Raw genomic sequence first — 139,828 nt, forward strand, 5'->3', positions numbered from 1 at the left:
TATTACAAGTTGAGATTTCTAAAGATTACTCAGAAAACTGCATGAGTTTACAGGCCTTCAGAATTATGTCAACACAAATCCTAAAATGAAGGGGTGGGTATGGGCCAACACACTTCTTGCAGCTTATCAGAGAATTGCCTCTAGAGGGAGATGGATTTGGTTTTGGCCACTGCAGTCACTCCCCCCAAAACCATCCGAACTCACTCTGGCTTTCGTGTGCCTCAGAGAGCACTCTGGAGCAGCCTTAGGCCAATTCCAGTTCTCCATCCCTCGTATGGTGCAAGAGCCCTGCTTCCTTCATCTGAATTCACTGCAGCTTTATACACACGCTGAGGGGCTTGGCTGTCAGCCTCACTCCCCACTTCCAACCCCGTGTGCAATTGCCCACGCCTCAACACACTTTGTAGCACGCCATCCCTGCAGAAGGGTAGCTGGAAAAGACTGATCAGGAATTTTGGGTGAACTTCAGCTACAGCTGTTTTGTTTTACTGCAAAAAAACTTATAGCAAATTATATCTAAAAATGAACACATTCATGCAGTAACACCTCCCTCCTACAATCAAGTTTCATGCTCTGGAGAGCAGAGATTAGGGATTCTCACGCATTCAACGAAATAAAATAAAAACCAAAAACAAACAAGGAAAGACTTTAAGAGGAAGATTCTAGTCTCAGATTCTAAATCATACAGCTGATGCCAAGACAGGCTGATATTCTGATGGACTTTGCTGTTTCCCGTGTTTTCCTTTTATAGTTCCCATAATCACATGTTCAAACTCTTTCTGCTGTCGTGTGCCAGGTCAGTCAGACACACGATGGTAGCAGAACAGCCAAAACTATGCAAAATATAATCATTCTCTATGGGAACCAGGAGTTACAGCTTGGTTCAACTCAGCCTTAACACTATGAAAGCAAGAACTCTTACCCAAATCAAGCATCATTTCTCCATTTTCTCATTCAGGTATCTGAAGAAATTCCTTTGCAGCAGTTCTACAGGTGAGGCAAACAAAAAGCTGAATGCACAAAAATCCAGTTTCCCAAGCAGCACATCTTGGCACATCTCACATCAAGTGGCCACGTGTGGCAACAAGAATCCCAAGACATCACTGTTGCTGGAGACACAAGCTGGGGCATGTAGGATTTCAGCATGAAGCATACAGGCATGATTTCTCTCCCAGCCCTAAGTCCATGCCAGATGCCATGATAAATAGAGGCTGTGAAGTCAGCAACAGACCACTGTCCCCACTCCCTCTCCAAGACATCACAAGACACTGGTGATCAGGACGCACAATGTGGGCAGCCAGATGATATCATGCATCCTGCAAAGAGAAGCAGAAACTTTAGAACCTACTTCATGCTAAAGCAATCCAGCATGCTGACCTCTCTCCTTCACACCCAAACAGATAGTTTCTGAAAACTCCAGCCTCAACTTGGCCCCCTTCCCATGAGTAACACTGGTTATGGCATGTGAGGACATGTCCATATGGTTTGCTGTATCATTTTGCTCATGCCATGTTTGCGAAGTCACCCACCTTTTAGTACCCTGACCCCAACTCAGGCAGCTTTACTCACAACCTCTTCTATTTCCAGGGGGCAACAAAACCTGTTTCTGGATTTCTCTTAACGCTCAACACTGCCTTATCAAACCTGTATCTTCTCCAAACCCAGCATAAGGCAGCTCTTTGCTCCATAGGAGCTCCTAAATAATACCATCATCCAGCACAACACTACAGAGGCCATCCCTGAGACTTGCATGCACGGCTTTATTTAGTTAGTGCTCGTGGATTAAAAGCCAAAAATCAAGGCTAGATGCTAGTTTCATAATGTGCAAGAACATCTGCCTAGTTGTATGGTGGAATACATGCAGCCAGGTAATGCTATGCTGGCTGAAGATGGGCTAAATCTTTTCTCTACAGGCAGCAATGCTAATGGGCTGACTCATGTTGCAGAATTTTCTCAGCTTTTAAAGTTGATTTTAATCCTTAAGCTAAAATGAATCAATCCATCCAAGGAAATTCCGTGATAAACTGAATGCTTTTTGTCAGAGCTGGAAATAGTGGAAGCTCAGAGAATCACAGAAATTGGACATTGCCTCTGAAGGCAACAAGCTGACAACTTGTTAATGACTGTTTTTGTTAGTGGACAGTTACAGGTACACGGTTTCACCAAACATACTGAAAGCATTTTGTATAACTTAAAAAGGTGCAAAGGATTCAAATGCCCCCCTCTTCTCCTGGCTTCATCTAACCTTCTTGACAGCAAGATGAAGCACAAGCAGTATAAAGCAGCCCAGAGTCAGGTAATACATAGTAAGATGACAAACATAAAAGAGTCCTTAAAATACTTTCCAGCATTACCAGCTGCTCCAGCCTACTGCAGAGTCCTGCATGTCCCCAGAAGCTTCTGAACCCAGAAATCCTGGATTCAGTCAGTCATCCTGAGAGGCTGCAGGTGGAGAACCATCCTCTCCCTCATGCTTCAGACCTCAGCAAGACACCCGAAGAGTCCCCTCACCCATGGGCAGCACTCACCAGTTTTATTCCCTCTGTACAGCCCCAGAAGAATGCCAAGCTGAGAAGGCAGCATTTTTAAAATATTTTATTTATTATACAAACTATTTACAAAATCAGCTACTGCAACCACAGGCTTCCAAATTTTGGCTGAACTCTGCCAGAAACTCATCAGAGGGAACTAGGATTTGACCTGTATCATCCACAGCTCCTGGTTTCTAAAAACATGCAACATGACCTGCAGGTGCAGGGTGAAAGCCAGGCCCTCTGCACCTCAAAGCAGCTTCAGGAAACATGGAACTTCTCTGAGATGATACCAGGATCCTAAAGATTTCTGCAGAAGGGCCTCCAAGTGGGAATAAGTAAAGAATAAAAATAAAAGTAACGAGCCTCTGCCAGAAGTAACATACAGTATAAGTGACCAAAGCACATCCCCATTAACTAGTGTTAAGGGCAGCATAAAAAGTGACCTTACTGGGAAAGGGTATAAAGTTAGAGACAAGTTTAGAAACACCTTGATGGATCTCAGGAAGACAGGACTGGCTAGAGCCCTGTGGAAACAATGGGGATGGGTTTAGTTGACTAACAGCACCCATCACACTTCTGGGTGCACTTCTGTTGAGAAAGATCTTGACATCTGCACAGCTGCTGGGAAGCATGGGGTGCTGGCTGCAATGCAATGAGAAGTATTTAGAAGCTCCTTCCAGTAGACAAAGACTGCCCAGTGTCCAGCTACTTCATCCTCAGAATAAAAATGTCCAGCTCAAGAGAAGAAGGGAGAAGATTCCTGAGGAAGGTGTCACTGGCAGAGTTGGCCCATAGCTACAAGGCTGGAAACATCCTCACCAAGTGAGACTGCAACATGGGAACAGCACCAAGCTGTGCCTCCCAATAGACAGGAATTAAGCTGAACACCAGCGCTTCCTCTCAAGTCCCTGCAGAAAGGGGTAAAGTGGCGGCATAAAGAACATAAGAGCTGTGGAAGCAACCTGCAGTATAAATATAATGGTACCAAACTCTCCACCCAAAGGTCAGGACCTTGCAGAATGGAGCCTGCACTAAAAATGGGAGAACAGCCACTACTAAAGTGATCTGTCAGAGCACAACAGTGGCAACTCTGAAGCTGGCAGGCTCCCAGCACCTTGGTGCCAGTGAGGGAATGAATTCACAAGGCAAAGAAATCCCCCTGAGTAGTCTCAATATTCAGCCGGCTGCTTTTTGGCACCAAAATGGCTTATTTTTTTCTGTATGGAAATAACATAGCCCAAGAATGGCCAAGATGCTGCCTTAAAAACATTTTCTAGATGTACAACATTTACCCCAATTTCCCAGTCAATTCAACTAAGCTATACTGGAAAAGCACACACAATTGTCTTAAAATATCCATACTGGGCAGAAGTCTATCTGGATCAGCTTGAAGACAGCAGAAAGGGACTGAAGAGGATGATGTGATTTTTTAATCTAATATGGTGTTCTAAAATTAGCTCAGGGATGCCAGTCTGAGACTCCATTCTGGAAGAAATCCACCAATTCCATAATCAAGCGAAAACTTATGAATTGCAGGTACTAGCAATGCAGGTTTCTCACACTTTGACTCTTGGATGCCTTTGACTCCTGACCTGAGCTGTCTAAAGGACTGATGAGAACTGGAATTTTACTTCAGTGAAGAACTTGAGGATCTTGAATTTTACTTCAGTGAAGAACTCATCAAGATTCCCAGATTCCCCTTTCCTTTACTTCCCTGTGAAGGGCTGAAGGGACTGCCAGCAACAACACACCCCAATGAAAAGCTTGCTTCTCATGCTGATCTGCCCCCTCCTCTCCTCACAAGCCAGTGGTGAGTGCAGTCTGTTGAGTGACCACTTGAGTGACGTTCTAGTTAATAATGTGCTGGAAAGCCAGCAGCACTGAACAGAACAGGAAGAAAAGAGAGCTAAAGAAAGAAAGTAGGAAAACCAGGAGGACAGAAAACCAGCTGCTCTCCAGGCACCAGCACCCCTCTGGAAACTCTGCCTGAAATGCAGTAGTGAAGTCTCAGGCTGCTGCATGATAGAGGTAGAAGCCAAGACCTGTGGGATGATGGCGTGGAGGTACCATGTTTTTCCCAGTACCACCATCCCAAGAACAAACACAAGCCCAGTGCACACTGTAGCTGCTTACCAACCTATCACTGTTAGCACATAACATACATACCCTGAAGGTGAATGTGGGATAGGCATTGGTGCTCAGCATTAAGGAATCACACTCATGCCCATACTCTCTCTCCTGAGGAAGGGAAAAGAAGGCAAGGGCATAGGACAGCTTTCTGTGCAACATCAACTGTCAGAAACATTCAATGGAGGAGAAACTCCTCTTCCAGTTCATTTGCAGAGGCTCATTACCAGCCACTGCTGGAGGATGCTTCTGCTGCTAGACCCTGGTGGAGGTAGTACAGGATCACTGTCAGGGCCAGCACTTGTGCTCCAATGAGATTGTTCTCCCCTTTGGGTTACTCCCTTCAGTGGATACTGCCCACTTTTCTCTGTGGCACAGGCGACAGCAGCATCCAGAGCAAGAAGAACTAGAAACCCTTCTGTGTCAGGTACTGAAAGGATGGACAACCTTATACTCTTCATGAGTCAGAGTTAGATGAGCTATTGGGGAGCATCACTGGGGGAGTTGAGCCAAGACATGGGAAGTTACTAAGGCTTCCCATGAGCCACGTTTCCAGCAGAGCTCCATGCTGGTCTTTCCTCTTCCTCTCAGAGAGCTACAATAAAGGCAACTCAGCAGATATCCTGCACCTCATTGTAACTTCTGCTTAGGAACTTCATCTTTTCAGAGAGGGATGGGCTTACACGGTGCATGGAAATGAAGTGCAATATCTCCTTGATGAATGCACCATAGTCAATTGTTGTTTCACATTGAACCAAAGGGAGAATGAGGGAAAAGGAAAAGATGAGCTCTTGATGACATATTTGGGATATGGAAAGGCCACGTGACATCTTCTGGATGATTAATTCCTTTACACGGAGTCTTTGCTCTGCCTCCGTTGCCCATGTGGAGGGAAGGAGAACAAGCATAGGACTGAACCTGGGTCTTGCCATGAAGAGCCAGGAGGTTAACTGGCCACCTGAAAAGGGGAAATCACAGCATGCCGAAGCCCTCACAACCCTCGCTGATAGCTAGCTGCAGCATCTTGTGCACTTCTTCATAGGAGTCATAAGTAGGGAGGCACAGCTGGTTAAAACTGGAAAACAAGAGAAAAATTCCATTCAGACTGAGAGGACCATCCCCATCAGCTGCTTTTAGATGGGTTGACATAAGCATCTTACACATTACATGTTATATACTGCTGGCCAACCAAAACTAAAGCTGGTGTCATTCCCAAAACCACAATGCGGAAAGTCCTACCACCCCAGGACACTTGCCAAGTGTGGGCTGTTGGCAAAGTACTGTGAGTTGGAGCCGCAATGATCTGGAAAGATGGACAGAGTGCAGCAAATCCTCCTGGAGGCAGCTGGGAGGAACCAGTTGTGAACTGCAAGAGCCTAGCCAGCTCTTCCTGTGTGAAACTGGAGACCACGGTCCAAAACCACCTCATGACCTGTTAGGAAACAGGAAAAGCAAAGCCAGGTCTGCCAAGTGAATCAAATAAGCATCTAAGGAAGATGCAAGATGATCAGTCACTTGCCCTTGTAAACAAGTTACTCATAGTAAAAATTCTTTTGTTTTACCTGGGTGACACATAAAGGCAAGTATTAGAATTTCTTATCAGTTAAGAGATGTCTACTACCTCCCACCACTTCCTTCCCTTAAAGCAGAAAGACTTCTCCCCACAGAGGTTTTATTTTTAGAAGTTCCTGCATAGGTTATGAGGTAAGTTTACAATGCAGAAGCTCATTTGCTTCTTACACTATGCTAATCTTTTGCTTTTCCACAACATCTGGTACTTTTGCAGGAAGGTGGAACCATCCGTGTTTACAGCTAGAAGCTTATACTCCAAACCTATCTTCATCTTGGGTGTTTTGGCAGCTTTTGTTATTTTTTTTAAATGAAGCTGCTAACATTCCCATATCCTTCCCTGTGGGAAAGGCAGGGAGGGATAGGGAAAATTCAAGGTATAAATTTAGGCTACAACATTTACCACAGCACTGAATCCCAAACACTTCACATAGGCTGCAATCATGATCTTCAAGAATCCTTTTGAGATAAGTATCTCACCATGAACATCTTCAGCAGCAATAATTCCCACTGATTCCTCCTGATTCCCTGGCTGAACTGTTCTTAATCAGAGCTTTGTTGGATTTTCTTAGAAAGACCACTGCTGCTGATTTTTACCTGCTGGTAACTGATTAAGCATCATCTCTAGTCAGCCAGGCTGAAGGATGTCTCTAGGGTTAAACATTACAAAATAATGTATGCAGTCCTACTCCTCAATTTTCCAGTTCATCCTCTAGAAGCCTGATTTCCAACCAAGAAATCTGTTCCCAATTTAAGCTGTCCTCTGTTGTAGTTTGAAGAACTGGCTTTCGCAAGCAGGAGGGAGAAATCCTTTCATTTACCTTCTCACGGAAGTGCCAAGATCCTCCTACCACCACAGCATGTGCCTTGAAATCACAGACACTGATATCTCCAGTACCACACATAAGCAACTGAAAGGCAAGAGACTGCGGTCAAAGTCAGGAGCCGGGAAACAAGGCAACAGCTACTGTGCAAATTACAAGTGTTTAAAAGGCTTTATTCCTGGTCCATTTGTCAGAGAGGAGGGGAAGGGTATTGATGCTTAGGGAGCCAATAATTACCTCAAGCTCATTCTCATCAAAAATAGCCAGGAGATTCTCAGGAACTAACTCATTAAGACCTGGAAAAGAAGAGGAGAGCAGCAAGTGCTACGCCCTGGGACATAAAGGCAGAATGAGGTGGGGAGCAGACATGATGTTACCTTTCAGGAAGTGATCCACCTCCTCTCTAACCTGGTTGGCCAGCCTGTACTGCGCAAGCAGATTTAAATACAAGATTTTGTTTTCATTGGTCACTGGTATTTGAGCCCCTCCTGTCACCAGTTCCACCACCTGAAAACAGGAGAACACTCGGTGTGAATGTGACCAACAGCATTCCCCAAACCTGAACTCTCAACCAAGCAAGGAGCTAGTGGCAAGAGTCTGCCTTCTCTGCTACAGGCAGAAGGTGTTAAATTGTCCCACCTCCAGGTACTGCCTCCCTCACCTTCTCCAGCTGTCCTGTTTTGCTATACTTCTCTTCAGCAAAGACCAGATCCATCTCACTCACATCATTGTTCAGTATGAAACAAACTTTGGATTTATAGAATTCTGGGTCATCTGTTTCAAAATACTGTGTGAAAGAAAAAGACATGGAGGAGACAAAAATAAAAGCCCAACAACAAAACATACACTGTTAACCAGGACTCTGGATCTGCTTCTACTACACCAATGTTGAACCTCTCCCCAGACCAAGGCTGAGAGGTTTCACCTTGTAATGCATACGAAGTCCTATGATCTGAGCCAGGAAGGATCGGGTGAAGCGAGCTCGAACCAGTTGTTTGTAGGCACCTCCCAGAGATGATTCATAAAGACACTTTCCTACTAGGCGGCCTGCAAATTCATACACTTTGAGCCGTAAATATGTGGGACGGCCTGGGTTTGGATGTACCTGGGAAGAAACAGCAAAATGAAATACCCAACTACCAGACAAGACTATCACAAATAGCAAGTATGGGACCAGCTTGAGTCACTGCAGCTCTCGCAGGCTGTGCCAGAAGCTTTAGTGTAGTATCCTTAAAGACAAGCTTTGGGGATACTACACTAGAAATAAAATGCCTGAGCCTACTTAGGAAGAATTAAATAAATAAATGTTTCACACACACAGGCCAGAAGCTGCATGAAAGCATAAATGGATTCTGAAATATTCAGAGCCAACAAAACCTCTAGACACTCTGATGCCACCTCCTTTCACCCAGAAACCCAGCCTTCCCTCTGTATCTTTGATACTTCAGTGGTGTCCTGGGTTCAGCAATAGCAGTCATTTTTCTCCTTCTTAGTAGCTGGTGCAGTGCTGTGGTTTTGACTTTCAGCCTGGGAACAGTGCTGATAACACCAATGTTTTTAGCTGTTGCTCAGTAATTTTTAGTCTGACCAAGGACTTTCTGAGTCTCATGCTCTGCCAGGGAGGAGGGGAAGCCGGGAGGAAGCAGAGACAGGACACCTGACCCAAACTAGCCAAAGAGGTACTCCATACCACAGCATGTCATGCCCAGTATATAAACTGGGGGAGTTGCCCAGAAGGGCGAGATCACTGCTCAGTCGGGCTGGGTATCAGTCAGTGGATGGTGAGTGGTTGTATTCTCTTCCCTTGTTATTTCCCTTATCATTATTATTATTGGTGGTAGCAGCAGTGATTTGTGTTATACCTTAGTTACTGGACTGCTCTTACCTCAACCCATAGGAGTTACATTCTTTTGATTCTTCTCCCCATCCCTCTGGGAGTGGGGGGGAGGAAGTGGGGGGGGGGGGTGGGGGGGTGTCAGGGAGTGAGCAAGTGGCTGATTGGACTTAAACCACAACAAGTGGGTTAACATCATGAAGCAAAGCTTCAAGAAAGGCACTGGAAGTGACTGTGCAGGCAAGCTAATGAATGGGTAAGGTTGCACACCACTTAATAGCTGCATCATTATGTAACCATCAGCATGTCAATGCACACATTTCTGTGTGTTTCACATAGGAACTGTAGACTCACCAAAGCCTGGTTGTTATCACTGAAGCGGGTAAAGAGTTGATTGGTGGTATCAAATAATGCCTTGCAGATGAGTTCAAACCACTCTCTGCGTGGACCTCCCCAGTCCAGAGCTATGAGATAAAACAAGCTTGGTCATCCATGGGTCATCAATTCAAGAGTTTCATGCATGCTGCCGAGTATTACCCAAGATGACCGCTTATCACAGCGAACAGCTCCACAGAAAAAAGGAGTAGATGCGGACTCCAGACCTCTAGGTTTTGCTCCCAAATCTAGTCCTAATATTTTTTATTTGGGCATTAGGTCCTTATGTAAAGTAGGGAGAGAATAGCACCAAAAGGGCAATTCACTCACATCTGTGAGAAAGTGAAAGGGCTGGAAAGTCTCAAAGGATAGACATACTATAAGAAACCAGAATTTCAGGCTAAAACTACTCCACCATCACTTCTTCCTCAAATATATTTGCAGGATAACTCACCTTCTTCATCCTGAAAAATCACCTCGAAGTTTTTGCTCCAGTCAGAAACAGAAAAATTTCGTGTTGCTTTAAAAGACTGAAAAAGATAAAATAGCATCAGCCATTACTGCTTAGAACCCCACAACCAATATGCAATCCTGCGCATGTGGATGGGCAATTTAAGCAACACAAACCCAAGAAACAGTCTAGTACTCTAAAGTATAAAAATGAGAATTAGGAACTCCTAAGGTCTAATTCTTTGTCCAAAGCTACAGAAGCAAATTCCTCATTTTCTATCATGAGAGACACATTATCCACATAAATACAGCTCATCTTAAAACCAGTGTGAGGTCTGAGCACAGCACAGATGTATCCCTCTCAATGCTGCAGTACAGTATTAAAATGCCTGTGGGAAGGAGCAATTTCTGTAAAGCACTCACAGCCCACGAGTTAGAGTTAAAAAAGAAACGTTTCAGAAAGCATTGGAAAATAGCTTGAAGGGTTCAGTGCGTTCATACTTAAAGTCACAATGCAAAAAAGTAACAAAATATTTCAAGTGTCTCCAACTTCCTGTGTCCCGATTCTGGATTCCAGTTAAACAAAGTTACAAAAGCTACACAGCAGTCCTCAGTCACACAGGTAGCTTTGGCTTAGCTTATCTTCAAATAGGTTAGAACATCACAGAAGCTACACCTCTGGGCTAAACACACTGGTCACATACATTTGTAGCAGTCAACCTCGAACACTAAATCTTACATTTATTATTATGGCACCTTAATTTACTTTGTCTTATGAGGGTGTAACATCAGTGCTCATGACAGTGCAGAAATTTCCAAAATAGAAATACTATTTATGAGTGAAGTAATTTCGTAGCAAGCTATTAACTGAAACATAATCTCATAAACACTGCAAGCTCATGTATGCAGAAAATACTCCAAAAACACAGATTTACTGAGTGTAAATCAAGGGAAATCACTCCTGCTTTGCCCAGAAATGTTCTTTTCCATCTTTATAACATTCCTGTTGTTAGACACATGCGGAAACAATAAGTCAGGATAACTGCCTGCCCTGTGCAGACAGTATTTAGAATGGCACTTAAGAACTGTATTATATGAATGTCTCTTTCTTAAGTTTGATTTTGAAGACACATCAGCTCAGGTCAGCATTGGTGAAGACTTAGCTCAAAGACTTCACAGAATATTTTTTCATCACACTGAAACCACTGTTAGAAGCCTGTCAATGCAAGAGTTTCATGCATCCAGCTCAGTAACACCTGGTTTGACAGCTTATCTCACTGAATGGCTCTGTACCAGAAAAACAGCAGTTAAAGACTCACAAGCTTTAGGTTCTGCTCCCAAATCTGGTCCAGGTAGAGAGTGTCACACTGGGCGTCAGGTTCCAATACAAAGTGGAGACAGAACAGCACTAGCAGATTTCCTGCTTTTTCAGACTGTGCATGCATTTACCCTAGACATCTCTCAGGTCTCGATTTACTCTCTGATGAGGTCCTTAAAAAATTATCAGAGCTGAAGCTTCCAGTTACTTAAGAGATTGATCCAATCTTACTGGCTGCAGAGCAGGAACACAGCATCCCACGCAAGAACAAACCTGAACACAGACGAGCTACCGGTAGATTTTTCTTTTTGCTTTTTCCCCATCTCAAGCTGTCTATTGGCATCCGCCTTGAAACTGAAGGACTTATCATTTCTACGTGGTTGTCCTAGCACATACCAGCTTGAATTTCTTTAGGCACTGAGCAGAAGAAAAAGGATGGAGGAAGCACTGGGCTTCAGCAAAGTGACTGTTACACTCACCGACTCCAGCAGACAGTGACGGCTGACCTTCAGTGTGACCTTTGAGTGAGGTCTTTTCATATGCACCTGACGTAGCTCCCGCTGAAAGAAGTTCACTTTGTCCTGGAAGGTCTCTGAGCCTCCTGAGAATATTGACAATCTGGGTCAGGCCTAAACTGTCAACACCATCTAAAAAGGCATTCCTAAGACTAACTGCACAGGTTGGGTTTACAGCCCAAGGTTGAGTTTATTGCAGGAAGATTTAGAGACAGAACTCTAAAGGCAGTCTGCAGTTAGTCTTGGTAGACATTCAGACACTCACAGGTGTGCTTTCAAAGAGCCTGACAGAAAAGCCAAACTGAAAAGGAACAGCTGGCACGATGAAATAAATTCACTGGAAACACCAATCAGAACAGAACATGAGACTCCAGGAATCAGAATCTCAGAGGTCATTCAGGGCTGGCATTTCTCTCCAGGAAAACTAGCAGGCTCAAGTGTTAACTTCCTGGCTACCGTACCCACTTCACCAGCCCTTTACCTATGTTTTTATGCAGAGAGCGAATGAAAGTGGCTGCCAAGATGTTCCTCTCCTTGCAGCTGAGCTCCACAGGAGGTTGGATCCCATCATCCACCACCAGTGTCAGTAATTTGTGCACAGGGTCAGGGCCAAGGTATGAAAACTGGCAGCAAAAAGATGCAAGAAAGGGTAAACCCATCGTGCAGAAGGCATAGTATATTCAATAGACAGGGCAACACCACCTGCATTCCCAGACTTTCTCTGCTCACCCATGCAGATGCAGTTAACAGGAACACTATTTCAAGCATTCAGACTCTACTTAGGAGGCTCCTTCAAATTTCACACCCTAACCCAGGGGCTTCAGTGGACACAATCACAGCATTTTAGCAAGGTTATGAGGAAAATAAGATAAATGCAAAAGGAATCAAGATTTTTGCCTAGCAGAGGCAGGAGGGAGTGATAAAACTGGCTCCTATTCAGAAATATCAGAATTCATGCACTGAGAGGGAATTCCAGAGTTGAATTTTACCCAACAAAGTATTGCTCTGTGGGTGGAAACCCTTCTCTCCAAAAGGAAAAATCAGTCTATCATTCACAAGGACCACAAGCTAACAACATGGAGACGCAATGACAGCTACATGGGAAGAGGCTCACCTTTGTGCCAGGACATACTCTAAAGGTGAAAAGGCGCCATGGAATGATCTTCAGGTAAAATTCTTTCACTGATAATTGCTGAGTAACCACAAAGAGAAGAAGATGTTAAAAGTGACGCATCTGCTAAGGGCTGACCGTGGAACACGAGGCGCAAGACAGATCCATAAAGCCAGAACTCCCTGAGCCCAAGGGGCAGTTTTCTGCAACATCTGGTGATACCTTCTTCTGGTTCAATACATAAACACCTTTACAGAACTGTAAGGAACTTATCTGTAAGGCTTGATATTTATTACACATGTGGGATCCCTGCATGACACAGATTTTACAACAGTGTTCAGCAGAACATCACCAGTCTAACTGGAAGGTAATGTTTAAGCACACTTGAGAGGCTGAATTCAGGACAAGATTGTAACGCACTGACAAAAAGGTTTTGGAAAAAAGCACACTAACAGGACTATTGCTACTACTCCCTAATTATCACAACCATTTCAAACAGCTTTTAAAAAGCAATTGCTAAACCCATGAGATCTGCAGAAATTTCTTCTCAGTGTACTTCTGCCAGAACAAATAACTAGGAACTGTGGCTCTGTCGCCTTCTGGAGAGCAAGCCAAGATGAAATTTTAGCATCTTTAGACAGAACACAAAACCATTTCCTGCACAAGCCTGTTCTAGCTGCAATGACTGGAAAAAAAAAGAAAACAGCATTTCTCCAGAAACAAAGCAAATATGAACATCAACCCCTTGAAAAAATAACAACATAGTAACAGTCATCTACTGTGCAGAGAGATGCCCTAGGCATATATTAGAGATATCCAGGGATTCAACTACAAAAGCACCAGAATCACATTAACAACTTTGGCACCTAAAGGGAACTTGCAACAGTTCTGGTGATCTCCTTTACTACGTAGTACAAGACAAAAGAGTATAGAAGTCCAGAGCGATTACCTGTATATTCAAAGGATGCTGAGCTCATGAGGACCCAGCACTCATTCCCAAAGTTAGTTCTTAGAGCTGCATGCAGCAGAGATTTAGAAATCTTTAGCAACACCCTCTATCCTGTAACTGTTTCACAGCCCTCTTTTTCTCTTTAGAGAGCAGTTCCTGGATTAGTTTTTTTCTTTGATATTGCTGCATTTTCAGAATGTTTTCAGATCAACAGATTAAAAAAGTGAATTTAAATTTATTCATAGATTTAGTGGAATTTACTTTCTAGTTTCTCTGAATGCTCATAGGCAATAAGATGGGGCAATAGCTTCTGTCAACATATTCTCACTATAAGAGAAACCTCAGTTTCTCTTGACTTGCTTGAATCCTGCTTCTCTGCTTATACATTTACCCTTTGTCCCCTGACCATACGTTTTTTTTTCCTTTTATTTCCCTGAAACAGTCAAGAAACAGGACAAAGACATAAAATCTGAGACTCTCCAAGTTCCAATCTATAGATATCAAAAACTGAGAAAGGGAATGCCAGGTCTGACCTGACCAGAGCAAAGGAAATATCCATTGAACAATCAGCAACACAATTCCCAGTAGGCTTTGGATCAGACCTAGAAAGACACATGGAGCCCTAAAACATCAAGGAGCATTTTAATATCATTCTCAGTCACGAGCTCAATGTTTGTTGTCCAGCCTTAGGCAAACCTTTTTTAACCGAATCTGAGGCACCTAAATCTGGAGCTAAGATACAGGGCACAAAGAAGCTCTTCAGTTACAGTATACTTTAAATATGCACTCAAGAGTGGCAACTTTGTGATCTCTACCTTAGGTGACACATAGCAGTACACTTTTTTAGGTTTCTTCACTTTCTCAGGCGTTTGGCTGTCAGCAGAAGAATCTTCATCTTCATCCTCAGTTGCAGTAGAAGGACGGCGCTGGGAGGAACTCACGTGCATTGGTGGAAGTTGCCACTGAGTGTTGGTATAACTAGGAGCATCATAAAGGTAGGCTTCAAAGTAAATACTGACACCTGAGGTGGACACATTGCGTTCTACAATGTTCTTTTCATTCTCTGAGAGAAATAGATGTAAAAGAGTTGTGTAAATCTTAATAGAGACCAAAATCAAAAAGTAAAGAATCCACAGACCACCATTAACTTAATTTCAAAGAAAAGACAACACACCCATAGGAAAACATGGTCAAGAGAAACTCTTAACCCAGGAGTGGGATGAATACATTTAAGACAGCAGTTTTAACTATCCTGGCTTCTTACAGTGACTGGTTGAAGAAAAACAGAAAAAGGCATACAGAGCCCCTCTCTCAGAGCAGCAGCCTGAAGGCATGCATAGCCACATGACAGCCACACTGCAGACTGGCTCACTCCTGAAGAAACCAGGAATTATAAAATTGCAGAAAAAGAAAGCATGTAAGTTACGTGTTCTTCATCCACATGGCTTAACATACAATACATGACTGACTCACTTTTGTTATGGCTCAGATGTCAACTACTAGCAAGCGATAAATATTGCCTGATTTCTGAGGTAAACCTCCTGAGATAAGGGAAAATACACACACATGCTTTTATCTGCTAATGGAACAGAGTATCAGCCTTAGAGAGCTCCCTTGTCAGCAGAAATTAATTTACCTTAACACTTTTATACAAAGAGGCATTCCTTGATCAATTAAGCAAGGGTAGCCTGCAGAGAAGCCACACTGAAGTCTGCTACATGAGTGCAGCAAAAGCATCTTGTAAGAGGAGATGTAGAGAATGAATCTTGACTCACCACTTAGAACAATGATGTCAAAATCGCCATTACTTATGGGCTGGTTCTGGTAGGAGATGCAGGCATGGAAACACCCTCTACAGTGCAAGGTGAGTCGGAAGAACACTTCACAAGTCTGCCGATTGGACACCACAGACTTCTCAAACACAACATCAGAGCTCTCGTCTTCTTGAGGACCCAGCTAAACAGGAAACAAATTAACAAAGGGGTCTCTCTAGCTCATCTGAAGCCAAGTAGCAAGGGATGAGGCTGCACCCACCTCATGGATGGAAAGGCTGTAATTGTGCTCATCTACCAAGGACACAGAATTGCTGGTGGGATTGTCATACTCATCTCTGGGAGCTATATGCAGAGTATGCTGCTGCCCACAGGTCAGGACCAGAGTGGAAAAATGGCAGACAATTTTGGTTTTGGAGGGAACCACCATCCCTGAAGCAGACAACAACAGTTTAGAGGCAAATTCCAAGGTGAAACTACAAAGAGCAAAGGAAAAGCAACTAGGGGTACAATACCCTTGAAAACTGATCAAATCTAGACACATTCTATGCCACTTATTTGAAATACAGAGTATCTGACCACTGAAATACACGGGTTTGCCTTGAGTCAAAAACGTAATACTGATAAAGCAAACACAGTTACTAGCTCTCTAACACGTTTTTTTTCCACCGTTCTAACCTTCAGCTCAAGAATTTGCTTCCCACTGCACATACAAAAGACACAAGCAGGCTGACATCCCAGGAAACCTGCATATTCAGCCTATCAGACAAACTAGTGTGTAGAGTACCTGAGTGAAACCCAAGCTTCCTCTTTCTGAGGGGGCATCTTAGCAAGCTTTGCATCTATTCACAATGCAATGGAATAGAGGTGCTTTCGGTGAACATGTACATGAAATATAAAATATGTCAACTGTGTAAGAAAATGTTTTCAAAGAAGCATATAATCAAAGGTACCAACTGCTCCAGGAGCTTAAAGAAATAGAGTAAGGTATTCAAAACAGGAAGAGTCATATCATGATAGCATTTCCAATTCAGATACAAGTAACTCAATACTTTCACAAAAGGCATTCTCTGAATAGCAGATGGACCATGAAAGAGTTACTACAAAACAGAGAACATGACAAGTGGTTAGGGAGTTTAAGCAGCACTAATGACTTATTCAGTAAGGCATTTACTATTTTGCCATGTGCTAGTAGTTGCAAGTATTTAGTCATGGGTCTATTGCTGGGATCTACACATGGCAAGAGGAAAATGATGATGGGTAACCCTTTCCCTGTCACATACCTATTTTAGCCTGAAACACATTCACCTAACTGCCTCCAACACCTCCAAATCTACTTTCAATCATTAGAGGGCCACTTCAACCTTACCTGGCTGGAACACCTTGTAGTAGGGGCTGTAGGCCACATTCAAGCCACCGAGTTTTACAGTGATCTCATATCTCCCAGCCCTGCGCACAGTGAAGGCCACTTTCACCACATTGGAATTAGGCTCCTGAAGAACTTCCTGGGTTACAGGAATATCAATTGCTAGCTCCACATGGCAGATGTGAACTCGCAGCCCGACAGGCCGGTGAGCAGGGAAGGGTTGCCCATTTTTATAGAATAACTGCGTGGGAAATGGAGAAGTCCAGGTCAGTAAAAGTATGCAGTGCACAGAGCAAGAGAAAGCAATCTGCCTTTGGGAAACAAGGGCAAGAACCCCAGCCCAGAAAATGAAGGAAAAAAAAAAAACAAAACAGCCAGCTGTGTCATACAGGCTGTGTTCTCTGAAGCGAACAGGGCACAAGCGGGCACTGAACAGTCTCATTCTCTTTTGTGCTGGGGTTCAAACAAGGGCTCTGAAAAGAACATGCCTCTAGGCATTTCTTTTCTGCATATTAGCACAACATCAGAGCAGAAACCAACAGATTCTACTACTGAAAGGAAAAAAGCAAAGCCACATCCTTTCAGAGAAACAAGCAAATCTTGTCCATTTCAGCTCTGAAAAAGCTCTCACTGATTTCTTAAAAGAAAACGTCTGGAGAAGATGCTGACCTAAGGAGCTGACCCAATCTGTACTGATAAGAAACATCAGCAGGAAAACAAAGTGTTAGACAAAATCAGAGGCAGCTCAATCACCAAAATTATCTGCTAGACAACGTCAGAAGGTAATATACCTAGACCAGTTATGACCTTAGAAGGAAAGAATTACACCTCCAAACTCATGTGCATGGCTCTTCAAGAGCCATCAGTTTGTGGGCCAGATCCTCCCTGCCATCAGCAGTCAGCCTGCAGTCAGCTAAAGGGTACTAATTATTGCCTATTTTAAATAAGGGAGAGTGTGGGGCCTGAAGTAGCACGTATCTTGACTGTCAGCAGAAGACACCAGTCTATGCAACAGCTACTGTTGATGAATAAAGGGCTAAGCAAATGGGAGACAAACATGAAGTGTAAGGGCATGTTGCTGGAGCTGCCATGGGTAAGACTCAGTAAGGTGAAGAGAATAAATTTAAACAGCAGGAACAGAACATGTTCCTTTCCCCTCAGCTCTTTTGCAGTGCCTGCCCTGGAGTTAGAACTCCTCACTCACTCTCTTGAGAAGGATGGCTTTGGCAAGCTAGTTGAACTTTTCTTCTGTTTTTGAAACCCTTCTAGGTGGGGTAGAAAGGTGGACACATGAGCCCAGCAAAATGTATTCAAACTTTCTCCGCATAGCTTCAAACTCTCAGTGTTCAGGCCCCTCACCCATCTTATGTATGCTTGTCCCATTCCCCTAGACTTAGCCTTTTGGGATTGGAAGGAAATGAAAATTCTTGGCAGGCTTTTCCAGGTCAGACACAATAACACTCAATTTTGGAGGAATATGGAGCAGCCATGAAGCTTTACAGCTCTTGGGTTGGTAAAATGCCCATTCCCACGCTTCCAACTTCAGCTGCACAACCGAAAGATTGCACCAAGTCTGCTGAAGACAAGGCTCAGCCCACTCACTTCCCAGTAAAGGAAGCAGTAGATAGGACAGACCTGGTCTCCTGTGACTCTTCAGAAGATTCTAAAGAGAGGGAGATGAGATTTTCAGGAGTGCAGAACTCAGGTACACACTTATAGAGCTCATTTATGGGGGGCAGAAGACAAACAGATAGCTTTCCTACTCCTAGGTTACATCCAGCTTGGGCCAAACAAAAACATTTGAAAAGCCCATCCCTAACTCAGACCTTTGTTACTGTACCCAAAGCTGCAAGGAAACAGAAATATTCCCTTACATGCACTCGGAAGGCCATGCTATGGCCCACCTCGTAGGGGTCCTTCCAATCCCAGGAGATTTTGCAGGACCGGGGATCCAGGTAGTTGCCTCGCACGTAGTCATAAATAGTTCGCTCCCCTCGGCGTTCCCGGTCCTCATGCTGAAGGAAGCTGACTATACGTGCGGCAAGCTCAAAGAGGAACTTAATGGTGAAGAAGAAAGCTACCACAAACACTGTGATCCCACCTGCAGCAAGGAAAGAACAGAAGGCGGTTGCAGCAGCATGGCTGAGTCAGGCACCCAAATCCCTTCTGCATCAGCCCAAGATGCTTTTTATTAATGACAATCTACTCAACTGCAAATTAGGTGTTTAAGGCAGAAGCTATTATGCGAACATTTATGGTTTGTGTTATGTTACAAGTAAGGTTAGAGTAACAAATCCCTTAAAACTCTGCACATTACTGCAAACAGAGGATATAAGTAAAGGTCATACACAGTCTCAGGTATGGCTAGCAGATGTCTCAGCAGAAGCATATAATTCTCTCCTTTGGTTACCTAGTTTGGAAACTAGTTGCAATTTAGAACTAGAGGTTCCTTCAAGGAAACAGTTATATAACCACACAGCCCCTGCACATCACATTAAGGCTGGACTAAGAAGCATCATGGAAGCAACAATCCTGCACTAGTTCTCTACAGAAAAAGTAAGGGGATGGCTTAGGAATGACATCAGTGGAAGGACTTCGGGAACGAGAATGGTGGAGAGGCAAATTCTTCCAGGTGGAGGGCAGAGTGCAGGATGACAGTAACTTCATGTTTGTTATGTAGACTCTGAACATAAAAGCAGAGGCTTTCAAGAAACCTTTCTAATGCCTATGGAGAAGTCAACAAATACAGTGGCAGCCTTTCCTTCACTTACCAATAATGTAAAACATCAGGTCCCTTCGGTGAGACACACAGCCGAGGATCACAGCTGCATCTAGAACACAAAATAGGCCAAGTCCAGTCCAACGACTCTTCCTCACACATGCTGGCCTAAATTTAATTTATGATTCCTCAAACAAATACTTATTGATCATCTATCTTCCTTTCCAAGGACATCCCTAAAGCATTATTCCATAAGACTATGAAATATGCAAACAACACAGCGTGCTACAATGAACGGTTCTTCGTCCATCACAGATTCCCCCTCAGATCAGGAGCTATCAGTAGGACAACGTTATCCTCAGAAAACAGTGAGAACGGGCTCTGGGTACTGCAAGACAGAGCTACTTTTTGCAGAATTACCAACTTGGGCAGCAGTGGCCAAAAGTCACTCATTCAAAATCTAACACCTACTTGTTTCTGCAAATCACAGTTAACTTCTAGTCTGCCATGAAAGCACAGTACAGAGCCACCACTAAAATGGACAGAAGCTGACCCTCAACCAGCAACCTCAGAATAAGAAGCTATGGAATAAAATGACTGCAGACAAAATCATTCCCATTTGTTCAAAACAAACTCCTTCTAGGGCAGAATCCATTTTTTTGCCCTGTAACTCCACTACGGAAAGTATGAATGCAACTGGAAAACAGTCCATCTGTATTCTCCTACTCACTTCTGCAAAGTGGAGCCTCACCACTGAAACTGGCTGATCAACACACAAGCTAAAACCTTGGTTTTGTAGGCTATTAATGTTGCAGCAATTTTTAGAGACATCGATCTAGAATCAAGTTCTCAGTGAGAAGGCTGCTAAATAAACATGTAGTAAACAGACCGCACCCAGAACAACAACATGCTGTCTGGCTGATATGACACAGATAGCAGCAAGGAACGTGTGTGACAATTAGACAGCCTGGCATACACTAATGCACACAATATAGCTCGCCATGTCACCATTCAGTTAGTAAGAAGCTACATTGTGCATTCAAGCTGCTTTTTCTTTTTTTTTTTTTAAACAAACACAAAAGGGAAGTTATTTGTCAGTCATCTCAACAGCAGCAGCAACGGACATCAGCATGCAGAAAGCTCAAATGAGATATTTCCCCCTAGCAATAGCCATGACTTCCCAGACCAGCAAACCCCCTTTGCTGGCCTCCATAGATATTCCATCCTGCAACCAAAGAGCAACCACATACCTTTACACAAGTACCCATGTTCTAAAAGCCAAAAGTGGAGCACCCATTCTTCAGCATCCTTCCTCCTTGTGCCCAACACTGGGGCAAACATCAGCAAGAAATGGCCATAGGGAAGATTGTCACAGAAAGAGAAACTCCTGGAACTTGCATCACAGAATCACTGCTGAAAGGTGGGGACCTGAGCACAGCAATTTCTTCCTCTTTGTGGAAAAGTGTTGCCCTGCAATGCTGCTCCCTGTAGGCTGTTGTTTGCTAGCTTCCCTTAAAAAGGAAAAAAAGGGGAGAGAAAAGTTAGATTGCCCCACTGCTGTGGACAAATCTAGCAAGTAGAAACATGTGACAGGTGTAAGATGCACGAGCGTTGCTAGATGTCGAATCAATAGGAAAGGTATCACTGATGATGAGGTGTTAGGCTGCCCCACATCCTCAACCTTCACCTGTCAACAATCTCATTTCTTTATGACACCCTGAAACCAGCAGGTTCAAGACAGAACAAAACACATCCTTGCTTCATAGGTTTCATTGGGCTCATGTTTTTTTTTCCCCACCACCTGATGTGGTTTTAGGTATTCAGGAAACCACTGTCCTCACAAGGCATTTCAGTTTCAGGAGCACTGTCCACTCAATTACAGTTTACTGTCAGGACTGAGGTAAAAATAATAAAAACCTAACAGGAAGGATTGATGCAGCCCACAAAACCCAGGACATATGCAAGAAGAAAAGCCACAGAGCCTACACAGTCAGTATCATTGAGAACACAAATTACATAAAAGAATGAGAATGACATGAACAGACCCAGGCTCACCACAGCAGCTATCTGTAAAGACAGTCACCTCTTACGGGGATGTAAGCGATGTGCTCCTTCTGCTTGCCATACCATTGCCTCAGCTGCCACTTCCTCCTTACTTGCCCCTCATCTACCTTCCTCTTCACATCTCTCCTACTTTCTTCCATCCCAATAATCATACAGACCTGGCTGCCTTTGCACACTTCCACTGAGCTTTCTAATACATGTGAGAACCAACAGGTAAGTCTGTGCAGAGCTCTTTGACTGTGTTGCAGGAGCAGCCAGACTCTCACTGTCTTTTCTTCATTCACATCTCAAGGAAAATCCCACCCACTTAGACATTTTCTTCATTCCTCTGCTTGAGCGAACAGCAATGCAGTCCCCATGCCGAAGTTCTCATTCTCCTCCTAAGCGAAGCTTCAGGTTTCTAAACTCCTACCTCTGTAGCAGAATCATTGACCTAGCAATTTCCTTGATATTTTAATTCTTCCACAGTACATATCCAAGATGTTCTACAAATGCCTAGTCAAAACTCTGCTGCAGCTTGGCCTGGCTGTGGAAGGTCTATGTCTTCTCTCCACACAGCGGAGGAATTTCACGGGAACTTACCAACCTTTGGGAATCTATAAGATGTCCCTCCAGCATCTTACAGAACCAGTCTCTTTGTGTCACCAAAAAAAAGTCAACACAAAACTGGCCCTGTGCGTTCATCTACCCAAGCTATTTCTGCTTCAGTCCGTAACTCTTTACCTTCTGTAAAGCACACCACAAGTCACCTGGCATCTCTCCTAAAAGTACAAAAAGAGAAAGGCCCATCATTTCAACTACAAGGGTTTTTAAGTCAATTGAAGCCTCAGTCTCTTGATGTGGATTGCAAAATTTCAGAGCTCACTGGACACAGTGAAGGAGTTACCTCCCTCAAATGGCATAGCAACTTGTCATTTTATTATCTCTGCGTGAAGTGATAAACAAGATACAAAGTCAGGTGGTCACCAGAGATGAAGTGACTGTCTTACAATCAACTTTCTTCTAGCATACACACTGCCAGCAACTTTAAGGATGCTTTTGCAGCTGGATACATTGGGGTAAAGAACCATGCTGCGAGTAGCTGATGTCCAAGATACGTTGCCATTCACTTACTAGAATGCAGATCTAAATTAAAATAGCATCTGCGCTACAAACTGCAAGCTAACCATCTGGGAAACTAATTCTGAACATTAGCCATATAAGGTGCCATTTTTGCTAGAACAGAAAAATAATGCTGAATTATCTGACAGGTCTCAGTGATCTTGATCCAAGGACAGAGCAAGCAATGGTCTCCTGCCACCTGCAGGGAAAAGAGGGATTTGGAAAGCTTCACCTTGGTTTGACTCAAGAAGTACTGGCCTAATCAGGATAGACAGCAAGGAATCATAAACTATATTAGCATCATCGTTTCTCTCAAGTCAGCAAGGAAAGGAAGGCCAGTAATGGGAATACATTTTGTTCGTATTACTGCTGTTGTGAAGCCAGAGGAACACAGTGCAAATCTCCAGAAGAAAGAACAGGCATAGCTGCACATACAAAAGGAACTATAACACAGTAATGGCACATTCATGTGGCTACAACTACAAAGCCAGTTGGGGGCATGCTATACAGAACTGATCTTCTGAGGTCCTAGGAAATCTGTTGTGTGTCATGGTTTTTTTTGGTGCACTGATAAATTTAACTTCCTTTCTTCTTTGCCCTGACAAATTCCAAAAATTAAGAAGAAAGAGGGATTAAAAACCTCTCATCCACCTAAGATGACAGAACTCTTCATCCCTATACGGAATGTCCTCTCAATCCATGCACACAAATGTCCACCACCAATGGCATATGGATCTCATGCCATGCACAGGGCAAGTCTCTTTTGAGTGAGAAGGCACAGTATTTTCTCACACTAAGTAAAGCACGCACAAACCAACAAACAGGAATGCCCATGGGAACCTAGCTTTAAAATATACCCACAGAGGACTAAAAAGTCAGCGCAAAAAGCACTGAGCAGGCTCCAGTATCAGCTGTCAAGGACAAAAGCCACATCAATGGCCAGTGTCCATACAAAACAGTCATTCTCTCACCAGGGCTGGAATTTTGTCATACACGTTCACACACAAGCCAAGTAAAATCGTGGGAACATGAAAAAAAAAAAACAACTACAACACAGGAGACTTTTGCCAACCGCCTTGGTCTAAGGACTTATAATCAAAACGGAACCGCCATCAGGGCTGTCAGTTCTCCCTGTCCTTCTCAAACACAGCAAGCCAGACAGGCGGTAACTCTCAGGCAAGCCTCATCTTGACATCAGATCAGCTCCCTAAGCCAGAACAACATTCAGCCTCTTGCCACCCATGGGGAAAGCAGATCATCCCTTTCCTCCTCGATTATTGCCTTCACCCAAACCATTTGGGTCACTTAAGCAGCATCAGAGAAGCCACACCGTGTGTCCTCAACAAACAATTAAGCCTGGTACAATCACCAGTTCAGCTGTGGTTTCGCTAACAAACCCAGTTCTCTTTTCAGTCTAGTTTTCCTTCTCCTTATCAGAGCCTCAGTCATAGTTCTATTGAGGGCAGTGCTTCAGGAAGAACACTCCTGCATAATACCTCACTGGCTGCATAGCTGCTTTTTCTGACCAGGACACCAAATAAAAGCGGTTGCATTTGGAAGATACCCACAGCTACAAGTTCTCACTAATCTCAAAAGCTTACACAAGAAAGATAACAACAGGGTGGCTTCTCTTTCACCTTCCCAGCGCAGGGCACTAGAAACCAAGGTTCACGGACTAGTCTGAGAACTTGGAGAATGTTCCCTTACATGTGCAGAAAAGATATTTTGAGACAAACTACACCATTACAGTTGCAGAAACCACTGCTGAAAACGTGCCTACTTGTCACAACTGCTGTCAAGATCTACGGATGACAACGCATTGCTTTTAATGTAGGCATCTACCAGCCAGAGCACAGCAAAGCCAGCACTACATCACTTCTTCAAATCATGCCAGCCCAGCAAGCTTCTGAAAGCGGCTGACCGCCTCTGTAATCTCCCAGCCCCGTGAACAGAAACGGAGGGGAGAAGGGCGATCGGTGTGATCTGGGCTCCCCGCGCTTGCATCAGCTGGTGCCAACGCACCCCACGGCCTCCCCAGGCGCCAGCCCCCGCGACCTGCCACCGACACACCGACAGCAAACGGCTAGGCCGAACCAAGAGAACGCGGAGACCACCGCGCTTCACACCGCGGATGGCCAGCGCCAGCTCTCTGCTCACCGGGAGCACCGGCCCCGCCGTGGCCCTCCGAGGGTGGCCACCCGCCGCCGGCAGAGCGGGGACCCTCGCCGCAGCTGCACCAGGCCTGCCGGGGCAGCGGCAGGGCGGTCTCCAGCACGGGCGCCCCGGGCCGGCAGCGGGGCCACCCGCGGCCGGGCCAGGCCGCGTCGGCCGCCACTCCAGGGGGGACGACCGACCCTGCGGGGCGGCCGCGCTACGGCTGCAGCTTCTTCGGCCCGGGAGCCCCGCTCTCACAGCCGGAGCGCCCCCCATCCCTCCCCGGGACGCGGACGGGACAGGGAGCACCGTTACCGAGGGCTCCGGCGGCAGCCGCAAAGCTGCCCGCTCTTGTGCGCGACCGGCGCAGACTCCCGCCGCCCGGTGCTGCCGGCCGGAAGTGACGGCACTCCCGGAGCATCCCGGCGGGGCGGAGCGCGGTGACGCGACGGGATGGCACCGGAAGCAGCGGGGTAGCGGCGGCAGCATGGTGAGCCGGGCGTTGGGCGCGGGGTCTCGGGTTGAGCCTTCTTCCTGGGTAAGCGTGGCTGCCTGTCTGTCTCGTTGCAGGGGAAGCAGAAGAAGGCGCGGAAGTACGCGGTCATGAAGCGCATGATCAGCCTCCGGGACCAGCGCATGTGAGTGCGGTTGCGGCGGGGCCCGGTCCCGTGTGGGGCTAGCTGTCTCCGTGTCCCGGGAGGGAGAAAGGGGATTCCGGCCCAGGCCCCTCTGACACTGGCTGCCCTCCCCAGGAGTGTCTGTGTTTCCTTGCAGCAACGAGAAGGAGCGGGCGAAAGCCCGCGTGAAGAAGAAGGAGGACCCGAGTGCCATCAAGGAGCGGGAGGTGTAAGTGCTGGCGACGCTCTGGGGAGGGCGGGCTGGCAGGCCATGCTGCAGTCTGCAGCCAAGTTGCTAGAGTAGGAAATGGTGGCCCAAACCAAGGGGTCAAGCCTGGGAGGCAGTGTAACAATTTACGGGTCGCCATCCCATCCTGCCTTCTTTTGTTTCTGCTCGCTACCCTTCTTTCATTCAGTGCAAGTTGTAGGATTGGACATCTTGTCAACTGTAATAAACCGATTCAATTCTTTGTCTTCCTGGCAGCCCACAGCATCCTTCTTGCTTGTTCTTCCAATATAATACACAGCTGGGGCCGCCTTATCACATCCTGGTTGACACAAACTTCATCAACTTCTCCATCAAGGCCAAGCTGGACCTGGTGCAGTCAATGATGGATTGTCTTTATGCCAAGTGTGAGTGTCTGTGTCACCATGTTGTTTCACACTGTGCTCATGATGTGCTTTATCAAACTCATGCCACTAGCTGAGAATAACAGGAGTCTTGAAAAAAGTTATGTGTTGTAATTATCATGCTCCTTGTTTGTGGCTATGGTAACCCTGGAACTGTCTCTGGTTTCAGTCAGATGATGGTCTTAAATGCTAATCTCAACAAAGGTAAAGCATTAGTAAGTTAAAAATCTAAAATTACCATGGCATGGTCAAACTCAATAGCTCTACACTTCACCACTTTGGAACCTTATCAGTTTTCATAAGTTTAAAACTGTAAGTAGTATGTTACAGAGTTCCATGATAGTTCCTGGGCACGTGGGCAATAAGTAGAGGTCTGTGAAGAAACACTGCTTGGTTTTAATACAGGGTATTTTGCATGCAGGTATTCCATGTATCACAGATTGTGTAATGGGTGAAATTGAGAAGTTAGGACAAAAGTACCGTGTGGCATTAAGGTAGGTGCAAGGTGTTCTTCTCTGTTTCTAGAATTTAATGTTTTAATATCAATAAACACTTTCTATGACACTGCTCTTGCATTAGAGGATGGTTAGGTTGTTGCAGGGTTCCAGGCTTCGTTTATTTCTCTGGCTGTATGAGATCAGTACAACAGCTTGAGTTTTAATTTAAAAGAAACTCAAAAAAACTAAATGCTAGGTATGGGTACACCATATTGACCTGTACATCTCCCCCCTCCAAGACTTTCAAAGTTAACACTTCCTCCTGTTTCTCAAAACACACAGGGAGTTTTTAAAAAAGTTTTGTTTTTTTTATTTTTTTCTTAAAAAGAGATAAAGAAGTGACACATGTTATGGAACCTTGCATTCCCTTCCCATGTTACTCTGTAGGAGTAGGTAGCATGGTACTAATCTAGAGCTAGGTTATTGTGTGATGTGTACAAAACTAATCCAATATAGCTCTTGCTTTCCAGGTGTAGCAGTCGGATGTACTGTTACTTACTTTTTATTTTGGCCTGTTGTGTTGTCAAGTATCTGAATGCATCTCCTTAACAGCTCTGCTATTCCCTTCTGAGAGGAGGTTCCTATATGCGTGGTACTAACAATCAGGCACCGGAAGGAGTTCTAGTTCTTCCCACAGATAACTTGTTTCAAATGACTTTGTTAGGCAAGAGCCTAACAGTGTAGGGATCTTCGATCCAGCTGATAAGTACTAAGAAATACTTAACCTATAATAATTAGCCAGTCAAATTACTTTTTTTTTTCTCCTCATTTCAACTGTGTACCATTTGCTCCATCCCCTCAGCCCTCGTTTTGAGAATAATCTGCTGTACATCGCAGAAAGTGGCATTCCTGTTCCTTCATACTGTGTTACTGTACAGTCTGGTCTGATTACTGTGATGCTGCCTTATATGTCCCCACAGAATTGCCAAGGACCCTCGGTTTGAACGCTTGCCATGTATGCACAAAGGAACCTATGCAGATGACTGCTTGGTACAGAGGGTCACTCAGGTATTTCTGTTTCTGATAATTCCTATACTGTGCTAACATACTAAAACCCTTCTAGTTACTGATGACTTAAATTTCCAACAAAGTAACTAAAATCTCACTAAGGGGCAGTTTCTGTTCCTAGTGCAATTTTATTTTAAGCAAATTAGAGCCTTCTCTCTGTATTCTTATTGTGTAGGACAGCACCAAGAAGCCCTTGGGATAGGAAAGCTATCAGGTTGGAAGCCTGGACAGGCTTTGGATGTTTCTACAAGTCTATTTTGATAAGCAGAAGGGTATTAGTAGTCTGCTGTGGAATTCTGTACAAGTCCTAGTAATACCTCTCTTGGGCAGGACTGGTAGCCCTCCTGTGTTAAATGAGCTCACTGAAGAGAATCTTTTGCTCGACTGTCTTCCTTTCTGCAGGTTCACTGGTGTGGAATCTAACTTCCTTTTTTTTTTTTTTGTTTTCCAGCACAAGTGCTACATTGTGGCCACAGTGGATAAAGAGCTCAAGCGGAGAATACGAAAAATCCCAGGCGTGCCTATAATGTATATTTCCAGGCACAGGTGAGGGCAGTCCTTGCCTGGCAGGGACTCTACCACCACATACTTTTCTCCTGCACTGTCTTACAGTCAAGGCCCTAGTGTTTGCACAAAAGTAGAAGTACAGCTGCTGCTGGAAATAGACTGGTCACAGACCTACTTTTATTGCAGCCACATATTCAGTTGCTTTTACTTGGAAAATTATAGTTTCCTTTAGGCCAGTGTTCTTATAGGTCAGTTTTGCTTACCAGCAGCAGCAGGAGGACTACTAGGCAAATGCATTCTACAGGCTGTTTGGGAAAAATAGACTAACATTCTTCTTCCATATCCTGTTTGGTAGCTTTTTGTACCCTTAGTAAGATTTAATTTGCTTCTTAGCTAAAAAAAAAAACAACTCAGAAGGATACTAGTGCAGCAATTTCAATACCATGGATTTTTCCAGTATCTGCAAGTACAGGCTCACTTTTTTTTTTTTCATATGCAAACAAAATATGCTGTAAAAACATTTGCTTAAATTATTTCCCTGTCCCTTCCAAAGCACTTGTAAAACCTAAACTGTCTAAGAAGACTTTACTCACCTTTGTCATATAGTGTTTTAATATTTTCTTCTACATAACGTACAGCCCAGAAGATTTAGATTGCATTGAACCTGTGCCAAATTGTTTAACACTATGGTAGATATGTTTGGTAGCATGGTAAGGAGAGGTCAGGATGTGGGGATAAAAAGGCCAAAGTCTTTAGATGAGATGGGAGAGATACTGGAAAAGAGGCAGTTGTGCTAGCAGTGGAGACAATGAGTCTAGTGATATGCAGAGCCAGTGGTATGTCAGAAATTGAGGAGGTTGATTGCTAGCAATCAATATGTACAGTCCTAACTGATCCATAATTAGAACATGGCTCAGAAGGTTTTTCCGTCAAAACATCTTTGCCCCTTACTCACTGTGGCCATGAATTGTAAGTGGAATGGCCGAAGTTTTATTCTCTGTGGTAGTTGTTCTTAAATCCTGTCAGATCTTACAAAACTACTATTTTTTACCTGGAGACAACTGAGTTTTTGAGATGCCCATTTCTGAGTGTAAGGTGAAGGGTAACAGCAACCTTATGAAGGCTTTTCACTTTTTGAAGTAATACTTCTCTTCTTGCAGATCTGAGCTGCAGATGGAAATGCAATAAAGCTGCTTTCTGTTCAGTCTGACTGGAAGCCTATTGCTTCACTGGGAGGGGAGCAATATGGAGTAGATTGTCTTCATAAGTTTTCTCTCTTTCTTTCTCAGATACAATATTGAGAGGATGCCAGATGATTACGGAGCTCCTCGCTTCTAACCTGTCCAGCCAAGCCATCAAAGTCAGGGCTGTAAGCAAGGATAAAGGTTCTTCTGATTCCAAGCCTCCTGCTTTCTTTTTTACTGGGACTCTACTCATAGGACTGTGAGTGACGTTGGCCTGACTTCATATCCTTGATCTTCTAAGAAAAAGCTACTTGGAAGAGTCTGGTTTTATTCATCCTTGTTCTGACTTGGACTGATTACCTATGGCTCGGAGAAGCATATGGAAAACAGAGGACAGCAGTGCCCAGAACATGCCTCACATCCTCTTCACTGGCATCAATAGAAAAAGTGATTTCTACATTCCAAATCAAGTATTACTGTTGCAAGTCTGGCTGAGAATACTGTACCTACAGCAGGAAAATTATTCTTCTGGAGAAGAGACATCAAATCTGCACCCATTGTCATGCCTGCTTCTAGTGGTCTAGAAGATTTTAATTCAGAATTGGTGGGATTTAATTCAGCTGTACAATGAATGAAGTTTGGTTCAGTGTCCTGCTCAGTCAGATTTCCATGTCTGTATTGGGTTAGCTGGCAGCCCAGTCAGTCCTTTTGCTTACATGCAGTCTGGTGACAAGACAGTAGGGTTGGGTCAGATCTCTCTGGTTTGATTGGTCCCTATCCACCTAAAAGCCTTATCACTTTTTGGTAGGTGTCAGGGAAGAGGAGGAAGGTATCAAACTGTGACAGGAAGGTGTCAAACTGGGAAAGGTATTAATGTGGACTGGGAGAAGAGTCAGTGGGGGAAATTGGAGCAATGGCTGCAGATCAGGAGTCTCAGACGTGCAGCAAAGACTGCAGGGAAGGAAGTACTCAGAGGAGGGAGGAAAAAGAGATAGTTAAGCCACTTGGAGAAATGCAGGGGAAAATATTTTAAAGCCATAACTCTGCATTCTCATATCTTCTCCGACACTTTAATTTTTAGTGACATAATTTGCTCTTCTGATCTCTGCTGTGTGGTGAGAAAACTGAGAGACAAGACACAATATGAGAGTCACTGAAAATTTATATTCTTGGTGTAATTAAGAAAATATACAGACTTTATCTGTGGTGTCTTGCACTGGTTTGGCTTTTGTAGAGAATAGCTGAACTCAGCTGGCTGTCTGCTGGACAGCATACAAGCAAGATAATACCCTTCCTCTGCTAATCATTTCCTGTCCTTGGGAAATGCCCTGACATGCTAATAACCTTGCTAGCACCTTGCTGCTACAGATATTGCAGGAAACTTTGGGAACACATCAGACTTAGCCCTTGCACTATCTTTTTGCTTGCTGTAGGCTCACCTACTAAACATCCCTGAAATAACCCAACTCATCCCTGAAATAATAGCATACTAGCACTTTCAAAACATAGCCCTTTCCAAGCTGTCGCAACTGAAGTTTGTCTTCTCCACCTCCAGCCAGGAAGACGGTATAAACTGTGTGGTATAAACTCAAAATAAATGTGCCCATTTAGTGAAGTTTTTTACTGCTTAAATTAATGTTCCTTGTAGTCTGCCTAGTTCTAGTAACAGGAGGAAGAACCTGGAATAGCCATAAGGGAATTGCTGAAGAAGTTTTAAGAGGGTTGGAGGATGAGCAGCAGGGAGAAAGTGTTGACAGTAAGCAAACTCATCAAGAAATTTTTATTAACTGAATGTAGTCACCAAGACAAGAAAAATGTGGCTATTAACTGAAAGAGCTTAGTCAGAACAGGAAAGGACCACCTGAGTAATCAGCTGCAGCCCCTGCAGTCTCAGGGAACCTATGTACCAGACACTTGGTTCAGAGGAAAATGTTTACTCCATACACACCATGGCATCCCAACCTCAGATCCAGTTTACAGTGTGTTAAAGGAGAAAAGATCATTATGACAGGAAAGACTTTTGTAAGCGAGAATGTTTTCATGATCCTATGAATGCAAAACTCTGCCAGTCCAAACCAGAAGAAAATTCCTTCCTGACCTAACTTTGGCAGTTGTTTTAAACCTGCGTACAAGTTAGATATCAAACAGATGCCTGCAATGTTTCTCAGTAACTCTAGGGAATCCAGCCTCCTCCCTAACATCCTGTCTCTTGCTGTAGCCAGTTTCCATATTTCCAGAAGACAGAGAACAAACAGAAAAGCCACAAAAGGAGGTCTGAAGTTACGCAAAGAATGGGAGAAAATAGTTTCTGCTCCTTTCTGGGGGCCACCAGAAAGCCCGAGATAGTGCAGTGTTACCACCAAATGACGTGAAGAAACTTAAGCTGCTGATCCAAGGTGTGACACTAGTAAAGGGATAACTGAAATGTGTTAGAATAGCATTTAGAAGCAGAAATAGCACGAGCTATTAAAAATAGGAGCTAAACCCAGCATGATGATGTACATTAATGTTACACTGTAAAAGAATGAGAAGGCGTAATGTGAACTTGACAGGGTTGCTTTAGGACAAAGTAACATTGGGAAAGACAAAGTATCTTGGCTGGCAGGAGTCAAGTCTGCTGCTGCCCTAACCAGATCTAGGTATTGACAGCAGCATCTGTGAAGTTACTTGGAAGTTACACTTTGACCTCCTTGATGTAGGCTGGAAAACAATTGCTACTGAAGATGATTGAGTACATGTGTTTCTTCATATGGCGAATAACGGGTTTCTTCACAATATTGAGTAACCACAACAAACAGCAGGAATATTGGGAGAGACCCGCCTGCAGGAAGTAACCTTGAGTAAACCAATTACATAAGAACTCCAAGTGAGGTGATCAGAAGGGTAAATCAAAGGATGTTTTCAACAGGAATTCCCTATTTTGGAACAACAGACTTTTGAAAGCTTAGTGAGTGAGTAAATTGACCCAAAGAGTTCAGAGATATAAATGTTAAGTATGTGTACAATGTGGAGGAGATGGAAGCTAAAGTGCTTACGCTATCTGCAAGTCATGTTCACTGCAAGAAAAATCTTAGAGGAGCACCACCCCAGACAGAAACAGATAAATAATCACCTCTAGGAGAAAGGAAAGGATACTGAAGGAAAATTCTATGTATTATTTTTTTTCTTAAAGATTAGCATCTCATAACTTGAGTTCACACTCTACTCGAACTTCTTCTTACAGGTTTATGGTTTAATCCACCGCTGTGGATTCCCTGGAATTTAGCAACAAATTAACACAAGCTCCAGCTTTTCCAATGGAGAGGACAAAGCTTTTGCTTTACCTAACTTTTTTTCTCCTGACTGAAAAGGCTGTGGACTTTTCCTCAATACCTGTCTTTCTCCACCATCCATGGCTGCTTGATTCACCAGCCATGAACTAGAGATTGAACATGACAAAAATTGCTGAGGTTTTCTGTATGTGGTAATGAGGGCAAGCAGTGGCACACCACCAGTGCCGGTGAACTGCTGACCAGAACAGTAGCCGCTAGGCTTTGCTGCCCAGCAACTAGGATTCACACGCACAAGACATTGTGTTGTTATTCAGCAATGGGAATTAAGCACTTTGCATCAATCTTTGCTGACTGGCTACAGAACATACTTGTATGTTTAATTTACACTTCAGTGTGGGAAGAGAGAAACACAAGGGAGGAAAAAAACAACCTTTCCTGCTCCTCAGTGCAGTTACTTCTGTAATGTGTGAGGTAGTTTCATAGAACCATAGAATGGCTTGGGCTGAAAGGGACCTTAAAGCTCATCTAGTCCCAACCCCCTTGCCACCTTCCACTAAACCAGGTTGCCTCTTTGTGCGCCTTTCCCCAGGCCTAGCGCGGCTGGACTTTCGCCTGCCCTCACATCACCCTTCGATCACCACAATGAACCACCTCTGTTTCGGGTCATCGCTGCCCGCAGGCAGAGGTACAACCGCTGACGGGAGTGGCGGGCAGGCGCGGAAACATGGCCGCCAGCGCCGCCCGGGTAACCGAGGACAGCGGCGGCGCTGCCCGGCAGCACCATGGCCTGCGGGATGCCACCGCGTCCGGATCACCCGTACACCGCAGCCTTGCTTCCGGGTCCGTGGCAGGACCCGGCGGCACCCGCCAGCTAATCGTTCCCCTACACAAAAAGGCCCCCCCGCCCGGGCTCCGCTCCCTGCGTTGTCTGCCTGCTCTCGTGCGAGCCTACCGGGCCAGGCGGAGAGCGGCGCGCTAGGCTCCACCCCCCCTCCCGTCTCCCTACGCCCCGCCGCACGGCTCGTCCTCCCGACAGGGACAGAAGACTTCCCGCCGGGACAGCAGCTGGCCGCTAGGCGGCGCGCTGCAGGCGCCGAGCTCCCCGGGCAAGGGCGCTGTTCGACACTCTGTCTCCTCTCTCGTGCTCTACTGTCCAGGAGGGCGGTGCGCCTCGCCGCGCAGGCGCCGTGGGCTGCACGCGCCGCCGCCGCCGCGGCCTGTGGAAGCGCCGCGCTCCGGTCCCTCCGCCGCGGCCCCGCCATGTACCCGGCCTGGGGCTTGTACGGGGCGGCGGGGCATTACCCGCCGCCGCCTACCTCCATCCCGCCCCCGCCGCTGCCCATCCCTCCTCCCAGCGTGCCGCCTCCCACCGTCCCACCGATGCCGCTGCCCAGCTACCCGCCGCCGGGCCCCGCGCCTGCCGCCGCCGCCCCTCCGCCTCCGCCCGCCGGTACCTCGGGGTTCCTGAGCCTGCAGGAGCAGCACCTGGCGCAGCTGCAGCAGCTTCAGCAGATGCACCAGAAGCAGCTGCAGTCCGTGCTGCTGGGGCCGCCGCCGCCGCCGGGGCCACCCCCTCCGGGGCTGCCGCCGCCGCCGCTGCCCGGCTCCTTCAGCGACTGGCAGCAGCCGCCGCCGCCCGTGCCACCTCCGGTCCGCAGCTACCAGAAGCAGTTCGCCCACCGCGACCCGCCGCCGTCGACTCGCAAGCCGCCCGCTGCCGGCCGGGAGCGCGATGTCCAGGAAGCGCCGGGCGGGCACGGCGACTGGGGCGAGCCAGTGCCCTCCTCGCCGGTGCCCATGGACATGGAGCTGTCCTCGCCGCCTCAGTCCCCTCAGCCCACCGCCCAGGCCTACCTGCCCCCCGCCCAGACCTACCTGCCGCACCCTCAGGCGGAGCCGTACCTGCCCCCCGCCCAGCTACCCCCGGCCCAGTCCCCGCCGCTCCAGCCCTACCTGTCCCGGGCGCAGGCCTCCCAGCCGCCCCCCTCCTTCTCTGAGCCCCCTCCTTCCTACCTGGAGCCCCCGCCGTCCTCCGCCTCCCAGCCCTACCTGCCGCCTCCCTCCCAGGGATACATGGCGCACCCCCAGCCCTACCTGCTCCCCTCCCAGGCCTCCCCATCTCAGACGGGGCAGTCCGGCCAGGTCCCCTCCATCCCTCCGCCGGCCAAGCCACCGCCGGCCCATTTCCCCCCACCCCAGACGTCCCTGCCTCTTCCCGCTCCCGCCCAGACGGAGGCAGCGCCGGCCGCCGCCAAGGAGGCCAGTGGCACCGAGCAGCCGGATCCCTCCACCATGACTCCCCAGGTAAGGCATCACCCCCGCCGCGCTCGCCCTTGCGGCCCCGGCTTGCAGCGGGGAGTCGGCAGGGCAGCGGTCCTATTAATCGCTGGCGGGTACAGAGTGCTGCAAATGTGTCCGAGTAAGGGCAGTTAATAAAGTATTTGCGTAATACTTGAAAGGCTCGAACGCTACCCTTGGAACTCCGGGAATGGCACATCAGGTGCTCTGTAAATGCTTCTTAATCCGGTGGTGGTGGTTTGGATGTAAGAAGCCATCATTCTTCAAGAGCAAATGAGTCTAGGGAAAGGTCTTTTCCCTAGAAAAGAAGGGAAAAGTCTGACTCCTGGCTGAATTCAGGTTTCTTGGGTAGTTTATTGGTCCCTGGAGAATTGTTTTCCAAAGCACAGCCTGTAGATGACCTGCATCAAACCTCTGTTGACTTCATCTAGCCCATTGCGAGATGCAACAGTCTGCTTATGGCATGTTGCAGGATCAATGTCTCTTGTCAGTGATTTCTTCATTTAGTTTTCTCATGGGGTTGTCTTTCAGTTGTCTGTCTGATCAGTGCAGAATTGTAACTATTTAACCTTTCCACATGCAGTTAAAGCTGCAAAAGTTTTTCTGTCATAGTACATAGCTGCCCCTTACTTACACGTTTTGTCCTACACGTGCTCGATCTTCCAGTATGAAATTGTATGGGACGTTGGAGGAAGATGCTCTGAAATGCTTTTGAGGTGAAGAATATTCTTGTTGCTAATGCTGTGTGCTTCTTACATGTACACTAGAGCCAAAATGCCTGCAAAATGTTACCATGCTTCACTTCCTAAATGCAAGCAGTGCCGGTGAATGTGATGTGACCATTTATATGCATTAAGATAGGGACAATCACGTTGCTTAAGCATTCACAAAATGACCCTTAGCTACATGTACAGGTCGCTCAGATTCATTGAGTCTTGCATGATTTTAGGATCAGCTTGTAGAGATCCAGCTGCAAGAGCAAAGCTGAAGTGCATGCTTCAAGTTGACTTGATTTAAAGACCTCTATTTTTGGCAAATTGATCTGATTTGAAACTAAGTTTGCAGAAATCCCTTTTTGTTATGTTGAAGTCACTGACACTTTACATTTCTTAGTTATTGGGACACCTTTTTAATTGTTTCCATTAAAGCTTCATGCCAGTACCTGAATAGGTTTGGGATTTTTTAAGTTTGCACTATGTAACTGATCACTGCCTAGCAAAGTAATGCTTTCAGTTCATTAATTTAACCTTACAAAGGTTTTGTACAGTGCTAGTTGATCTCTTATAGTGATGGGGTGGGGACTTATTAAATTTTTTAATGCCAAAACCATAAAAAATCAAGTGTAGAAAGAGATGTTCATTCGGTACTAAGGCTGCTGGCTGACTTCTTAAATTACTGGACTCAAGATTGAGCAGTGAACTGTAACTCCTCTTGCCTTATGTAGCCTGAAGTTTCATTCATGTCATTGAATTGTTCCTCAGCCACTCTCTTTCCAAAAGTCATAAGTAATGTAGTATTGTGGTACACACATAAAGAAGCAAAACACTGCTGAAGTTTCCATGGTCTGGTTTATGAGTGTTTATACAACTGCTTGTGTCTTGAGTAGTATGTTTACTCTCATGCACAATTCAGCATTAATTCAGCAAAAGGAATCTGGTACATTGCTGGTCAGAAATTTGTTATAACTGATACCATTTTGGCTATTTTAGGCTGTAACGTGGGACAGGATTTGGCGCAACAAGTCCTTACACAATAGGAATAGGAAAAGCAAAGCATAGTGATGCTTTCTTGCTAATGATATTAAAAGCCAAGTAGAGAAATACTGTAATTTGTCATTTATAAGATCCTATTACACCTTTGTTTAAACTGCTAATTGAAAACAATTCTTTCTCTTCTCAGCCCACAGTAACAGTGGTTGCAGCCAAATAGATCAGTGTTTTTCTCTTAACAGAAAATACTATGCAATTTGCCTTGAGTTCGTGTTTTATTGTTTCCCTTTCCTGTCTAAAAATAACATACCGCTCTTTGCCTTGATAATATAACAAATATAGTGTAGTAGCATCATACATGGCTGTACAGTTGGATTAAATTGCTGGATTCTTGTGTTTTTATACTATCAGAGGCATCTTCTGTCAAGTCCTGTTAAAATACCTGTACTGTTTAAATAATGCTTCATCTGATATTTGGGTACCATATGCTGCAATTTATTGACAGTAGTAAAAAGGTATGTATGAGTGGACTTGTACCCTTAAATATGCACTTGTCTACATCTGTTAAAGCTACCTTTGCTTTATCATTTCACATTTAGCAGACTAATTCAGTCTTTAAAATCCCCCTTTGTTTTATATAGGGTCCTAAAGAATTCTTCTAACTTGACCAAAAAAGAACCAAAATAGGCATTATGTTACTGTGTAGGGTCACCTAAATTCATTTTGAAGTAGTCTTGTGTTATCGGACAGTAACATTTTTGGTGATATGTCCTGTGGTCAGGAGCTTATGGTGCTGGTTTCAGTATTCCCTGTACTACATAACAGGCTGAGTCTTTTGGTCAGCCAAAGGTGGAAAAAAGGCATATGTTGATGCTGGCGTGTTCCTTGGACTTAAGGATTGTAACTGAACTTAAAGTATGACAGTCATTGTGAGGAGATGAGCACTCAAATAACTGAACTTTTTGCCATCAGGAATTTTCTACAGTAACACATCTGTTGTGCTCTGACTGTGCTCAGAAATCTACCTTTCCACTTTCTCATGCTTTTCAGATAGAACCCACAAATACCTGTGTCACTGACTTCTGCTGAAAAAAAAAAAAAAAAAGGGGTGACAGGGTATTACCATAGCTCTGTGTGTGAACTTCTGGTCATATTATGAGTTTTAGCCCTTTGTCCAATTGGTAGAATGAGGAGGTAACAACATAGATCCATGGAGGCAGCAGTTTTGTGGCAGCAGAGCAGAGCTCACCAAGCATAGCATCCAGCACTGTCATGGTAAGTCACCTTATAATGCCTGGAATAATTGATTAAGCTTTTGCATAGCTGCGGATGTCTGCTCCTCCCTGGTGTTGGAAGTTACAATTACTACAGCATGTTGTTGAAAGTTTCTGAGACTGTCCATGCTGGAGTGTGTGTGCGCATCTTCCACCCAAAGCCATGACATCTCTTCTGAGTCAGATTCTTGTTAAAGGTTCTTGGCAAGAGTTATTGCAGGATCAACATAATGCCCAAGAAGCATGGCTTCTCCTTTCATTGACCTCATCTCCAAGTTACAGGTTTGCAGAAGTATGTTTAATTGTGTCTGATAGATTGCTACCAATACAAAACATTGCTACACACTTGAGCATGTATTGTGAAATGAGTTGTCTAGGGTCACTCAATGAATGACCATAAAAGGTACTAGACAAGAGCATTTTTAAAATGATTTGTAAAGGCACAACTTAACAGAGTTCAGTGGCAAGTTTCACTGTTTTACTTATTATATGGATGAAGCATACAAAGACGAGGTAAAATTGAGCTAAAGATGATTGATAGAGATTGAAGGCACTAAGGGTAAGGGAGACCCTTCCATGGTGTCATGAGGTTCAGAATAGACCACCTTGCTTTCAGAACTCCAGATGGAGCTTACATGCAGTTGTATCTAGTCTTAGTCTTGGGCTTGGTCAGTGGTTTGTGTCTAATGGAATATATAAAGGAAACCCAAAGTAGAGTCAAGCTGGAAAGATTTGTGTAGAGATGAAACTCCCGTTGAGTCATGAGGTTCAGAATAGACCCCCTTCCTTTATAAACTCCTGATGGAGTTTAGGTACAGCTGGATCTAGTCTTAGTCTCAGACTTAGTCAATAGTATACATCTAAAGGGTTACAAGTGTTGTTTAGCAGCAGTTTGCAGTTATAAGGTGGATATTATAAAGTGAGTCAATGGAATTTACTACAATCTGCATAACAGTCTATACACACATATATGCACGTGCATATGTAAAGACATATAAAGGTATACCTGTTAAAATCCTCCTTGAGTCAGTGAAATGTTCACATCTAATGTATTAGCATTTCTCAGTGGGTGAGGGTTGAGTCTCAAGGAGTGGGGGCCTTCAGCCCAGGTTCTGTCTTTTGGCTTCTGATAATCGCAAACTTGAGAGTCTGCAGCCTCTGAGGGACATCACACTCAGCAGGATTGCTCACAGGGCCTCACTTAGGACCACTATTTAAAGTGTCACAGGATGATTGTCTTTAATCCTTAGTAAATTTCCATCCTGGCCACAGTCAAGTTGGAAGTTACTAGAAGCAGAAATCCAGGAGCAGTGGTACCATTCCATTCAGCCTGCAATCAGGGAAGGAGCGTTGTAAAGCTGTCAGAGGATGACTCGTTATCCATGATCTTGTTTCCCACCTTAGCCAGGAAACAGGAGTCCCAGGGAATGATCAGTGCCTCCCTTCTTAGCCATGCAAGAGTTTCTGATGTAGTTAAGAGACACTTCACCACCAAACTCATTACACAAAGGCCAAGGCCTGATGGGAATTCCTGAGACTGTGGAGCAGCCCATCGAATGGGACAGGAGGGGCTGGGTGGGAGCGTGCACGACCACAGTGAGGTAGGCTTTTGGTGGAAGGTTGTGCTTCTTTTAAACCTGTTTTAAGATAGGCAGAGTGCTTCAGTTTTGAGAAATCTTGTCAGACAGCACCTACTACTGTGTTGTTGTCACACTTCTGTTTTAAAATACCTGCATATTTTGGATTCTTTTGTGTTCTGAGTGGGCTTTATATAGGTGTCTTTTCTTGGATGGAAGGGAAGAACAGAGGATATGAAAGATGTAGAGCAGTTACAGATTCTCAGAGCTAGTGGGGTTGGCATGAGAGCACAGAAATGGTTATACTAGGTCAGACTAGAAGTACAGTATTTTGTCATTCTGTCTTTGACAGTGACTAAAAGCAGATGCTAAGAGAAAAACTTACTTCCCTAAAATATAGGAGCTCACTTAGCTGCAGCTGGTATCATTATTTTTAAAATCTGTAGATTTTTCTTCTATGAGTTTATGGAGGCGTGTCTGGGATCCACAAAGTTTTAGCCCCTGCAGCGGTCTGCGGCAGGGACTCTCCTAGCACAAGGCTAGTCCAATTTGATGCCTGATATTTCTTGTATTGGAAGAGATACAGAACTGTTGGTTCCTATTCAGTTCTCTAAGATACACAACCAGTTAAGTGTTGAAATACTTACCTTTAGTCTTCTGTTATATATGTTGAGATACTTTAGTCTTTTGTTCTTTCTATTGCTGGCAGCTTACATTACTTTGAAGCTACTGTCATCTGGCCACATTCTAGCCTGAAATATTTAAAACTGAAAGCTCAATCACTTCTTAAATGGGTAATTTTTTGGGTGCAGTCATATCTATTTACCTCTTCAGCTACTGAAGGAATCAAAATTAATGGGAATCCAGATGATAAATAATTCTTACTATATGCTGGTTCTGGTTGTTCTTTCTCCTTTCCATGGTCTTTATTCAAATGTCTCCGCCATAATTTCTCAGCAGTAGTTGTCACTCTGCTTGATGTCTGTGTTTTCTCTTGGTCCTCTTCATCTTTTCTTGTACATTTCCTCCTTTTTCTCTTTATTGCTTCCTTATTCATACTTGCCCTACGTTTTCCCTTAATTTTATCTATTAGTTTTATAATAAGTACCTATTATTGTTAACGAGATAATAACTCCTATATTAGTTAATATAGAAGTTATTATATTAATGCAGTAATATAATATCATATTAATATAATGTATATCATTAATTAATATGAGTTATCCTATTATTAATTATTAATGTATTGTTGTAGGAGTTATATATTAATAATATAACGCTCCTGTTGTTGTTAGGAGTAAAAAGCACTAAAAATAGTAAGTATGGTACTTACCACATGTCAGTAATTTGACTTATTATTGGCCACCTTTCTGCTTTTCATTATTGTTCTCCTTAGCTGTAAGCACTTTGAGGTAGGAAATAAATTGTCCTGTGGATACTATGCCTTACGTAGTGGTTTCTGAATTCTGAGTCAGTCTCCTGACATCCATTGTAATACTGTTGATGATGAAGTGAATTTTCCTTCAAAGCATATTCTAAAACTTTTCTAGAGTATAATTCTATTGACTATCATGAATTAATTTTCATGGTTTTTCCCTGAAAGCCATTTTAGAAATTTTCTGTCTATTGTAGGAACAGCAGCAATACTGGTACCAGCAGCACTTGCTTAGCCTGCAGCAAAGGGCAAAGGCCCATGCTCAGGGACAGCAGCAAATGAAAGGTCCAGTAGGGAAGGATGCATCTGAGCAGAGAGCAAAGTCTGAAGAAGGGAAAATGAGTGCTTCAACTCAGCAGTCTGAACCTTCTTCGCTTAATGAATCCCTGCCTCCAGCTTCCAAAGAAGATGAGTCTTCTCTTACATCCACTGAAACTCAGGTAGACTTTGTAAAGTGATGCCGCTCCATTTGTTGTGCTAGATGGGATAAAGAAACAGGAAAATAATACCATAAAATTCTTATGTATACTATGTAACAATAATTAAATATGGTACAGCAATCTTAAGAGAACATTTGCTAAGGCTGCATCAATTTTGAAAAGTAAAAATACACTCCTTGTATGTAGACTTACATAGTCACCCACACATGCAGCGAGCAAGTCCAAGCTTGACTCACTGACACCTTACCAGTGTCCTCATCTTTGTGAGAAACACTTTGTGATACCTAAGTGCAAAATCAAGTACTCAGTAAGTGACGAATGCTATCTTTAAGACACTGTTTCTTAATTCCTTTCTGGTAGTTTGTCAATTCTGACTGTCCTCCTCTCTATGTGTTATAGTTTGTCTGAAAGCTAAGAACTATGTGCAGAATATTTTTGTCAGCATGCCTAATAACAGTTACTACAGAATGAATGTAAGTCATAATTGATGTTTTGAACAGATTATTGTAGGGTAGCAGATGACCCTGCAGCATGTGCTCTTCTTTAACTTACAGTGTGTGGGTTCCTACCAAGTGACAAAAATAATGCGCTCAGAGTTACTTTACTTCATCATGAAAAACCACTGTTGTCTCATTGTATTTGTTGTGAGCAACAAATGACAGATCTGCGTTAATCACTTTCCTGTAGGTAGTTTCTGTAAGAATTAATACCCTAACTGCCATCAACCTAACCTTTAGATTAATCACATTAAGAATAAATAAAATAAAAATCAGCCTTCTAGAAGCTGTGGGTGGCTAAAACTCTGAAATACAGAGTGATAAAATAACGAATACTGAGAAAGTTCTTGTAAACTGGGTAGTGACCAAGTGTGCTTTTCTTCTGACAGAAGGAGCTTTCCTTTACTTATAGCATTTGTCTTTTTCCATAGCTCAATATTGAACCTCCTGATGACCCTGAGGAAGATTTGAGATTGCAGCAGTTGCAAGCAGCAGCAGCTCAATGGCAGCAGCAGCCACATCAGCGGGTTGGATTTCAATATCAAAGAATAATGCAGAAGCATGCCCAACTGCAGCAGATGGTACAGCAATATCAACAAATCATGCAACAGCCTCCACACTTACAGGTGAAACACTAAGGAGATGGTGTTTAGTATACTTCCTGGGTGACCTAGTACTTGTGGTCTGCTGGGAAACAAGTATTTGAACAATTTGTCATGGTTGGCTCATTCGTCTAGCTACTTTTGCTGCTTGGATAGAAGTCTGTATCCCCTTTTCCTACTGTCGGTTAGCTTCAGAATGAAAAAGTAATTAGCAGATGGTAATGAAGTTTCAGTAGGACGAGAAATACAAGACTTTACATTTGTCATAAGGTTTTTCTGACATACTGGGTGATACAGGAGCAAAGCTGAACACGGTATTGAATTTACTTAGTTCTGAATGTTTTACTGCTGGAGAAACAGTCCAGAAGAAAGGAAAGGTAAACAGACGACTGCATGAAGTACTTCTCTTTTACAACACTGTGCAGTACAAAAATAAATATGATGAAGTAAACTTAGATGCCAAAAATACGCAGTTAAAGTAATTAAGGAAATCACTATCTCACATTATGTATATCATTATATCAGTGTTGCAACTTTAAGCTTTTAACTAGAAGTTGGTTACTGTATTAGAGAATTGAGTCAGCTTTTTCTGGGTTAGCAGAGTTTGTACATTAAGCATTTCTTTGTAGCATCTGCTAAAACATCTGCTTAAAAAAGCATCTGCTTGTTTAAAAACAGAAAAAAACTATTAAGTGTGAACCTTAAAAATCTCAGACAAGATTAAGCTGTAGATATTAGGACCTGTATCTAAACATAGTGAAAGATGGTACCTCATTGAAAGAAGCTTCATTGTGCAAATAAGAACATCTGGCAAAGGCTTAGGGAAAAATAATTGCTGACAGTGAAAGCAACTATGAGGGGATCAATAGCAGAAACTGAAATCTTGAGAAATAGCCACATACTGTGTATACTGAAAGTGTGAAGATTGATTTGTGCTTTAGCCGTTGTTAGCATCCAGTAATAATAGAGCTTGGAACGTTTTGATTATAGCTTTCTTCAGCTGTCCTGTTTAAAAAAAAAAAAGTGCCTTCTGTGTATAAATGTCCTCTAGTCATAAAATGTATAAACTGTCACAATGACATTAGACATCACAGCTGGTGTTCGCTTTTGTTTCAGTCTAGTTCTTTTTCAAGCTTCTGCCCAGGTCAGAAATTGTGATTACAAATGATACTGAAGTATGTGGCTCTGAAAATAACTAAGATGGTATTTTGAAGCTATTCTTTTCTTGCTGTTGTAGACAATGTCAGTGGATATGCAGCTGCGGCATTATGAGGCACAGCAAAAACAGTTCCAGCAGCTTCATAAAGATTGGGAGCGATCAATGAACCAACAGTGGCAGCATCAACTTCAAACCTACCCTCACAAAGACCAGCTTCAAGAATATGAGAAACAGTGGAAGGCATGGGATGAGCAGATGAAGGTCACTCAGTCCCATCTGCAAGAGAAAGTGAGCTCACTTCAAAACCTGAAGAATCAGTATCCTGCAAATGTTTCACTGCCACCTCCGTTTGTTCCATATTCACAAACCAGTCAAGGTGGCATTCCTATTATGCCTCCAACTTTACCTTCAACTACGCCTCCACTGGTCCCCCCACCTCTCTCTTCTGTTTCTCAGTTATCTAATTCCGCTGTCCCTTCTGGATCCAGTTCTCAAAGCAGTCAATCCACTGAGACACCAAGGCCAGCTCTGCTTCCCACCCCGGGTACCTATGCATCAAAAATGGCTAGTTCAACTGTCTATTCACCTTATCATTCTCAAGTAAGTTCATCCTTTGGCTCTTCAGACCACGGAAAGCCTCAACCTCATCTTAGTAAACAAACTGTTTCTATTTCATCTGAGCAAGGATGTGGGGAACCAAAAGCCACTTCAGCGTCTTCAACGCATGCACCTACCATGCAGGATAAACCTGTGAGATCAGGCGGATTGCTTCCAGATCCTCCCAGATCAGCACGTTTTGAAGGCCCCAGAGGCCCTAGGTAAGGGTGGTTTTGTTGACTTATACATGTTCCAGGCTACCAGACATTTAGTGATATGTTAAAAAATGAAGCATATATCTTAGTCTCAACTCTTCCTGAGGTTTTATGAAGTGTGGTTGGTTGGTGGAGGTTTTGTTCTTAATGCATACGCACCATGCTCTGTATTTATCTTATTAAAGCAAGGACTGATGCCTTTCAATTGAACATTATCTGGAGCAGAATACTTTTTTCTAGTAATAGAAGGTGTGATAGCTCACACTTGAAAGAATGATCCCAAATGAAAAGTGATCTAAGTTTCCAGCATTTCGTCTGTGATATTTGGAACACAGTTTAGGAAAATCTAAAGCAAAACTGTTAAAGAATTGTTTTTATATGGTAGCACTTTAATGTAGGCCTTACAAAAGGGATTCAGGAAAGTATTCATACATCTATTCAGTTGAATGTACTAACATAGCTAATTACTGGGAATTAAGATGCTACTTATATTTTAGAAACAATAAAAAAATACTGTTTGTAAACCAACATTTATTGCAGAAAGAAATGAAAATTCAAAGTTGTTCATTAGTACATTAACTTCTAGTGTGAGAATTCTGCAGCTATATGATTGTCCTATTTAGTGCACTTTTCCATAGGCTGTTTGATAAGAGAGGTCTTTAGTGCAAATCAGTGGGTTTCTACACATGTAGCATTACTTTTCATTCAAAAAACTATAAACAAGAGAGAGGGAAAGAGGTAAAGATTTGAGCCTTAAGATCCTACCATTAGGATTCTTTGCCAATTTTAATTTTGCATTACATCATGATGGTCTTGGTTTTGAAGGTTGCTGTCTTTATCTTTTGGTAAGATTCAGTTTGTTCTAAATTAAGTCTGCATTTTATCAGATGGATGGCCTGTTGCCTTAACGTAAAGCTACTCTGAAAGCCAGTGTTCTGCGGGTGTTTTATGGTTTTATGCCTGCTATATAGTTTAATCCAGGTTCTTGGTTTTGGAATGTTTTTCTTTCATACTTGATATCATATCAGGTTGCAAAAACATCTGTTCAATCTCGTCATTAGTTCAAGACAAGTTGATGTGATGCTTACTGAATCAGTGTTGTTCTTTTCAATTGTTTCTGTCCTTGCATGCTCTACTAATCTTTACAATCATACCTTCATCTTTATTTCCCTTCTCTTTGCTTCAAAGTGATCATTCATGAATTATTATTCATTAACTTCTAGTAATGTAATTTTTATATATATATATATATATAACTTCGAATAATTTTCTACCTTCTAATATTTTGGGGGGGGTTAAGTGTTGTTTCTGGTCCTGGAGAATGGATGGATGTAAAGTTCTGATCAGACTGCTTTCAAGATTAATTGGATGTCTTTTATGTGCGTTACTTAGTGGTGTGCAATGATAGGCTATGGATAATAAAAAAAAAATTACAGAGTGCATGTACAAGAGCTCTGGTACTTACGGTATTTCATTAAAACTGTAACCTTTGTGCATTCCTATATTGTGATTGCATGACCGTTCTAGGGTTTTATCAAGGATTTCCCAAAAATCTGTTTGCAGTCTCTTCTCAGTGTAGTTAGTAGAACAGAGAATCCTAATAAATTTTTAATGAATTTGGGATAAGGTAAAAATGTATGTTACATGCTGCCATCCCAGCTAAAAAGTACCAGGTAATGACTAGACCTATAAAAAGACACACACATCCTTTACCTCTTTTCAGCAATTAACTTTTCTCAAGAAATTCCAAAGAACTGGCTTAAACTAATTTTCAGAGTTTTGGGGATGAAGTGTGTTTTACACACAACCTTCTAGCTATACCTTCCCTGTAAAGGTTGATCCTTCCAGTGTAAGTATTCTTGCCACTGCACTTGGTAATTTCTTCTTTTTTTTATTTTCTTCCTGTTCATCTTGACGTGCTCTCACCCCACAAAAAGGGAGTTTGCTGTGATAACTTATCAGGATTATTAAAATTATTTGAGGTTGTATAAATGATCCTGTTTTGTAAATTGCTTATTGAAACAGTAAATTCTGCAACAAGTCAACCACTGTTGCTAAATAAATGGTAGTGAACATCCATGGAATGATAGAATAGTTTGAGATGGAAGGGTCTTTCAAAGGTCATCTAGTCCAACCCCTCCTTGCAGTGAGTGGGGACATCTTCATCTGGATGAGGTTGCTCAGAGCCCCATCCCAACCTGACTTGACTGTTTCCAGGGGTGGCACATCTACCACCTCTCTGGGCAATCTGGTCCCGCATTTTACCACACTGATAGTAAAAAATTTCTTCCTTTTATTTAGTATGAATCTCTCCTCTTTTAGGACAAGGGCTAATGGTTTTAAACTATCTCAAGAAGACATACTAAGAAGTCTGTTCCTAGCTTTCTTGTAGCTCCCCATGCTTTAAGTATTGAAAAGCTGCAACAACGTTTCTCCAGGGCTTTCTCTTCTCCAGACTGACCGATCCCAACTCTCTCAGCGTCTTCTCATAGGAGAGGTGCTTCATCCATCTTGTCATCTTCATGGCCCTCCTCTGGACCTGCTAAAACAGGTCCGTATCTTTCCTGTACTGAGGACTCCAGATCTGGATACGGTACTCCAGGTGGGGTCTTGCCAGAACAGGGTAGAGGGGGAGAATCGCCTCCCTTGGCTTGCTGATCATGCTTCTTCTGATGTAGCCCATGATAGGGATTGGCTTTTCGGGTTATGAGCGCACACTGCTAGCTCATGTCCCTCTTTTCATCCACCAGCACCCCCCAAATCCTTCTCTGCAGGGCTGCTTTCAATTCCTTCATCCCCCAGCTTGTAGTGATCCAGGAGTTGCCCCAGCCCAGGTGCAGGACTTGGCCTTGCCTTGCACTTGGACTTGTTGTACCTCATGAGGTACACATAGGCCTACTTCTCGAGCCTGTCCAGGTCTTTCTGGGTGGCATCCCATCCTTCAGGTATGTCAGCTGCACCACTCAACTTGGTGTCATTGGCAAACTTTCTGAGGGTGCACTCAATCCACTCATGTAATCAATGAATTTATTGAACAGTACTGGTCCTAATACAGACCCTGAAGGAATACCACTTGTCACCAATCTCCATCTGGACATTGAGCCATTCACTGCTACCCTGTGGATGCAACCATTCAGCCAATTTCTTATCCACCAAACAGTCCTATCTATCAAATCCATATCTTTCCAATTTAAAGAGAAGGATGTTATGGTGGACCATATCCAGGGCTTTACAGAAGTTCAGATAGATGACATCCGTAACTCTTCCCTTGTCCACTGATGTAATCATGCCATCATGGAAGGCCACTAGGTTGGCCAGGCAGGACTTCCCCTTCATGAAGCCATGCTGGTTTTCTCAGATCACCTCTCTGTCCTCTGTGTCCCTTAGCTTAGCTTCTGTGAGGATCTTCCCAGACGTAGAGGTGAGACTGACAGGTCAGTAGTTCCTCAGGTCTTTCTTTTTTCCATTTTTAAAAATGGGTGCAATATTTCCCCTTTTCCAGTCATTGACTGGGGAGTTTACCTGAGTGCCATGACTTTTCAGATATCATGGTGAGCAGCTTGGCTACTACATCAGCCAATTCCCTCAGGTCTCTGGTATGCATCCCCTCAGATCCTGTGGACGTATGCATGTTCAGATTCCTCAGATGGTCACAGACCTGATCTTCGCTTTCAGTGAGAGGGACTTTGCTCCCCCAGTCCCTGTCTTGTGGTCCATCCATTCATGAGGAAGGGGAGGAGAGGTTGCCAGTGAAGACTGAGGCAAAAAAAAGTGGTTGAATACCTCAGCCTTCTTGTCCGTTGTTACCAGTTTGCCAGTCGTGTTCATCGAGGGTGAGGCATGCTTTCTTTGACCTTCATTTTCTGGCTGATGTACTTACAGAAGCCCTTCTCACCACTCTGTGACCCTTGCAAAGTCCAGCTCCAGTCATGTTTTGGTCTCCCTGACCCCAACCAGTGAGACAGAACTATGAATCTCAATTATCCAAGCAACCTGACTTCAGACAGGGGTTCCTATTTTGTGTAATTTGATTAGTTCTGGTCTATCATGTATGTTAGTATTTGAGCATATGCTTAAAGATTGTTCTTTTTTACTAGCTCAACCTTGCTAAATACAATTGCATGAATTGTTCTTCATTAGTTTGGCTGACCTGTTTCCCAATATTCAAGCAATAACAGTTGTAGGTGTTCTCAAAAGGAATTTTAAAAGTGGTGCAATAAGAATATAATTTAGGCATATTATCTTTCATGGAACGGGGTGATATCACAGTTTGTTGGCCTTTCTAAAAGGATCTGTATTTAAAGGTTTTTTCTAGATGTCATTCATCACCATAGGTAGGTAGGCTTTTTGCATACTATCAAAACAAAAGTTTAATAAGAATTGTTGATTGTTCCATTAAACAAAAGTTGAAAGCTTTTTTCAAATGAGTTTGCTGTCTTTGTCAGTCAAGTTTCAGTCCTGAGAGATTTAAGCCAAATTTCCTTTTAGGGTTACTTAATCTGCAAGTAGCTTAAAACTGGTCTTCAGTGGGCAGTATTGAATTGAAGAACATGTCTCTGTCCTTCTGCACTGGTTCAGTAGGGACTGATCCTAAGGCACACTAGAATTCATCAGTTAGAAGTGACTTAAGGATGTGTGTGAAATTCTCTTTTAGGGAATTTTAATTTGACATGTCCATTTGAATAAAATTGCCATTATGTTGTCTATAGATTTGATGGACCTCGAGGAAGAGGATATGACAAATTTGAAGGCTCAAGACAGAGAGGGCCTCGTTTTGACTCTCAGCGCTCAGAAGGATATAGGTCACGTTTTGACAGACAGAATACAGATGGACAGTCTTCAAGTAGATGGGGGAGTATCCCACGAGGACCAGCAGCACAGTTTTATACTTCAACAAATTCATCACATGGACATGGTTCCCGACCTGGTGGTTCACGGTGGATGGGGCCCAGGCCTCATTTGGGACAGCAGCAGCAGCAGTCACAGACAGATTCACAGTCAGAAAACAAAGAACCTTTTACAGATGTAGCTGGCAATCAGCAAACTGTAGGCAGAACACAGACTACTTCTGATGCACAGAGTGCAGGTTCTGTCGAGCCAGATGAGGACCTGACAAATACTCAACAGGAGCCATCCAAACCTGAAGTCAAAGAAACTGTTTCAGACCCTCCTAAAAAGTGGACGTGGAGTTCACATGATCCTAACCAGCAAGTAGAAGAGTCCAAAGCACCTACTCCACCTATTCAGAACCAGAAATCACCATCCCTTTCTAGTAACCCTGTAGCTTTGCAATCAGGTATTGCAAGAACAGGTGGTGCAGTTACTCCTGTTACAGGAAATCAAGATTTGGATTCACCAGATGGCCAGCTGATTGCTTCAGATAGCACCCAGGGTCCACCTGGACCAGAAAACCGGGGGAAAGGGACATTTATGCATGAAGATAGAGGCAAGGGACCAGTAAACAGAGGCAGGGGCCAGGGCAGACTGGATGATGGCCGTGGCAGAGGGCAGGGGGATGGCCGTGGCTGGGGAATGGGCCGTGGACGAGGTGGACGAGGAATGGGAAGGATGGATGGTGGCCGAGGGATGGGAAGGATGGACAGTGGTTGGGGAATGGGCAGGATGGATGATGGCCATGGCCGGGGAATGGGCAGGATGGATGATGGCCGTGGCAGAGGGTATGTATACAGAGGCAGAGGGCAAGCTAGGCAAGCATCCATCCGTGGCAGGGGGATGTTCAGGAGGGCAGGCAGCAGGGAAAGGATGCCAGATAGGCGGTCAGGCAGCAGGGAGAGGATGCCAGATGGACAGTCTGGCAGCCGAGAAAGGGGCCTGAGTGGACGGTCTGATAGCCACGAGAGGGTGTTCTCTAGCCGAGACAGAGAGCTACCTGGACGGCCAGGCAGCCGGGACAGGGGACGGGCAGGTAGCCGGGAGAGAGGCTTGGTCAGGCGGGCAGGTAGCCGGGAGAGAGAGCCCATGCGGCGGGCAGGTAGCCGGGAGAGGGAGCCCATGAGGCGGGCGGGTAGCAGAGAAAGGGTCCCTGTCAGGCGGGGGGGCAGCCGAGAGAGGGTTCCAATGAGGCAGGCAGGTAGCCATGAGAGGGGCCCAGTCAGGCAGGTAGGTAGCCACGAGAGGGGTCCTGTCAGGAGGGCAGGTAGCCGTGAGAGGGAAGCAGGAAGATCTGAAACAGGCAATATGGGTAAACCCATTCACCTAGGAGATGACCCTGACAAATTGCCTCCATACCATCGAGATGAGACACTTGGGGGTTCTTGGGGTCATGAAGATGACAGAATGCAGGAGGAATTTCCTTTAGATAGTCAAGATGACCCTTCTTTGGAGCACGAGCAATTGGATGACTGGGAAAGAGAACGATACTGGAGAGATCACAACTCTGATTATCAGGATGATTCTGTAGATGCATATGATAGAGATGACAGGTTGCAGTCCCACCACTCATTGCCTCCACTGTCTCCTCTACCACCACTACCTCCTTTATCATCCGATCGTGACAGACGAGATTCATGGTGGGATGACTGGAAAAGGCCAAGAGAGAGGGAACTAGAGAGAGATCTAGATAGAACTGGAAGATCCTCAGATATTTATGAACAAGATGTAGGCAGAGAATGGGATAGAGACTGGGACATGAGACCTATGGATGACAGAGAAATGGGGAATCATGACATGGATATCCCCCCTCTACCACCATTACCACCTCTTCCACCCCTGGACAGATACCGTGAAGACAGGTGGAGGGAGGATAGGAGCAGAGATCATTATGACAGAGACCTCCGAGAAAGGGGAGAGCTGAGGATTCGAGAATATCCGGAGAGATATGACACATGGCGGGAGAAGCAAGACTACATTCCTGAAAGGACTGACTGGGAGAGAGAACGGCTGTCAGATAGGTGGTATCCAGATGATGGAGACAGACTGCGGTCTTTGGATGATCACTCAGATTCATCCCATCCTCCACCTTCACATTCCTCTGATATGCTGGGAGCAGATTCAAACCTGGACTCTGACCAGTCCTTGGGAGGAGTGATGGTCCTTAGTCAAAGACAGCATGAGATAATTCTGAAGGCAGCTCAAGAGCTCAAAATGCTTCGGTGAGTTGCCTGGTTGTGCCACTTCATATGGGAATCCCATTCTGTGGAGATGGTGCTTCTTTCCTAATTCATTCCTTTATTTACACTGTAATGGCTTCATTTCTTTTTACCACAGTGTGATAGATAGTAGAAGCTCATGTGGAACAAGTTATTTGGAGTATCTCCATCACAGCTTTTGTGGATGGACTGTTTTTTTTTTCTTACATAGATGGTTGTGCCTTTACCTGTGAGTATGGCATTCCCTGCTTGTTACTTTCTGGGAAGAATCTGTCCCTTCACTTGACAAATCTTTTTGTTATCCTCAAATGAGCTTGTAGATAATTGCTTTTCAACCTTTTCATTACTGTCAGATGAGCTTACTGGTAATTGCTTTTAATACTTATCTGTCAAGATCTGCATTAATGTGATTCTTAATTCACACACTGGGACCTATTTAATTTTTGGATACTGCTTACTTTTTAATTAAAGCATGTGTGAGTTTTTTCTTTTTACAATGGTCCCTCATTTGAAATCCAGCGTCATCAGCAGTTTTATCAAGTTTGGTTGATCTTAGTTCTGAGGATCATCATAACAGCAGTGATAATCAGAAGGATATGAATGCAAGAGTTCACCAAAACCTTATTTTAGAAAGCAGCTACCAGACTCCCTAAGGCTTTAGTTGGTGTTTATGTCAGAATAAGTAATAAAATATCCTCTTAAAAATCAGAAACATTCCCAGGCTCAGTAAATTTAGTAATATCAGAATGAATGGAGCATGTACTCGCTATCCAAATGTTACTTACATGATTTGTTGCATGGGTTTAGGTGCATTAAATGTATTTGGACAAAAAAACAAACCAAACCAACAAACCCACAAACAAGCCACAACAAAAACCATCAAACAAACACAAAAAAACAATCCACACATAGGAAAAAAAAAAAAAAAGATTAGTTTCTTTATTTTCAGTGAATGAGATTTTCCAGAGGAAATTCTGGGAAAAAGAGGAAACATTTTAGGGTCAGAGGTTCATATGGTTCATTTTATGCATGAGTTACTGAGAGAGAGCTAAGGGTTGGTGCCTAGTAAAGACAGGGCTTTAATTTAATAAACAAGATCTTATGCTAAAATAATGGGCAATTAAAAGGAATGTTTGGTTATCATTATTACATTTGCATTAAACAATGTTGAAACATGCAGAGACTTTTTGCACTTTTCCTGCAGCTGATTTTTCACTCATAAAACTGCTGCTAAGCGTCTGTCCCATGTGGAAGGCCTTAGTTGCAAGCCAAAATGCAAGCAAAACAATTTTTAAACGGGAGAACTTCTATTCTGAATAATTTGGTCTTTCAGTGCAGTTAGTTAGATTAATTCAACAGGTGTTAGTAGCTGTGAAATCTGTGTGATAAAGCAGTATTGCCAAAAGTTTGGATCAACAGATCAAGCATTTTCAGCTTCCTGACTTTCGCATTGCCTCAGGTTGCCAAGCATGTTTTGCTCTTGACTGCAAGCCAGTGGACTTAGGGACTTACAGACTTATCTTAAAGACCATAGTTTGGGAGTCACTACCTAAGTAAATAATTTGCATTGAAACAATGGAACTAAAACATCCAGGAAGGTAGATACATATACCCGTTGCTAAGTCAGTAAAAAGGGGAAATAGAATCATGATACTGCTGATACTGATTTTATTTGAGTATCTTATTTTATTTGAATATCTAAAAATTAATTACACTGGTACTTCTTATCAGGTTCTTATAAGCAGATGACCTCAGTCTGAAGAGTAGCAACAACTTTAAGGAGACTATTAGGAGAATCACAAATCATTTGCTTATGAGGAGTTATACCAGTAGTGCGATGCATAACTGCTTTCATCTCCTAAAGTAAAGCCCTCATCTGACTTTGCTTTTACTAAGTATAAACCAGCATACTCTGACCTGTATACTGTTCTGTATTTGTCATCTGGTGTATTTTTTTCTAAGCCAGGTGTGAAGAAGCCAAGTGCTAGCAATTGCTCAGTTTACTCTTTGTATTAACACATTTGGGATCCCTTTCTATGAGCAGAGTTCTCCTTGAACTAGACACTGAACCAGATGCATTGCAAGTAAGGATGTTGTGCCTACTACAGAGGGATAGCATTCTTCATTGTTCTTTGGGAACTACTTTAATACACACAATTAATATGAACAAAGAGTTATCAGCAATAAAAAAAAAACCTAGATAAAAACACGCAAACAAAAACTGAAAGGAAACCATATTGAATGCAACTCTGTAATCCAGTGGTTGTAGTTTTCACTGCTGGTCCATAGACTACGTATTGGTTGTGTATTAAATAGCATTTTGATATACCTAACAAGGAAACTAAAGTTAAAATCACTGTTTTGTTATTGTTTTTTTTTAATATTGGAATCTCTGTTACACTTTGTTGGCCTCAATCCTGTTAGCATGTGAACCAAAGCAAGTCACTGAGCCACTATGCACACGTTTCCAACGGGCTTCTTGTTTGTAGAAGGTGTTGGCAGAAGCTAAAAAAACAGCTTTGCTCTTTACTGTTGAAGTGGAGTGGTTCTGGCCAAGCACAATAGCATAACTGCACGTCTCAGGAAACTTACGCTCAAGAAAGGATGCAGCTAATACACTAAACCCAGCCTCCGTGATTAGGTGGATATGAAACAGTGATTTCTGAATCATAGTGTTGACCATGTAAAACCTGCTGTGCCCTTTTTTTCTTTGGACTTGGCCCCTGATGCTAGTATATGTAATATGTGGGTTTCACCATGAGTGTTGATTTCTTTAGTTTTTCATTTAAGCTACAGGCTGATAACACTTCCTTGTAATTCATGTGCAGAGAGCAAAAAGAACAGCTACAGAAGTTGAAAGAATTTAAGCCTGACATTTCCACACAGGACTCTCCAAGATCACAGAATACAAGCACAAGGCCAGGTACCTTTCAGGTAAATTAATCTTATGTTAACTTATAACATGCTGGTAGTAATTACTAGTAATGTATAAGTCAGATTAGTTCTACACTCTAATGGCCAAACTTCTCTGTGGAATGCATGTCTAACAGCCCTTACAATCTCATCAATCTTCTGCTGAGGCAAAGCAATTTCTTAGTTTCTTTAGATTTCCCAAAGCTTTTTCTACTCTTTCAGTCCATGATGTCTTCTCAGCATTACCCACTGGGGACAGTAGCACATGAGGTTCAACAGCCTAGATTGCTATGGGATGATGTGCAAGGAGAGGTGAGCTCTTCCAAAACACAGGCATAAGGCTCATGAGAAGACCCTCCTTTTCTTTGCCTAAATTCTGATATCTTGCTCTGCTTTTACTACTGTAAGAGCTCTCTCATCTTTGAAGTTAGAGAAACTTGAGGATAGGTCTATCAGAAACAGATACTTCAGGGTAGTGGGCATTAGCTTTCTGTTTGCTGTCTTTATTGGGAATTCCCATTACCCTTTGTAATATAAGGTGCATGGAAGCTTACGTTTACATATTTCCATGACTGCATCTCCTGTTGCAATGCAAATTATTCCTCTGCTGCTTAACCTCCTGGTTGGTTCTGGAAACTCTTCTCAGCTGCTTATATTTGGGGTTTTCGGTATTTCATACCCAGTCAGAAACCAAATGAACTTCTATACTCGCGTTAACTCAGGTTTATAAATCTCTCCTAGAACAAATAAAAAATTTTGTTAAATGTATGTTGAAGGAGATACCTGAGTTGATGCTGGCTTTATTCTTCATCACGTCTTAACTCCAGAGTTGCTGGTACCCTACCAATAAATTTAGACATTATGACCTCTGAGTCTGACATTTAGGCAGACCAAGCTTTGTTTTCCCCCTCACTTGAGAGAAGTGTTATGTAGTGAATGAGACACTGCAAGTTTTCTTTTAGCCCATATCTTCTTCCTTGTTTACAGTGTCTATAAGGTAAAATAATGGAACAGATTTGCTACCAGGGAGTACAGGTAGGCTGATGCCTTTAGGAAGTGACTTTACTCTATTTTCTATCTCAGACTACTTCACCCATCTGCCTATAGCTCTTCAAACAACTCTTATCTGTCTTGGAATTTCTGCCTTCACATTTCGTATGAGTTTGAACTGCTATTACAAAGTTCAGCTTTGTATCTACAACCATTCTGAAAGTTTTGTTGCATGTTGCTAATAAGGCTGTTTGTAACTCGGCATCTGCTGTGGTGCTAAAAAGACTTTTTCTGACACAGCATGTGGAGTTTCATGTTTCGTTCATGAAGGGTTTGGTTTGGTTTATTCCACTGCACAAGACCTCCCCATTTCTTATGGTGATCTGATCTTGATTTCATTAAGGGGGTTCCAGGTGTTTCTGCTATCTGGGATTTTTTTCCAGTGACTTCCAGAAAGAAGCTGGCTTTATTAATCCTCTTGTGCCTCACTGAGCTCCCTGCATTCAGACCTTTTCAGCCTCCCCACAGACAGTAGGAATCTTTGCAGACAGCAGGAGTCTTTGGGAATAAAACTGCAGAAACTTTTAAACAGAGATAGGCCTACTGGAGCTTAAATTGGTAAGGTTATTTTGAAGGAGAAAATAATATTTAAGCCTTCACATAGTGAACAAACACCAAATTACTTCAGGCCACCAGTTCTTGGAATACTGTCCTCCTACCTGCAGCACCTTGATGGAGGTACTAGGAAATGCTCATGATTTGATTACCAATTGCCATTGTGCTTACTGACTTACAGAGGATGAGGGAAGGTTAGTTTACAGAGCTACATTAAAAGTGCTTTCTGCATCTAGGTCTCCTCTCAGCTATCTTCAGAGGCACCAATAGAAGCCCAAGCTATTAAAACTTCTCCTGCTGTAATTATAAAGCCTCCCGTGTTGCTCAGACAGCCCACCCTTGTGACAAGACCAAGTGCCCCACTGACAAGGCCTGCTACACCTATGACAAGGCCACATGCTCCAGTTTCTACTCCAACTGCAACCCCAAGTCATGGTCAGTCTTTAAAACCATCACCTTCTGCTATGGAACAGGAACGCTGGGATGAGGATTCTTTCCATGGACTGTGGGACACAAATGAGGATAAAGGAGCAAATATGGAGTATGAGTTGTGTAAACAGGAGTCAATGATGCCTCCACCTGTCTCCTCGCCTGTGAAAGTACCTGCTGTTCACACCTCTGTTGCGTCAGCTGTACCAGTGGCCCTTCCTCCAGTTATTCCACCAGTTCCTAAAGCACCTGTAATTCAGCAAACTGTGGATTATGGCCATGGGCGAGGTGAGTGTATTTGTTTGATCTGTAGTGGAGAGCTAATAGACCTCTTAGTGTCTTTCTACAGGAATGCGCCGCACCAAACTGTAGATGTTCTGCAGTTGACCTGTAGGCCACATACATTGCAATCTAATGCGAAGCAATGCAATTCTAAAGAGTCTGTAACCTCCAGCCTTGAGTTTAATGTTTTCTTCAGTGCTGTAATAATGAGTTATTTCATGTGGCTATACACCATTTGGTTCATGCCTGCCTCTAATATAAACACCAACTGATGCAATTACATCAATGTGTTATATTTAGATTGATACTGATACTTTCCCTTAATCCCTTTGTAGCTGAGTATGGAAATAACTGTTCTGGGAGGTATTTTGAATTGCTACAGCTCTTGGTATGATTTAGTAACTTAAAGCAGAATGTGACTCATGTTTGCATTATTTATATACTGTTTAATTTGTGTGAGGTACCCTCTAAACAGGGAGTGAGAGAAAGTCCTGGTATTTCTGAAGGGTGTGCACCCTAAACAGACATTTAACACATGAACAGCAAAGGGCTCTGATTTTTAGTACTAAGCTTATCAAAGCTAAAATTCAACACTAGTTTTTAAATAGAATTAATTTCCCTCATTCTTAGTTAACAGGAGTGGAATCATGTCTTAACAAAGTTCTTAAACTGTAGATTGCTGTTTGAAGAGGTTTTTTTTCTCTCTCTAAGGTACCAGAACATGAATTGAAGCCATATTGAATCCATTAAGTAGATGTTTCACTAAAAGCTGTTAGAAAATTATCACTGTTAGGAATTCACAGTTACTATTCTTGACATTACGGTACTTCCATGAGTTTTTTAAACTTTCAGAGCATTTTAATATTTATAATTTTCTGGCTGTGCATGCTACCTGAACTCTTCTGAAAAAGCAGAAGTTCCATTCTGAAGACGAAGTGGTACGCATAGTTACAGATAAATCCACTTCAGACTTCCAAAGCCATAGTGATGTGTATTCATGTATAGCTATTTTGACATTATCCATTAACAGAAATTTTGGTAAGTTATTCCAGCCACTTTTAATGCCACTGACTGATTGCTTTTCATGACAACAGCAAGGAAATGGGAGAGGGGTATTTTAAGATCCTAATTATTTTATTATTTTTAACCAGATATAACCACCAGTAAAGTGGAACAGATTCCATATGGGGAGAGGGTAACCCTGCGTCCAGAACCTCTACCAGAGAGACAAACATTTCAAAAAGGTATGGAGCAGTTGGCTAGCTCTCAGACAGCTCTTAAGAAAAGTTTTAAGGCACTAAAAACATACCTCAAACTCAGTAGCTCTTGTTTACATTAGAACCATTTTATTTTCTTCAGAGGCCCATAAGAATTTCAGAGGAGTAGTGTAGTCAATGTCCTAGCCACTTTAAAAACTTAATTTTGTGGTTTTAAATAGGATTGCATGGTATAGTTGTCTGTTACAGTTTGGAAAAGAGATTCAATGGCTGAGTGACTCAGTTCTAGCCCTCACATAAGATATTTCTATAGACTTTTCTGGCACTTTTGTTTGTTGCTTTTCCTTTAGAAATTATGAAAAAAATAGAGTATATTTTAGTAGTTTGGATTTCCATGGGTTTCTCCTTTCAGAGCACCCAGGTCGTTACAACAGAGAAAGAGATCGTGAACCTTATTTTGAGCGTCAAGGTAATTCAAACACAGATCATCGGGATTTCAAGAGAGAGCGGGAATTGCACAGGGACCGTGGTTCTGTGGATTATGAACGAGAGAGATTTGAAAAAGACCGGCATCCCCGAGATGATAGGTACATATTTTCAGAACACTGTTGGAATGAATACAGTTCAGGCTGTATTGAGTATCAGGCTGTCCATTTTGCATTTGAGGTGCATGTTCACTTCTCTTTGGAATCTGTAGTAGAAATTCCAGAAACATGCAAAATACTCTTTTGGCAGGGTCCTTCCCACTACAGCTTCAAGGACTCAGTCTTACCGTGACAAGAAAGACCATCCCTCCTCCAGGCGGGGTGGTTTTGAAAGACCACCATATGAGCGAAAGACAGATCGTCCAGCATATGATCATGGGCCTTCCGTGTTTGGAGGTACAGTTTCTCAATCTTGAACCCATGCTAGAATATTAGCATAAGTACAGACTTGCAGAGGTGAGGATTAATTGGGAGATGATTAGTTCACTGGCAGTATTTCTTTGGTCAGAATATATGATTTAGTAAGATTTATCTGGGTGGTGTCATGTAGTTTTGTCAGTGGTGGTGAGATCAGGAATGCAACAGTTATCTTCTCTGCTAAAAAATGATTTCAATTGCAATAGGCTCAAGATTAGACGTTTGAACTATCTGGGGTACAAATCTGTGAATTTATCCTAAAATAATGAAGGTCTGCTTAAATCAGCTCAACTGGGTATGAACATCTTAATTTTTTTATTTTACTGAACTAAGAAAACTCTTCTGTCCAAACACTGGAATTTGAAGGTGATCGTAGAAACTATCCTGAGGAAAGGATTCCTATTTCTGCTCCATCAATACCTCGTCAGCCACCACCTGCTCCACGAGTGGAAAGAAAGCCAGAATCTAAAAATGTAGATGATATTTTGAAGCCACCAGGACGGGATAGCAGGCCAGAGAGGGTGAGTATGCATTCTGAAAGCAGCAATCAGTTCCTATTGGGTCTGTATTTAGATAAAATGTGCATGAGCGCAGTATGTTGAGAACAAGCTTACATTTGAGGAAGCTTGAGAAATGCTTGTGGTTCTTTTGCAAATGCCTAGGTGTTGTAGCACAGCTGTTAGGAATCCACAGGAGATGTAAACTTCCTGGGAATGCTAAGAGTAAGTTCCTATTTGTGAGTAACAGTAATATATTTTAGACTCTTCTGAGATCTTCACTTGGATTTTGGTGTATCAGAGGAAAGACTTGGCTTTACACAGTCAGAGATTTTGCAACACACCATATAAAATAAGGAAGGGCAAGATATGTATGCAAAAGTGTGAGCCCAGAGCACATATTTTTCTAGAAGGAAGATTTTGCAGAAGACATTATGTTAAGTGTAGCACAGTATCCTCTCTTCTTAACATGATCTATTTTTCAGATTGTAATCATAATGAGAGGGCTGCCCGGCAGTGGAAAGACACATGTCGCAAAACTCATCAGGGTATGTAAACAGCCACCCACTGGGTAGTGCTGCTTGTCTTTTATGTGTGATTCCTCTGCTGTTTTCTTTCTGTTTGGCTGGAATTTCACATGCACGTGTCTTAATATGGCGTGTGAGTCCCCTCCTCTATTAGCAAGCATGGCAAAAACTGTTCTTTTCTTGTTTTGAATGTAGAGCAGGGAACTGCTGTATGCTAAAAGTGTTTTGAAGATCCTCTGTAGCATAATGGAATATTTCAACAATAATATATGTTTTCTTTTTGCTTTCTTCCCAGGATAAAGAAGTAGAGTGTGGAGGGCCTGCACCAAGAGTACTCAGCCTGGATGACTATTTTATCACTGAAGTGGAAAAAGAAGAGAGAGACCCAGATACAGGGAAAAAAGTGAAAAAGAAGGTACTTTTAATTTGCTTGCTTATCGTGACAAAGAAATAAGACATTCTGGAACAGCACAGTGGCAGTAAGAATTATAGTATGTGGCTCTGGATGGGTGCAGAGGTTGGTGGCCTGTTTTTCAGAACAGTTCAATGTAACCTAAGGGCAGTATTCTGAAAAGTTGACCCAGAAGGTATTTTTTGCATACCAGTGTATTTGGTGGTTATGACATTCAGCAGTTGAACATAGGTGTCCTCTTTCTTAAATGCTTTTGTCCTTGATAAAGGTGATGGAGTATGAATATGAAGCTGATATGGAAGAGACCTATCGTACCAGCATGTTTAAAACTTTCAAAAAGACCTTGGATGATGGCTTCTTCCCCTTCATAATCCTTGATGCTATCAATGATAGAGTGAGACACTTTGAACAATTCTGGAGTGCTGCAAAAACCAAGGGTTTTGAGGTAATGGAGCCTATAAAGCATTTGAACTTGCTAGCACCCATATTCTGGTATTTCTAAACTTCTGAATGCAGAGTCCCTCCCACATTCAGGAAAAATTCTGTAGTCTGCATTTACAAATTTAACTCTCTTAGAATGTACAATTGCAGAGCATATCACCAGGTAAATAAAAAAGAGCTAATACTGGTTTTCTCTCTCTAGGTGTACTTAGCTGAAATGAGTGCAGATAACCAGACATGTTCCAAGAGGAATATTCATGGACGCAAGCTAAAGGATATCAGCAGGGTAACTGTATACATACGGAGTTACTGGATTAATGATAGGTTTCATTGTGCTTTCAGGCTGGCTGTTTGCAAACCTCCTTTACGTAAATGGTTAGACTTTTCCTCTAAGAAGAGCTCATAGTTATTTCATGGGATTGATTGAAATTACTGAAGTACAGATACATCTTGTTCATGATCAGAAACCAAATTGTCCACTGAATGTGTTACATTTTTAGAGATGCTTCAGTTTTGTTTGTTTCTTGTTAGATGTCTGATCACTGGGAGGCAGCACCACGTCATATGATGCGTCTTGACATTCGTTCTCTATTGCAGGATGCTGCTATTGAAGAGGTGAGAATCTCTGTGTTTGTTAAAATTATAAATTATGTAGATGTGACCATACAGAAAATACAAAGCAGTGAAAGGTACGATTGCAACAAGACAGTTACACTTGGCTTTGTAGAAAGCCAGAATCTGTGTGTCAGACAAGTGTATTCCATTATTCTTATTAACTACCTAAATATGAAGGTACATGTTATTTTTTTATCACCTTTATAAAGCCCAGGATTAGGCATCTGAGCAAGAGTTGAAGCCACTTTGATCTTAGCAACTGTTTAGTATGAATTAAAAGAGGATCTTTGCTCTCTCAGATGAAACTCAGTACTTCTTTTCAGGTTACTGGATTAATTGGATCATAATTTGAGGTATTAGTTAAATAAAATAAGTAGATTAATAGGTTTGACTTCCTGTTGGTCCCTGCTTTGAGAAATATGGACCTGTAGCAGAGAATGAAGAAAGAAATAACATGTAGCAGAAGATGATGCTGTAGAAGTATGCTGCCATTTAATTCCATTTGGAGTTTTCTGTGATGTGTGTCTTTGGTGTGTCAGTTTTCTGTATTGTTGCATTCTTCTTTGGCAGATGTTTCAGGAGCTCTGGGAATAAATTAGCATGTTAATCATATGTTACCATGAATGTACCATAGCTGCAAGTAGCTGTCAGAACAGCTCGTGCCATAGCCATAGGAACTAATGAACTGCTGAAGCAGGAAGAGAGTTTACTCTTGCAATTTGTCATGATGACAGCAGGTTATTTTTGAATCTCCAAATTCTATATGATGGAATATGGCAATATTTAAGAGAACAGCAAAAAGCTCAGATCTTAAGCAGACTCAGAGAAAGTCAGATTTTGGATTTACTTTGTGCATCAAGGTATTACTAACTGTATGAAGAACTGTATATACTTGAAGAGTTTTAGGTATTCCACAGTATACACATGAATCCCCATCAGAGACGTGGATCCCAGAAGGTGTTATATTAATTGGGCAGGGTTAGATGTGTTATCTTAAAGCATCCGTTTTCTTTCTTATGCTAAACTCTGCTTATTATTCTTTGCTGTAATATTTAAATATATCAAAGGTGAAGTCTTGTTAGGGATATTGGGGGGCCATTCCAACAATGTGTAAATGGCAAGCTTAGGATTCTTTTCTGAGATTCCAGGTTTTGAAATGTGACTGTGTGGGAAGCAGAAGTATCTTACTGTTATGTATACTGGCAGCACAAAGAATGCATGTGAAGGAAGAAAATAAACAGTTGCTACTTTCCCACACAGTTTGACACACTGTAGCTAGAGGAGAGCCTGCCTCTGAGGGAAGCCAAAATGGAGGCAATATTCATATATATTGCATCATCATACTTTCCAAGATGAATTGTTTTCTTTTTTTTTCCTCTCTTCTAGTTGAACTTGGAATTTTCTAGTTATTCTATTATTAATTTTAGATATTAATCTAAAAATTTAATACTTAGAACTCAAACACCACCTTGTAAGTCTGTGCTTATGCTTCGGAACAGGTGGAGATGGAGGATTTTGATGCAAATATTGAAGACCAGAAAGAAGAAGACAAGAAGGATACAACGGAGGAGGAAGAAAGTGAACTGGTAGGAAATACATCAGCCATCTCTAATGAAATGTTTGTCAATGTGTCTGAGGGAGAATCTCAGTTTTATAAATGCCAACCCATTGCCACTCTTAGCAGTGCAATCTTAATGCACACATTTCTAGTCACTTGTTCCTTAAAAATCTCTAGGAGAACTTTAATGTTAAATTATGTTATTCTTAACTGAACTTTTTACTAATCTGTGCATATATGCCTCAAACAGGATTATCAGTGGAGTGCAGCAGTATGCCTCTTACAGACATTTATAAATTGCAGTACACTCTAGTGCTGTCTTCCAGGTTATTCAAGAATTACACTTAAGTGAGGGATGGGAAGAATGGGCAAAGATAAATTTAGCTTATTTCCTTTCACATGTCTGAAGAGCTCTTCGAGACTGTCACAATATATGACAACAGTTATGAAGAAGAATGCTTTCTCTGCCGAGGCTCACTGACTTTGTCAGTAGGTGTTTCCAAGATGAGAGATTAGGTTGCATGGATAAATGATGGTTAGAGAATTGCCCTGAAGGCTGGTGGTTTTAGGTATGTATCTAAAAGGCTATGGAAGGCTTCCAAAGGATTCTTGGTATGTGCTGGAGCTGCAGCTGGTCAATGCATGATGAGTTGAATGTGTCAAACCCTGGTTCCCACAACCAGGTATTTCAGCTGCTTTCTAAACTGCCATTCCTGAGGAATAGTAAATTTCCATCAACAAAAAGGACTTTGCTCATCTCAGACATTTTTGTTTACTTCCTGTTTATTGGAGTCTTGTACCAAAGGATGAAGTCTGAATTTTTTCTTATCCTATCTGAGGACCAGAATTTTACAGGTTCAGCACACAGTAGGCTATTTCACACCATCAAAGTCACTCTTCTTGCTATTATCAACTCCCATGGTGTTGCTTCTAGCATTCAGACAATTCTTGCTTTTCTGTGCTTGATGGTATGAATTATTGATGCATTTAACTTAGTGTTCTCACCAGTGTATCACACATCACTTTGTTCAATACAGGCTTCTAGCTGTGGTGTAAACTTTCTGGGCAAATTTTAATGGGCAACTTGGTTTAAAAGTATAGGTATGCATATATACATGAAGGTTTTTTATTTGTTACAAGGAACTATTACAGCACAAACCATCTTTGTATTAATTACAGACTTGATTAAAACCAATAAAATACAGAGATCTGATAATCTCAAGTCACTGATACATGCTTGATAGAAAAAAGGTTTTTCAAGGATTTTGGAAAAGTAATGCTGAACATAATCTCAAGCAGTGAAGCTGTCTGGAACAGTACACTCTGATTTAGGATTAACAAGTACACGTATGTATTTACCACAGTGGAGGCAAATAAATAGAGCAGAAAAGAAGTTAGTATAATAAAGCTGGTCTGTGGATTGTTTGTTTTATTGTTGAAATTTTCTAGAGTAGTTTTTCACCCTCTATTAAAAACCATTCTTAAAATAATTAAATTCTGACAAGGATTTCATTTCATTACTCTGAGCTTTTTATGTGATTGTAGAGAAACATACTTTTATACCAAATTTGAACAGCTGAAATGAGTTATATGGGGTTGCTCAGTAAGGATTTACTTGTCCAAGAGTATAAAATTAGAACGTAACAAGAACCTGTCTTAAATAAATACCTTTTTGCCAAATTTAATATCGTTATGCTAATCGACAAGGAATAAACTGCCTAAAGACCATGATGACGTTATTTGTAGGGAAAAAGTTTTTTAAAGGAATCATTGAGCTAAGAAGGTTATTTTAAAATAAAAAAATAATAATTAAATCTTAGTGTTTCAGCAGGTGCTCTTATTTAAACTAATTAAAAAAAAAAGAATATTGTGTAGTTGTGGGCCAACCACTGATACAGGAATTCAGCATGTCCCTTCAAAAGGATTCAGTGAAGCTTGTGTGTAATAGATCTGGGAATATATTCTTAAATACTGGTGACCACGGTAACCTTTTCATTTGTGTTTGTAGAGCTTTGAATATACTTTGTGCTTGATAAGTTGTGTTGCAGTAACTTTGCCACCTGGGATAATATCATATAGTAACTGTGCACCCAGTGCCATTGGCGTCTGTTAGACTCATTCCAGAGTTCTCTGTTTGCAGAGGGCAGCACTTTTTCAATGATTTGCAAGGGCTGCTGAAATCATTGAATGGGAAGTGGATGCAGAAGTTCTGAAATACTGAGTAATTTGTTTCCTTCATCTGATAACAAGAATTGTGCCTTACAGAAAGAAATACCTTAAGCTCCCATTATAATGCTGTTTCCAGTTCAAAAGTGATATGCATGTGTGTCTCTCTCTAATCCTCCGAGCTTCTCTCTGTGTATGATTTAGGGTTACATTCCGAAAAGCAAATGGGAGATGGACACTTCTGAGGCAAAGCTAGGTGGGTATTTATTTTTTCCTGTTTCTTCTAGTTGGTATCTGATGATGTTTGCAAAACCTGAATTTTTGTTTTTATTGTGCCTCCTTACCAAAGACAAATAAATGTGTTGATCTCATACATGTGTTTGAAAATGCAAAAGCATCTATACAGAAAAGGAATTTGTCTTCTGCCAGAGGAAAAGGAATTATGACTTTCTAACCATTGCTGGTTTATATACTCAATGTTCTTCCATTTGTTCAAGGAAAGCACTTTGTCTTTAAAAAGCAGTATTTCTATTCCTTGTTCATCTCTTCTGTATTATGAAATACAAAGTCAACTTACATTGCACTGTATTCCTGTTCACACTGCATCCCTTTTTTCAAGCCTAAATGTCATCAGCAACTTTTTACTTTCTTGAAGGACATGTATTGAAGATGCTTCTCACTCTGCAAAATTGATGGGTGTGAGGATGAACTAGTGCTTTGAAGTTGGCTCTGAATGATTAGGCCTTGGTATTGGAAAGTTAAACTTTGTTATGCTTTTCAGTTCCAGGAGAGTACTAGAATTCTTCTTAGGAGGATGCAAAATGGACTTTCCAGGAGCAGAAGGGCACTATTTTTGCTGCACTTTTTGCTCTGATTAGTGTTGCTGGTGGTGTTACACACACTATTATTAGGATTCTGTCAAAGTCAAAAGCGGCTTTCAGACAGAAGTGCATGAACCGTGGCTGTGGTGGAAGGTGTACACAAGGAAAAGGGTTTCTAGTCAGTACGATCAGGTTCGGTTCGGGGTTTTGTTTGTTTGTTTGTTTGTTTGTTTCTCTGAGCAGTAATGATTCCAAGTGAAGATTTTACCAATTAAAATTAAATCTGATTAAAACTGTTATTTTCTGTCTTGTCTATGAGAAGTAACAAATATCTGAATGGAATGCAGCATGTCTTAACATTTTGAGGTTTGTTTCTGCATGTGTGGCACGGCACTGTCTATCACTACTTTTAATAACCAAAATCATAACTGCACCATAGAAATATCATCAGAAGTCCTGGCTTGCATAAAGCAGCCTTTCATCTTTTACCGTTAGCTGCATAGTTGCACCATCTTTTCTGCTGCTGTGCTCTCTTTTAAGTCATTTAAATATTTGTGGGATACATTGACATTGTGGCACCTGCATTACAACTAGAGGAACCTTGTACTCAGTGATTCAGTATATCAAACAGCTAGGCAGTTAGAATTAATTCAGGATTGCTCTGCATTCTTGTTTTAAGTGTTGATTGTTTTAATATCTTAAGATTATTTCTTAAGTTTATAATGATTCCCCCCTCACACACCCCTCATCCCTCCAGTTATGTATGAAATTACAGTACTGGAAAACTGCATTGTTGAAGAATGCTCTGATACATTGTGTTGTATTCCAGATAACACAGACTCCTTTAAATACTGAGTAGTAGGAACAGATGTGTTACACTGCATATGGTGAACCTTAAGTCATCCCCATCCGCTGTACAAATATCACAGGGATTCAGATGTGTTCTAAAAAGATTTTAAGTTTTATGTGTAGTTTCTAGCAATGGGGAGACTGTGACTGCAGCAGAAATTTACAGATAGCTTTCAAAATTTACCTCTCTCATGATTAAATACTGCTAACAAATAAAGAACTGTGTTGCGTTTTTTTCCATATGAAAACTGCATAATATAAAAGACAGGATTTTTATGTGGTCTACACTTAAATATAAAATGGGGAGCGAGCAGCAGAGTGAATTTTTGCTAAAGTAAGTTACTTGCAAGGCTGTTGCAATAATCCTTTAACAATCAAACTCCATTAACCAACTGGATGTTAGCATGCTGCCAAGACACAGATACAGGCGCTGAGAAGGTCTTTTTATTAAATCCGTCTTCACAATTTTACTTTTATAGCTACCTTCTAGATTAATTTTTATAAATATATAGAACTATAGATTAAAAGTAAATTCTGACAGCAGATGCATTTTAAAAGAGCCAGGTGTGTTCCTGTGTAATGAATGCTGTTTCTTCAAAAAATTGCTCTGCAAGGGCAGGCAACTTTTAGCCCAAGGTATGCATTATAAGCACTTGCGGTCTGTGAGTAAGAATTATTATATTTAATTCACAATAAGGCTTTGTTGTAGATGACCAATTAAAATTATTTCTTGAAAGGCATGTAAACTGTGGTATGCATTTGTTATTCCAAAGTTGAGTTATTTCTCGGGAACTGGCCTTGCCATTAGGTCTATTGTGTTAGCTCCAGAGGGCGCACATTTGCAGAGATGATACAAGTGCAGAATCCAAAAACAACACTAAGTCTTGTTTTGCCTTTTTGTTTTGTTTCTGTGTAGATGTTGTTACAGGAAAGCACAATAAGATCTTACTGATTGTAATAAGCTTCAGAAAAGGTCTGCAAATTTTCAGTTCTTCAGCTGCAATGCTGACTTATGGTAGTCACCATACTGTACACCCCGGAGCTCTTGCTTTAGTTCGATTTCCTTTGGCAGGGGTGATGCATTCCTCCAAGTGTGTGTGTGGTATATCGTTTCCTTATGTGTTGTGGCTGCACAGACATGCTATTATTCTAAACCTGGTCTGCAAATCACTGGTCTGTCTCAGGGCATAGTGCACATCAGTTCTTGTATTTAAATTTACAGAAATGGACTCACATTTTAAAAATTTGACTATATTCCAAGTGTTTAGCCTAATGCTCTGTTTCAAGGTGCAGCTTAGTGGCAAGTTCTACAAACTTTCAGGATAGGAGAAATGAGCTGTGGCATAGATCAAGTTCTGATACCATTGTAAAATTTGCTCTAGAATGCAAATAACTTTTCACATAAAACTTGGTGACTTTTGTATAAGAAGAGCAAAAAGTTTACCTGATTGATTCATTTAGTTTTTGAAGGAGCTCATTAAGTCAGCTACATTCTTTATTATTAAAATTCCAAAGGTGAGTTGTTAAGTTCTGCTGGTTTTCAGAAATGCTGCTGCTTCATTGGTTTTAAAATTGAAATGGTAAAATGATGTTTGATGGTTTTAACACAGAATAATTCTCTGCCATAAATATTCACGAGCACCATTGTTACAAAATGACACCTTGTCTCATTTTCAGAAAAGAATATTCTGAAAGAATGCTTTGTAGTAGGCTTTTGACGTTTCTGTAGTGTGTCTACTGCAAGGCATACAAACCTTGAACCACAATAGTATGGGTGGAAGCAGGTGCCTCTGGAAAGGCAATCTTTAAACATGGAAGGAGATGACATTTTAAAACAAGTTCTGTGTAGCAGTGACAAAAAGGGGCAGAGGGGAACATTATACTCTGAATGCCTCCTGAACTCCTGAATTGATGTTTGAGAGTTGCGCATTTCTTAATGATGGTAACGCATCATAGCATGTTGCCTTGCACAGATACCTGCCAATAGAGAGCTCCTGAAGTTTCAGGGTTTTGTGTTCCTAAATGCTCCTCGATGCATTTGTTGCTCATCTTTTCAATGTTACTTTTTCTGAAAACCTTTATGCTCCGAGTGATCTATACTGATTGATCTGAGAGTAATACAGAGGAACAGTGCACGTACATTACAAGCTGGAGTCACAGAGGAATGTTGTATGATCAATTTATCTTCTAGGAGTGCCGTCTTTCTGTGGAGATTGAGCTTTAAACTTGGCAGATTTGCTTAGAGCACAAAAACCTTTAACTGAATCGTGTAAGGAGATATCATATCACACACATAAATATTCTGCACAGTTTTCTTAAATGCTGGGTTTTTTTAAAAGGCAGAGGTGGTTTAAAATGTCTTCTTAGAAAAAATTCTGTATCCGTTACAGGAAAACAGGGCAAAGGCAAAGGCTTTTAAAATTTTAGAGTTGTGTGAGGGAGAAATTACTTCATTCATTTATGGTATTTAAATTACGCTAGCATTTCTACATCGTCATTGCCTTACATTATCTCCGTTGTTACTCTTTTTTCTCACATATTAAGTAGAAAAACTCATCTCTGAATTGAGCTTCTTTAGATACATATCTTTGAGCATCCTCTTCTGTCCAGAAAATACACTGCTTTGCTTTATTCCTGAAGCCTTTTGTGGGGGAATATTATTATATCAGTGACTTCTGGAGCAATGTTATTGTCATCAGTGGTAATGGTTTACAGAACGTAACTGCCAAGCTTAGTATTCTTTCTACATATACTTGAATTGTTGACTTATAAAATGGTACATCGACAGAAAACCTAGGATTTTCTTTGACTTGTAAAGCCGTTTTTTCATTTTCATGCTTTGTTGTTTGTAATCTTACAGTGAATACTTCATCTCCTTTCCAAAAGCAGTTTGCCGCATAATTTCAAGAAGGTGTTGTTTTTTCACTGAAAATAAGTGTCCAAAGAGGAACAAAATTTTAGAACCTAGGAGTGGAATTGTTTCTCCTCATGCCTTATCGGTTCAATGAGAAAAGGAAGAAAATGATGACTGTTGGACAAATGTACTGCTCAGATATTCATGACTGACCTCTTACACCATGAAACAAAAGATTCTAAGATTATTTTTTCCAGTCCTGGATGATTATTTTTTTTGAGCGTGTTTTTCGTTGTGTGGAGAGAATAAGAAAGATAGGAGGGGGAAGAATCAAGGTTTCCAAGGAGCTTTTTGTTTAGCAAAGCCAGTATCTCAAAAAGTTGTTATGGCATTAAATTATATGATCGTCACTTGTTCCCTGATACTGCATGTATGCCATGTTTGACACAGTATTAAACCCCAAATTTGGGAAAACTGCTACAGCTTTAGTATTGTGTTCAAATACAGAAAGGTGGACCTGTGGTTCCTAGCTATCGGTGGCTATGTTGTACCTGTAAGGACAGACTCCATACAGTGTGAACATCCAGAAGCAAGCTTTTCTCTCTCATACAAATAATGAGCCTGAGTGTTATTGCCACACATTTAATGTGAAATATCAATAAAACTTGAAAATGATGTTGAGTCTTCTCTAGTTTATTTCAACTCTCATCATTCTACCTGTCAAGACAAGCTGGATATACAAGTTCTGCTCATTCGTTTGAAAAGTGTTCCACTTTCGTCTTGTTTGTGTGAATAATAGAAAAAATTCTCCTTTAACTCTGAGGCTCTGTGTTTGTTCTCAGACAAGCTGGATGGTTTGCGGACTGGCACTAAAAGGAAACGTGATTGGGAAGCAATTGCCAGCAGAATGGAAGATTATCTACAGCTTCCAGATGACTATGATACACGTGCTTCTGAACCTGGAAAGAAAAGGGTAATAAAATTTCAAATTACTTACTGTCTGTATATGATCACTTAACAGTCTTTGTGAAAAAGGGTTTTTATCAAGTCATTCAGGATCTATAAATATGGCAGTTTCAGTGAGTCACTTTTCATTTTGCTGTTGCCTTAGATTCTGTAAGGGAATATTCTTGAGATTAGGGTCTTCCAGAGGTAAACAGATTAATTACAAGGAAGTGAGGAGTTGTAAATCCCTTTTCTTGCTGGGGAAGATTACACACTTTGTTTGAGTTGTAAATCCCATTTCTTGCTGGGGAAGATGACACACTTTGCTTCAGAGCAATCTGTAGAGTCCTTTTCATATGCTGTATGTTTTGTGATAAAGGTGTAATATACAGTGCAGATTCTAAGACAAAATGATGGTTTTTATTAAGCTTTTTTGTGTTTTAGTTAGGTTTTGTAATAAGTAGGCACAGTACGTTGCTCTTCAACTGAAGAAAGTATCAGCTATGTAGGTTTTAAAGTAATTAAGTCTTGTAGATATTACCTCCTTCATAAAGCTTGGGAGATGGCGTGTTAGAAATTGGCTTCAACCACTTTAAATGTACTTCTGAACACAAAATATTACATCTTCAAATATCATTGTGAAAAAAAAAAGGGAAAAAAACATAGAGGAAGATGGTAACATAATAGGAAAAGGTAGTACTTCTTTCTTTTTTTTTTTCCCCTCCAAAATAGGCAGAGCAGCTTTTGCCACTAGAAGTAATTCGAGTTCAGTGCCCGTGTTTGGGCTTTTTTATTGTGCTATAATGTCAAATAGAAAACATAGGTAGTACTGGACAGTGCGCATGGGAAAAACGGAGGTGCTAAGGCAGAGGAAGTAATGGTGGAGGAAAGCAGGCATGGCTTATCAGCAGGAACGCCTGGAGAAATCCAATCTGTGGAATAGGAGAGTGCTGGCAGAAAGGTGGTAAGGCTGTAACAACAAGTAACAAATTGGCATGGGACTAATCAGGATGTCAAGGAAGACCTCCTTCACTTACTATTTTTTCTTGTCCTGCAACAGTGTGTTCCAGTTGATTGTCTGCACCTTAGCCCTTCATCATACGTACCTTCCTCACTCCTTCTCCTTGTTGCGTTCCCTCCCATTGGTGTATGGCTTTGTGGGTGAAGGACTGGCCATATATGTTTGAACAGAATGCATGCAAGTGATCTGTATTATCATGAAGAGCCACAGAGGAGATGGTTGCAGCTGTAAAAAATGAGAAATAACATATGAATGAAGGAATTTAGTGTAAAGAAAGAAGTTTAGTGTAAAGAAATGTATCACAGGAGGTAGAGAAGAAAGCTGTCCCTCATTCATTGCCGAGTTGCTCTTTAACACTGTTCTGTAGTTTTATAGTTATCTTCTAGATGTTTCCATTGTGCAATTGAAAGGTTGTACAGAAGATGAAGATGCTAAATGAATCTTCAATCATTCTTCCTGCAGAAAGCATTGCTTTGAACAAGGAAATAATTGTAATAATTACACTTCAGCTCTCAGAATTATAGCATTGAAATTTAAAAGACTCATTAACTGTACCTTTTTTTCTACTCCATGGAACACCTGGGATACTCAATTAACAGTAATGTTACTGGTGTAGTTTCCACCTTTACCCATTGGAAAACAATACTTACATGTTTGAAGGAAAATGAGTACAAATTAGAATTCTTGTACTCTTATCTGCAGTGGAAAACCTAGTCTTGTCTGAGGATTTCTTAAGAGATTGTCCTACTGATAGTCTGTTCTCCATAGGTGCGGTGGGCAGATCTAGAAGAAAAAAAAGATGCAGACAGGAAAAGAGCCATTGGTTTTGTTGTTGGACAAACAGATTGGGAGAAGATAACAGATGAAAGCGGTCATCTTGCTGAGAGAGCCCTCAACCGCACCAAGTATATATGAAAAAGTGGTTAAATGAATTTTGTGCCTTTGAGGTAAGTATTCAGTCTTCCTGCTTGTTCATAGCCTTGATGGGTTTTAGGTTTTTTTTTTTAAGAGATGAGGTTGTAGTTCATGTCATTGTTAGAGTTCTCCCAGACAAGATTATTGATTATAGTAGATGTCAGCTGTGGCCATGTCAATTTGCACCCTTTTGTACAGCACCTAAACACAAAAGGGTTGTCAGCTATCAGTCTCCAAACCTTAACAGCAGGAAGATTATGTTTTCATTAGAAGAGTAGTTTAGCTGTGTGTCTAAGTCAAGTTCTGTCCTGTCCAATTCAGATTTGGCTTGCTGTATCTTAACACTGACTGCATTCATTGCTGTTTCACTTGGTGTAACAAAATTTCGCTTTCTTTACAGGCCTTTTGCTCTGAGGAGAGGTGAACCAAGGTGTCATGAGCATCTTGCATGGGTCATGTCACTCCCACCTTCACAGTTTGTCTTCGTTACTTTAGTTTCATCAGTTTTTCTTGAGATATTGGCAGATAACCAGTGCCCTCAAAAAAAACAGCGCATCCCACTGCTCCTAAGTGAGAGAGACAGTTTACTTTTTAATATTTTTGGAGGGGAGGGAGGGGGAGGGCCAGTAGTTTTAGCTGCTGTTTGTGGAGTAAAATGGAAGGGTTAGACAGACATTACCTTCACTGTACCATCACAGAATGTTTATCACCTTTGCTTTGTGGCTGTTCTCGTTTTATACTGTATGTACCTTGTAGCTTATTGTATTAGGAAGCAGAACAATAAATTTCACTATAAACTTGGTGTTCTGGGTGGACCATATAGCATGGTTTTTGTTTGACATTTTACATGTGGTCTGTGTTCACATGTTGACAGTGCTCAGAATCGTCCTCACCTGGAAGAAGTGCTCTGCTCATATTCTGGAATGTGCATGGTCTTCTAGGTTTATCACCTGCTTTTCCTTCTCATAGCTCCATTAAGGCCCAGGTTTTGCTGGCCTTTAGGAGCCATACCCTTCTTGTTCTTCCTGGAGAGCTGGAATGATCATTATTTTTGGATCCTAGTTTCTCAATTACATCAAATTTCTATTGTTGTACGAGTATAAATTATACTGGATGGCTCTGAAATACTCAAGGTAGTAATGTATGAGAAACATTCCTTTAATGCTCAACTTAAAAACAGGTACTACTGAGTTCTCTGGAGGGCAGTCTAGAAAATCCATTTTGATCTTACTGTGTCTTTTAGTCAGCATTGATCCCTATCAGGGTATTTCATTCCATTCACGAGTCTACTGTCTCATAGAGAAACATCGTTAAAAGAAGCAACAAAGATCAGAAGTTATACCCTTCTATTCCTTTAATAAATGTGTTTAGCTAAAAAAAGATAAATGAATAGCAGTCCATGCTATTAGAAGCGGTACAGACTCTTCATAGATGCTGGTATATCACCTCTGCACAGCATCAGGTTTGCTGATGAAAACTTTTTGTCCTCTCAGGTTTTGAAGCAAACGCTCTGTGTAAACAATGTTGTAATCAGGCAAGGTGTTTAAATCCAAACATACTTGAATTTTTTTCTCATGATCTTTATGAGGGAAGAAAATGAAGTCCTGAATTACCTTCTGTGTTATTCCTTGTTGCTCTGCTGAGTGATTACATTGTGTTTTGCATTTAGGTTGGTAAATCAGTTCGCTCTGGCGTGGTGGTAGTTCATGCTGTTAGAGGAGAGCTATGGTGCTAATACATGGTTTTGTTTGCCATTCTGATGTTTTGATTTATTGGATATTTCTCAGCCTTGTCTGGTGCATGATTGAAAGCTTTTCAGTAAATGAGGGGAGTAGCTGATCTTGTGTTATGCCCTGAGTGTGTTAAATACAAGAAATCAAGCTCCCTGAATGCAGCGTTTTAAAAATTTGCATTTTGAGTGTATACATAGTATTATGTAGCATATATGCTTTCTTTTAAAATGTTTAAATGAATTCTGGCTGAGAATTGTTGACAAAAGGACACTTAGTTAACAAAAAAAATCAGTATTGTGTATTGCTGTGGAAATCAGGCAAGCTTCACTTTGGAGAATTTACTCTCTCAGGTACGTGTAAAATGGGTTTCAGTCTATCCTCAGTTGTCTGTAACAAAACTGGAGTTCTTGTGGCATGCCATTGTTACGAGTTGATGCTGTTTCTTGACTCCTAAGAACCAATTTTTTTGTGTGTGTGTATTTTTGATATACAACAGAACCGGATCTTTTTCTAACATTTTCCTTTCCAGGCTAAATGATACTTCTGGAGCATGCAAATAGAAGGTGTGTGACAGAACTGATCATATTGTTTACTGGTTTTAACAATTTTGAAAATTATTTTAGCAAACAACACCCACAGGGTTCACACTGCTTGTTTTCTGGTGCATGTAGAATTAGAGATGAACAGAGAACACACATGAAGTTATGCTTTATTCTGATGAGAACAGACTGAAAATGCATGAATCTTCAAGTTTGGGGCAAAATTTCTGTTACGAAAACATACTGTAGCTGGCTGTTTGATCAGAACAGGCCGAAGGGCTTGCATTCTGTTGTTGTTTTCCTGGCTTACTGAAGTTAAGAACTTGTTTCCATTTCTGTAGCACAGAAACATCATGCTGTTTCTTTCAGTTGGTTTGAATGTTTAGCAGGTCAGTCTTCATCTGCTTGATGGGGAGTGCTTCTCAAAGAAAATAACTTATGCCAAAACTACAACCTGTAACAGATTCTACGTACTGTAGACCTTCAGTGAATGAAGAAATGGAGCAAAAAGGAAAAATTCATCATTGCTGCTGGCAAGACTGAGAATAGCTAGGTAACCCTGTGTTTGGTTTGTGGTCAGGTTGGTGATTAGTAGTTTTGCTTGTCTGGAAAATCCTTTGCTACAGAATCCAGTAAGTTTTGATTCTGATTTAGTTCTTACTCATCATCTGTTCAGTGATATTGACAGTAGAGTATTTCACAGCGCTGAACAGAATGAATACACACATTTCATTGAAGGCTAAACAGGAAAATATGCATCCAGCATTCTCAGGTAATGATCAGTTTGTCACTATGCGTGCAGTTGTGCTAACTCTTTATGAGAGATTGAATTGGAAAAGTACAGTTGTAAGATTACTCTGAATCTAATATCGTAACCCATCCCAAGAAAGGCCACATCTAATCCAGTTGAATTTTTAAAAATTATGAAGAATCGTGGTTCACAAATCACACTATAAAGTATGCTTTCTGCGGAAGAATACTGTCACCAGTGTGGTTTTAAATGAGAGAGAACAACATGACCTCACCAGCCAAAATCAGTTTTTCTCAGTTTGAGATTTCAACATCATTGGAACACTCTGAGAATCCTTTTCAAAGGAATGAAGTAATTCAGCCTGTGTGGCAGCTTGTTGCCACCTATACAAATTTTTTTGTTGCCAGAAGAAAAATTATTCTTTGACCATTTATTTAATGCAGCTTTTGTGATGAATCTTTTCATGCCCTTTGAACGCAACTTCCTTTAGCAGATTGTGGCCTTTAGTTCTTAATATTGCTGCCACAAAATTTTGGAAGTCCACATAGTACTGGCCATACCTCAGGACTAGAAGAAAATGTTGATCTGGGTTGGAGGCAAATTGTGCTTTTTGCTATGAAGGTCCTAATTTCTCTGCCAGCATACAGCTAGCTAACTGTGAGCTGACTGAACTGAAACCCAGGAACAAATTCCCTTGGAGTATTGTTAACTCCATGTACATGGGCTGGAAAGGGGAAACAGTACTGAAAGTTTTCATTGCCTGTGGTACATTCACATGGTCTGAATCCTCAGGAAGCCTGATGCATACATGGTTCCTTTTTATTATGCCTCTCATAGTAGAAATTAGAGTAGAAAGAACAGAAATTTCCTAGAGTTTAAAATATGAATGGTACAATTCTCTATTTTGAGTCTCTATGGCAATCATCTTTATTCTCATAAAACTTGAATCAAAGTTGGGGTTTGTTTTTTTTTTTTCCCCTCTTCTGCTCATTTGTTACTACAGATGTGAGTCAGAATCCTCCAACCAACTAAAGGAATGCAGACTACCTCTTCTGATTTCTGCTCAAGGTTACTCTCTTCACAGTGAAGCTGTTTTTTTTTTCTTACCTGTGGAGTGTCCCAGTAATTGCAATGTCTTTTTCTACCACTTCCAGATTTGCATGGTATTGGATCTGCAGGCTGGAGCCTTAACTCTTCCTCATGCATGTAGGTTGGAAAATTGGTAATGACCATAGTTCATTCAAGTAGATTTTCACTTTGTAGCTGATTAATACTGTTTGGAAGCAGAATGTGCTCTTTTATTCATGGTTTTGTGTAAACCAGGTAAGCACAAGTACTGTTACCAAAAGAGTACAGCAAGTTAACTGGAAATGAATAGACAAGAGTGTTTTGAAGTTGCTTATGTTTTCCATTCTGTGTTAGGTTTCTAGTCAGGAGACTCTGGTCTCTTTTGAATTGTAGGATTTAAGGTTTGAATATGCAAAACCTTAAAGCTGCCTGAGTGGAAATAACACAGGTTGGGTTTTTCTTTTCCTAATATTTTTCTGACTTGTGGAACTCTTGGAATCTCTTTGGGAGGGAGGCCTTTCCCTAGGGCTTATGCTCTGGCATGTCAGTCATTCAAATATTTCTCCATACTGCTTCCCTTGTATGTGTGTTCAAAGAAAAAGTTTGTTTCCTTAACTAGTCAAGATACAGATGCATGAATGGGTGTTCGGCTTTATGCAAGAAATCCCTGATGCTTTTTGTTTGGATGGCATTTGAACTGTCTGCTGTGGCCAGTATATTGATATATGAAATTGCTGTGTTTGAACAGTTAGTACTGTCAGGGGAATACTTGAAGACTGCAAGGTTATTATCACTTCACCAATTCCTGTCATGTTGCTGTCTTTGGAGAGAAATTACAATTGCAGCGCTCCTTGCAAAAACCATTTTTGTCTGCAAGTCAAAAGTACAGTTGAGCAAGCAGATTTAGAAAGCAGTTCATCTTGAAAATGTCTGTTAAGGGTGATTTAAAAGTACATTTTATTTCTCTGGGGATTAGCACAGAAGGGGAACAGAGCTGCAGTTCTTCACTGCTTCAGTGTGTAAATGGCCTTAAAACATAAAAAAACAATGTTTGTTGTGACAGGTAGGTAATACAGACAGTGACTTCAATTTGGCACAACACTTTATGTGAACACCAAGGTATCTTAAGCAACATTTAAAGTTATCTTTTTAGTCTGTTTGGTAAGTCTGATGCAGATAGTAAAACTTGCCTTTGATCACTCTTGCTGATCCAGGTACTGGCCTTTCAACATGTAGCTTCTGTTTTTGGAGAATACTGTATTATTGTTTGAATCACAGAAAACACAGCTTTACCAGCAGACACCTACACTGTTTCAACTTATTCATCTGTGGGTGCTCAGAACTCTTGTGTAAACAATGAGTATTCACTGCTATTCTTTGAGGCTTTGATTTTCCATTTCCTTTGAGCTGAAGTTGCCAAATTCTTTTCTTTGAAGAAGGTGTGGACAGATTAACTTGTCCAATAGCAGATCTCATTGTGTTCTTCAATTAGAGTGGCACAGAAATCAAGATTTTTCAGGTAATGACAACCATATAGCACTAAAGTTTTGATTTCACTTCGGATCGTACTGGAGAAAAAAGCTTGAAATTGTTTCCACTGTAATTAATTTTTATTATTTTTTCTTTTAGTTTCATGTTGCCTGGTACAGTTTTAAACCATTAACTTCTACTTTGTGAAAGAAAGTGTGCCCACTTTTCTGTGGAAAAATTTTCCATGGATCAGCATTGCATTACTGTGTAGTGTATCACTTGCGGCCCACAGTCAAGGTTTTGTGCCCCATTGCACTTACATGCTGCATAAATACCAATCCAGATCTTCTGCCTTAAGGAGGGGCATCAAAATTAAACGGTCTTTTTATATCCTGCTAAAAAGCTTGACAACTGCTGACGTCTAATGGAAAATGGGATTTAAGGTGATAGTAGCTGCTTTTGGATTGTAGAGTCTTTAAATATATTACAGCAAGAAATAATTCTTCTGAAACCTTCCATGGTTTCTTATTGAATATCTTGCCTTTTCCTCTTGGAATGAAGAAACATAATACCCAAACCAAAGCACTAAAGATACTTCTGATAGAATAACCCACTAACTTCACTCTGGCTAAGAAATCTCAGAACTTCAGCTTGATCAGAGATGCTCTCACAAAGAAACGTACTTCAAGCTCTAATGGGAATGGTTTGAACAGGTTTGCGCAATGTATGATATGATTACTGCACATTTTGCGGTAGATATTTCATAGTTAAGGAGGAATGTGAATGCCATTTTCAAGGTGTTTACAATCTACATATTCCTTTGTTAGGAATATAATGATTGGTATCTCCTTTCCCTTCTCCCAGAAGGCAGAAAGAATCTGCTGTAATGCTGAAGAGATGGCCCTAACATAAACTTGGGTATAAACTTCCTCATTTGTACTTAGAAGTCTGTCTGTTATAGCCCCATTGCAGTACGTACGTTCCAGATGTTGCTTGAGAAGAATATTCAAATACCCTTTAGGCAATTTGTCTACGAATCTGTTGTGGAGAGACACTAACATGGTGAGTATGCTGCATTGCTAGTAGTAAGCTAACAGTGCACAACTGTACCAGCTACTTGACGATGAACTTGGTGCAGCATAAAAATCTGACTAAAAAGCTATATTTACCTCAGTAAAACCAGAAGTGACTGTGTGGCTTTGGGTCAGTTTGAGGAACTGATGAAACCCATGACCTTCACTGATAAGTATTTCTCCGTCTCCTCCTTTTTTGTCACTTGCGTCCAGTACTGGTTTGTAGGAGATTGTCTCAATCCTGTGGTTTTACATCCTTCTCTTGTTCCTAAGCTAGACTTGCAATGTGCTGCTATGTTGAAGAAAAGGACTGTCTAGAAGTTGACTGGCACATTTTATGTTTTGCTGAGCGCCAAAGTGCTGACTGTATCATGTTGTCACTTTGCACTCTGCTTTGAGAGTTTCTTGGATTCTGTATTTAAATCATAGTCTTGAATTTAATTTGAAAAGCCATGGTTCTCCAGAGAATTCTCAAGAGCTGTTTTCCACCACATACTCTGATGCAGCAGCATCTGGTGCAGTCAGAGTTTTGGAGACAAGTTCCTCGACAGTGTCTGTTACAGCTGAGCAATCTCATAGATATTGTCTTTCTCAAGGAGTATTGCAAAATTTCTCTCCACTCAGACATTTCTTCTCTTTGTCTGACCTTTTTGGTGCTAAGTTCTGTAAATAGGAAATATGGAAGCTGTGTTCTTGTTCATGGACAGTTTTTTATCATGCCTAGTGAAACAGGACTTCAAAAAGACACATTACTTACAATACGTCCTGGGTTGGTGGTGAGGTCACTACATTTTTTGCAGGAGTGTTATTGGTGTATGTTCTTTATCTGGGTGTTTTTATTCACACAGGGATTGATTTCAAGTGTCATTGCCTTGGAACATACTCTTTCTGCAGCAGTTTGATATCAGTTGAGACTTCAGTATATTGGTTCTTCCAGATTAGGAGATTTACCTTTCTAAGATAAAGACATATAGCTTCTCTCGTAGCACACATTGATTTTCTTTTTTTCAGGAATATTGTGGCTTTTCCTTTTAGCTTGATTTATCCTTGGCTACATGCATCAAGATGAGGGAACTGGCATCAAGAGTGGAAGCTACTTGTTAGCCTTGGTATACAGGAGAGACAAATAATGTACTCCTCTCTCTCCTTGTGATAATTAACCTAAATGGGCATCTTTTTTTTCTGCATTTTCTAGCGCAGGTCACAAATAAATGTGTAATGCACCTCATATATATGTTATATAAAACTTAAATAAATGTGCAATGCTGAAATCAATTTCCTTTACATTGAGTTCTCCAGCTGGATTAGTCCAGCCCAGCAGGGATTTAAGACCTGTTATGTGGCCTCCAGAGCCTTCTGCACTGCGATTTTTCAGGTTACAGTCTTTGCTGTGATTGTTTCTTTTCCTCTCTGTTTGTGTCAAGTTATATAGACCTGGTGAGTACAGAGTTCAGGACAGCAGAATGCACAGATCAAGTCTGTGTGTTGTAGAGACATTAACCTTCTGCCATATGTAGGTTGCTTTTATTTTTCAGTATTACTGGTCTTGTTGTTCCCTACCTTTGATACACGAGCTGTGGAGAAGGAAAACCTCTGGGATGAATGGCGCTGAAATGGCACTGAGTTTAAATTCATTAATGTTAGTAAAAGATTTTACAAATACACACCCAGTCAGCATCTTCCCTGGCAAACAGGATATAAATTGGCAGCAGAATCAAGACTGGACAGTGTTCTAGGAAATTTTGGAAACTCTAAAAAGGTAGAAATGCATGTGAAAAAGTAAGAATTGGAATTCAGCTTTCACTGTCAGGTTATTCTAATTTTTTTTCTGACTTTCTAACTGTGATAAGACAAAGGTTTTGAAAACAGGACAATATTTAAAATGCTGCTTTTGGTGATGTCCTGGGTTCAGCAGTAGCAGTCATTTTTCCCCTTCTTGGTAGCTGGTGCAGTGCAGTGTTTTGACTTTCAGCTCGGGAACAGAGCTGATAACAAGCGATGTTTTGGTTTGGCCAAGGACTTTGTGAGCCTCATGCTCTGCCAGGGAGGAGGGGGAGCCAGGAGGAAGCAGAGACAGGACACCTGACCCAAGTTAGCCAAAGAGGTATTCCATACCACAGCACGTCATGCCCAGGATGTGACTGGGAGTGAGCCGGAAGGGCTGGGAGACTGCAGGGTTGGAGGGGGTATCGGTCGGAGCTTGGTTGGGCCTGGGGGGCGAGTTATCGGTCGGCTGGTGGTGAGATGATGTATTCTCTTCCCTTGTTATTTCCTTTATCATTATTATCATTGGTGGTAGCAGTAGTGATTTGTGTTATACCTTAGTTACTAAACTGTTCTTATCTCAACCCGTGGGAGTTGCATTCTTTTTGATTCTCCTCTCCGTCCCTCCGAGAGCAGGGGGAGGGCAAGAAAGGGGGGGAAGTGAGCGAACGAATTACCTGACTGGGTTTAAACCACGACAGTTCTTTTTGGCGCCCAACGTGGGGCACGAAGGGTTGAGATAACGACAGATCTGACCAGATTAATAGTCACTCGTCACAATGCTGATTTATTGGCTCTCAGAGTTGTTTCGCTTGATCTCACAGCTTCAGAATGTTGTAACTTACGTAGAGCCGGTATTTGCTGTGATAGTGTTTATCAAGTGTGGGGCCTGGGCTAAGGTTCTTGTCTCACTGTGCTTTATGGCAATGGCTTGTAATACGGGCGGGCTCCAGCAGCAGGGCGGGACGGACGTGGCCGTGGACTTGTACCTGGCCGTCCGGCTGCTCTTCACCGTCCTGGCCCTCACCCTACTCTCCATCTTCGTGAGGCTGCAGCCGAGGGGGAGCGGCCCCGGGAGCCGGCGGCTGCTGAACCGGCCCGGGAGAGCGGCCCCGGGGACCAAGCGGCGGCGGGAGCGGGGCCGGAGGCCGCGAGGGGACGGCTGCCGGTGGAGGAGGTCTGGGCGGTCGAGGAGCAGAAGGAAGCGGCTGCCGAGCAGCGGGGAAAGGCGGCGGAGGAGCCGAGCCCCGCGGCCGAGCCCAGCCCCGCGACGGCCGAGAGCATTCCCCGGAAGCCGCCCGCCGAGCCCCAGGAGGATGCCGGAGACCACGCAGCATTTCCCAGCAAGGCAGAGGAGGAAGATCTGGACTCAGGAAAAGAGAAGCTGGTGGTGGCAGAGCCGGCAAGCACAGCAGCTGCACGAGCCCCAGTGACAAGTACAGCAGCTACACCAGCCCCAGTGACAAGTACAGCAGCATCAGTTGAGAGTTCTGAAGGTTTTGAATGGCCTTTGGGTGTCCTTGGTACCTGCCTGCTGATTGTGATGGGGATCAGCATGTTGGCACACACACAGACTGTGTTCTACCCACAACCATTTTGTCTGATCTCAAAAGTTAAGCAGAGTCAGGTTTGGGTCTTGTCTGGGGTTAGACGAGGATATAAGGGGACCAAAAGGTTTTCCCCAAGGCTGGACAGCCAGGAGTGGCAGGGTGTGTGGGACAGTATGGGCAAGTATCTAGTCCACTGGGCCCCTCCAGTGCTTTGGAAGCATTGGAGATGGAAGGCAGCTGTATGGAGTCCCCAGCAACAAGCTGCAGAAACTGCTTAAGGGGACAGTGAATTATTTTAAGCCTGGTGGGCCCATGGCACTTCAGGCCATCAGAGCAAAGATGCAACATAGATATGGACTCATGATCGAGGGGTGGACTTAGCAATGGACACTATTGCCCAGGTTATTCACGAGTGTGAACACTGCACGCAGTCTCTCCTGCTCTGGAAGACTGTTACAAGAGATGGAGCCTGACATCATGGACCAGATGGACTCAGCAGCTTTATAGGGACTGGTCCATGCACTAAGATAAGAGTGCACTGAGATAAGAGTGATGGTATATTGAAAATGTGGGATCTGAGCATGACGTGAATGGTATGGAATAAGGGGTGGATAATGTCCTGGGTTCAGCAGTAGCAGTCATTTTTCCCCTTCTTGGTAGCTGGTGCAGTGCAGTGTTTTGACTTTCAGCTCGGGAACAGAGCTGATAACAAGCGATGTTTTGGTTTGGCCAAGGACTTTGTGAGCCTCATGCTCTGCCAGGGAGGAGGGGGAGCCAGGAGGAAGCAGAGACAGGACACCTGACCCAAGTTAGCCAAAGAGGTATTCCATACCACAGCACGTCATGCCCAGGATGTGACTGGGAGTGAGCCGGAAGGGCTGGGAGACTGCAGGGTTGGAGGGGGTATCGGTCGGAGCTTGGTTGGGCCTGGGGGGCGAGTTATCGGTCGGCTGGTGGTGAGATGATGTATTCTCTTCCCTTGTTATTTCCTTTATCATTATTATCGTTGGTGGTAGCAGTAGTGATTTGTGTTATACCTTAGTTACTAAACTGTTCTTATCTCAACCCGTGGGAGTTGCATTCTTTTTGATTCTCCTCTCCGTCCCTCCGAGAGCAGGGGGAGGGCAAGAAAGGGGGGGAAGTGAGCGAACGAATTACCTGACTGGGTTTAAACCACGACAGGTGATCTTGGGGAAAAGATGTTCAGTAGCAATTAGGTACCATTTTTTGACTTACACTGTTACCAACTGGGGTTTTGTTGTTCAGCTGGGGTGTTTTCTTTGTGATGTCATTGTCACAGGGTTTGGTTTATTTTAAGAGCGGTTTTGCTTTTGGAAGCAGCAGCCTACCTCCAGCAGCATCTCTGACATATTGCCCTTGAACCTTATACACACAGGGATTCCGTCCTGCACCCGGGATGCGTCTGAGCCAAGCTCTGGACAGTTAATGTGAAGCAGATAAGCCCTGTTACCAGAGAGGGAATGGCACAAAGATGCATGTCTTCAGTGATGTTTCTCAGAAATCACCTTATGACTTCTCGTAGACTAATTAACTTGATTTTTATCTAGTGGTTTGCCCTCAGGAGTCAGTCCTGTTCCATTTTGCAGGTGGGCTAGGGGGATACTACACTTAATTTGGGATGGTGGACAAATCACATGTCATTTTTAACTGTCTATGGTACGGATTCATATGCTGGGTCATGGTCAATGTCCAAAGCAGTGCTATGGTCATATGTATGCTGTGTGCTAAGTCTTAAGAGTGCAGAAATGAGTTCTTACGGCAGGGAGTTCTGTTTAAATGGCTTATGAAGAAAATACACATTGGAAAGGAATCTGTGTAAAACCTTCATCCCTATTAATCTTAGTGCTCCTTTATTTGTACCAGGATTTAGGGCTGTTGTATGTAGATCTTTCACATGTAGGCCCTGATTATGTATTTTTCTTTGGTAACACCATGCCTTATCATTACTCCATTATTTCTATGGGTTTCTGTTTTACACCTGCATGCTATCAGTTATATCTACAGTACTTTGCATTTATCTAGCTTCTCTGCCCTCGTCTTCCCCCAGCTCTCTTGTTATGTTTGAGAATCCTTTCTCAACTTTAGCTTCCAGTGTGCATTGTTGTGTTCTGGGCCTGGGGCTTTTAACTCTATGGTTTATACCCAGTGGAAAAGCCACTGAATGCTTGCAAACACATGGCCATTCAGTATTATACTGAATAAAGACAATAAAACTAGCACCAGAAGGCTTTCAGGAGAAGCATTGTGAGACAGTGAACTGAGTTTTGCAAACTGCTGAGCTAGCAAGATCCTCGGATCACTGGAGCATCCCGCAGGGACTATGCAAGGGCCCGTAAACTTTTCTGAAGGGACTTTCGGGACATTACATGCTGCTTTTGGGCGATGCCAGTGCTGTGCTCCTGGGGAACACCTGCACGCTTCCCGGCATCGTTTGCAAAGAGAGGAGCTGCTCTGCAAAGGATTGCTGCTGCAATTGCACTAATTCCCAGAGAACAACTTCCGCAGAAAGAACAGCTGGATGGCTCTGAGGCTGATGGTTGGCTGTGGCTGACATAACAGGCCATACAGTAGTACTGAGAGGTGAGATCTTTGAGTGGTAACTGCCAGTCCACTGGCTAACTGAGGCCTTAATATTTATTGTTTGTTAAGAAAGAGATCTTGGGAATTGAAGTTAGGGTATTCCCACATAAATGTTGTCCTGTGGTTTATGATGCAGTCAAAAGCTAAACTTGCTTTTGCATAACCAGTAAATCTGGGGGCAAATGGTGGTGTTCTGGTGGTCTGAGTAAATCAATACTGTGAGGAAAAGGTGGGCTTCAGTATGAGTGTGTTGATGCAGACAGACCGTAGGCTGTTGGCCTAAAGGGTGGCTACTGGTCTTCCTGAGTGAGTAAAGGAAAGAATTTGCTATCTTTTTGTACGCAGTGCAGTTGTATGGAAACCAGCTTGCAACAACTCGAGAGAAAGGACTTGAGTCTTGTGTCAGCTGCTCAAGAGTTCACACAGCAGCAATGTGTTTGGCACCAAACAGATGCTTTGTGCCATTGCAGTCTTCCCTGCAGTAGCTGCTCAAAAACCACTGGTCCAAAAATAATTACTTCTAAAAAATTAAATACAGTCATCTTTATGAGTAAGCTGAAGGGTTGCAAGGATTTTGTTTCCTGCCTTGGCTTTGCTTGGCGCGTTACAGCCTTGGGAAGCCATGATCATGTGTCATGGATACGGAGACCTTCACTGACTAGGCTGTTACAGGGACCGTGTTTCCAAGTTCCAGGTGCTGCCAGTTCCTGCAAAGATTGCTCAGGTCTTTGGGGTAGCATTGCTCATTAAAAATCTGGTCAGAAACAAAGATGAGAATGCTTTGAAGCTCAGGGATGAGAAGTGGCTGCAGAATAAATGGTCTGTTTGACATCACAGCATGACGAAATGAAACATAGTGAAGAGCTGTACCTAAGCTCCAACAGCAGCGGGGGCTCTGGGCGCTGCACAGGGGCTTGTGCTCTGCACAGAAGTCACTTGAAGAGTGCACTGCTAAGTAAGAAGCCCCCGCTGTTCTGTGCTCACTTGGAAATGCCATGCTGTGGGCATGGCCCTCCACAAAAGAAACTAAGAAGTCTCTGGCTTGCCAGCTGTCAGAGCTGGGAAGATACAGCTTTCTGCTGCTTGGCACAGTGCTCACAGCTGCAGCCCGGAGCATTTCTAAGCATAGGTAGATGATACTCTGCTTTGTAATGATTGCTCCAGAGAGGAGAGCACTGTGGCTCTTACAAATACTGTTTCTAAACATTGTCTTTTTGTAGCTAGCTGCTCTTCCTAAGATGTGTTATTTGAAAACAGCCTTTGTAATTGTTTTTATTTGACACAGGTTGCGCAGCCAATCATGGACACTCAGTAGATGCAGGGATAGGTAGGACTGGCCTAACTTTTCCCTTGAGCATGGATTCATGGTGTTTTCAAAAGTCAACCTTATTTGTACTGTTTCTTAGTCTCCGGCCTGGAAATTAGAAATGGGAAATAATTCCTTAAGCTGATGGACATTCTGTGCGTGCTCTCCGAGAACCAAATGAGGATGGGTTTTATGTAGAGATGTATCGATATGTATATATACATACATGTCAGGTATTTCACTTAGAGTTTTTAAAATAATACAAAGTATTTTTTTACGATTTCTGTTTTTTGTGTAAAGTTACGGATGACACATATGTGCTTTGGGAAATCCAGTAAAATATTTTACTTGAACTTTCAGGTTTTTTCCTCTATCTTGTGTTTTCTGTACGCCCAGCTTTTCACTTCACCACTTGCTTTTAGCTGCATATTTTCCATGATTGCCATAAGACAAAAAGATTGGTTCTGCTGGGTACAAGCTGGCATTTTTAAGAGCAACCCTTGTTGATCCAGTAGAACAACAGGGGAGAAAACAATAAAAGCCTGAGCAATAAACACCAGCAGGGAACCTGCCATGTGCCTCATGCCAATTGGACTTAATGCTGTATCATTAAGAGTTGCCTAGTAGGTAATGGGAAATAGCCACAAAAAATGTCTGTAGTGCCCATTTTATTGGAATAGCAAAACCAAGAATGGTGCTTGATCCTAATGCTCAAAATACAAATTACCCTAAGAGCTTTTAACCAAAAGCTTATGCTAAAAAAAAAAATAATTACTAGTTTTGGAAAGGCTATTTATGATCTATGTAGTGCAGAGGCTGATGACAGGTGTGATTGCTTACTGTAACAATGCTGAAAGTCATCTCAAAAGGAGGAAATACAAAATATCTCAAATGTTAGGTCTTTGGAATGTTTGTATGTTACCAATAAAAGAGTTGTTCATGACAAGGGACTTAATGACATGGGCCTTCACCTGCTGCTCAGCAGCCTGGGCAGTTAGCTGAGAAGGAATTGTATAAATATGGACCATATCCTCACATGTGTTAAGGGTTGACCTAAATCTGCCTGCCCTTGAGGTTGACAGCGCAGCTCTCACTGGCATTACTTGAACAGCCATTCTCAAATGTTCCAGATCAGACCCCTTTCAAAAACAGATTTACTTGTTTGATATTTGCCTGTGCACAGACACATGTGCTTGTTCTCTGGCAGCCTGCCTCTCCCATCTCCCACCAAAGCTGCCTCCCCTCCAAGATGAACATCATTGTCCCCACCCAAGCTGATGGGTTTGGGTGGTGGAGGCGAGTCTGCACTCACTTTCCAGCAGAGGCTGACTATCATCTGCCTCCTTTGTGCACCCTTGCTTAGAGTAACTATCTCCCTCAAAAGCCCCTGGGCTACACGATGGTCTCCCTGTCATGGTGCCCACTTGTGCTTACCCTGTGTGGTCATAGCTCCCAGTGAGACATCTCCCTTCTGTCAGCAACAAAGCTGATGAAGGGCCTGGAGCACAAGTCTTCTGAGGCTGAGGGAACTGGGGTTGTTCAGTCTGGAGAAGAGGAGGCTCAGGGGGGGACCTTATTGCTCTCTGCAAGTACCTGAAACAGGATGGAGCCAGGAGGTGGCTGATCTCCCAAATAACAAGCGATAGGACAATAGGTAACAGCCTCAAGCTGCGCCATGGGAGGTTTAGACTGGATGTTGGGAAAAATTTCTTCACTGAGAGGGTGATCATGCATTGGAACAGGCTGCCTGGGGAAGTGGTGGAACCACTGTCCCTGAGAGTGTTCAGAATCCATGCAGACAAGGCCCTCAGTGACATGGTTTAGTGGTGGCTTTGGCAGTCCTAGGGTAATTGCCGGGCTTGATCTTAAATATCTTTCCCAACCTAGTTGATTCCATGATTCTCCACCCTGCTCGTCTCTGCATCCAACCTTTAGTGGTTGCACCTGAGCTGCCGCGAGCAGGCTGGTCAGCTGGGGCACCTCAGAAGGGGAGAGTGCAGCCCTGTCTGTGGGGCTCTTTGCCACTGTCTCATCAAAACAGCTTTTTATTGCTGAAGTCAAGGGAAGAGCAGCTCAACCAGCTGCAGCTTTGAAGCTGGCAGAGCCCCGCTCCCCAGTTTCCATCCCCTGCGCCATCCATCATGCTTATATGAAATTTCGTGGTATGCAAGAAGAAAAAGCTTTTGCTCTGAGCTAGACCTACCAGTCTGTCCTGGGGGCCCGCACGGAGCTTTATCCTTGAGGCTAACCTGCAGTCTCCCTGTGCCTCGCTTCAGCTTCCCCTGGAGTGGCGCTGTGTCTGCAGATCTGCGTGGTCAGAGGAAGGGCATCTTCCAGGCTGGCTGAAAAGCAGTGCTGGATCTGTGCCACAGGAGCTGTAGTAGTTGTCTGCTGTAACCTGCGTAATCAGTCCTTCCAGTGCATATAATGGGTCAGCAAATGTTACTTGAACACGGGCTCACCAGAGGGTGCTTAGCTGGAGAGAGCTGCCCTGATGCCAAATACACGTCCAAGATGGGTGTGTATTTGAGGGAAGATGACTTTTAAAAACACCTTGAGCTGGGATCTTCTAGGGCTGGTTCAGTCACTGCAAACAGATCCGAGTCCAGCAGGAGGGAAGAGAAACCAGAGCGTAAAGTGTCCCTGCCCACGGCAGGGGGGTTGGAACTAGATGATCTTAAGGTCCTTTCCAACCCTAACTATTCTATGATTCTATGTTTTATTGCTTGTCAGAGTTTCTCCCCGAGCTATTTTGGCAAAGGGGATGAACACTCACTAGTAACTTCAAGGTCTAATTAGCTGTACACGAGTCATAAGGGCTCTTTTGGGAAGTAATAATACAGGTGAGCTCGTAAGGGCTCTCGGAGCCTCGCCAGCTTAGTTGGTGTGGTTGCATCTCCCCGTTCAGGACAGCAGCAGCCTGCAGGCAGCGCTGTTCAGTGCTTTGTTGCGGTTCAGCAGCAAAGCGTGCACTGGTTGCATTTCTGTGGATGGGGTATGAATGCGGTTGGAAATGTGAAAGGATAGCCCCGAGGAATCGTTCCCGGAGGAGACAGTTACGGGTGGGATTTTTGCATGCATTACAGAAACGCGAATAGAGGGAAGGAAAGGATGTATGCTTTTAAAGAGGAAGCTGAGTCAGCAGTAGGTGAGTGCCTACCCCCATTGTTTCCTCGGGTCGTTAGTGGGAAATGGTAAAGCAAGAGCCCACCCAGGCCAGAGGGTCACTGCGTGGGCAGTGGCTCTCCCTTCTCCCCCAGCCCCCCGCCGGCAGACACACTTTGTCAGTGGAAATCTCCCTGTGACAGGCACCCATTAGTCTTTGTTTGAAAACCAGCTGCTGCATCTTGGGCACTGCTGGAATGTAAATGAAATTACAACCATACCCTGCACAGCACAATGAGCGAAACCCTCATTTCTTAAGAACTCACACCCTATTTCCATTACGCTTCAGGCTCTAGAGTAACTCCAGCATTCCCCCCATCCCAGCCTTCTCTGTACCAGTGCTCCTATGACCTAGATGGACGGAAGGCCATTTGAACGCCCCCTTCCTTCTCTTCCAGGCTGCTGCTTTCCAAGGCCCTCGTGGGAGTGTCGGGCTGTGATTCAGCTCACCCTGCTATGATGGGGGTCACATCCAGCAGGGATATATCCTATGGGCAGGGACACCCTCCACTGGACCAGGTTGCTCAAGGCCTCATCCAGCCTGGCCTGACAGTGCCAGTCATGACAAAAAAAGCCAGCGTAAAACAGAGCTCTGCAGTTCCTGTTTCCTTGTAGTTTTGTGGCAAACACTAGAGTGAAAATATTGCTCCAAATACCGGGTACAGTCCAGTTCAACATCACTATTGATCAGGTTGTGGAGTCGCTCTCTTTGGAGATACTCAGAAGCCATCTGGACGTGGTCCTGGGCGAGCGGCTCTTGATGGCCCTGCTTGAGCAGGGCGTTGGACTAGCTGACCTCCAAAGGTCCCTTCCAACCTCAGTCACCCCGTCACTCTGATGTGGGACATTGCTTTGCCCTCAGCCCCTCACCTGCCACTTTACTGACACCCACGAACCTGTATGTTAGCAGAAACATATAAGAAGCAAGAAACTGCCTCCCGGGTTTTGTTCCAGCAGGATGTCTTCACTAAACCTGTATCTGTGTCCTCTAATTGTTTACCTATGACCAAAAGAATTTACTAACCCCTTCTCTGTGCCAGGCCACCATTTCCTTTTCCAGCAGCATCAGTTTTGCCTACCCAATGCATTACTTAAGCTCTGAGGTAGTTCTTGCCTTCAGGAACAGCTCCATCCTGTCCTTCATGATGCCACCAGCAGCACTGCTCAGACGCTGTACCTTTGAGTCTTTCACCTGTAGGCTTTGGGATGTGTCTTCATGAGCCTCCAACCCCTCCTTCCTGATCCCCCCAACAAGGAGCAGACTGACCCTGAGGCACTGGCATTAGGTTTAAACCAGACCATCGGTTAGAGGGAGCTGCTCAGCTCCACAGGGATGTGGCAGAAGGTGTAAGCCCTTTAGCTGCAGTGTGATTCTTTTCACAATGAAAGGTAAGAAATTCCCAGCATAATGCTTCAGAGCAGAAGTTTTCAGAGGTCCGTATAGATACAAAGGAGTAATTCTTTATTTTAAAATGGATCCAGTAAATTTGGTTTTAGGGTTGTAAAATATACAAACCTCAAGAAATGAACACAGGCATCACTGCCCTCCCAGAGCCCTCCTACCATGCCTCTCCCGGTACCTCCCTCCTCTTCACAGACTTTCCCCCTCACCACCACTTCTCCCATGACAAGAGAACCCTCAACACACAGTGTTCTGTTATGCTCCATCCGGGTGAAAACGGGTCACCAAGTCCTGGTCACAGGGAAAAGAAATCTCCTTAGGTTTATACCCCTACCACAGTGGGGCTGCAGACCTCAGGGCTCAGCTCCTCACCAACTTATGTTAAAACCCACAGGGACTGAGAGGTCCCAAATGATGTGCTCCTCTTTCACCAAGGGCAGGTTGCAGGGCCGAGATGTTTGGGGCAATTTTGCCAGCAGAAGCATGGTGTAAGAGGAGGCAGGTGGAGTTTAACATGATGCTCTCCTCTCAGGTGATGGGCTGATGGGGGCTGGTTGTGCACCCTGCTCTTCTCCAGCATCACAGATAGTACTGATGGTGAGTGGTCCCTCCTGGGCTGCTTCCACCAGCACACGCTCACCTGCTTGGTTGCAGAATGCAGCTGCATGGGGGGCTCTTGCCAAACAGCACAAGGGAGGCAGGGGGAGTGTTGTTCATGCTGGCTACAAAAACAAACATCACTGTTTTTACATCTCCCAGACAGGGTCAGCTATCCCCACGAAGTGCTTGAAATGCTAGAATTCACCAGCTGTTTTCTTTGGACACCGGTGTGCTGTATCTGGACAGAAACTGAGGCATGCTGTTGGACTGAGCACATCCACTGGCCTGCTGTGCCAAGAAAACTTTGCCCAGTATAAAACCTGCCTGCTTCATAAACAGGCTGTTTGCCCTGACCTGTGGCCCTCTGGACAAGAGAAGGAAGGCAGCTGGCCTAGGGGCAGGGGCAGAGCTACAGGAAAGTAATTTCCCAGGCTCTAACTCCATCGCTTCACCTCTGTCCCTCCCCTCCGAGGTCTCTGGCAAGACCTTACCAGTTTTGAGCACAGGAATAAAACACACAGCATAAAATCCCAACACCCGAGGCAAGCGACACTGCTCACCCAGGGAGCTGTCTGCCAGGCCAGAGAGAAAACACTCAGAATAACAGAGCACCCATGAAGTACTTAGCACATGATGGCTGCACACAGGACCCAGGGCTGCTGTGTGTCACAGAGACTCAGCTGCAGAGCAGTTCCTGGGAGCATCTGACAGCCTTGAACCCTTCCGGGATGTTGCTGTCCAGTTTGGAAATGATTTTGTAAATGGGTTTCTTCCAGGAGGGGTCGGCATCCTTGCCCGCCTTGACGGCACTGAAGAACTCCTGCAGCGTCAGGCTGGCCACCTCCAGGAACCGCCCTGGCACCTGCAGTGAGACGGGCATCACCCACAGCACCACCGGGTCCCTCTTGGCCAGCAAGCCCCACCGCCCTGCCACGCCTTACCCCGGCTCCCATCCTCACCTCAAAGTCATTCCCCTTGTTATAGTGCATGTTGAGGGTGCGGAAAAGCTCCGAGTCCCGGGAGACCTGGAGGGTGCCAGCATCCACAACACCCTCCAGCAGCGCCTGCCGGGCGGACTTCTCCACCTGGATGTAGTAAAACTCACGGAAGTTGCTGAACCACTTGATGAGCTGGGAGGTGATGCAGCGGCTGAACTGCCAGGGGAAGAGCCAGAGGACAGGTATTAATCCAGCTTGGAGCCTCCTGACCCATAAGCCCCCATAAGTCCAGTCACATACCAGTGGCCTGGCCCCAAACCCAGCCCTGCCCCAGGGGAGGGTGACATGGGGGTCTCCACAGTGCCACTCCCCACTGAGTTCCATATCCATTTTACCTGCACATCGAGGAAGTAGGTCTTCAGCAGACTGGAGCTGGGGTAGCGGGTGAAGAAAAACATCAGCTTGGCCTTCTTCAGGTGGCCAGGGGTCAGCGCCTCCTGCATCTGCCTTGGGGTCAAGGAAAGCCTGCATGCAGCAGCCCGACCAGCTCAGCATGTCCCTGAGGACACACGTGCCTTGTGTCCATGATAATCCCTCCCCAAGGCCTGGCAGCAGGATGAAAGGGGTTCATCCCTGGATGGGCAGCCACTGTTTTTTCCCTTCGGCCTCCCCGGGGAAGCTGCCACTCCCAGCAGCTCTTCCCAGGCTGGTGGGAGAAGATCTTTCCATGAGACTCTTGGCATAAAATTACGAGACCACCAGGATGGCCCAAGAGCAGGTTTGGGAGCGCCTGACTCAGCTATGCTACAGCATCCAACCAGCCCTAAGGAGCTGCGATGCCCCTTCATGGCTCAGGACCCCTTTCCTGCCCACCCTGTTTTAGCCCCCAATATGGAGCAGCAGGGACACTGGCCCTAGGAAGTCCAGCCGCGGTTGTGCTGAGCTCTGGGTGTGGAGGACAAGGGGAGCATGCCCAAGCCCAGGGACCTCTCCAGCTGCCCCCAAAGGATATATGTGTGGAGATGAAGGGTGCCCTGTCCACCGCAGCCTGCAGCTCTCTACGGCCATCCCTGCCAGCCGGCAGCAGTGCCAGGCCCTCCATGCCAGCAGGGCTCAGGGGCTGCTGCCGTCTCATGACCGATGACCTCAGTTTGACAGTTCCCCAGTGCAGGTTGAGGGGCTCCAGAGGACCCCTTTCCAGAGAAGAGGGGCTCCCATGAGAGCCGCTTCTCCAGAGGCCATGCTGGCCATAGCCCAGCAGCTGGCTCAGCAGCTGGCTGTCCTGGATGGGGGCAGCCAAGCCCAGTGGATAGCTCATGCTGGGAGCCCGAGGGTTTTTTCTCACCCCTTTTGAACTGAAGGAGCCAGTGTGTGAGCCCAGGCTCTTCGCTGGAGCTCCTGATGGGGCCTCAGCCTCGGGTGAGCCCAGCGCGCCTGGTATGTTTCTGAGAGATGGTTTAGCAAGTGGCTTCCTGCATCTCGCAGGAGCAAAATGCTCTCTCCTGGCATCTGACCCTGGCACTGGGAGTCTGCGGTGCTGCTGCAGTAAGTGGCTGGCTGCCTTTGGCCAGGCAGTCTGCAGAACAGAGTCCACTACCCGGGACATTGTCTCAGCCAGTTCATTCTTCAGTGCCTGTGATAGAGCCCTTGCTGCAGAGGGCAGGCCACCTGTGTCATCTCTGTCCTCATCCTTCTCTGGCCCCTGCGCCTCCAGGATGCTCCTCCAAAGAGGCGCTTTGCATGGGTCACTGGTGGCGGTGGCACTGTCCTTGTCCAGTCTGTCTCCAGGATTTCCAGGCAATGGATGCGCTTTCTTGGAACCTTCCTGGGTTTGGGCAGTGTCCGCAGAGTCACAGACCTGGGAGAACTTCTCCTGAAGCCTTCTCAGCTGCTGCTCCAAGAAGCAGAGCTGCTCCTTCAGCTGCTGGCAGCCCTCAGCATGGGCGCTGCCCCCCGAGGAGGCCACTCGCTTGGCTGCCCCTGCACCCTGCTGGGACACCCTTGGCTTCCTCTTGCTCTCCCAGGGCAGCTCACTACCACTCTCCCTCTCCTGCTGAAAAGCTGCCTCGAGGCTAGTGCCAAATGCCTGAGGGGTTGGTGGGAGGCTCATGCCTTGGATGATGCTCTCCACCCTGGCCCGCTTGGCTTGTAGGTGCTGGTCAGAGATCTGGTCCCATAGGTGCTGGTCAGAGAGCTGGTCCCTGTCGCTGGCACAGGGCATGGGAGCTGGCGCACAGGTCCTGGGGAAAGCCAGGGTTTGTGCTCCTTCTCCAGGAGATGCGCCACACTCGTATTCCTGAGGCAGGGTCACTGCCTGAGAGGAGGGGAAAAGGACGGTGGGATCCAGGCTCCTGCCAAGTATCGGGTGGCTGAGAAGCTGCGATATCAGGGGTGTGCTGAGGGAAGGCAAGAGAGAGTCACTCTGGAAGCAGGGCTCCAACTTCAGCTGCTGGCTGTGCCCTGAAGTAGCACAGTCTCTCTCCTGCTCAGGGCCAGTCCTGCCATCCATTGTCTCTTCTTCCTGCCAGTTCACCAGAGCTGATCCTCGGCTAGTTGAGGATCATTTCCAGTGACAGACAGGCAGTTTCCCCAGGTGTCTGATGTTTCAGCCTGCTAGCACCATGGAGCTGGAGAAAGAGCAAGAAACATCAGTGGGCAGGACCTTACACCACAGCTGTTTAGACACATGGCCAGAGTTTTTTCCTCCCAGATTTCCAGGGCATCCCTGATCCCCTGCAAAGCCTATTTCACCAGGGCACTGCAAAACCCACGAGCAGGCTGTTGGGTGACACATGACAGCAGCAACAGCTTGGACACTGTCACAGCTCCCACCTACCAGCCAGGCAATCCTGGTGCCTGGAGTACGCTTCACATGGTTTGTGCCCTGGATGTACCCAGCAGTGCAGACTGCCCATGCTGCCAGCTGCATTTGCACTGCAGGCACCTGTGGGAGCTCCCCTTTGGGCTGTGGACTCAGGTACAAGGGTGGTGAGCACCCAACGGAGCCCTCTGCCACGCACACCTGGACAAAGGTGGCTTTGGGTGCTCCTTGTGCTGGGCAGCAGTAACAGCCCTGGCGAGGCATTCGTGGCACACAGCAGCTGGGCCAAGGCATGGCTGCTGCCTGCTTCTGCTGGCACCAAGCACCTGCCACCAGGGCCCCAAGGGCACAGTGATGGGCTATGGGTCCAGGGCAGCACAAACAGGCTAGTGGGAAGGGGCACAGCGAGGATAAAAATGGGATGTGATCTGCTGCAAGCAAGACACACCGGGATGTTCAGGCTAATACAGCACAGGGCTCCTAGGCACTGGGCAAAACAAATACAAATAAATAACAATAAACCTGAATAAAAGGGATGGGGATTACCAAAGAAGACAAAAACTACTGAGCCAGCATCCCTGAGCTTAAAATTGTCATGCTGACCCCAGGCAGGGATCCACCCCCTCCGCTCGTTGGATCACTCAAACAGCTTTGCACAAGAAGGCACAAAAGCTCATATCCTGAGCAATTACAGAATAACCATCCCTGTGGGATGCTTCTTACTCATTCACATTAATTAGCAGGAGCTTTGCATCCCTGAAGTAGGACAGTTTGTGTCTTTCCCAGACACCTTTAAAGTGTCTGAGATTCTTTTGCTATACCCAGAAAAATCTGAACATTTTCAACACCATCAGTCTCCTGTCCCCGTGATTTTCTGCTCCATGGCAGGTCCCTGAGGGAAATGAGCAGTGTAGGAAATGAGTTCTCACTGTTTTTTAGCAGGTCACCGTTCTTTGAACAGCCTACTGTTTCAGGCAGGCATCTGGGAGAGCTTCACCTTTTGCAGAGCTCTAGTCTTGACAAACCAAGTGTTTTCTGGGTTGTCTTACACCACTTGTTGCTCTCCCATGCTGTCTCCCCGCTCCCAACCATTAGGGTTTTATTTTCCTAACAGGCCACCAAAATTTTCCCCCTGGCCAGGGTTAGGTTGGTGTGCCAGGAGCTCTCAGCATCACCCCTGCTCTTGTGTAACAAGCTGCACCATCGCCTGTGGCTGCCTCTGCCTGCCAGCCGCTTCCAACAAAGACACACAGCAAACGCAATGCAGTCAGAGATTTCATCCACCCTTAAGCCTTTCCGCATGGCATTGGCAGGAGGCAGCCGGTCCTGCCACCTCACTCCATCTGTTACAGAAACACCTTCTTTTGGCACTTGCTCACAATTTCTCACCTCCTCTGTGCTCAGCAGCAAGGTCAGGGATCTTACCTGTCCCCTGCGCTGAGACTTCCCAGCCCCAGAAACTTAGGGCCATACATCCCTCCTAAGATCTGCTCAGAGCTGGTGAGAAGCCCTCCGCTTGTATAAGGCTTCCAGCACCAACATGTTTTTGCCAGACATTTGGAGGGAGGGAGCAGAGCCTATGGTGTCAGGCCATGGCCTTGGCTCTCTTCCCACCTACAGCTTCCCCAGCACTGGAGAACCAGGAGGTGCTGCCCCAAGCAAACTTCCCGCTGATGCAGCCCCTTCCCTGCTGAGTTAGCAGATGCATGCTTTGGTTCCTACTTACTGCCAGCCTGCATCAGTATCACCTTCCAAAACACCAAAAATCAGCTGAGACTCCTCTTACCTGATGAAAAAGACTGAGGGACAAAATGAAGATGCTCAGAAGAAAAGGCAAGCATGTCCCCTCCAAAAACGGGAGTCATCCCCCACATGTTCCTCAGATGCTCATTGGTAGGAGAGCCGTGCATGGAGCAGCCTGCCACTTCCCCAGCACTGCAATCCCCCCCTGAGCCCTCCCCAGCCACTGCATCCCTCCGTCTTCAACACATGATCCCCATCCTGAGCCACTTGCACTTCTCTGCCCCACTCACCTCAGCTCCAGGGCTGCAAGGAGCACGGTGCCCCAAGGACAGGCATCCGGAGCTGTGGGATGCACAGAGGCAGTGCCTGTGTGTCCTCCCACTGTGCTCAGCTCCTTTAAAGAGGGAGTGAGGAGGCCAGAGGCAGCCAACCGGCTGGGAACGGCTTCTGAATATGCAGATGGACCTCAAGGAGGTCGGGTCCAGTGTCTGCACCCAACCATCTCCCCTGCTATTTGGCCATCTCCCAGGCTCATAGACCCCGGGGCTCAGACAGGCAGGGGCCGATGCCGAGCTGCTGGCTGCACAGGTAGGCAGAGGCCCAGGTGAGCAATTCCCTCCTACGATTTTGCCTGGAAATCCCATCCAGGACCCAGGATAGTGAATCAGTGGTGAGATGATGCAAATACACCTGTGCTGTGTAAGGAAGAGGCAAGGAAGCAGTCAGCCCAAAGCTCCAGGTGCTGCTCAGCTCCCACAGAAAGCACCCAAGCACTTCCAGCATTCCCTGCCATGGGGACATAGAGGCGTTTTGGCTGGCCTGGAAGTCTGTGGTGCAGGACATGGCCAGGAAATGGAACCACACAGGAAAAGCAGCAACACTGAGTCCCTCTCCTATCGCAGGGTGCTTTAGAGACACTGCAGCAGCCAGCAGAGCCAGCACTGCTCTCAGATGAGCATGCCCTGACCCCAGCCCAGGACAAACCTACCTGCCCCAGGGGCACACATGCTTGTGAGATGCTTCATGCAGGAGCTGTTGGGTGGCTGTGTTGTCCCCAAAACAGGGTCTGTAGCCTGGTGTGCAATAGCCAGTTCCCACAGACAGAGCTAATGTATTTGTTCATTCCAAGTTTGTGCAAAATGGGGTGCTGGGTGGCATCCCACAGAGCTAGCACACCACCCCATGCAGAATTCATGTGTTTATATAGTTCAGTTCAGGTTGGTGACTCCTTGTAACCCTCCCACCACGTACCAATTGGTCACTTAATTTACATGAGGTTACATCATTGACTTCTCACCACGCATGCCCAGGGAAGGGTCTTTAACCTGGGCAGGGGTCTTTTGACCTCTGGTAGTGATTTTTAATATTATAATGAGGATAGTTCATCTAAAGGACAGACTCATCGTGTCTTGCTGACACATCGGAGTTATATTTTGCAGATGTCAATGGGTTTTCAGGATGCACCAGTCTTCAAGGATAGCCTTTTCCAGTAAGAGGTTCCTTAGCCCCTGAAGGACACCCTAATCGTATCTTGCTGACACACTGAAGTCATATCTTGACAATGTCGATGGATTTTCAGGATGTGCCAGTCCTCAAGGATGGTCTTTTCTCATAAGGGATTCCTTAGCACGCAAGGCCGCCTCCCCAGCTATTAATTCTCTTCATTAGTCAGTGCTGTTCCCAGGTCATCCTGACCTTTTAGGAGGCGCTTAGTATTTGTCCAGGCTTTTCCATAGCAACAGAAGTTTCCATTTTTAATTATGTGCCTACCTAAGTTCCCATTTTTCTTAACTATATGCCTACACCACCTCTTGGCCATCTCCCAGGCTCATAGCCTCTGGGCTCAGACAGGCAGGGGCCAGTGCCCAGACCCTGGCTGCACAGGTGGGCAGAGGGCCAGGCAGACAATTCCCCCCTACAATTTGGCCTGGGAATCCCATCCAGGACCCAGGATAGTGAATCAGTGGTGAGATAATGCAAATACACCTGTGCTAGAGGCAAGGAAGGAGTCAGCCCAAAGCTCCAGGTGCTGCCCAGCTCCCACAGAAAGCACCCAAGCACTTCCAGCATTCCCCGCCGTGGGGACATGGAGGCATTTTGGCTGGCCTGGAGGTCTGTGGTGCAGGACATGGCCGGGAAATGGAATCACACAGGAAAAGCAGCAACACTGAGTCTCTTGCTTATTGCAGGGTGCTTTAGAGACACTGCCATGGAGCTATGGGGCAGGTGGGCAAGGCCTAGCCATGTGTGCTACTCCTAGGGCTTCATCTGCTTGGCCTCCACATGCTTACTGAACATGACAATATTTGCCATATTCAGTTGGCAGGCAAAAGGCTGTGGTTAAAGACAGTTGACACCAACGGTCTCATTCAAGGATATTAGCTTTTGAAAGGCAGATCACGGAGAAGTCCCTGGCAAAGGGCCTTTCCAGCACTGTTGCCTTTCATTAAAGCAGTCAGCACATTCTCAAAGCCTCAGTTTATCCCCTGTTGGGCTTTATTCAACTTCTTTTCTTTTCTTTGAAATCGATCCCAAGGATGTTTGTTGTGAATTTGTATTAGGAGGCTATTTTGAAGGCTGCAGTTTACCATTCATGTATTATTAAGCAATGGCTAAATTAAGGACACGTGCATAACCTGGACTTGGCTCCTTCATCCACTTTTGCTGCCAGCCAGCCTTTTATGAATACCCCAAGCTAATTCTAAGATTGTGCAAATGGGTTCCTTGCGTTTTCTTCCGCCTGTGGTCCCCCACACATCAACAGGCAGAAAATGGAAACTAACTGGAGGATTCACAAGCATTTTCAACGTAAAAACCACGTCTGAGCAACAGGGCTTGCCTGGGAACTCATTTGCCTGTTTGCCATGGTGAGGTGACCTCCTTGCCCATTTCCAAGCACGCAACACCCCGCTGGCTGATGCTTGCAGCAAATCAACCTACACGAGCCCCATCGCTGTCAAGGTGAGCAGGAAAACCACTGGTACTGCTGTCCTGAAGCAATCCCAAACTGTTCAGTGAAGAGTGTTATAACGGCACCGCCTGGTAGAATACAGCTGAACCGTCTGTCTGCCACCAGCCCCGCACGGGGTCGTGGGGGCACCTTAGGTATGCTTCCAGAGGCGGTTCCTGAGGTACCACAGCCTGTCCCTGTCCCCCCCCCACACACACACACACCCCGCCCGCGATGGTGCCGTCCCTCTGGCTCCTCTCCCCCCGTCCCGGAGAGCTTGGTCCGGCCCTGCGCACTTCCGGCTCGCGCCGGGCCTGCTTCCGGTGTCCGCCCTCCGGCCGCTCCCGCTGCCGTGATGCTGCTGCTGTGGCGGTCCCGCTGCCTCGGCCGGGTGGTGGGCCGCTCGCTGCGCGCCCTCCGGCAGGTACTGCCCGCCGCGGGGACCCGCATCGGCCGCGGGGAGGGGGGAACGAGAGAGGGCGGTGGTTGGGCGGGCGGGGACGGCGGCGCCAAGGACACCGGGACGCGTCCCCCACTCCCCCCCCCCCCCCCTCCGCCCGCGGAGCACCGCCGCGCCGGGGACACGCACATACAGAGAGGGGTGGCCTGGGCCGGGCGGCGGGGCTGACCCCCGCGAGGGGCCGGGGTGAGCAGCAGTGCCCCTCCCGCGCTCGGCGCGCCGGAGCGTGTGCCGCTACCCCTGCCGCCCCGCCCGGGCAGGGCCCCGCCGCGGAGGGCGTCGGCTCGCCTGCTTACCCGGCAGAGCTGACTGGCGACGGAGCTGCCCAGAACCGCTGCTCTCGGGCTCCGCCGTCGCCGCCTGTCGCTGCTTGCTGATTTAATTCTGTGCTCGGTTTTCGAAGCAGGCGTTGAACCGATGCAGTGGCAGTAACCTGTGCTGGTGGAAGCTTGGGCTTGCAGAGTCTAACGGCCAGAGTCTGCTACTCACATCAGCACCGGCGCTCCTACCGTTTCCTGACTGTTGGTCACATCTTCCATCTAAATACTAAACATACATAGCTCTATGTAGATACGTGTGTAAACGCATGCATATGCATACGTACATCCACCTACCTACAGGAGGAAGAATGTTACTTGTCCTCCAGCTGACCAGCTGAAGCCTTACAACATGAGATTTCATTTTGCCCATTGTGTAAATGTAGGTGAGCAAGTGTTGACAGCTAATTGTAATGTTGACCATTTAAGTATGTAATGCTATTCATAGAACTGTTCTATGTTAAATGCTTGTCTCTGGGCTCCACAGGCAGATATGTCTTTATAAATGTGTGTATATAGACACATGAAACTGCACTATAAAGCCTTTATAATTATATAGTTATATTTTGTTATATATATATAGATACAAATTGGTTATTGTGCAGTTTAAAACAAGCTTATTTGATCGGCATTTTAACAATATTTAACCTTTGTTATCGCTCAGTGGTTCTGTGTAATTAGAAAGAATGGATGGGGTCCTGAGAGCTAGCCTGAAAAAGGATGGCTTGATCAGGAGCTGCACTCAATGCTTGGAGAATCAAGTCATTCTTTTTATCTGAAGAAGAGTTCGTAAAGGAACTTTTTCCTCCCTGCTCGATCCTCTCCACATGCTGGAGGAGTTCTCAGCCTCTTGTCTTAGTAACAGTATCCTTTACCACTCAGCATTGTTATCTCCATCCCATCTTAGCATCTGCGCTGCCAGGCTATGTATAATTGCGTTAAAATCCATGGAAGATGTGCAGTTGGTTTGTGTGTGCAGCAGTGGTTTGTGCTCATCGTTGTTGCTAAAAACAGGAGCTGCTTTGCTTTGAAGAAGCTTGGGCAGAAGAACCGATTGCTCCTTTGTCTGTCAACCAGAGCTGCTCAGCACTGGGCTTCTGGTAGAAATTAACTCCTGTTCTGTTAGTGTCCTTAGCTGAAGTGGTCCCTGTTCCCACTGTTGGAGAACAAATCTGTAGGTATACAGGCTGTTGCTTTAGCTGATGCATTACATAATTCATTCCCATGTCACTTTCCGGTAGTTCACTACACGTCTCCTTGAAAGGTATGGCCTGGGGCTCTGTGTGCCTGGGTCACTTTGACATCAGTTGTAAAAACAATTCTGAGAAGTCACGTGAAACATGGGGGAAAAGTTAATCACTTGGTACATGAGTCACTAGCTAATTAGACCAGGACTTCTCCAAGTGAAGGCTGACTGTTTAAAGCGACCCAAAGTGCAAATGCTAGCTAGAAAATCTAAATGTGTCCATTTTCACTGAAGAAGTGCCAAGATCAGGCAGAGGGCACATTTAGCCAGGTGGTAATCATAAACAGGTGCAATCACAGCTATCCCTTCAGAGAAACAGGGAACAGGAAACAGTGCTGTCAGCCATCTCCCAGAGCTGCACTGTGCATCTTCAAGGTACCATAGTTAAGAGATGGACACACAGCAGTTCTGCAGAACAGAACACAGTGTTTTTTACTAGTGGCTTCCCCCACACATTAGAGCTCTTGCCCTCATTTCTTAACCTAAAAGACAGAAGCATAGAGTGATACCAATTTTTTTCCTTAGTTTTGCAGGACTTGTGGAACACAGACTTGGCATCTCTCATGGAACAGAGCTACAGATGTGTTTTCTCACAATAATTTATTTAGGGACAGGCCTTCTAAACTTTTTTAAACTTACACTGAACTGGTCCTGAGCAAATAAAATTGCCTGTTTGTGCTTCAGTCTGAGGCTGATCCTGGTTATTAGTAAGTTATTGTCTGGGATGCTAGGAATACCTTTAACCGCTTTTTTATATAACACCCAGGAAGACATCCATGGGCATACAGGAGCTCAGGTTACTTGATATTTTATCTGTGATTGACTTCATATTGTCTGGGGCACTGTGGATACTGTAAAGAATTTGATCAATACAGGTACTGACATATGTGCTGAAGATTGTGGTGCTTTAGACACTTAGCCAAGCAGAGTTAAGTTGAAGTTTGTTTTACTGATCACAGCTCAGGGATGGCTCTACACAAACCAGATCAGAGCTAGAAGGGGGCCAGTGCTTCACCAAGATTAAGTGTTCATGATGACTGTGCAGAGTCTGCGCAGTGTTCCCTGTTTTCCCTTCCCCAGCCAGACCTGGGGCAGGGGATGCAGTGGGCCCAGCCAGGTTTTCAGGACTGTGTCTCCAGGACTGTTGGTCCCTGCTGTGCTGGAGCTCCTCAGTTCTGCCAGACCAAGGCTCCTGTAGCAGCAGGTCAGCCGAGTTGCCTGCGCCCGCAGCACAGCTGATCAGAACCTTGTTGAACTGCCCATCTGTCATCGAGTTGACTGTGCGTTAAAATTCCAGAAGCCAAATCCATCAGTAAGTTTGGATAATTAAACTGTGAAGGCCAGTTCCAGGCCTGCCAGTGATTTTGATGGTATGAAGTGTTCATTAAATGTATTTTTGCATTCTACATGCACTGTCTACAGCACTTAGTCCTGTAGACAGTGTGACCAGCTGAAGTATCTCTTTGATTCTTGATCTGTGTGTTGCCTTATCACACACACCTCCACAAATTATTTTGATACTCAAAGTCAGTTATATCCCATCCTGCTTGCTCTGATTAAGCTGAAATCAGGGCTTACATGCAAACTTCCCTCCAGACACTGAAGATGTGATTTTTTTACCTCTCACCTTAACTGCTGAATAAGGGTGCTTTGACCTGTTGAGTAGCTGCTGTTCCAAGCTGTTGTTCCAAACCATCAACTGCATTTTTGTCATGGTTACTGTGATGTTTTCCTGTAGCTTTTAAAGAGTTCTTAGATTCTCCAGATCTGCTAGTTCGATGCCAGAGAAATGCATGATAACAGTAGGGAAAGTAACTGGAATATCTTGAAATGTCTTTTGAGGAATGTTATGCTGAGCTAGGAGTGCAGTCAACGATGGCATGTGTATGAAATGAAACATTGCCAGAAGGTGGAATTCCTGGCTCACTGAAAGCAGTATAAATTTTGCCTTTGATGGCAATCCTGGCCTTCTGGAGTTCAAAGGCTCCATAGCCTTAAAGCAAGCAAACAAACAAACAAAAACCAGATTCTGCATTCATGACTGCAGGAGCAAACATCATGGGATGTTTTTTCATCCTATCCAGTAGCTACCTTTGACCCTCTCATTCATAGCAAATTTTAGTGAATTGGTCTTTAGAAATCTGTTCCTTCTTTAAGAGGAAAATGTGCATGAGAAAGTCAAAACAGCTGGAGCCACAACTGAAAGCCAAGTGTATCGGGTTTAACATCACTCTGCAGGAAGGAATCCTGGAAGGGAGACAAAGCAAAGAGAAGGATGTAGATTCTCTCGCCATCTCCCATTCTTGCGCGCTATGGTGTAGAAGCATGCCTGCAGTCTGGAGTATGGGAATGATGGGACCTGTCTCTCATCTGGGTCTTGTGGGAAAGCCAAAGTTGTTCTAGGGTGGATCTGTCTTTTTACAATACTGATAGTTCCTCTTCTCTCTGACAGGGGAGCTGCACTCTGGCAAGATGCTCTCTGTCTGGTGAGTCTTAAGCTTTTATTTCATTTCAAACTGCCTAGACAAACCAGAGCTGATGATGGAAATGGGTAATAGGTTTGATTGTCAATCATGTAATGAAGAAGCAGTTGGTGAAATGAGATGTGTTTCCATGTGAGTGCCTCCCTTGCTGAATATACATGCTGCCTGATCCATTTGACTCTGGTGATGACTTCACAGCAGCAGCACAGTGTGTTTCAAGCATTGCAGTGCTTGAAACACATACTGTTGCAGAGCCTAGCTCTCAAATAAACTCCTTTGAAAATGATGGGTGAATGTGAAGTAACATGTCACATCTAGCACGCCTGTGAACTCCTCTTCAGTGCTTAAACTGGATTTTCCCAGACCTCTGCTTTTTTTTTTGACTAGCTGTACTGTGTTTATAGAACATGACATCACTCACTTCTGATTGCACTTTGAGAAACCAGTTTCATCTGCTTACCTTTTCCAGTTTCTACAGCTCCAATATCAGCTCTTTAGGAGGGGATGGTGTCAAAATTGTGTAGCTTTTTTAAGAAAATCAAGTGGGGAAATGGTTCTTCCTTCTGGCGTTGTGTGATTGGAATAACTGCGTTCCCCACTTGCTGTGCTGACTCACTTTAAGATCAGTCTGGAAAACTGCTCAGTGCCCTGAAAGAGATAAAGGACAGGAGATCAGTTTGTAATTAAAATTGCAGTGTCAGGGCATGTGAGCAGTGTGGGAAGGGGCAGTGGGGTGCGTGAAACCAAGAACCTGTGCATGCAAGTACCTGCTCTGGGTTTTGGAAAAGGAAGTTCTTGAGACAGGGGTGGGCAGAGAATAGGGATGATGGTGGTGTGCCCTAAGCCCTATATTAAGTTCTTTTTTGACTCCTTACTTCTGTCCATACAACTGTGAGGCTTCCTGGGGTGCCTCATAGGTGACGGATGCTTTGTTCCTATTAGGAGCCCCTTTGTATTAGGATAACTCGGCAGCAACTGAGGTTTTAGCAGTCCTTTGTAGCTGTTTCCTGGGTTGATTTGACTGGAGTAGCTGCTGCTTTGTTTGCCGTTTCCAAAGTTATCCTTATTAGCTTTGAGATCAAGATATAACTGTTTTTCCCATCTCTGTAAATCTAGATGAAGGCAAGACTACTGTTCCTGGCAAGCTCTGGGCAGGTTTGAAGGCACTGAGGTGGCTATATTGCCCACGTAATCACAAGCTTCTTTCAGGGTGGACAGTGATGTCCTCTGCACTCTTGTACCTGACAAGAACACTCACAAGCTGGATAACATTCCTGTGGGGTAACACCATTTTCATTCACAGGTGTGGCTGGGAGCCAGGGACTGGCTTACACGAACAGCAGGAAGCTTGTGTAAGTATCTCCAGGAAAGCTGTGATGGGGAGAGGCTGGGACTGCTCTAGCCCTGGTAAGATCAGGGGCTGGGAGGCAGAATATGGTTGGCTTTCATAAAATCCCTATGCACATTATAGGAGCTTGGAGTTATCCCTAAGAAAGTTTAGGGTTTTCAGGTCAGGATCTGTGGTATGCTTAAAGAAAATAAGCTTTGTTTGGAACCAGATACTGATGCTAGGAAGGGACAGGAATGAGGAAATTTGTAATGATAAATGGATCTTTACACTTTGATTATCTGACTAGAAGTTTTGTTCTCTATGGTAGCCTCCTGGTAGGATTTCTGTCAGGAGAAGTGGGGTGGTCCAAGGAGCTGTTGTTCATATGGCATGGTTTGCATTGCTGAGGTGGTCTTGTAAAAATGTATTTGGAGAAATAACTTTGAAGCATATCCATAAAAGCTTACAAAGCTGATCTGTTTGCACCAAGTACCCTATGTTAGAGGAAATGCTGAATCACATTTGCTTCACGTTTCTAAACAAGGTGTCAGTAGGTATTAAAAACGTCCTTTGAAACGCTTGGGATTGCCAGCTTCCTGTGAAGGGACATGATGGAAAGAAATAGCTGTCTCTGATGTGTTACCATTGGCAATGTGTGGTGCTTTCTCTTTCTTTGGAGCAATCTAGCAAGTTCTGTAGAGATGAGAGTCTTGATATGGACGCAAAAAATGGTTATTGTGCTAGTCTTGGGCATAGGGCAGGCTGGCTGGGTCAGTGTTTAAACCACAGGGGTTCTTAGGGGTTCTCTCCCCTAAATTCTAATTCCATAAATGTCAGTTCTGACAGAGTTTCAGAGAGCACTAGTTATGGTAAGCTGTAACGTTTCGTAGTGGGATTGTTGCACCTTGAACAGTAAGTAGGAGTCCTTTGGAACAAATAGATCAGAACTGCTGAGCAGCCTTTCAGATCAGTTAAGCAAATGTAAATTCTGAGCTTGGGCTTGGTGCCTGCAGCCTGCAAAGAAGCATGCTTCTGTGTTCACATCTCTCTCTTTTTCTGCAGAGTAAATAGCTCCAGTGTCTTCACTGTCCGTTACTTCAGAACCACTGCAGTACATAGTAAGTACAGAGTCAGGAGTCAGTGGCTCTTGTGCTACCTGTTGCTGTCCTGGCAACAGCTGAAGCTCTTCTGTCCTAGGCCCACTGCTCTCCCACCTTGATGGTTGGCTGAGGGTTTACGTTCCAGGGCCCTAAAGACTTTTTGTCTGGTGTTCCTGTCACAGTGTGCCTTTCAGTTAGATGGGGGTTTATTCTCTTGTGTTTAAATGTTACTCAGTATTGAAGCAAGAAGAAGATCTGTTGACCTACCCCCTCTGCTAGAGTCCTGATGACAAGAGTGAAGCAATGGCATAAGTTTTGAGCTCTGAGTGCGTTCAAGTCTGTCTCTTTCTCTCACAGGGGATGATGTGGTTACAGTGAACACACCAGCCTTTGCAGAGTCAGTCACAGAAGGAGATGTCAGGTGGGAGAAAGGTAAGCAGTTGCCTCTGAAATTCTCAGCACTGGTGCTGCTGCACTGGACAGATTGGGTTCACTGGCTGACAGCCTGCTTTTTGCCTTTCAGTCTGTGACAAAAGGGGCAGTTAATTGCAGTTCTCCTAAAGATTGAAGTTACTATCTCAGTACTTCTCTGTCATGGATGATGTTGGGTGAAGGGTGATGTCTCAACTGGAATTGGACTGACTATGCAGTATATTGATTGTTTGAGCTGGACTTTTCTTTAGAAGTCACAAAGAACTGGAGTGAGAAAAGTCTGGTTTAGTGGGGGAGCTAGCTGCGAGTTAAGAGCATGGCCAGAGCATGACTCCCTCCTCACAGTGGTCTTCATATCTGTCATTCAGCTGTTGGAGACACAGTGGCAGAAGATGAAGTGGTATGTGAAATTGAAACAGACAAGGTAAGAGTTTCCATAGAATCACAGAATGGTTTGGGTTGGAAAGACACTTAAAGATCATCTAGTTCTATCCCCCCTGCCATGGCAGGGACACCTTCCACTAGACCAGGTTGCTCAAAGCCGCAACTTTTGGACCAAACCTTTTTCTAGTTTCATAATAGGTACTCTGTATGGCTCCTCTAATGCTAAGAGCTCCTAGAGCCTGCAAGCCCTGCCTGTGTCTCCTGCTCCCTTCATAGAGAAAAGCTTTTCTCATCTAGCATGAAAGCTGACTGTGCCTTAAGTGAGAATTCTTTGTCAACTCTTCATTTCTCATATATTTGATTAAGCATCAGTGGTACTGATATTTGTTGGAGCTGCAGTTCCCCTGCTCCTTCCAATTTTGGTGCTCTAAGCTTTGAAACCTGTTTGTGTTTAAACAAAGGAGAAATCTGCAGAGCCATAGGATGTCTTCACGTGACTGTAAATTTAGCCTTTAAATTTACTCACTCCTTAAAAGAATCTTAAGCTTTGATGTTCTTGCTGAAACTGCCTGCCAAGTTCTGCTTCCATTGTTGCTGTCAAGAAGATGCTGACAGCAGGTCAATTCTTGATTGTATGCTGAAGCAGGAAGATCAGGCTGTACATTACACTGCCACCATCTCCTAAAACTTCTGTGTATTGGCACAAAATTCTGGTGGAGGGTGTGAAAACTTGTGCAAATGGTGCAAGACAGAGCTGCTGTCTGTGCCGCGTAGAATGTGTAAGTGCACATATTGTCATCTGCTGTTGGGCACTAGTTCTCCGTCCAGTGGTTGGGGAAATTTCACTGGTTTTCCTTTTTGCAGACATCAGTGCAAGTTCCAGCTCCAGCAGCTGGTGTGATTGAAGCCCTTCTGGTACCTGATGGTGGCAAAGTGGAAGGGGGGACACCTCTGTTCAAACTCAGGAAAACTGGAGGTGAGTCATGCAAGTTATTGCACAGTTCTTCCTGTTTCCACCCATCTTTTTTCTTAAGATAGAAGCAAGGCATTGAAAGGGATCCTGAGAGACAGTAAATGTTTTCTCCATCTGCCTCTGCAGTTGGAAGAAAATACTTCTGTTGTCCAAGCATAATTGTAGTCTCTCTGAGGGGGAACTTTCCTTTTGCTCCTTCTGTAGGAGACTGCAACTCTAAGCTAAAATTAGGTGAGAATTCTCCTGTGTAACTCCCTTCTCCATCCTCTTCTCTTTAGCATCCAGTCTCCTGCACAGTGAGGAGATCTAGGGTGTCGAGTAAAACACGCTCACCATGGGATGCTCTTGTGGTGACCTCTGTCAGTTCAATAGTGCTGAGAACTGTAAAGCACTCTGCCAGAGGGTTAACTTTTATCACGTTGGTTGGACTCAGGGACACCTGGCAGTGGAAGTCATCATTGCCCTTACCATGGTTCCTTCTTGTTTTTCAGCTGCTCCTGCCAAGGCCAAACCAGCAGCAGCCCCTCCTCCTCCTGCAGCCCCTGAACCTGTAGCTACAGCTGCTCCTCCTCCTGCTGCAGCACCAGTTCCCACTACAATGCCACCAGTGCCGCCTACACCAGCTCAGCCCATCGACAGCAAACCAGGTGAGGCAGCAGCTGTTTTCTCCTATTTTCAAGCCTCTCTTCCTAAAGGAGCATATGTAAGGTTAAAGACAGCAAATAGTCTGGCATTTGTGGTGAAGCCCCGCCCTGCACTATTGTCCTGCATGCTCCATTTGCAGAGCTCAGCTATGCCTGAAGCCTGCCCAGCCCAATTCAAAGATTGCTTCCACACCGTGTTGCTTGAGCTCAAACGGGCTTTTTACCTCAGGGCATTTTGTGATCAAGCCCTGACTTCCGTTTTTGACTGATGTGTTCTTTACCCTCAGTGTCTGCGGTGAAGCCGGCTGCCCCTGCGGCAGCCCCTTCTGGGGAGGCAGCGCCCAGCAAAGGTGCCAGATCAGAGCATAGGGTAAGCTGGGGGAGTAGTGGCCTGGCCAGTGTTTCTGTTGCTGGGTGGCAATCTGTTCTGGCATAAGCCTTGAGCTACCCCAGATGTGTCCATGTCTACCTGTTCACACCCAGCTCAGTGGGGCTGTGACAGATGGGGAAGTTCTCTACGTGAGGGCACCACTTAGTGGGGTGGAGGAAGTGACAGGTCCAGTCTGACGCAGTCAAAAGTCTTGTCGCGAGCTCTGCTGATCAAGCACAGAAGGCTCCGTGTGATCTGGTTGGTCTGTCCACAAGCCCTCAGCAAAGGGCTGAGGCTGCTGCACCTGCCTTGTGCATGGTTAAGAGAACATGGCTGGGCAGCCTGCTTTCTTAGCGGCCTTGCTCTTCTAATGTTAACCTCATGCTGGAAACCCATGCATGCTTGGAGGTCCTGAGGAGCATGTAGGTCAGAAGTAGTTACACTGTGATGCATTTCAGCACTGCTTTTCAGATGAACTGTAAGTTGAGCTGGGCAGCTCCATAGTGAAATCGACTCCTCAGCCTGTCATGCTCCTCATGGAGACCTGGAGTGAAAACCTTGGTCCTAGGCATCTATTACTAGTCAACAAAATGGCAAGAACAAAAGTCTTTTGAGTTTCTTGTGCATTATCCCCCTTGGATGAGCTTGAGGCAGCTTCTGCTTATATCTTTTTAATTTTCAGGTGAAAATGAACAGGATGCGCCAGCGTATCGCTCAGCGGCTGAAGGAGGCTCAGAATACTTGTGCCATGCTGACCACTTTCAATGAGATTGATATGAGGTGAGGAGCAGATCTCTTTCCCTTTATGAGTAGAAATAGATGTAGGCAGTCATCTTTACCTAGCAGTGAAGACCTTGCTGATTCTCTTTGGAAAGACTAACAACCTGTCTTTTGGGACCTCTTTCTTAGGTGTGTACCACTGTCTGCACAACTTCATCAGGGCTATGCTGGGGTTGTGGTATGAGGAATGCATAACTTCCTAATGGCCTTTCATTCCTTGGGAGTCATCCACTGACTGTGAAGGGGCAGTCTGATTCCTTATCTGCGTGCTTCTTGGTTAAGAACTGGTGAATGTGGAGCAGAACAGCAGGAGTGACTGGTATCACTTGTGTAGTGGCTGTTAGAAGGCATCAACATGTAGCAGCTGCTTTCTGCCACCCCACCAGATTACTGCTTTTGGAGGTGGGCATATTTAGGTTCCAATAAGGTGATTCCCCAGGTCTCATCAGCCTTTTGGGTGAGCATTACATAGGTCTGAGGACTTTGCTGTCAGACGGTGCAGGTTTCCAGAGGCAGGCTAGCATCCTTCCCCATCCCCTCTGGGCAGGTGGGGGGTCTCCTGACTCAAGTGCTTGCATGGACTGAATGCACTAATGGATTTGGAGGGTGGGCAGCTTATGTTACAGTGCATTAAGGGGAAATTGTGCCCAAATCAAATTGCCTTGTGAAATCCTATTCTGCTCCTTAAGACAAAACATGTAAATATTTGTGTCTCAGAACAATAAGGTTGGCAAAATAGTCTTGATTGGAGGGGAAGTGCTGCAGCTTTATCTCCTCTCAGAGGCTCATTGAGGTGTCAGTTTACGCTGGCCTGGGGCTCTCTGTTGCATCTGGTAATCTGGTTTGGATTGATTGCTGTGAGGTTGACTCGTGAGGACCTGTGCTGGGGCCTTCTGCTTCCCTTGGGGGTCAGTGTCTGAAAGAAGGAAGCCATAATGAGCCAGTTTTGTAGCAAACCTCATCCCCATTGCTGCAGCCCTTGTGTCTTGGGAGGCACTAATGTCTTTGGGTGGTAATCCTAGCCCTAAACAAGGTTAGGTGCAGGAAAACAAACACTCTAGACCATGAAGAACCCTGCCCCTAGCTGAAATTGTCTCTTCAAAGACTTGAGGTCTCTAGAGGGGGGAGGGACCATGCAGTTCCAAAGCATCTGGCACTAGCCCGGAATAGACAGAGGTTGTAGCCATAGATTGGTTGACTTTCTGTAAATGGCCTCAGTTCTCATAAATAAAACAGTGGGGAACCACAGTTAGTCTGGTTAAGGGCTGTGAGTGGGCTGGCACCCACTGCCGTAGCAGCTGGAAAGATTTCTTTCATGTTCACTCAACTCCCAAAGCCAGAGAGTTGGGTATGGAGGCATCATTGTTCTGGCTGGTGCTGGACTTGCATGATGACTGAAGTCCTTTCACTCAGTCACCATGTGTGTCTTCTCTGCTCTTGGCATTTCCTGGTTTTTCACCCTTCTGGGGCTGGCACAGCCACAGCTGCAGTTGCTGTCTGTGGTGCCACACTGCTATCAGCACTGGTGTCTCCAGAGAATCAGTGGCAATATCAGGCCTAAGCAGGAAATAGGCCATGTCCCATCTTGCTTTTGTGCTCAGGAATGTGGGCCATGCAGGCTAACCCTGTCCTGTTGAGTTTGTGGTCCAGGTCCAATTCCTGTTAGATCCTTTGGCAGGGGCTTTAGAGCCACCTTCAGCCCACTTCAGCTATGATACTTGAAGGATATTTCTGCAGACTGAGGTTTGCTGGTTGGTGGAGGTTTGCAGTCCTTGGGGATGGGCACTGAAAATCTTACTACAGAGCAAGGGAACAGTGTTTTCTTGGACTCCCTGCTATCCAGCGTTACCATGTGTTTTACAGCAACATCCGGGAGATGAGAGCTATACACAGGGATCCCTTCCTGAAAAAGCACAACCTGAAGCTAGGTTTCATGTCAGCTTTTGTGAAAGCTGCAGCTTTTGCTCTGCAGGACCAGCCCATTGTGAATGCAGGTGAGTTGCCTATCTCACCAGTGAACATGGCAGAGTGGGGGAAAGCAGGTAACCAAGTCCATGGTGATGCCAGTAGTTTGAACAAGCAAGTCAGATAGACAGGAAAAAGGAGGACAGTCTTACTTGCTGCAGCTGATGTTGCTAAAGCCATTTATGTAGGGGGAACACAGCTTGCCAAGAGGGGCTCTATTAAGATAGGGATTGCCTGGAGTCAGGCTGGGGCCGTGCATGTGCAGCCTGCAGAAGGCAGAGCCAGCAGACTCTGTTGGTTGGTGCAGAGGTACCTGCTGTAGGTGCAGTGCAGTTCCTGGGAGGTGTCGAGGGACTTCCTCAACACAGAAGAGAATAATCAAGGGGATGTCTGAGGGAGACTGAGGGTGCAGAGCACTGGAACAGACTGCCAAATAGGGTTGTGGAGTCTCCCTGCCTGGAGACATTCAAAACCCACCTGGATGCATTCCTGTGTAACCTGCTGTAGGTGACCCTGCCTTGGACAGGGGTGTTGAACAAGGTGACCTTCAAAGGTCCCTTCCAAACCTGGCAATTCTTGGATTCTGTGACTGTGTTTCCTTTCTGCCTGTCCTGATGTTTCTCCCACAGGCAGTGAGGGCTCGTGCTTCTCTGGAGATACGTTTCGCTAGAGCTAAACATAACTAGAGCTAGAGATGAGTTACGGTTTCATGGCTGCTTCTGGCCTGTTGAGCCCTTGATCTTGTGTACTGCATGTGTGACACATCTTTTTTTCTTCTTCTAGTGATTGATGACACAACCAAAGAGATTGTGTACAGGGACTATGTGGACATTAGTGTTGCTGTAGCAACTCCCCGGGTAGGTACCTTGGCTGCTTTGGCTGTGCTTCCTGCAGCCTCAGGTCTAGGTTGGTCATGTAGTTTGAGCCAATTCAGTTTGAGCTCTGCTGCAGCAGAAATTTACTGATGAGGCAGGCTGATTTTCTAAATGATGCATCTGAGACATTGTGGACTGCTGAGATGGGTTTTGGGAGAAGATGGAGGACCAAGAATACTCTTCCACTGTAGTAGGAGATATAGTAACAAAGTCAATAAAGATCTCAGTGGCTTATGAGTAGGGCCAAGTTAGGGAAACTGTTTTTTTTTTCATGGACTAATGAGGATGTGAAATAGACAGTAAAAGCTTTGCATGTCCTGTCCAAAGGCTAATGCTGCTGTGCTGTTCCACCTTTTCTGTAAATGAAGTTGCTGATTCAGAGATGTTCCTGTCCAGGTAGAGTATGGGATGGAGATGCAGGTACTGAATTAATTAGTTCTTTTGTGAGGCTTTGGCCAGGTTTGGCCCGGACTGAAACTGTCACTGCTCCTGAAGTCTAGAGAAGTACCAGCATAAAGGGATTCCACTCTTCTCACAGAGAAAGAGGTGGCAGCTGAATTCTGCCCAGAGCCTCACCTGCCTTTGTGGACATGGAGCTGGATCCAGAGAGACCTGATTGATTTTACGGGACAGGCTTACAAGGCAAAGATGAAGTCTCATTTATGGAGTCAGCCCTTGGTGTGTGTCATGCCCAGTTTCCCAGCCAGCTGCCAGGGTGCAAGGCAGCTCTGCCAGCTACCTGCTGTGTGCTGAGGAGGAGGCAGGAATGCTGCTAGGCTGAGGCCAGTTGTCTGTGTGGCACCACAGTGAATTAGCTGATTATGCACTTTGCTTCTCTGTAGGGTCTTGTGGTCCCTGTTGTTAGGAATGTAGAAAACATGAACTATGCTGACATTGAGCGTGCCATCTACGAGCTGGGGGAGAAGGTAAGGAAAGTTGGAGCTTTTTCTGAAAAGGGTGGAGAGGAGTGGGAAGAATTGAGGGTGCTGGATAGGCATGAATTGATTCGCTCCCTCTGTTGTCGTCATCTCTGACCTCTGACACACTGACTTGTGCTGTGGGGAGTGATCCAGTTACATCTGTAGCTGTGCCCGTGCCTTACAGGACAGGCCTATTTACTTGTTGCCCTTCCAGAAGACCGCAAACTATGCATTAGTGTCTTCATCTCTGTCTTTAGAGGCCGTGGCTGAGCTGCCCTGGGGTAGAAGTCTCTGTGTCTGTCTCCTGCAAAAGCAGGAGTTGGAAGGAGAGAATCTTTCCCCAAAGCCAGTAAATATTCAGACCTAACAACAGGATACATTTTCAAGTAATTGGTTCTAGTTTTCATCTGAACAGATCAATAAGTGAAGCTCTTGCCATCAGCATTTATTCCTGGAGAGAGTGAATGTCCAAACGCTCATGCTTTGCCTTCTGTGATTTGTGTGGCTTTCTAAGACCTTACTTTTTCTTCTAGGCACGGAAGAACGAACTGGCCATTGAAGACATGGATGGTGGCACTTTCACAATCAGCAACGGAGGGGTTTTTGGGTCACTCTTTGGGACACCTATCATTAACCCACCCCAGTCTGCCATATTAGGCATGCATGCCATCTTTGACAGGCCTGTGGCTGTGGGAGGCAAGGTAGGTGGAACTGCACAGGAGGCGTCAGTGAACAGAGGAGAAGGCTCAGTGGTATAAGGACTGTAGCCCGCATGCTTTTTCTAAGGGGTTGTTGTCAACTTCTGAAAGTCTGTACTGTGAACGAGGAGCAGAGACTAATGGATGTAGGGAAGCTTTCCTGGCACAAGTACTTGCCTGAGGTATGCAGGGTGTGCTTATCCTGTCTGTGATGGGGAGAACTGGATAATCTGCTTAGGTGCGAGGAGGATGCTGTAGCCTTTGTGACAGAGAACAGCTCCAGAAAGGGACCTAGTCTTGTATGCTGTGGACCCAGGCTGGGTGATGGTCAGTGCCTGGGTGAGTGGATAGGTACCAAGCAGGATACCTCCAAGAGGGTCTGAGCTCTGGATTCAGGTTAGGAAAAAGCCTGTGGAGGGCATCGTGCCTGTGGTAGGGCTGAGCTCACTGATGTCTAATTCCTCCCTTTCAGATCGAGGTGCGGCCCATGATGTACGTGGCGCTGACGTATGATCACCGGCTCATTGATGGCAGAGAGGCAGTGACTTTCCTGCGCAAGATCAAGGCAGCGGTGGAGGATCCCCGCGTGCTGCTGCTCGACCTGTAGAGCAGCCTCACCCCCACGCAACTCACCCAGGGCAGGGCCGCAGCACCAGCAGGGCCAATGCAGGGCATTCAGGAACTGGCAGGGGTCATTCCAGTCTCCCTCCCTCCGCTGTGATTGGAGCTGCCCCAGAGGGAATTGTGGGGATAGCTCCTACCTCCTTTCCTATTTTGTTTAGCAAAGGTTCATTTTCTCATGAGGGTTGCTATGCAGTGGGCCGACCGCTGTTTGGCACTGCCTTTCCAGAGCTGTCTGTGTGGCTTCCTCTCCCTCACAGCACCAAACTCTCACCTCTGGCTTGTCCTGTACCACTGGAAACTGCTTGCTGCTGCTGTGCTAGGGTACCCTTCCCTGCCACCCCAACGTGGGTTCAGCTGTATTTCCTAGCACTGAGGTTCCTGGGGGGGAGAGGAGAGGAAAGGCTGATCTTATGTCCCTGTTTTGCTTTAAAATATTTCACACTCATCTGTCTTGCAAGGGCAGTCTGGGGACCTGCAGGCTGCTGCTTGCAGCAGAGAGTTTGATCAGAGCTGGGCTTGAGGTAGGTGTCTTGCCTCTGGCAGTGCCCTCTGCAGACAGGCACGCAGTGGTGGCAGCTCCCGTTTTCCCTTGGAGATTGATTGTCTCTCTCCAGCCCAGTCACTGTGGCGTGAATGTTCATGTCCAGGTGGGCAGAGCCCATGACCTCTGTGGAGGTAGCACTGTTCCCTGCGGGGGGACAACACTTTCACCATTACATGCCTGACACGGGGGTAAGAACCAGCCCCCAGCAGCTGTCCTTGAATCACAGCTCACTGATGGTGGATTCGACTGCTGGCTTCCTGTGTGCAAGGGCTTGGCCTGCTACCAGCACAGAAAGCGCTGGGGAGGGCCCGGGCTTTAACTGTAATGTATATCCCAGCCCGAGGATGCTGGTTTGGGGGGAGGGGGGCAGTCCTTAATCTGATAGCGCACACATGTATGGGGGATTGAGGGAGTTGCTAGTGCCTGCAGAGTCTATTACCCTCTACACAAAACTTGTAACTAAAATATTTAACACAGCGGATTTTAAATGAAATAAAACTGGGCAATGACTGCGAGGTGGGGTGTGTTTGGAGGGGGGTGGTGTGAGCAGCAGCTCCTGGGTGAGGGGCACCAGCTGCATCCCTAGTGTGATGTAAGAAGCCTGTTACCTGGTGGTGTGAGAAAAGAGAAAATTGGGGCTGGGCCCATCACTAGTGGTACTAAATTGAGGCTTCTCTGGCTGTGAACTCTACTGTCCTCAAACCCTCTTTGGCACAGAATTGGCTCTTCCCAGCATAGATGATGTTTTCAGGGCTGGAAATCAACCTTTTCTTGGTCTAGCAACAGAACTGTTACAGATGGTTAGGAAATCCCAGTGTTTGCTAAATAGCATGGTGGCCAAGAGGGAGACCTGGGATAGGCTCTTTAAAGTGCAGGTATGGAGCCAGGTTTTTTCCCTGCTACAACAGGAGAGTTGTAAATCATGCAAGTGGTGAAAAAGGCTATTTGGGTTGCAGAGGGAGGAAGGAGGGAATATCTAAGAACTGTAATGCAAAAGCTGTCTTTGGTGCTGAGAGTGTTTTCCCAAGATGCTGTCCCTGTTGGAACAGTATGAAATTGTTCCTGGTTCATAGCAGGGTTTTTCCAGCTCTGACATGAACTTTGACGGGTGGCTTGCCCTTTCCAGCTACGAGTGAAGAAAGCAGCCCCTTGTAACAGAAAATGATTGCACTCACAGCTGGCAAGCTGGCCAAAGGGAGAGTAGTGCCTAGGACTGGTTCCTGCATCTTCCTGGCAGCTATGGACAAAACTGTGTGTGGAGCCAGCTTTTCTCCGATTGTCCCTGGTTGAAGTAGAAGGTTGGGAGGAGAGGAAAAACCCCTTCCCTCTTCTGAAAAGGAAGGACAAAGACTCTAGATGCTCTTGCATGAATGAATGGAGTGAAAGAGAATGTTCTGATTAAGAACGCTATTAACACCCAGCCCTCCATGCTGGTTTAGGATACAGAGGGCCCATTTTGACTTTGCATATGAGCCTGGGGAAGGGCAATGCCTCTATTCTGTCTGGAGCTGCGCTAAATGAGGTCTTTACCCAGAGAGTGAATGTACAGTCAAGCTTTTAAAATCATGCAGCCTAACAAACAGCTTTATTTACTCTGCAGTGCTGGGGCTTGCTTGCTGTAGGAGGGTCGTGCAGCTGCCATGCTTGGAGCTTCATTGGTTTTGGCCTTTCTGGGTGACGCTGATGGCACTGTGTTGCAAGGAGGCAGGTGTGGCTTCTACTGAACCTCCCCTGAATCACAGGATGAGGTGGCTGGTGGCCGAAGGTGCAGGTTTGCTGCTCGAGGGTTCAGCCACTGCATGCTGCACTAGAGAGGGGAGGCCCCAGGCTTAGCTGCTCCTGCTGAGGCATAAGTGCTCAGCTTCCTGGTTAGCCCTCTTGCTTCTGCACGTCCCTTGAGGTGTCCCCTGCCTTTGCTGGGTGGAGATGAGTTTCGACCAGGCTCTGCTTCCCCCTGGTGGACAAGCGCTCCTGGTGCTGCTTGAGAGCCAGGCCGAGTCAGCCAGGAGCAGAGTGGTTCTGATGGTGGTTGTGGCAAGCGGGTGCTGGAATCAGCTAGCCACAGAAGAGTTTCACTCGTGCCAGTAATTCCTCACTGTTACTGGCACCCGTGAATTACAATATTCCTTACTACTTACTGGGGATGAGTGAGTGCTGGGAGGGCCAGAACTATACCACTGCCATTGCTAGCTCATCCTTCAGCCTACAGTTTTGATTTGCACTGATGAGCACAGCCTCCCCTGCTTTGGGCTGTTAGCGGACACCTTTTGTTCATGCTGCTGCTTCTTCTGTCACAGTTTGTATTTACTCTTATCTTCCTCCCATCTGTGCTGGCTCTCAATAGTTCATCATCCCTTTAAACCATCACATGGATGACAACACTGAAAACAGAGCAAGGAGGGCAGTGGGACTGCTATCCTGCCAGCAGAGAGGAGCACTTGGGCACAAGTGCTAACTGGAGCTAGCATGGGTGATGAAGACAAAAATCAAGGCTGGAAGAAGATACAGGTACTCTGTGCCTTTTTCCCAGCTCCAAGCTGCAGCTGCATGGCTATGCAGACCCCAGAGGCCATGGGTAGGCAGGGGCACGAGGGGAGCTGGACAGGCACTTGATGCCGTCTTCTGCGTTGTGGCTGCAGGGTGCTGACAGCCAGTAGGCAACACCAACCCAGGGCTCAGAGTAGGTTTGAGAACAGATCTGGGGCTCTCCCTCAGTCAGCACACTGGGCCCAGGCCTGGCTCATCTAGGTCAGAAACAAAAGGACACTTCTGCAAGCAATAACAAGTGGTTTATTTTCCTCAGAGGGCTGGAGGAGAAGTGCAGAGACTCCCTCCCACAGCAGGCACCACCCACACACACATGCAGTCAGGGATGGGCAGGCCCCAGGCTTGGGCTCCAGCCAGCAGGGCCCAGAGGTGATGCACGTGGAAGCCACAAAATATAACAGGGCAACGGGGGGTCACTGTGGTAGGAGCAGAGATAAAAACTGTAGTGAGGAGCCCTGGGGCACGGTGCTAAGCTGAGCAAGGGGTGCCCCAGAAAAAGGGCACATGGCCTTTCTCCAGGGGTGAGCACCTGGGCTCCCTTTTCCACCAGGGAGGACCTGGAGGAGAAGACAGCCAGGCCCAGACCACAGCCTCCTTGGAGACACCAACAAACACAGGCAGAGACAACATGTAAGGCTGCAAAACCTTATGTGTAGCCCTCCCCAGGGCAGCCCCTGCAGGCAGAGCTCCCGGTGCCACCAGGGACAGTGGCTGTGCGCAGCTCTCCACAGGAGGGACGGCCTGCCTAGCCCACCAGCTTGTTCCACAGGATAGTGCTGAAGAAGGAGTGGGACTTCAGCTTTGCCATGCCACCTCCTCCAGAGCCCAAGCGCTGCTTTGGGTTGTACTGCAGGAGCTGCAGAGAAAGAGGATGGGACAGCAGGATGAGGAGAGAGGGGACTCTGGAAAAGTGACCCAGGCTGGACAGTAGCTAGTAGCCCTGTCCTCCCTCCCAGCCACTCAAGCCCTTCACCTCTGTGAGCAGTGAGGTAGCAGCCAGGCTGAGCCCCTCTGGCACATGCAACTGGGTGTGAGGTTGAATCCCTGAAGGGTGGTTTTGGGACAGCGGCTGCAGGAAACAGAGGGTGATGGTGAGCAGAGGCACTGAGGAGGGTAGGAGTACCCTCATGGCCATGCATCCCCAGTCCTACACAGCAGGATTTAAAATCCAGGGCCCTGAACACCCCGAGACCAGGCACAGGCACTTGGAATCTCATGCCTGAAGCAACCTGGCACCCTCCTGGTACCTGCATGGCAGGGAGCCCTTGAGCTACAGCATCACCTCCTCCTCCCCTCTCCTTGCACAGCTCCTCTGCCTCTTACCACTCCTGTCAGCAGCTCATACAAGAGAGAGCCAAAGCTCCAGCAGTCAGCTGCTTCAGTGGGCTCTGCAATCCCCCCAACTTCTGCAGAAAGAGCCAGAGAGGCGTTAGAGCTGGAGGCAGGGAGCACCAGTGGCTGCACTGTGCAGGGCACCTCCTGCTGCCCTTACCTGGGGCACTGTACAGCTGTTCCCGGGCCTGGCTGCAGCACTGGGGCTCCACCTCTGTCCACTGGCCAAAGAAGGTGAGACGGATGTGACCTACAAGGCAGCACCAGAGGCAAAAGCAGGGCAATTAGCACAAAGCCAGGGACTTTGGTTGGAGCACAAAGCCAAGCACTATCCCAGCAACTGGGAACAGGCAGGGCCCCTGCCGTGCCCTGAGCACAGAGGCACTGCACATCCCCTGGACTCCCAGTGCTTGCCCAAGCAAGCCCACAGACCTCAGTACAGGCTGTAGTGAGGAAAGAGTCATCTCTTAGGGGGGTGAGGGGATAACTTGACCCTTGCAAAGCTTCCTGCATTTTTCTTTTCCCAAGCAATTTGTGCCTCTGCAGTTTGCCCCAGGTGTTACCAGCTGAGCAGGAACTTGCTCTGACAGTGGTACCCGTGGCTCCCAGTGATGAGGCAGCTCCAAAACACCCAATCGTAACTACAAGCAGGGAAGAACTGCAGTTCCACTAACCTCAGGCACAGCTCAGCTGATTTCATCTGTCTTGCCCATGCTGGGATTTCCCAGCAGCCAGCCCCTAATTGGGCGCAGGGGCAATGCATTCCTGTGGCTACGGCCCCCGACTCTCTCGCTGCAGAGCCAAGTCTTGTAACTGCTTGGAAATCCCAACCACGACCACATTTCCAGGCTCAGAGACACCCAAACCTCCCCAGGCTCCCCGCCTCCCACAAGGCAAACCGAAGGAAGCCCATGTGCCCTGGAAATGGAGCAAACGGCAGTCTCCCAGCGGGGAAGCCAACCTCCTCCTTCCAGGCAGCAGCCTCGCACTACCTACCCGCCGCATCGAGCAGCAGGTTCCTGGGGTTGAGGTCTCGGCACAGCACGCCCTGCTGGTGAAGCCCCTCCAGGGCCAGGAGGATTTCAGCTGCCCAGAGCCGCACCTGCTCCTCCCGCACGGCCCATGCCCTGCGCCCCTGCCCCCAGGAAGCCAAAGCCCGGCACTGTTCTGATGGCGGCTGCTGGCCCAGCCCTCCGTAGGCTTCCCGCGCCACCGGGCCAGGCCCGCGGGGCTGCACAGAGCCGGGCGGAGCAAATCCTGCACGAAGCTGCCTCCGACCCGAGGTCAGGAGGGACCGAGCCCCAGGGACCTCAGGCACCTGCTGAGGTGACGGCTGGGCCCCTCTCGCAGTGTTCAGTACAGGCTGGGGGAGCCGGGGGCCTGGCTGGGAGGCTGCTCTCTCTGACACACAGCCGGTGCTGCTGGTTAGGGAGTCCCAGGGGTAGATGACCGGGCCGTGGCTGGTGAGGTGGCTGGGGCCTTTGGCTGGTGCTGCTGGAACACGGTCCGTGGGGATGGGAGTCTGCTCCCGAGGGGGTGAAGCGTCAGTGTTTCCCGGTACTCGGTGGGTTGTGGAGCCTGGGAAACCACTGCCTGTCCGAGCAGAGAAGATGGAGACTTGGCTGCTGCTCTGGGAGCTTCCCACACCGTCCTCCCTGCCAAGGTCCCTGAGGGCTTGAGCAGTGCTTGAATCTGCAGAGCCCTGCTGGACGTGGTACTTGGAGCGGAGGTGAGACCACAGTGTCTCTCCTGGAAAGCAGAGAGGAGAACAAGTAACAGGCAGAAAGCATCCCTGGTTCCCCCTCTGCAGACACAGCCAGTTCAGGGACAGGGACAGGCCATGGTCCACACACTGGGGACATGGTCAAGCATCATTAATCGCCCCTGCAGCAGAGCTCAAGTCCATGCAGAATACACGCACACACCATGTTCAACCTCCCCTGGGACCTAGCACACCACTGTAGCAGCCCTGCTGCCCATCCTACACAGTCTCCTTGATTCCAGCTCTACCACTTCCACCACATGTTAATACATGCCCTTGACCCCACTGCCATCCCCATTTTCCTCCTGTGTGACGGAGGTGCCAGAGAGCTCCCACCACACAGCGCAGAGCCCATGGGTCAGCGATGAGCCAGAGAGCAGCGAACCCTGAGCCCGCAGCACCGTGCCAGGGCTTCCCAACCTCACTACACTCAGCTGCTGTCTGCAAATTCATCCTACCGGAGTGCACAAGGATTGAGGCTGTTCTCCAGCACATCAGCCTGCATTTGTCATTGCTGGACTCCAGCTGCTGCTCTCTACACATCCATTGAACCAGCAGAGAGTGAAGCAGCTTCTTGGGACAAACCTCCACATTATCAAACTTCTTTACGAGGATCTGGGACAAGCCTCAAGTTTACCTCCATGTTGTACCAGAACCCCTTTATGCCCCAGTTCTCCATTTCCTCTCTTTGGTATGAACTCAAAAGCCAGTGTGACCTCTTCTTTTATGACAAAACAAAAAAGTTTTATAAAGCTCTTAGAAAAAGATTGTTTTGTTCTACACCAGCCCAGTGAATCACCTCATTTGGTTCTCCTCTATCAGCCTCCTGTCATGGTCAAACAATGCCAGTAAAATGAAGACATTTTTCTTTTTAAGACTCTGGTCCCCATGAACCCCTTTACCTCAATGCATGACCTTTCCCTCCCATGGGAGTCAGTTGTCCTTAAGGCTAGTTTCCATATAACACACGCACCCCCTTTCTCCTTGTAGGTCTCTACAGGCCCATTTCTAGTTCACTTCCCCAGTCAGCTCTTACCAACCCCCCAAAATCCCCAGTACAGCAGAGCAGCTCCTTCCCCGATGTCTCCAAGCCCTGATACCCACCACCTATCTATGAATAAGACAGCTCGTGCTGTCACTATAAAAACCAGCCCCAAAGCAGCAGGAGAAATATATTTGAGATTTTAAAGAAAGGGAGACTGGGGGTAAGAGCAGGATGCCTCACGGACGGAAAGCAATGCTGTCCCCACTCACCCTGCACGTGCTCCAGGTGGAGGAAGATGGAGTCCTCGCTCACAGAGTAGCACAACAGCTTGACCATGAAGGGGACCCCATGAGGGATGATGGTCTGTCGCTCACGGGTCTCAATATGGGATTTGGGGAGGCTCTGAGGAGGTACAAGTAGATGGTAGGGACTCCCTGCAACCTAGCACATGGCAGGGCAGGAGGCCAGCCAAAAAGGTAGCATGCCCTATGACTTGTACTAAGCACACCTTGCCCACCTCACCCATGATCTGTTTCAGGGACTGGCCCAGATTCACATGGTCATAAGGCTTGGCTGGCAGCATTACAAGGCAGAGAAACAGATGACTGAGGAGAACCACTTCACTTATGGAAGCTTTATGAACATGAATTTCCTTCACCACCTCTCTGAGCTGCTATTTTTTGGTCATCCCACCTGCCCCAGGCATCTACTTGGGCAAGGAGGCTCTGCCAGGACAGGGACAAGCAGGAAGATGAAACTGAAAGCACCTACCTTAAGTATAAAGGTCGCACCAGTGGCAGGATCCTGGACGATCTGCACCTGGGAGTGGTATATACAATGGTGGTCGGAAACAGTGACTGCTCCCGCCCCAACACACAGCCTACAGGAATGGCCCAAGGGACTCAGCTCTGGAACTGAAACAAACTCCTACCCAGCTAGAGAAGTTTGGTGTGCTCAAACCCCTGCTCTTGAAAGACAAACCACAGGTTGTCAGCAATGAGGCAGCCATGCAGCAGAAAGTTAATAAAACCAAGAGGTGGCTCCCATACCACTTTTGCTTCCTTCACAAAGGAGGGCTTCATGCTGCTCCTGGTGGGCTATGTGAGGTGTGCTGAGCTACCCACCTGCACCTGGACAGGACAGGACAGGACAGGACAGGACAGGAGGACCACATCAGCCCTCACAAACTGAGATGTGTGAACACAGAGCAGAGCAGTGTGTCAGTATGTGCATGGAGACGGTAAGCCTGGCATCTTTGCTCCAAGAGCACGAGCTACTAATTAGTTTATTCATGCAAATAGCTTGTCTTCTGTGGAAGTCTAAATTGTCCATAGGAGTCCACCATTGAGGTACCTAGGCATCAAGCACAATTCCATACATGGGAAAGAACTGGGTGCATTAATCTCCTTGTGAATATCTTGGGAGCTCTGGTAAGCAGAAGTAATGGGGACATTAACAGATTTTCCAGCTAACTCCTAAAGGGCCTTGCATCCTTGCCTGCCAATTTTCCTTGGTGGGAATGGTGTGGATGTATACCCTCATGCTCCTTGGTGGGTGTGCAGGGTCCCAGCACCCCCACCCCGGCTGCCAGGACGATCCAGCTCACACTGGTGCAGGCCCAGCCTCACCTCCCCAGTTCCAGGTTGAGTCGTTACCTTATCGATCACTCCCACCACCTTGCACCGTCTCAGGTTCTCCACTGCTGAGCTCAGGGTCCTGATGGGCCGGAAGCGCAGGCTGCTGTAACCCTGCAGGCAGTGAGAGAAGAGCATGAGGGACATAGAAATGTTACTGTCCGTGGCAGCGGGTAGGAGAAGTCCCTGCATTTTCCAGGGAAGGCAGCAATACTGCCAGGCTGGTCAACATTCAGAGGCAATGCTCCCATGGCCATGGTTGATCCCTAACATCAGCTGGACCATTTTCCTGGCCAGCTCCTGGATTTCTGAAGTTTCCAGGGAAAGCTTGCACCTGCAGCAGATGCAAAATCACTCCAAAATTTGGACCTGGACAGAGACTGCTTCAGCACTAAGGAGATCTGTATGGATATGGAAGGAAGTTGCCTTTCTCCCCTCATCCTTCTCACCAGGCCCCAACTCTACCTGCCTCACTGCCTTCTCACTTCATTAATCACCTCCTTCCACAGTGCAGCAAGGAGCCCTCTTTAGTTTCCAATCCAGAAGGGAACAATGATGGGAAAGACAATATTTTTAATACATTACAAGGTGGTTCCCCCCGGCAGCTTCAGTCCAACCAAAAATGGCCATTTTCATTATGGTGGCAACAAGCTAAACGTACACCCCAGAGGGTGGGGGTCCTGGGAGCACCCCAGACAAGCTAGGCACACCTCAGCTCTTTGACCCAGGCAGGGTGAAGGGCTGTCAGTTCCCTCACAGCCACCAGCATGCCAGGACACTGCAGCTGACATGTCTGCCATTTTATCTACACCACCTTATGGTGGCATCTGGCAGAGGCAGTCAAAGAGGCTCACTGGGGCTGCTTTATGTGTGTGTGTGTGTCCCAGGTGTCCCAGTGCCACAGATCCGCTGCCATCCCACCCAACTCCACCCCAAGCCAGCCCCTCACCGTGGCGGCGGGGTTGCTGCCCTCTGCAGCCCGCTGGAGGTGGCAGTTGAAGATTTCCTCTGCACGCCTCAGGTACTGTGTGATCTTCCGCTTCACGGCCTCCCGGCGCTCCTTGTTGGGGTCAACTGCGGGCAGTGCAGAGGGCGGGCATGAGAGGCTGCATGCTCCCCAGCGGTGTGCCCTGGTCCCCTGGCCACGCTCCCCAGAGGGATGCCCCGGTGGTCACGCTCCCCAGAAGGACGCCCTGTCCCATTGCTATGCTTCCAGGAGGGATGCCCTGGTCCCATTGACACATTCCCCGGAGAAATGCCGTGGTTCCCCCCAGCCTTCTCCCAGTAGGGATCACTGGCCCCCATGGCCGCAATCCCTGGAGGGATGCCCCGGTCCCTGGTTGCTCTCCCCGGATGGATGCCCCAGTTCCCCTCCGGGGAGGCCTCACGCACCCTGCACCCCGCGGAGCAGCACGTCCACGCCGTTCTGGTAGTGGTTGAAGGCCTCCTCGTAGTCCTCGCTGACGTCGCGCTCCAGCGCCAGCCGCAGCTGCCGCGCCGCCTCCACCAGGTAATCCCGGCGCCCGCCGCCCTCCGGGCCCGCCGGCGAGACGCGGCTCCGCAGCTGGCCCAGGTAGACGCGGGCCTGCGCCAGCGCCCGGGAGCAGGGCTCGGCCTCCGCCCGGCTCATGGTCCCGCACCGGAGACAGGGACCGGCAGCATCCTCCGGCGGGCGGGGAGGGAGGGAGGGGCGGGGCCGCGGCCCCGGAACGGCGCTGATTCGCTGCGGATGAAGTCATCACCCCCCACCCTCCCCGGCGCGGCACCTGCGGTCCCGGACCGGACCGGGTCCCGCTGCTGTACCGCCCCGAGGCCGGGCCCTCACCGTTGGGTTGAGGTGCGGTGAGCGCCGCCGCTCCGCTTGCTCCACTGCCGTCGTTATTCACCGTTAATTGTCCTTAATTAACAAAGCTCCCGTTGTTCATTCAGCACTGCCTTTGCCACCGTATTTCCTTCCTCCCATAACACGTAATTAGTTGCGCTTTAAATAGGCTTTGCCTTTACCTGGTGTGCCTGTTTCAGCAGCTCCCTGCTGACCCACCCATCATTTCCCATCGCAGGCCACGGGTGATTCTTTTTGACCTGCATCCTGCAGGTGGGTGTCATTGTTCCAAAGCCCTGGGCTCTTGGCTGTCCATTGTACCAACTCCCGCAGGCCCATTCAGTTTTACGTACTTATTTCAGATCTATGGAGGGGGGAGAGCTAGCACAAATGCACTAATGCCTAAGCGATCCGTGACGGGTAGTTTTCCTCAAAGGTCGGTATTGGAACCAGCGCTGCTTGTCGGTAACACAGACAGTGGGACTGAGTGCACCATCAACAGGTTTACCAATGACATCGAGCTGTGTGGTGTGGTTGACATGCTGGGGAGAGAAGGGATGCCAAAGAGAAGGGCATTGACAGGCTGGTAGGACCATGTGAGCCTCATGAAGTCCAACAAGGCCAAGTACAAGGTCGTGCACCTGGAACTGAGAATGGATTGAGAGCAGCCCTGAGGAGAAGGACTTGGGGGTATTGCTGATGAGAAACTCAACATGACCTGGCAATGTGCACTCACAGCCCAGAAAGCCAACTGTACGCTGTGTTGCATCAAAAGAAGCGTGGCCAGCAGGTCAAAGGGTGTAATTATCCCCCGCTCTAGCAGCACAGAGCAAGGACAGGCAGACAGTTGCTGGTCCGCTCAGGTGGGTGAATGGGTGCTGGCCACAAGACTCAAGGGCCAGGAGCCCCATTCTCCTCAGAGCAGCAGGGCCTCAACCTGACCCTCATGTCAACAATGCCTGCAATGCCTGACTGGAAGTCCCTGGGACTAGGAGGGTGCCAGCCCTCTCCCCTCCATCAGGGACACACAGGGGCCTTCACTTGCCAGTGAAGCCACATTGAAACACCCCCTGGAGCTGGAGGGAGCCCCAACACCTGGAGATGCAGCTCCCAAACCTCCCATGCTGGCAGTAACTTCTCCTGCTCCTGCCCTGCCAGAGCTGATTCTTTCATCACTGCTGCAGCAGGACAGCCACATCCCTCCCAGGCATCCAGGTCCTTAGTGTGCACCCCAACACTCCATGCCTGAAAACGCTCACTGCCAAGCAGCAGCCAAAGAAGTGATGCCAAATACCAGAAGCTGTTGGGCAGGAGTTCATTTGAATTATTTTTTAACCTTAATCACTACTCTTGACAAGCTTACTTTTATTAATTAACATCCTCGGGTTTATGTAACTTCTTTTTTAAAGGTTTAATACTACTGTGGTAAAACTTTTACTGTTAAAACCAATGCAGAAACCATCATGTAAATCCCCCAAGTGCTGCACACTTCTCCTTAGCCTCAAAGTGCAACCAGCCAGGCTGAAACAGCATGTGAGTGTGGGGAGAGCCTGCACAGACCAGGACTGGCCATTGCAGTTGGATGCCACATGGCCCACATGGCCCCTGAGTGGCATAGGAAGGGGAACAGCAAGTTCCCCTCATCCATGAAGCAGCCAAGGAGAAGCTTCCTGGAAGATACGCCCAGCTGCACGGGCACAACTTATCCAGTCTATGCATGCTGGCAGCACAGAGGTTCACATCACCCCAACACTCACCCTTTTCCTCCCAGGGTATCACTGCCCCAGACCCCACATCCCTGTGCCCTGTGCCAGCCACAAGCAGCACCAGCATTACAGCTCTGAGGGAGACTGCCCTGACTACAGGCTGCTGTGTCAGAAGCGGGGAAGAGCTGCCTTGGATCCTAACACCTGCTGCATCAGGCTCCCTTGTTCCTCAGCGCAGGATAGACTATGGGTCACCTTGTTTGATGGTAATGCTGAAGTCTTTGCACATCTTGCCCTCCTGCCCTCTGCTTGAAGCTTTCAATAATAACCCTCGATTTTGTTTTAACCCCATGCTAGGGGTGCTTCACAAGCATGCTGATGTCCAGCTTGCCCTTAGGGTTTCCAGCTATGGGCACTGCCCAGGTGCAACTTGCAAGGAGCAGCACAGGATGCATTTGGCAGCCAGCACCAGTTCCCTGTAGGAACAGGAAAGGGGATAAGAGGATCCCCAGGAGCACTGCTAGAGGCACACGGAAACAGGGGCTGGCCAGACCCAGGCAGAGTGGGGAAAGCAGTAAATGGCAGCAGCCACAGCCACCTCGGTGCGGGCCACCAGCCCTCTCCACACCCCAGAATGATCCTTTCCCCCAGGCCAAGTGAATGAGACCTGGTGGGATGTTTCTTGGGTGGGAAGGCCCACAGCAGCCTGCACCCCCTACCCTAACCTTCCATCAGCCCAACAAGGGAGAAGGAAAGCCACAGGACAGCAAGTGAGGTATGATGAATAAGAGGTACTATCTCCATGTTACAGTGTGGTGAAGGGTATTTCCCCCAAGGGTCTCCCAGTACCCACCTGAGCTCCAGCACATGGGTATCCCCCAGCCTGGGAAGCAGCCTGGTCCTGACCCACTGATTGCCCATCTCCAACGAGGGCAGCCTCTTGGATGCTGCAGGAGTTGCTGCTGGGGACAAGCCCTGGGCCATGGCAGGACTGCCCTCCTCCAGCCTGGGACAGAGCCCACGGGAAGAGCCCTGCCTGCAGGCAGTTGCTGAGAAGCAGTCAGGAGTGCTCACAATTCCAGCGCCTGCATCCCCCCACCAGGTTTTATTGAGCAGGGCAAGGCTAGGATGTGGCTGCAAGTATGTGAGGAGCCCTGGCAAGCCCAATTCCCATTCCTTCCCCTCCAAGAGGGCTTTCCAGGCACCCTCCTGGGCTGCCCCATGCCAAGGCTCAGACGGATACAGCCCTGCAGTCTTGACTGCCCCGGGTTTCCTTCCTCCCCAGCTGCAGGGCACTGTCAGGACAGAGCAGTTCTGCAGCTGCAGCCCTCCAAGCCTCCTCCACCCATCCCCATGATGCTGTCCCCAGCCAGCTCCAGCAGCACATCCACCAGCTCCACTCCTCATTGCCCGCAGGATGCCCTCAAACACCAAGATGCTGCTTGAGCTCCTCATCTTCAGCCCCAGGCCTGGTCACAGGTCCTTTTGTCCTGCTGCTGATGGTGCAGATGGGGTGAGCGGGTCCTCAGTTGTAGGCTGCATTCCAGCCACGGCCAGGCAAGAGTCCAGTTAGCTTTTCCCTGCTGGAGTCCTGCTCCCCACTGCTGCATGGCAGGACACAGCTCCACAAGTTCCTCACACCAGGGGAAGACACTGCTGGCTCAAACCCAAGCAACAGGGGCAAGGCCAGGGGCAGAGCGGAGGCTACCTGCGTGGTGTGCCACATCTGTAAAGAGAGCATGGCACAGGTGAGCACTGCTGGGACTGAGGAACACCAGGACCTCTGGGCTCACCCGCTGTGCCCCAGGTTCCCCCTTCTCTGTGCTGAGCACCTCCTGCACCAAACCAAAGCAGCAGGGACCACAGACAGCCCCTTAACAGGGAAGAGCAAGGGGAATGGGTCTGTAGGTGCTGGCTGAGACCTGAGCAGCAGGCTTCAGAAAAAAAAACAACAGGGAAATACAACGTAGAAGTGTCAGCCATAGGCACCACACCCCAAAAATGTATGCAGTGAGAGTCCAGCCTGCTTTGTTACAGCAAGCGGTTTGAAGAGTCAGCTAAATGTAAGGAGGGAAAGGGCAGAGTAACCCAAACAATGACCAGCCAAGGACAGCAGGAAGGACACAGCTGACAGCAGGATGAGGTTAAAACTGGAAATTTAGGGATCCAGGAAATCCAATGTGGTCTGTGATAGTGATAGAGCTACATACCAGCAAGTAACTCCATCCATCCATCCATCCACACCCTGGATGGGACTGGCCAACTTTGAGCAGCTGAGCCTGGAAACTACTGAGCCTTCAGTAAGAGGCCCATTTCCCTGCAGCCACTCATTGTCCCTGCTGTACTGCTTTCTCCTCTGCCTGCTCTTCACAAACTCCTCACTGCTTACAGTGTCAGTAAAGACCTAAAGGCTTAATGAAGCTGTTCATCCCAAAGAAACAAACCCACAAGACACCACCCATACCTGCCCATGCTCACTTACAGTTCACAGCCTTTACGTCTCGTCCTCTCTTGTCTTCTCTTACCTCGGCCCTTAGGTCTTCTCCTTTGAAAGGAAAGGACCACAAGAAAGGCTGATGTGTGATGAGACACACAACCCCAGCCCGTAACACTGCCCCTGACATCACTTACCTTCCCAGCCTCATCAGGTCCTGACGGGGCCTGTGGGATAGGAAAAGGACAGTGAAGCAGTTACTAGGGCAATGCTGGCTGTCAGGCTGCTTCCCCAGTGTGCAGCACAATCTACCTGTTATCATTCATGCTTGAACCAGACCAAATACAACTTCCTTTCATGTTATCATCCCCTCAGACAGGAACTGACTGCAGTAGACAGACAGAAGACAAAGACAGCAGAGGGGCAGGGGGATGGTCAGCTTTGGCAGCTCCCCCAGGGAAGTGACATTCTGCCCATGAGGTTGGGAAGCACAGATTCAGTTTCAGCTGCTCTCAGTGACAGCTTTCATAGCTCAGCTGGTTAAACAACATGCAACGTCCTGAGTAACATGTGGGATTTGCTGCAAAGCCTCAGTAGTGGTTCTCAGACAACAGCCACAACATACTTGGCTTAAGCATTCAATATAGATGGCCAAGGCCAGGACATCCACTGCACCCACACTGCATTTCAAAGGGAAGCACTATAAAGGCATGGAAGGCAGCTTAGGGAGAAGCCAAAAGGTGCTGCAGAAGCAAGAAGTCTACAGAGATTCAAAGGCAGCCTGCGCGAGTGCTTGTAGGAGATCCCCTGGGAGTTACCCTAGGTAGGAAAACCACAACAGGCTCAGGAAATTCCCTGCACGGAAAATAGCTGGAAGCAGAGCAAGAGGGGGGAAGTAACACATGTGCCTTTTCCTACTCTCCCTTCTGCATCCACCAGCAGATGCTTCAGAGACAGAGTAGGAATGGACAAGCCTTGGGTCTACTCCAGCACAGCCGCTTTTACAGCTGCAGGGGAATACCAGCCCTGGGATCCTCAGGCTCTTCTTCCAGGCAAGAATCTTGTGTCTAACGGCTGCCCAGCAGGACACTCAATCCCCAGTTTTCGCAATACTGGATCACCCTGGGGTCATGATGGAGAGCAAGTGCCAGGACCCCCCCCCCCCATGCAGGTGGGGTTGAAGCATACTTGTGGCAGTGACCATCTGTGAGCAGCCCCAGAGCTGCTCCTGGCTCCCAAATCACTGCAGACCCCAGGCAGGGGCCCCATCCTGCCCGAGCTCTCACCGCTTCTGGGAACAGTGAGCACCCCAAGGTGGTGTCTGTGGCAGGTTGGTGCTGCACATCCATACCAGGCTGGCACTGCACATTTCAAGCTTTCATTTGTTAGTTTGGATGTAAGCCACTGCTCTGCCTCCCTGGATGGATGGGGCAGCCCAGCTCTTCAGCTTTCTCTTTGGGCCACAGTCATGCTCAGGTATGGCAAGCCATGGAGGTCTCTGCTGAGCCACCACCAGGCACCTGCCTCAGAGCCACCGGCCTTTCTGTTACCCACAGACCAGAGGATTACATGCCAAGCACACCAAGGCAGCTGTGGGGTTGGAAGGCACAGACACTGCTGCTCACAGAGCCAAGGTGCACCAGCAGCTTTGGCCTTCAGGCAGAGCATGGTGGAGGGAGGCCGCTGCAGAAGTACAGTGCAGGCTGCACCTGAGCAAGGGCCAAAAGCACCAGGAAACAGAGACAGCAGGGAGAAGGGGGTTCCAGCAGAGCCAGGGTGCCCCCCTCAGCTCACACAGGGTGAGCTGGCAGGGTTGCTCTTGCTGGAGGGGCACAGGGGTGCAAAACCAGCCAGGGGGGTCCCTACCTGCACTCGCACTGCTTGTGCTCGGTGAACACCATCTCCACGTAGGGAGCCTCCCCATTCGGCTTTATCTTCAGGAGCTGAAAGAGGAGCAAAGGTTACTTCCCAGCCAGCGGCAGGAGGGGGCTGGAAGGGCTCCCACGGCGCTGCCTCGTCACCGCAGCCTCTCGGGCAGACGCATGTCTAACCTGTTCCCCGGCACCTCCGGCAGCAGAGGCTCCACCTCCACATGCAGGCAGCACCGGCCAGGCCCAGCCGCCCCTGCAGCTTAGGAAGCTCTGCTGGTGTTGCCCCGTGTCTTCAGGGCTGTAATTTAAGCCGTATGTTTTTGGGATTTCTCAGCTTTAGAAGAGATTTCTGTGTCCCTGCCTTTGTGGAGAGCTTTCATGCATTTGACCACTTTGCACATGTCCCTTCTCTGATGGGAACACTCATGTTTTCCAGACCATTCCCATTGCTGTTGCCTCCTTCCCCTGCCCCTCCTTACCACAGCACCGAGCCTGGAATCATTACCACAATGCCTTCCCAGCCCAGAGCTGCAGTGTTTGCCCTGTTACATGTCAGTCCATGACCCAGCCCAGAGTTTGGGTTGGACATCTAGGAGCTTCACAGGGTATGCTCATCAGTGCTGTGATCTATGGTAGCTCTTGTGGAAGTACCTGGCCTTGCCATCCCTCACACAGCCATCTCCATGGAGGGAGACCTGTGCATGGGGAGCTGCCTCTGTTTATGCCAGCTCTTGCGCCACTTCAGTGGCGACTTTTTTGGAGACTCCAACCTTCCTTCAAACACACGTTCAGCCTCCAAGGGACCAAATTCACTGGTGATTTATTGCAGGCACTCTCTAGTCCATCATCCATGGGCAGAGCAGAGCTTTTCTCTGCTACCTGAAGCAGGAGTGGGTTGATCCCTGGCAGCACAACGCAAGGACTGCAGTGTGAGGACAATGGCTGCTGGCACACTGGGAAAAGGTGACTAGCAGCATGTTTGCAGTCCAGGATCTCCCACCCCACTTCACACAGCTCACACAATGGGGGCTGTAAACGTAGCTGGTGCAGCCCTTCATGCTCACCATGCCCCCAGCACACACTCTCTGTCAGCACCACCACAGACATCTCCTGACACATAGAGCCTTGCTTCTCTCTGTGATTCAGGGGCAGCATCTGCTTTACCTCACCAGGCAGAGTCATGGGTACCTGGGACACCCGCAACCCCACTGCAGGATAGGGAAGGTTGGAAAGGTGACAACAGTCAGCAAGAGGGACCACACTGAGGGCAAGGAAGCAGGAGGCGAGGCCAGTGCCACCAGGGATGTCATCTGGCCTCAGGGACAAGCCCAAAGAGCAGGCAGTGGGACCCTCCCGGTTTGGCATGTTGTGAATAAGCCTTGCCCCTGCTATCCATGCTGCTACGATGCCTGGAGGATGTGAAGCTGCAAGTTCACCCTCTCAGTTATTGGCCAGGAGGCCACCACATCCCTGGTGCAGCCACAGAGCCACAGCAGCAGCATTTACCTGCATGGTGACCGTGCTTGTTTCCACAGGGACACAGCGGAGACCCTCATCCCCACAGCAGCCTCCACAGCGCTGCAGGGAGACGCAGGAGGGTCTGAAAATGTACTCCACCTCGTTGGGGAACTCGCTGATGACGTCCACCAGCTGCTCCAGGGGCCGGCAGAAACTACGGTTCCAGATCTCCCGAAAGGTCAGGACTGCAAGAGACCGGGGTGAGGGGCTGTAAGGAGAGACCCAGAGAGGCTGAGCCCAGCCGGTCGCTGCCGGGGCAGGTGCAGCAGCCGCGGTGGTGTCCTTCCATCACGGGCACCCAGGGATGAAGAGGACCCCCTTGTGCGCCAAGAAAGTCCATCACCTCACTGGCGGGGACACAGCCACCGCCATGGGCTCCGTCTTCACCTGCCCACCAGCTCTGCCTCCTCCTTCTCCGCTCTACCCCCTCGCCTCCCTGCCCAGCAGCGCGGCAGAGAACCGTCCCTTCGGCTTCCCAGAGGGAAGAGCAGAGGGGAGCCGAAGCAGAGCGCAGCCCTGCGCCAGACTTGCCGCCTCCCGGCGCCCAGGGTGTTTTCCTGGGCAGGAGCACACCTCTTCGGCTCCCGCGGCAGTGCCGGGTGCCGAAAGCGGGGAGCGCGGGCTGATCCGAGTCCCGGCAGAGCTGCCCGCTGCCCGCCCGGGCGCTGCCGCGGGGCTCCACGAGGGATAACAGCCCCACGCGGTACCGAAACCCGCCCCAGCCCTGCGCGCATCCCCCCCCCCGCCCCCCCGCTGCCGGGACACGGGCTGCCGTCCGCTGTCGACTCACCGGCCGGCTCCGCGCTGGCGGTCCCCAGCGCCTCCGGGGCCTGCAGGGAGGGAAAGGCGGGAGCTGGCTGGGCTGCACGGGGGAACCCACCGCCACCCCCCCACCCAGCGCCGACAGCCGTTGCACCGGCGACCACCGCCGCCGCGGGCAGCGGCACCGGGCCGAGCCAGGCTGCTACCGCCCCGACCCCACTCCCTCATCCCGGCTCTCACCGGGGCAGGAGGCGCCCCCAGCGTCGCGGCCACCAGCAGCCTCAGGAAGGCACCGAGCAGCCGCATCGCCGCTCCGGCAACGACTCCGCGCCGCCGCTACCGCCCCGCCGCCCCCGGCATGCCGCCCCGCCGCCGGGCCACCGGCCCCACCGTCCCGCCTCCGCCGCCGCCGGGCCATGGGAGCGCGCTCCCCTCAGCCGCCCTATTTCACCGCTGCCGCCCCGCCCCCGCCCGCCCCGGCCCCGCCGCGGGGCGGGAGCAGGTGCCCGGCCCCGGGGACGGCCAGTGCCCCCCGACGCAGCGGAGCCCCCGCCGCCAGTGCCCGGCACCGGACATTGCCCCATGGGGCTGTCCCGGCGCTTCTATGGATTGGCCTGTGACAGGGGCAATCCCGGAGGGCGGGAAGCACCGGCGCTCTGTCGGGGCTTCTCCGCTCGCTGGGTTCCCCGGACCCTGTTTGCCTCTCCCAGGTTCAGCGTGCGCTGCCCCATGCCGATCGGTCCACCCCGTGCCCACCCAGCAGCCCCCTGTCCCTCCAGCCACCCCATTCCCCCCAGGGTGCCCTGCACCTGCCTAGCCAGCTCGTCGAAGCCCTAGCAGGGGGTTCCAGCCCCTCAGCCCGAGGGACAACATCCCCGTCCTGTCTGCCATGGGGTGTCCCTCCCTCTTGGGGGAAAAGGGGGCACAGTGGTTCCCTGGAACAGATCAGGTCCAAACCCTGCTGCCAAGGGTAAACCCAAAGGAACTCTATGGCCTTTTCTGTTCTATTTTTAAGTCCCAAAGGCCAGGGAAGCTGGAGCTATGAGAGGTGGGAAGAGAAGTGCCAGCGGGTCCCAGGGAAATAACGGGATGTGTGTCCCTGCCAGGATTCACGTTTCTGCTCTGGGAGAGCAGGGAGGCTGCTCCAGGACTTCCGTGCCCACCTCTGTGTAAGGTCTGTCCCTGCAGCATGAGGACGCCAGTGGCTTGTCCCCAGTCCTGTGGGGTCTGTCCCCAGGGAACGCGGGACGCGCCAGCTGCCTGTCCCCAGCCCCGCCGAGCCATGCAGGTGGCAGCAGCTCAGGCGTCAGCGGGAGCTCGGCTCTGGATAAGAGCGCTGAGTGTGTGAGAAAGCTGCTGGAGCGGGGCCTGGCAAATTAGCAGGAAGATGCAGTGGAGATAAGCGCACAGACACGCCGGCTCCGCCGGGGGTCCGGGAGCGCTGCAGTTCATCACTCAGCATCAACAGCACAGCGCTGCCGGGGAGGCGTTCGGTGCCTGCTCACGCTCTTGCCCCTGGCTGGACAGCGAGGAGCAGCTAACAGCCTCACCACAAGGGCTGGAGCGTACCTGTGCTTTCCTTCTGCCACCCCATGGACCCACCCGGGCCAAGGGACCCCGCCACCACCTCCCCAGGGATGGTTTTGAGATGGAGGACGAACAGAGCATTTCCTTCCACTCGAGAGCCCGGACCAGAGGCTGCCTGAGCAGCAGCTGCTGCCAACTCACTGGACAGACAGAATCCTGTTATTGTGAAGACCGTGACCACACGGGGCCTCACGCCTGTCCTTGCTGGAAGGTCCCTCGGGGCCACCTCTCAGACACAAGGCCAGCCTCTGGCGCTGGAGCAAAGGGCTCTCCCCCAGGAGCCGTGTGGTTGGGGAGACCAGCCCTTAATTGCTGAATGCAATCCTGTTCCTGGTCTGAAGCTATTTCCTCAGAGGCCATGGATAGAGTTTACATTCCTGGGATGAGCATCCCCTTTCTAGGCAGCACGCACAGAGACAGGAGCAGAGAAATAATATTTGGAAACTGGTAACCTGTGACCAGCAACATCCTCCTGCAAATGGGAGAAACACCCAGCTGGCCGGGGCCATGGCTGCTCGCTTTCCCCTCCGCCGTGCTCCTTCCCCGGGGGCTGAGCCCACCCTTCCGCAGCTGCAGGACGAGGCTGGAGGTCAGCGCTATAAATGCACCAGCGCGTCCCTCGCACTGCCTCCCACCTGGCCCTGGGGAGAAGAGCTACGCACTTTGGGAACAAGGGACAGAGGAGGCTCAAGGGACATAAGGCAAATAGAGACATTTCCTTAAAGGGCAGATGCCTCCCCCGTGGTGAGCCCCGTGTGGCAGCTGCGGGCTGAGAGCATCACCTCGAATATGCCACTGCTAGCCTGTGCCACCTTCCTGCAGTGCTGCGAGGGCAGCGAGTGGGGAAGAATGGGTGTCCTTGCTCTGGGTGAGTACTGGCAGTCCTGTGGGGACAGACACCCAGCTAGCTAGAACCTCACCATGGCACAGCCCTGCCAGGGCGCGGGCTCACCTCTGTGTCTCCTGCACCTTCTGAGTGAGGGCCCTGGGCTGCCCATGAGCCCTGAAGGAGCCCCACACAGGCAGCTGCTCTCCCCCACGAAACCTTATCCTGCTCACCACGGGTGAGGTCCCTCTAAGTCCTCTTTTCCATTAATCTGCCCTATTTGAGCAGCAAAATCCCATCACAGGCACCTTCTTCCCTGCAAAATCCCACGTTCAGCATCTCAGATGAAAAGAGCCCAACAAAACCTCGTCCCTGCATCGCTCTTAAGCCAACTGTAGCCAGGACCTCCTGTGCCACCCCTAAAGGTTTTAGGGAAAACCCCTGAGATCCTCTGGGCATTATTTCTGTGCTGCTGTTATTTAGGACACCGGAATCTGGTCAGAAGCCCAGAGGCTTCTGCCAGGAAAAGTGCTGTATCCCTGTGCTCCATTGCAGGGCACAGCCACCCCCTCAGGCTGCTGCTGCCACTCCTGCCCAGCAAAGAGAGAGTCCCACCTACAGCTGCCTACATCTTGCACTGTGATGGGAATCCGAGGGTCAAAGCAGCATTAATACGTAAAGCACTGGGCTTCCCATGCATGCCTTTCATCCCAAAATGCCTGTGTTTCACACCCAGTGTTTCATTTGATTGCTTTCCCCAGCCCTTAGACTCTCCTAAGCTCCCCAGTAAGTGAGCACTGAGGACTTGGTCTGTAGCTCAGGCTGAGATAAACCAGCTCAGTCTTCTGCAGGCTGTGTCTCTGCAGTGGGAATGGAAGGCAAAAGGCAGAGGGCTGGAGACTGGCTGCTTGGAGCTGGGTGTACCTGCACATGGGAATGGGGATGAGCATGGTCTGGGAGGGGCTCTCCTGGCACCAGCCTCTCCGCACCGGGAAACCCAGGCCTTTCTGCCAGCGGATTGATGCTGATTTCTTCCAGGAAACACGGGGCTCACCAGCACCCTTGCAGGCATGCAGGGCTGCACCAGTGATTCTGAATGGTCAGCGCTGCTCCTCAAGGAAACAACCTCCAAACAACCTGCATGACACCGGGGCCTGAAGAGCTCCCGGAGCCAAGCTGTGGTGGCAGCACATCCTTTGCTCCTGGTGGCTGTGGGGTCAGAGCCTCCTCCCGGCCCAGGTGCGCAGGGGGATGTGTTTGTCGAGGGGCAGGCTGACAATAGGGGGAAATGGGCCATGCTGCTCACCCCGATGGTGGTGGCTTGCAGCCCCGGCCGCTGCTGCCCGCAGCAGGAGGAAGCGTCCGGCCTTAGTCAGCCCTGGCCGCACGTGGCAGGAACTCTGCTGTTTGTTTTGGTTCCTCAGGAGGGGAGTTCGGCCTCCCCAGGGACCGGTGACCAACACCACAGGCACCTGACAGCACGGCACGGCCCCGTGTTGGGGAGACTGGGATCTGCACTCCCTGGATTCCAGGCACCAGGGCTGGCCCAGGTCAGGCACAAGGTTTGGAGAACATGGGACAGGCACCAGCACTGCCCAGGAGGGCTCAAAGCGGGAGACCTGAGCAAGAGGAACCTGTGGCAAGGCCTGGCTGCTACTCCCAGGCACAGCTTAAATCCCCAGCGACACAGGGACAATGGCACCAAGGAGGAAGTCCTTGAGACCACCAGACCCGAGCCCTGGGAACCCGCAGCCCTCAACAGCCAGCCTGTGCTCCAGAAACACGCTGATGGCTGGCTGACCCAGTACTGCTCAGCCTAACGCTCCGTCTTTCAGTGCACGGCTAGTTTAGTGTTGAGGCTGAGCCTGCGCCTGGGGCAGTGGCCTCCCCACCAGGGCAAAGCTGCGGGTAGGTGCCAGCAGCAGATGGGAGGGTTAATAATGACCAGCCCTCAGTCAGCGCTGCCCACTGGGGAGGTGACAGAGAGCACACGCTGCTGGGCACAGTGCTCAGTGGCCACATGGGCAGCCCCATGTGGCAGGGACCATCCAGGCCAAGGGAGTTTGCAGGGGAGCAGAGCCCGGCAGCAGGGTGAGGCACTGGGAGCTGAACCGCAGCCCCAAGCATACGTGGGTGCCTACAGGTAAACGTCTTGTCAGCGGGCTCCTGAGGGCAGGCAGGTACCGTGCCAAAACAGCCCCTTGCGCACAAGGTGCTGAGAGTCTGGGGTGGACATGCAGCACCCATGGCACGGCTCAGCATGAGCTCCTCGCCTGGAGCCCTGAGTGGGAGCAGAGGCCCCAGGAAACCTATGGGAATTTCCTTCTGGCAGCTGCAGAGCTCTCTGCTTGGGAAAGCCCAAACAAGCTGTGGCCAGGACAGGCTGGTGCAGCAGTCTCTGTGACCCTCCACTACTAGCAGAGATGAAACACCTCAGGCCCACATGGGGCAGGAGGGATGGGGTATGAGAGCTCTGGGATAGATGGGGTTCTCCCAGCAGAGCAGCCCCTCTCCCCAGGGAAGAGGCAGAGGTTACTTTTCCACTGGAGAACCAAACATACTCTGCACATCTACCATATTTCATCTCCCCGGGGAAAAAGGCATTGAACAGAGAGCAGAGAGGCCTGGGCACGGATCACCCGCTGCTCTGCCACTGCCCCTCGCCTCCCAGCTCTCCTGGCCCAGCCAGCCGGTGGGCAGGGGCTGCCAGGCACTTTTCTCCCCTGCCAAACTCGAACCCGCTCCACACCCAGCCCAGAGCTTCTGGCTGCTTATCGTGTGGATGCAGTGCTCCTGCTTTTAGCTGTCATAATATTGACACAAAGCAAAATAATAGTGATGGCGAGACTCTGCCTGCATCTGGAAGGCAAACAAGTGAGGAGACAGGGAGCAGCAGGCTCCACTATTGTATGGAAAGAGCCAGCAGCCCGGGCTGCTTCCAAACTCTGCTTCCCAGCATCATGCCTAATAAGGGGGGCAGATTTGGGATTCGGGATTCGGGGGAATGCAGGCTCTGCAGCACGCTCCCCTCTTCGAGGAGCGAAC

The 139,828-nt window shown here is 46.6% G+C and overlaps 7 protein-coding genes across 17 annotated transcripts; 3 read left to right on the forward strand and 4 right to left on the reverse strand.

Moving 5' to 3' along the window:
- Positions 1 to 630: 630 nt before the first annotated feature.
- Positions 631 to 25,116, reverse strand: AREL1 (apoptosis resistant E3 ubiquitin protein ligase 1). Of its 3 annotated transcripts, none has more exons than XR_009965880.1 (20): positions 20,714 to 20,974; positions 19,516 to 19,575; positions 18,619 to 18,845; positions 16,748 to 16,985; positions 15,641 to 15,810; positions 15,382 to 15,562; positions 14,422 to 14,669; positions 12,661 to 12,738; positions 12,028 to 12,169; positions 11,511 to 11,632; positions 9,718 to 9,793; positions 9,243 to 9,352; positions 7,980 to 8,159; positions 7,716 to 7,841; positions 7,432 to 7,561; positions 7,292 to 7,350; positions 7,052 to 7,141; positions 5,918 to 6,093; positions 4,701 to 5,736; positions 631 to 1,316 (listed from the first exon to the last, which is right to left on the reverse strand). XR_009965880.1 is itself a non-coding variant. In XM_062624091.1 (20 exons), the coding sequence occupies exons 2-20, from the start codon at positions 20,802 to 20,804 to the stop codon at positions 5,634 to 5,636; spliced, it is 2,607 nt and encodes an 868-aa protein (XP_062480075.1). In that variant the 5' UTR covers positions 20,805 to 20,974; positions 25,098 to 25,116; the 3' UTR covers positions 4,179 to 5,633. The 3 variants fall into 3 exon arrangements, 2 of the variants coding, with proteins under 2 accessions (XP_062480075.1, XP_062480085.1); XM_062624091.1 differs by lacking the exon at positions 631 to 1,316 and adding an exon at positions 25,098 to 25,116 and having other exon boundaries at positions 4,179 to 5,736; XM_062624101.1 differs by lacking the exons at positions 631 to 1,316; positions 19,516 to 19,575 and having other exon boundaries at positions 4,179 to 5,736.
- A 131-nt stretch (positions 25,117 to 25,247) lies between these two features.
- Positions 25,248 to 29,883, forward strand: FCF1 (FCF1 rRNA-processing protein). The gene is made up of 7 exons (XM_062624114.1): positions 25,248 to 25,420; positions 25,557 to 25,628; positions 25,884 to 26,032; positions 26,451 to 26,523; positions 27,447 to 27,534; positions 27,986 to 28,080; positions 29,331 to 29,883. The coding sequence occupies exons 1-7, from the start codon at positions 25,386 to 25,388 to the stop codon at positions 29,377 to 29,379; spliced, it is 561 nt and encodes a 186-aa protein (XP_062480098.1). The 5' UTR covers positions 25,248 to 25,385; the 3' UTR covers positions 29,380 to 29,883.
- Positions 29,884 to 33,675: 3,792 nt separating this feature from the next.
- Positions 33,676 to 84,105, forward strand: YLPM1 (YLP motif containing 1). Of its 7 annotated transcripts, none has more exons than XM_062624124.1 (21): positions 33,678 to 34,801; positions 40,988 to 41,230; positions 42,159 to 42,353; positions 43,567 to 44,306; positions 49,010 to 51,412; positions 54,238 to 54,343; positions 56,164 to 56,644; positions 57,790 to 57,882; positions 58,268 to 58,442; positions 58,591 to 58,736; positions 59,091 to 59,278; positions 59,740 to 59,802; positions 60,077 to 60,196; positions 60,462 to 60,638; positions 60,837 to 60,920; positions 61,166 to 61,249; positions 62,749 to 62,835; positions 65,178 to 65,229; positions 70,340 to 70,470; positions 72,232 to 72,410; positions 72,779 to 73,180. In XM_062624124.1, exons 1-20 carry the CDS (start codon positions 33,758 to 33,760, stop codon positions 72,376 to 72,378), a joined length of 6,759 nt encoding a protein of 2,252 aa, XP_062480108.1. In that variant the 5' UTR covers positions 33,678 to 33,757; the 3' UTR covers positions 72,379 to 72,410; positions 72,779 to 73,180. The 7 variants fall into 7 exon arrangements, with proteins under 7 accessions (XP_062480153.1, XP_062480147.1, XP_062480125.1 ...); XM_062624135.1 differs by having other exon boundaries at positions 59,124 to 59,278; XM_062624147.1 differs by having other exon boundaries at positions 33,679 to 34,801; positions 56,401 to 56,644.
- Positions 84,106 to 90,671: 6,566 nt separating this feature from the next.
- Positions 90,672 to 94,898, reverse strand: PROX2 (prospero homeobox 2; the record flags this gene model as incomplete). The annotated part of the gene is made up of 4 exons (XM_062622738.1): positions 90,672 to 92,262; positions 92,360 to 92,554; positions 92,734 to 92,838; positions 93,348 to 94,898. Coding segments are annotated over 4 exons (2,037 nt in total), but the record flags the coding sequence as incomplete, so codon positions are not given.
- Positions 94,899 to 100,144: 5,246 nt separating this feature from the next.
- DLST (dihydrolipoamide S-succinyltransferase) lies at positions 100,145 to 116,160 on the forward strand. 2 transcript variants are annotated; one of them, XM_062624178.1, is made up of 15 exons: positions 100,145 to 100,276; positions 104,328 to 104,361; positions 105,662 to 105,710; positions 106,751 to 106,806; positions 107,146 to 107,220; positions 107,589 to 107,644; positions 108,469 to 108,580; positions 109,069 to 109,224; positions 109,509 to 109,591; positions 110,274 to 110,371; positions 112,235 to 112,365; positions 113,120 to 113,193; positions 114,054 to 114,137; positions 114,665 to 114,832; positions 115,302 to 116,160. In XM_062624178.1, exons 1-15 carry the CDS (start codon positions 100,208 to 100,210, stop codon positions 115,434 to 115,436), a joined length of 1,380 nt encoding a protein of 459 aa, XP_062480162.1. In that variant the 5' UTR covers positions 100,145 to 100,207; the 3' UTR covers positions 115,437 to 116,160. The 2 variants fall into 2 exon arrangements, with proteins under 2 accessions (XP_062480162.1, XP_062480170.1); XM_062624186.1 differs by lacking the exon at positions 100,145 to 100,276 and adding an exon at positions 100,635 to 101,011.
- Positions 116,161 to 118,836: 2,676 nt separating this feature from the next.
- Positions 118,837 to 125,957, reverse strand: RPS6KL1 (ribosomal protein S6 kinase like 1). 2 transcript variants are annotated; one of them, XM_062624197.1, is made up of 10 exons: positions 125,650 to 125,956; positions 125,207 to 125,331; positions 124,279 to 124,371; positions 123,395 to 123,442; positions 122,893 to 123,025; positions 120,873 to 121,625; positions 120,037 to 120,126; positions 119,868 to 119,950; positions 119,518 to 119,613; positions 118,837 to 119,400 (listed from the first exon to the last, which is right to left on the reverse strand). In XM_062624197.1, exons 1-10 carry the CDS (start codon positions 125,885 to 125,887, stop codon positions 119,290 to 119,292), a joined length of 1,770 nt encoding a protein of 589 aa, XP_062480181.1. In that variant the 5' UTR covers positions 125,888 to 125,956; the 3' UTR covers positions 118,837 to 119,289. The 2 variants fall into 2 exon arrangements, with proteins under 2 accessions (XP_062480181.1, XP_062480190.1); XM_062624206.1 differs by lacking the exon at positions 119,518 to 119,613 and having other exon boundaries at positions 125,650 to 125,957.
- A 2,904-nt stretch (positions 125,958 to 128,861) lies between these two features.
- PGF (placental growth factor) lies at positions 128,862 to 134,773 on the reverse strand. Its single transcript, XM_062624220.1, has 7 exons — positions 134,611 to 134,773; positions 134,399 to 134,438; positions 133,597 to 133,793; positions 132,086 to 132,162; positions 130,417 to 130,446; positions 130,268 to 130,330; positions 128,862 to 129,511 (listed from the first exon to the last, which is right to left on the reverse strand). The coding sequence occupies exons 1-7, from the start codon at positions 134,674 to 134,676 to the stop codon at positions 129,490 to 129,492; spliced, it is 495 nt and encodes a 164-aa protein (XP_062480204.1). The 5' UTR covers positions 134,677 to 134,773; the 3' UTR covers positions 128,862 to 129,489.
- Positions 134,774 to 139,828: the final 5,055 nt, after the last annotated feature.

This window comes from Pezoporus occidentalis, unplaced genomic scaffold (genome assembly GCF_034315485.1).
Source record: "Pezoporus occidentalis ecotype Australia unplaced genomic scaffold, CSIRO_AGI_Poc_V1 ctg108, whole genome shotgun sequence".
Taxonomy (NCBI): Eukaryota; Metazoa; Chordata; class Aves; order Psittaciformes; family Psittacidae; genus Pezoporus; species Pezoporus occidentalis.

Excerpts from the sequence above, each read along its gene's own strand:
- AREL1 (XM_062624091.1), bottom strand. The coding sequence starts at position 20,804 with ATGTTTGCCCCAGTGTTGGGCACAAGGAGGAAGGATGCTGAAGAATGG. Across the intron at positions 9,353-9,717 it reads GATTTTTCAGGATGAAGAAG|CTCTGGACTGGGGAGGTCCA; the intron begins GTGAGTTATCCT and ends TTTATCTCATAG. Across the intron at positions 7,842-7,979 it reads GACTTCGTATGCATTACAAG|TATTTTGAAACAGATGACCC; the intron begins GTGAAACCTCTC and ends TCTTTCACACAG.
- FCF1 (XM_062624114.1), top strand. The coding sequence starts at position 25,386 with ATGAAGCGCATGATCAGCCTCCGGGACCAGCGCAT. Across the intron at positions 25,629-25,883 it reads GCCATCAAGGAGCGGGAGGT|CCCACAGCATCCTTCTTGCT; the intron begins GTAAGTGCTGGC and ends TCTTCCTGGCAG. Across the intron at positions 27,535-27,985 it reads TGGTACAGAGGGTCACTCAG|CACAAGTGCTACATTGTGGC; the intron begins GTATTTCTGTTT and ends TTTGTTTTCCAG.
- YLPM1 (XM_062624124.1), top strand. The coding sequence starts at position 33,758 with ATGTACCCGGCCTGGGGCTTGTACGGGGCGGCGGGGCATTACCCGCCG. Across the intron at positions 60,639-60,836 it reads CAAAAACCAAGGGTTTTGAG|GTGTACTTAGCTGAAATGAG; the intron begins GTAATGGAGCCT and ends TTCTCTCTCTAG. Across the intron at positions 60,921-61,165 it reads AGCTAAAGGATATCAGCAGG|ATGTCTGATCACTGGGAGGC; the intron begins GTAACTGTATAC and ends GTTTCTTGTTAG.
- DLST (XM_062624178.1), top strand. The coding sequence starts at position 100,208 with ATGCTGCTGCTGTGGCGGTCCCGCTGCCTCGGCCGGGTGGTGGGCCGC. Across the intron at positions 104,362-105,661 it reads GGCAAGATGCTCTCTGTCTG|GTGTGGCTGGGAGCCAGGGA; the intron begins GTGAGTCTTAAG and ends TTTCATTCACAG. Across the intron at positions 114,833-115,301 it reads CTGTGGCTGTGGGAGGCAAG|ATCGAGGTGCGGCCCATGAT; the intron begins GTAGGTGGAACT and ends CCTCCCTTTCAG.
- RPS6KL1 (XM_062624197.1), bottom strand. The coding sequence starts at position 125,887 with ATGAGCCGGGCGGAGGCCGAGCCCTGCTCCCGGGCGCTGGCGCAGGCC. Across the intron at positions 124,372-125,206 it reads GCAGCAACCCCGCCGCCACG|GGTTACAGCAGCCTGCGCTT; the intron begins GTGAGGGGCTGG and ends CACTGCCTGCAG. Across the intron at positions 119,401-119,517 it reads CTACCTCACTGCTCACAGAG|CTCCTGCAGTACAACCCAAA; the intron begins GTGAAGGGCTTG and ends CTTTCTCTGCAG.
- PGF (XM_062624220.1), bottom strand. The coding sequence starts at position 134,676 with ATGCGGCTGCTCGGTGCCTTCCTGAGGCTGCTGGTGGCCGCGACGCTG. Across the intron at positions 132,163-133,596 it reads CAAGCACGGTCACCATGCAG|CTCCTGAAGATAAAGCCGAA; the intron begins GTAAATGCTGCT and ends CTCCTCTTTCAG. Across the intron at positions 130,447-132,085 it reads CACAAGCAGTGCGAGTGCAG|GCCCCGTCAGGACCTGATGA; the intron begins GTAGGGACCCCC and ends CCTATCCCACAG.